Below are 127,262 nucleotides of genomic sequence, written 5' to 3' on the forward strand. Positions count from 1 at the left end.
AAATCGACCCCAGATTGAACAGAAGGATAGTGCGAATGGTAGAAAAAGAACCAAGGATAACTGCCAAAGAGATACAAGCTGAACTCCAAGGTGAAGGTACGTCAGTTTCTGATCGCACCATCCGTCGCTTTTTGAGCGAAAGTGGGCTCCATAGAAGAAGACCCAGGAGGACTCCACTTTTGAAAGAAAAACATAAAAAAGCCAGACTGGAATTTGCTAAAATGCATATTGACATGCCACAATCCTTCTGGGAGAATGTCCTTTGGACAGATGAGCCAAAACTGGAGCTTTTTGGCAAGTCACATCAGCTCTATGTTCACAGATGAAAAAATGAAGCTTTCAAAGAAAAGAACACCATACCTACAGTGAAACATGGAGGAGGCTCGGTTATGTTTTGGGGCTGCTTTGCTGCGCCTGGCACAGGGTGCCTTGAATCTGTGCAGGGCACAATGAAATCTCAAGACTATCAAGGCATTCTGGAGCGAAATGTACTGCCCAGTGTCAGAAAGCTCTGTCTCAGTCACAGGTCATGGGTCCTCCAACAGGATAATGACCCAAAACACACAGCTAAAAGCACCCAAGAATGGATAAGAACAAAACATTGGACTATTCTGAAGTGGCCTTCTATGAGTCCTGATCTGAATCCTATCGAACATCTATGGAAAGAGCTGAAACTTGCAGTCTGGAGAAGGCACCCATCAAACCTGAGACAGCTGGAGCAGTTTGCTCAGGAAGAGTTGGCCAAACTACCTGTTAACAGGTGCAGATGTCTCATTGAGAGCTACAGAAAACGTTTGATTGCAGTGATTGCCTCTAAAGGTTGTGCAACAAAATATTAGGTTAGCGGTCCCATCATTTTTGTCCATGCCATTTTCATTTGTTTTATTATTTACAATATTATGTTGAATAAAAAATCAAAAGCAAAGTCTGATTTCTATTAAATATGGAATAAACAATGGTGGATGCCAATTACTTTTGTCAGTTTCAAGTTATTTCAGAGAAAATTGTGCATTCTTCGTTTTTTGTGGAGGGGTACCAACAAATTTGAGCACGTCTGTATTTTATGTATTCAGTGAAGAATCTGCTGTTGCGCATTTTCTGAAGAAAGCTGCCTCTCGTGCAATTGTGCCCTGAGGATTTCAGCCTGCGCCAGGCCAGCTCCCTTTCGTGTCTAATCTCAGTAGAAATCCTTGAGGACTAAAGGATCCCTCCTGGCACTTGAATAAATGATCAATTCATTTGCTGTCCTGGCACTAATGGATACCCAGATAGAAGACAGGAATGCAGCTTCAATAAACTGGGTATTTTTGTCATTATTAGGTTTACAATTCTCCCATCCTATTTATTGCCAAGTTTTTAGGGAAAAAGAAAGAGCTCCACAATAGCTCCCATGCACTTTAGTGTAAGTAGATCTTTGCCCGTCAACAGGCATTCTGCAATACAATAATAGATTACAGTGGTTTATGTATGAACCCGTGGAAGTATTTTAAATGGGAAGGTCTGAGAGACAAGAAGGTAATATGTTTTAAAAGGGAACAAACCAATGAGTGCAAATTACGACTGTCAATAAGAAGTAACTGGCTTTGCATCATATCTGTAGTTTATTAATGGATGTTGTTTTTATATTGGATATACAACTTAGGAAGTTCATTGTAGAATCTACCAAACTGCCTACTATCCCTGATGAAATAAATTGTAAAACTAGAACCAGACAACTAAGTAATATCAATGAAGGTCAAAAAGATGAAAAGTTGCATCTGTTTCCAGATGCTTTAATCATTTCAAGTCTTGTAGTTCACTAGTCCAGGCGCAATCACACCGTGTGTCCTTCAGTAAAGATACCAGGATGCAGGAATGTGGTATTTGAAATATTTACATAATTAAAAAAAAAAAAATAGAAAAGATACTGAGCACAATGAATGGGTGTAATGGTGTTAATAGATACTGAGCACAATGAATGGGTGTAATGGTGTTAATAGATACTGAGCACAATGAATGGGTGTAATGGTGTTAATAGATACTGAGCACAATAAATTAGTGTAATGGTGTTAATAAAGATACTGAGCACAATGAATTAGTGTAATGGTGTTAATAAAGATTCTGAGCACAATGAATTAGTGTAATGGTGTTAATAAAGATACTGAGCACAATGAATGGGTGTAATGGTGTTAATAAAGATACTGAGCACAATGAATGGGTGTAATGGTGTTAATAAAGATACTGAGCACAATGAATTAGTGTAATGGTGTTAATAAAGATACTGAGCACAATGAATTAGTGTAATGATGTTAATAAAGATACTGAGCACAATGAATGGGTGTAATGGTGTTAATAAAGATACTGAGCACAATGAATGGGTGTAATGGTGTTAATAAAGATACTGAGCACAATGAATGGGTGTAATGGTGTTAATAAAGATACTGAGCACAATTAATTAGTGTAATGGTGTTAATAAAGATACTGAGCACAATGAATGGGTGTAATGGTGTTAATAAAGATACTGAGCACAATGAATGGGTGTAATGGTGTTAATAAAGATACTGAGCACAATGAATGGATGTAATGGTGTTAAAGATACTGAGCACAATGAATGGGTGTAATGGTGTTAAAGATACTGAGCACAATGAATGGGTGTAATGGTGTTAAAGATACTGAGCACAATGAATGGGTGTAATGGTGTTAATAAAGATACTGAGCACAATGAATGGGTGTAATGGTGTTAAGAAAGCTAATGGGAAGTATTTTCAAGCTTTGGTTACACTCCTTTTAGATCCTCTAGATATCATTATTTAACACAGATTTTCCTGCTAGTCACACTTTATAGATGTCTCAGATTTGACATGCTGTGTTGAGTTATTTTCATAAAGTGCTGTGATCCATTTCGTCTTTGTTTCCTACCCACGGTGTAGTGCCTGCAAGTTCACCCTATGTGTCAGTGAGATCTAACTCTGCTCTGAATTACCTAAGGGAGTGCCACTGACTTTGAAGGCAAAGTGATGCTATCTGACACCCAAGTGAAGGGAGCTACCCACTGATCTATCACTGGCCTAGAGACTTAAGCTGATGGATGATGCCGCTGATTCCTTCTTACACTGGCCGCAGATAAAGCCATTTGGTCAGTTCTTGTGGAGAAAAACAAGCAGTTGAGGGGTTGTGTGTCTATATTAAAATACTGTGTTGTGCTGATTTATTGTTGTATTGGCAATGACTGATGTTTTTTTTCCATAGCAGCATTGCAAAGCCGGCAACGTCACTGTCGACAATAACAATTGTTTCCTGGCATGCATTCAGAGAGCTACTTCTATAAGGTTTGTCATCAGACTTTTTTATGGAAACAAGGCCAATGGATGAAACCCATATCCCTTTGTTTGTTTTTGGTATGTATAAAAACAGACATGTGTTACAGAAATGTCATAAACAAAGGGCAAAGCTGCTACTGCCTGACCTTATACCGTGGGTGTAAAGCATGACCACAGATGGGTCATTCAGAGGTTTTTAAATGGCCTTATTATTTTGCAAATTGCAAATGACTGGTATAATAATCAATAGCAAGCTAATGACGTATGGGTAATTTTAGGTGCACTAAATAGCGGTTTCATTCAGATCACACAGAGATAAGTGTTTCAAACTGCCTTGTGATCTGATAACAGCGCCTGTGGTCACGTGTTGTGCCACATCACCTGGTCATTTCCCAGGGGGCATCTGCAGTTTGACATGACGACAGGATCATAGAATAAGGTGTGACACATGTCAAGGATAGTTGGCATTATGATAAAATATATGTGGACATTGGAACAAGAGTTCTGTACTGTACGTGGTGGTTCAGAACATGAGTGTATATAAAGGCCAAAATCAAGGTAGTATGCATGAGTCTGACACATTATTGAGCAGCTGTGAAGGTTTATCCAGAAGCGAACCCTCTGCTTCCTCTTTTCTGTCCCCTTGTTCAGACCAAATCACTCAATCTGACTTCTCTTATAAATGAATACATTTTATTATTATTTATTTCTTAGCAGACACCCTTATCCAGGGCGACTTACAAGATATCACATTATTTTTACATACAATTACCCATTTATACAGTTGGGTTTTTACTGGAGCAATCTAGGTAAAGTACCTTGCTCAAGGGTACAGCAGCAGTGTCCCCCACCTGGGATTTAACCCACAACCCTCCGGTCAAGAGTCCAGAGCCCTAACCACTACTCCACACTGCTGCCCACAGCATTTTACAACCACCTGAAGCAATGTCACCATTTTTTAAAACAATGACATTTAACACCAATGGATCCCTTTCAAATAACTACACTGCTTATAGGATAGTGTATCAAATGTACAACTTCAGCCAAAAAACATAAGCAATTCATATTTTATAATAAATTTAGACAACAAGTACAATTACATAGTTGCTCTATAAGTTTGTTCCAGCAATATTACAGTACCTAGACATTCATTTTAGTGCTCGGTATTGCTTTTTATTATACAGCAAAAGTAAGAAATCATGCTGTGTATAGTTTCAATTCTTGTGACCTTGTGTTTGGGGAATACTAGGGTGACCTAGAACTGAAAGCCTCAGGTGGGATTTGTCTTTTTTTATTAAATCCTGATACATAATGAACATGTAGCCCTCTTTCCCAGATTTCTCTCGTCTGCCGAAATGTCTTGGTGCAAGACGAAACAAGTAATGCATAACCCACCCATCTCTGATTGGGTCTGACCAGGACAAACTGATTTCTGATTGGCCAAGGCACATACCTATAGTATCTGTGGCTTGTTTAAAGAATAGGTACGTTCCATTGTGTGCTATGCCTTTACCTTTTTATAATGTTTGCAATCATTCTGATTACCTGCCATTGACATATGTAAAGAAGCCTAGATCAGACCAAATGTCTGTACTGTATATTAATAAGCACCAGCGCCATCTAGTGCACAACTCAGGGTAACTTGTTTCCAAAGTTGCAGATCACTAGATGGCTCTGGATCTTACTTCTACACTTTAGCTGATCTACCATAGATTGCATACTAAGCATAATTTATATCACACTATAATTCAACATGTAATTCACAATGCAGAAATGACCTGTATAAAAGAGCTAGGAAAGCAAACAGTACATATTCCTGGAAGACGTTACACTCAAGAATTGCAAGCAAAATAAATGGTGGCGTTAAGGTCTGGCTGGCTGTGGTGAGATGCCTGCTCTCAGATTAGAGCCCCAGCAGTGAGGACAACAGAGCCAAGTGCTTTTATGAACAGTTTGAATGCCAGCCTTTGTGAGGAGTTTGAATACATGACCTTTTGGGTAATAAGCTGAGCTGCTTTTTTGTTGCTTTTTGAGCACTGAGATGTACCATTATTGTACATTTGATTGACATATAATACATTTGGGGGGGGGGGGGGGGATGTTGATACTGGTAGCTCCAGCAGTTTATTTATTTTCATCTGCAAAATAAAAAATTAAAGTGTAACTACTTTAAAAACCTCAGTGATAAGGTGTCGAAAAATGTTAATGTCCGTACCTTAAGAACACAAAACATTTGCAGTTACACTTACGAAAGACCTGAAATAAAACAACTGTATCATACCGTAGTATCAGCATTTTAAGCAATACAGTATATTACAAATGTGAATTCCCTATGTTAGCTGTAAGGAGTGTAGTGGATGAGATTACATACTTTCCTTTACTGGGGCTAACCTCCAGACAGGAAGTTGCTACAACCTTTACAAAAAAAGTGGTGCAATTATGGGTAGTAGTACTACTGCATACAAACTGCTGCAGTTTAAATTGGTTAAATCTGTTGCTATGGTTACTATACACCTCAGTGTTACAGAAACAGCTAACTTTGTCAGCGTCGGGCAACATCTTCACATGGAGGTTCTTGCTTCTGAAGAGCCATTCTTGTCGGCTCTAAGTTTATTAGGCTGTTTTTCAATATTTTTGTATATATATTTAAATGTCATTATTAAAACATTGCACACCACATGATTTTGAACAGCATATATTTAATATACAGCACAACCCCTCAGCCACTGGGTAAAATTATCTTAAATAGGCCTAAAAAAAGAGGAATATCTTCAGATTGTCACCCAGGTGTTTCATGGCTTGCATACTGTATAACATGTCTATAGAGCACCCAGCAATTTAGAACTCCTGCCAACACTTTCCACCACCTCGTCATTCAAGATTACATTTATTCAGTGCTTGGATCAATGGTTATTAAAATCAGAGCCTGTTAATTTATTTTCCTATAAAAGGCTATTACATTACTCACAGGAGGAGGAGGAGGTTATAAAGCTGTGCCACACAGGAATGCTCTAAGCCTGGTATTTCTGCTATGTAGGCCTTAAATGTTTATATTTTACAAAATGTTGCAACTTTATTAACAAGGGGTGAACATAATAAATATTGACATGTGTGTCACAATCCTCTGCAACCATGGTCTTCCCCTAACAATAAACAGCTGCTTCTGACTGCACATGACATGCAACAATATGCCACTTGTCCATTAAAAAAGCTAACAGCTAACTGTTCCGGGCCTTATATATCATACAGCTGGGCTCATAGCACATCATATGGTTATCACATCGTTAACCCATTGTAACTCATTTATTTGTATCCTGGTGCTTACCCAACTCTGGAATGGAAGCATTTATATTTGCTATGCAATATAATATAGTCAAATTAATTACATGTGCAGGCTCGGTTATTTATGGCTTTGTGGATCTGTGTTTTTCAGTATAGGCTTTCTTATATTTTAAACCTCAAATGGAGAACTTGATGTCTCAGAATAAAAAAACTGCCATCAATTTAAATCCTTGTGTGTCATCAAAAGGTGATCTAATGATAACAATAATTTCAAGGCTTATGTGCCCCCTTAGAATCGCAAAACAATGTGCTGTACATGTTAAAAAAAAATGTAACTAAATAAAAGGATGGTCTGGTTATACAGCATGATGGAATATCAAGTTAGTTCTTACTCTTGGTTTATCAGAAAGTAGGTTGTATCCCAGAAGGGTTTAGACTGTCGTCACCTGGTGTCACTATGAATCAGTTTATGAATGTGAGCTGGAGCCTGCCTCCCTCTAGCAGTCAGTCTGACAGCTTGCCTACACAGCACAGCACAGCCACTCAGCATACAGAACACAGAACACAAGGAGCAGCAGAGAGAACGAGCAAGCACCACGACCAGCAAAAACAACAGCAGAGCTAACACACAGAGAAGCAGCTCCTCTCAGGAACACACTTTCAAGATGTACCCTCTCCTGCGTCTACTGGTTCACCTCAATGTGGTCTTCTCCTTGTCCAGCCCTGTTACTACAGTTGTTCCAACTGTTCCTCCAAACCCATGTGAAAATAAGCCCTGTTTGAATAATGGCACCTGCTTCTTCACAGCTGGAAGTTTGCAAGAAAACCTGGCTTACCATTGCACCTGTAGCCCGGGATTCACAGGCATGAACTGTGAGGTAAGGTGGTTGTTTATATTGATGTCCTTTCTTATGGGATAGATGCTTTTTTTGTGTGTGTGGTTTCTATATTGCTTGTTACGTTCATGTTCTGCCAATTAAATCTTGAAAAATGAAAATGCTGTCACTCTGGCAACAGATTTACAACCTCTTGACTGCAAGCCAGTAGATACTGTTTCTAAGTAGAAGATGCGTATAGCAAGCAGAATGACCTTTTTTGAAATTTGACATGAAACTGCTGATGCATTTAACAGGAATTTAGTAATAGAATGATGCATTGCATTGCTGGTTTTTTTTATTTAACCTAATTGGGTTTTGACAGAAGTTCTGAACTGTGTATGGAATCATTATAATTAACCACCATAGGCAGTAAAGACATTCATATTTTAGCATATTCTGTTTTTAAGCCTGTTAAATATGCACAAGGGTAAAAGGCAGTACGCCTCTTGGAGGACAATCCTTTATGCAAGTAATTTTGGTTGACATTGATTTTTTGGTAGCAATACATCAATATTAAACAGCATCTTATAATTCCTCTCACTGAGATACTACTAATGTCAGAGAAAGGAGATGTACAACTTGCAACACAAGCTTTTAAAATCCAATATCATTATGATGTAAGAGGGAAAACCAACATTGTTTTTTGCTTTCAGTACTGTATTTTTAATCACAAAGACAAGCAAATAACAAACAATCAATAGGAATCCATAGTATTTGATGTGTCATTGCTTAGTATTTTTTTTTTTTAATTTGTTAAGTTTAAGTTGTGACGTGAGTTGCAATTCTATTCAAGGTATTGGTAATAGATGTATGCATGGGTTATGTTTTTTGTTTAAAGACATTATCATCATTAGTTTATCTTACTATGCAAAAAAGTTAACAAGTATTAAACGTTACAGTATTAATAGTTAAACTAAAAATTCCTAGGTATACATCTTTGAAATGTATATTTGTTATAATAAATTACAATAGAGACATTATAAGACCTGATGATACAATATATTACTTATAAATGTATCACAGGATTAGGATGTTATCCTTCATAGTTTAAAACAGTATGTCTCCACTGTGCTTTATCTTTGCTTCCAGTTGTACAGAGATGTTTTAGGTTCTCTATAAAAGTTAATTTTTCATTGTAAACATAATGCATTTGCAAGTAAATGGAGAGAGAACTATAATTGCTTGGGTTGTGCTGTTACATCTTAGAAGATCACATGGCTGAGGTAATGTTTTTAAAGAAACTGAATGATCAATATAAGTGCTAATTCATGATGACATTTGGTAGCTAGCTTTTCCTAGTACACAAGTTTAGTAAAATGCACATATACTTTAACATTGCCATCAGAGGCACTGGGGCTGAGCCCAAATTCATGTTTGTAACAAATTGTGCATTATCCAGATGATCAGACAGCAGATGTTCAGATTTTGTTGGTATTCAGGAAAGCCTGTATAAACAATGTATCATTTTGATTCCATCACAGGCAAAAACTAAAGCGAAAGCCTAAATTTAAAGAAAGTGTGACTAGATTGACTAATATGAGCACATAGGGAAAGATTCAATCAATAAAAAATACAGCACCTGTTTAATGGTGACATTCAATCAAACATGTATGTATTTTAAACAAAGGGCTTAATGCAGTGGTGTGTTTGGGATCACCTATAACTAGAATAGTGCCAAAGAAGAGGGAAATAATGTTGGTTATAAAATGCAGTTTTACTAAATATAATTTAAACGAAATCTTCCCCTTAGCAGCAGATACAACAACAGACAGATACAGATACAAGAGGGAAATTACAAGTATTGATCGATATTCTTAACAGAATCAGTCCATTCAATGATTAAGAACAAGGTTCAAAAGACATCTGTGGTCGAGCAAACCTTATTCGGCCATGCTGTGAATGCTTCCATTAAGACATTGTCTCTGAAAGAGTTCAGCCAGTGCTGAATTCAAGTGGGTTTGGGTCCGTCCAGGCAGACAAAATGGTGTAGCCATGAGTACAGTACTGCAAAGAGCAGCTGCACAGGAAAGACATTTCCCTAAAGGATGAGCTACAATACCGCAGTCATGTAATGTATTATTCATTAGAACATTGCAAGCCATTTAAGAAACAATAAATAGACCATGAAGACTTCGGAGCCCTGAAAAATAGCAATGTGTAAATGTAACCAATCAATATTGCAATAGATTTTTTAATTAGTTCAAACAAGCAGATATTTATTTTCTGTTGAACGTTGGTTGCAAGCCAAACTATTCTCCAGCAAGCTTTCTGATGAGTTTATTGCTAAGTGGAACTGGTAGCATGTTTTCTTCATATTATTAAACAGCATTGTTTAAGATTACAGATGCCTATTTAACAATAGATGAAATCAATAAAAACAACCTCAATAGTATACAAGGAATTGCTTTGGGTATAAAGTTGTTTTTTTGCAAGTGTAACGAGCAGTGTTGTGGGATGCACTGCCGTTACAGATTCTGATTCCTGACGGTGAAATGAGGTTAAAAGCGCTATATACTTTGTCAGACCAATCTGGTTCTTTTGCACAGTGACTAAGGGGCTCGCTAGTTCTAGTTACAGTAAAGCAAAATGTAATGAAGCACAGCAAAAACATGATAAAGCAATGAATGGTAAAAAAAAAAAAACCACAATTATTTAGCAGGTTTGAACAAGTCCTTCCATCTTAGTTGCCTCTCTACAGGCATTCTCTTTAAACATAAGTAGATATATGAGAACTAATGTATCTTTCCTATTATGACAAAATTATATATTCACACTTAAGTTGATTTTAAAATGGGTCTTTATGTAGGCTGTTTCACATTATTAATGCACATATTAGAGTGTTAAAAGCATGTAGCAAGAAGGATTTGACTCACATTGTGAAATTCAATTGAAATTATTTCATGTGAACTGCAAGGTGAAAAGCTGAAGAAATCAATTTGATGATAAGATAATAGTCCCCTGTCATTTAAAAGCTCTCAAATGAAAGTGTAAACTTTGCCTTATCAAGTAATAATAAGAAAGTGCTCTGCTGTAGAAGTATGGCACTTTGCAGTCTTTGTAATCCAATTCTGTAAAAAAAAAAAAAAAAAAAAAAAAGTCTGGATATGAATTTATTCATTCAAATTTTGTGTCGTTAGTTTTTTTTAGTATTCAAATGCTTAAAATGTAATTAATTAAGCCAGGCCTTGCAGCAGAGAGAAGAGCATTGCAGCTAGTTAGCTCATGAACTGTCCACCATTTTGGAAGGATTCTTTTACTGTGGTTTTAGAGTGAACAGTGTACAGTTAAGATGTCAACCTTTATACTATTTAGACACATTTCTGTATTCACCATCTTTACTTCACCAAGAAAATACATAATTGGTGATATTTTTATCATTCTGAGAATATTGTAACATTTAAAAAAAAACTATTGGTTGTGTCAATAGACATAAAAATACCATTAACTATAGGCTGAGAAAGTTGTATTACTGACTGATAGCAAATCCAGCTTTATTTGCAAATGGGGCCTTCTGAACGTCAACAAACAAAAAATATGCAGCATTTGTGAACAGACTGTTTGTTTTTTAAAGTCAGTATCTGAAACCCTATAAATTAGAAATCAACTCATTTTGTGTTTGGACCACACTTGATTTGCTACAGTCTGTTTTACCATAAACATGTTTTACCGTACCTCTCTAGGCTTTGCGATGCTTACCTGTGCTTTACCATCCTTTCACTATGCTTTATTACACTTTATTATGTTTTACTATGTTAAGGTTTTTATGCATCCACTGTTATAAGGTATGTAATCTGATGAGCTGCTTGATGGACACAATGAGGTCTGATTGTAAACTAACCCTCAGTATGTCAGTGTCTACCTTTATTATACACCTTTCAGTTACTTCACTAAGCAGGAATCTTACAGGAATAATCAATTTTGCTCCTGCAATTCAGTTGGTTTATAAAATGGATTAGGAGTGACAGTATAGAGAAATTACAAGTGCTAAGACCTGCCTAGTGCACAGACTTGTATTTGTTTGCATTACCAGTAATGTCTGGTATATTATAATTAGTGTTGCAAAAATCTGTAGGTGGTCTCCAAAAATGGTATTTACATGTTCTTTTATGTCTATAATTTGAATACTGTATGCTACTCTGAAACAATATGGTAGGTCTATTAGCACTCCTTGCGCGGGATTGCCTTACAGTTCATTTAAGGAAATATGTGCTTTTCTCTGCAGAATCTTGTCAGAAAATTCCACTATAATGCAGACATTCCATAAATTCTATCTGTTGAAAAAACACAATTTTTCAAATGATTTATCAGTAGTTTCTATTTAAAAAGCATATTTTGTTCATTTAATTAACTATTTATAAATCAGTTAAGAGTGAGCATACCATTAATGTACAGAATATACAAACCAATACTAGGATCAAATTGAGGTTCGACAAATTAAAACCACATGAATAAGTATTTGGAGCTCAATGGTTGAAAGAGCAGCAATATGGTTTATTGTGGAATCGCAAAATGCTTAAATGGTTGTGTAACTTTTATTCACATTTTACAATCCTTTACTCAACCCAGCTAAGGCAAATGAAACGAGCCTCCCATCTGTATGTTTATAAAACCACAATGCTATCGAACTACTTTGTTGTGTGGTGTTGCATTACATTAATGATGTACCACAACCCCAAGCCCTCTCATGTATTTTCTTTCTGGCTTGCAGTACCAGTGATTGATCTCACTTGGTATTTTGAAAGGGTTATCAAGTATCGATCTTGACCAAAGAAACCCTGAAATAGTACTTCAGATTACATTGCAAATATTTCTTCACTAGTTTAAAAGATTGCACCACTCACGGGTTCGTGCCCCTTTAAAATTACAACCCAGCACAGAGAAATTGAGTTTTTGAGCGCGGTTGCGATAAATTTTTAATCAACACACAAATAAACAAAACACAAAAACCTAACTCCGTTTTGGAGCGCTGACTAACTTGCAGGACGGCTAAGCCGTTTACCTGGCACCACAGAACACACACGCTAACACAGCACTTACTTTTCTGACTGCTCGGAAGCAGAACACCTCACCTGCCTCCTTCTACTCAGCAGCCCTGATCAGCTTAACTGATCCTCTTTTATACCCTGCCCTGGTCCCAATTCCTAATTACTGCCCAGGTGCAGGGGATAATTAAATAATAAAACAGTTGAATTAAACAATAAAACAATTAACAAAACTAACTAACAGAAGCACAAAACAATTAAACAATAAACAAAAGGTGCATTTTTTTCCATTTTACTCTTCAGGGAGGTTTTAACCCCCTCCCTGCTGTCTCACTCAACCCGCTGCCTTACACTAGCTATACATTGTAGTTGAATCATACCAGGAACCTGAAATGTTGAAGGTTGTCCATTATAATGAATTTACATGTAATGTATGTGTCTCGAAAATTCATGCATCTTAATAAAGATGCATGGCTTACAGGTTTAAGTAGGTCACACTGATATATTCAGTTGCAGCATGTGGATTTCATTAGAAACAAAAAGGGAGAGTGAACTTGTTTCCGTTGCCTTTAGAGACAAATCAGTGTGACAATAAAAAGCAATGAAAGTAATCAGGTTCCTCCGTATAATGGCTCCCCTGCTATCTTCTTCTGCAGAGGCTGCCACAGTGATTAATTGAGACACACTTCCTCACCATAGCAGCGTTTCTTAACGGGAATTACAAGATATATATATATATATATATATATATATATATATATATATATATATATATATATATATATATGGGGCTGGGGTTTCCAGTTCAACCATAGGTCGAGTATTGCATGGTGAAGGTCTCAATGGTCGCAGGCCAGGAAAAAGCCACTTTTAGGAAAATGTCACAAGGACAATCTCTTAAAGTTTGCAAAACAGCATTTGAATGATGGATATGAGTTCTGGTCAAAGGTTTGAGAAAAATTGAGATATCTGGTCATGCTGATAGTCGTTCCGTTTGGAGAAAGTCTGGTGAGGCGTACAAGGAAAAGAACACCTACTGTCAAGCATGGAGGTGGTAATATCCTTCTATGGGGCTGTTTTTCCTCTAATGGCACAGGAAATTTTGTTCCAATACATGGTAAAATGGATTCCATAGCATACCAAAAGATATTGGCCAATCATCTGAAACCCTCCGCTACAAAACCTGGTTTAAAGCGCAAGAACTGATACAGAAAACCAATAGAAGTTCATAGAAAAGCCTTTATTCCTTGTTACATGTACATCAAAGACTGTCTAATAGAGTGCATCCAGGAGAAATGGGGAAATCCACTGGACATGTGTTAGCACCTCCTTTTTGTCTTTCAACTATAATACCTTCAATCACTGCTCGGCAACAAGGGATGTTTCCTAATATGAATACTTATTGACAATGTATTAGAGGGCTGGATTTGATTTCCGTGAATGTGGTTTCACTTTGACAAAAACTAGTTTCATAGGATTTAAGCTCAAGTCAAATGCTAAAACCTAAAACTGATAAATTGCAGACAATATGTACATGGCATGAGTGTGTTATTTGTGGATTAATTTGTTATTTGTGGACTAGTGTCACATTACACTAGAAGGTTATTTAATAGGAATTGTATCAATGGTCATGGCTGAGCTGTGAATGCAAAAGAAAGTCTGCTAACAGAATAGTTGTCTTCCTGTTTAGGTGGCACATTGTTGATTTGTCCAAGGCAAATGCTTAAGGAACATCTACACACAAACTTATTTCCTCACCGTTAACTTAATTCTAATCTTAAAGTTACAATGCAACTGCAAAATTAGTATTCAGGTCCCCAGCGTGACTATGTATGAATAATATTCTCTATGCAACAGATGCTATTCAGTGTGGATGCTCCCAGAGCATTTATTACTGGACGAATCAACCACCTGCATTTAGGTGCCTGCTGGGAGGAAAACTGTTTTGTTTTTTGAAAATTAAGTTTCTCCGCAGTTGAGGTTATAAAAGATTAGAATGCAGTTATACACAGAGATCCTCCTAAATTGGGAATGTAACCATTTTTTATCAGCTCCTTTGTATTGCAAAAGCACCCCAGAACTATAAACTGAGAAGTGACCACCAAACTGCTACAAGATTGCATGGGGATTTGTATTCACTCAAAATGTGCATTTGCTCAGTCAGTTTTCAATAACAGTATGCACCAAAGGCTCAGTCAATATTGCAAAACAAACACTGTACTGATATTCTGCATTGTGTTGAGTCTTATGTATCTTTATTATGGAAGACTTTTTTAAAGAATAGTATCCCTTCGCACAGTATGTTTTACAAACCAGTCATCAGGTTTGTTAAGGGTGTGTTCAAACCCCAAAAGACACAAAATATACCCTTTTTTACAAGGTTACTATGATAAAATAAAGGGTTTAGAAAGGTAAGATGATTTCTTCTGACTCTACAGTTGCAGACATAGAGAATTCACTAGCTGGACCTTTGAGCAGGAATTCTAAAATACATAATTGAAACACGACCAATAAACAGCAATCGCTCAATAAACCATTTCAGCAGAACCAGAGCATGGAAAAGTCAAGCAGAATGTACCGTATTTCAAGAGGAATTTACTTTACATTTTGCATGGTCTCAGTTGACTTTCATCATCAGTTTCAAAGGACATTTGCTGTCATTACACAAACACATCTGTGCGTCACCCTATTATTTTGCACGTTTGGTGTCAGTCATTCAGAGGGGTTTGATTTGGAATGTCTGAATTGAACCTGCCAGATCATTTCATTTTCATGTTGAACTTTTTAGACAGTACAATAAATATTAAATAAACTGACACAGAATGTGTGATCTTCTCCTTTATATAAATATTATTATCTTCTGCTGGCTACAAGTGAATATTGCTTTATTTTATACTTCACTGAAGGTTTATTACATTTTAATAATTCGTGTTATGAAAAAAAAAAGCAGCAGAAACTGGTACGGCTTCATCTTTCCCATGTAGAGTTGTCAGAGAGAAGTACCGGTAATGAAATCAAGGAAGCCTCTTTTGCATTGTACAGACTGGACATAAAGAAACCACACATCATTTATTTACTTGAATATCTTTATATAGAATAGTACAGCTGGAATGCAACAGCTCCTTTCAGGGTTTGGTAAATGAAAATATTTAACATTGAAATCAGAAAAATTAGTTATTTGAAATTCAGCTAGGACACACATCTGTTCAGGGGCAAAATAGTACCAAGAGATCTTTCATAGGCAAGTTGTTATAACATTCTTATAAAGAATGGAGATCATCTTGATTTTTTTAAACACAGTGACACATAACAGATGGAAATAATGTCAGGCAGGTAAGTAGGTACATGTATATACAAGTGGTTTCAGCATGTATAGTTAGAAATGTCAGAAGAGTTATGCATGGGTCCCTTGGCCTATTAAGATACACTACAGTTTATAAATCAGGACACAGAGAATAATAAGTTTGTAAATCTGGACATAAATACATTTTAATGAATACTATTGTAGTGATCTTGGTTAACGCAGGCAGGCGCATCACACAGGGCGAGGCAATCCACACACAGGCGGAGGGCGGGCACGAACCCGGGACCTCTCGCACTAAAGCATAGCGCCGATACTGCTGTACAAAAGAGCCGGCTCCTTTGCAAGGGGAGTATCTCGGGCTTATGTCTTTGTGTGTGATTATGTCACCTACCAGCCCTACTGCTGCCTTCCCCCGTGCACGCTACACTATGTTGTGTAAAAAAAACCTGCAATGACATTTTCACTAAATGATTCCAGCAGTTAAACAGTTAAATATGACCTTGCGCATATCCAGAAGCCCCAATGCACTGAAACGTAATGCACTGAGACAAGACTTTTCTCCTTTAAATGGTGCAGTATACACTAAACCAGTGGTGCACAACTCGGTCCTGCAGGTTTTTATTCCAACTGCACCCTAAAATACTTTATTGGACCTTATTAGAAGCTTAATTTGTCCAATTAACTAATTTAGGGTATGGTTAAAGCAAAAACCAGGAGAGACATTGGCCCTCCATTACCTGAGTTGTGCACCACTACACTAAACAGTACCAATATGCTCTATAGAATTATTATTATTTATTTTATATATAGATACAATATACCTGCATTTGCATTGCGGTACAAAACATTTTAAGTAGATTAAAATGTATTAACAGGCGTGCCGTTCCATCATCACATTGTGTACTTTCGTCCTTCGTTCATTCTGGAGTGCTGTTTGTTGCTTAGCAACCAAACAGCAGTGCCCTCGAACCTCCTGCTACCTGGGTGATAGAATAAAGGTCCACAAGGAATAAGGCAAGAAATGGGAGATAAATATTGGTTGGAAATGATGATACAACAGATAATAACTTAATTAGAACGACACAAATATATATATATATATATATATATATATATATATATATATATATATATATAGATATATATATTTTTTTGCTGACAACAACCCTCAACCCATTTAAACATGGTATTGGCTTTCCTTTATATCTCCCCCTGTCTGAAACATTTCTTCCTCACAGAATTACTAAGGAGAACTTTTTTAGAAAAGACATAACAAAGGAATACAAGAACAAAAGTTTAATAAAACAAATGTTTCAACAAACAAAATCTTGTATTTTACATTTTAGACTGCTTATTTAAAGCATTAATCGCTCTTTTTTTTTTGGGGGGGGGGGGGGTCACCTCACAAATCAATCTTCAATTTAAATTGTTTATAGCCTACCTTTCAATGGTAAATCTGCCTTTTATTTCCATACTGGTTATCTGTTAAGAAATAATAATAATAATAATAATAATAATAATAATAATAATAATAATAATAATAATAATAATAATAATAATAATATAAACACAGACATTGGAGTTTATCTAAGTTCCTTTCTTGGCACCCTGGGATGGATAAGTGTCTAAATGCATAAATAATACATGCAGTAATAGTCATTCCATTTTCCTTATGTGTTCATTTGCTCTGCATGATTTCTATTCCAATTTAGATCCAGCTTTTTTGACAGTAAATTCCTTTGAGTTTGTATTTTGTCTTTTGCATAAAAGATACAGCAGGGCAACACTAAAGAGCTGTGGTTCGAGGGCTCTTAGAAGCAGGCCAAAAACTGAAGTGCCCCCTTCAGATGACACCTTGCTTTGTCTCATGAATCCCAGCATTCACTGAGAATCCCCATGTGTGTTGGCCCTAGACTCTCATTCATCAAACCCTCTGTCCCCGAATCTTACCGGGCTGACACTGCTGGGATACAATCTACCCAGCCGGCGGTACTGTTATTAAACCCACCTTTGAATCTGCAAATAACCCAGAATTTCTGATAAAATAAAATGGTAGCTGTATCAGTCCAGAGATGATAGACAAAGAGAAGGAGATGTGATATCTTTTATTGGGACTAACTAAACAATAATTAATCACATGCTTTCAAGAACCAGCTGCTGTGTAAGCTGGCAGTCAAAAATGTATGGGCTCTTATAATTTGTTTTATGCATGGGAGTTAATTGTATGGTATCATTTGAAGGGAGTTTCAGGGTGTTATTTCCAGGCTTGTTTTTCTCTACACACAAGGCTGCAATAATGAAATGGGCTAATACATTTTAACCGACTGGGTGCTTTTTACCCCCTCGAAATGCTGGTTCGTCCAGCCCTTGATTTGGTTTACATTAACACAGACTCTGAAATCAATTTTAAATTAATCTGAGCCACTAAACACTCGCTGCATTCTCTGTTCTCAGTGTGAAACCGTTTCCATCGTGGAGCTTCATTGATTTTTGTTTGCTTTCTTTCCCTGGCTTTTACTTTATTGTCCGAGCTCTCGGCAGTGATGTATAGACAGAAGAGGTGGCTTACTGCTTCATTAAACTACCATGCTGTTACTATCCTTTGTATAGTTATAGATACATTGTAGGCTGAGTGGTCCAGTGGTTAAAGAAATGGGCTTGTAACCAGGAGGTCCCCAGTTCAAATCCCACCTCAGCCACTGACTCATTGTGTGACCCTGAGCAAGTCACTTAACATCCTTGTGCTCCGTCTTTCAGGTGAGACGTAATTATAAGTGACTCTGCAGCTGATGCATAATTCACACACACTAGTCTCTGTAAGTCGCCTTGGATAAAGGCGTCTGCTAAATAAACAAATAATAATAATTACCGCTCTGTGAGTTAAGTGCATATCAGTTGGATTTATAAAAACAACACATTTTAATCTTTTGTACCAGTACCCTTTGTTGAATTTTGATCTTGTGTAAGTTTCTGATTTGTGTCAAGAAAGTGTGTAGCTCCTACATTTCCACTCAGGGGCGATTTTCTTTTTTAGTATGGGCTTATTCAATTCAGTGAACACAATATGAAGAAATGTCTGTTGCATTTTCAACCATACATTATTCATGTTGACTTGTCTCTGTAGTTTTTTTTTTTTGTTTCACACTGCAGGTACTGTCTAACTGCAGCAGAATGAAACTCTATATAATTAAGTGCAGTAAAAATGTATAGTTTAGTACAGCATATTAATTAAAAAGCTATGAAATCGAAACAACAACCCATAATGAACATGGAAGGAATTCTGTGGAATAATTGTTTTATTATTTTTACAGATAAACTAAATATTGCTTCTTGGCAAATCCTTAGCATCAATTAAAAGCAGTGTACCGAGTAGTGTGACAGCAAATACCACTTGCAATAGTTTGGATATAACAATCTCATGCCTTCCCACTCAGTCCTTATGTGTTAATTTCATGTAATTACAGACTGTACAATAATTTGTAATGAGATTAAATGTCAAATTTGCCGATTCATTGGAATATGAGTCACAATATGTTCTTGCTACATTTGTTCTGCTCATCAGAGCCAAGGTTTTTTTCTTACTGGAAACACATCCAGTTTTATGTAGGGTAAATAAATACATACATTTTTACATACATACATACATACATACATACATACATACATATATACATACATACATACATACATATATACATAGATACATATACAGTATGTGCGCACACACATAATAATAATAAAATCATTAACAGTTTAAATGCAACTTATTTATCCTAAATTGCATTGTTTACTTATAATACACAAACACACACACACACACACACACACACACACACACACACACACACACAATACTGTCCGATATTTATATAACTTATTAATTTATACCCATAAGCAAATTATATGGTCTAGGTTCCAGTTGACATGTGTACAGACCTATCCTTATGCATTCTCAGACACATAAGAAAGATAAATCCAGCTTACATGGAGAATCTGTGGTGCTGTCTCACGGTTTAACTGGTATAATTTCAAACTCTGTTGAGTCCAATTGTGCACCCACTTGGTTTTTACTCTGCAGTCTTCTCCTGACGTTCTGATAAAGCTCTCTGTCACGCAGCCCAAAGATAACCGGGCAAAGGCATCGGGGTAGTACTGGAAACAGAGAGATGTTGACTAAATGAAGATGGCTCAGGATTCCAATGTTGGCTCTTTCATTTGTCAGGTTTGTGAATAGGATGTAGTTAGCCACAGGGATGAAGTAAAGGAATAGCTGCAGCCCATGAAGAAGAACAGTTTTGCGGGCTCTGACCTTTGGAGACGTCTGGCGGGCCTCTTTGTAAATCATGCAGTAGGAAAAAATGATAGTGACCCCACTTGAGAGAAAAGTAAGTCCAAGCAAGGCTTCCTGAACCTGGAACAGCACCAAGGAAGTGTCTAGAATCCCTTCCTCGACCGGAGGAAATATACACTTCAGTGACTTCGTAAAGAGTGCAAGGTGCTCCAGGGCAAGAAGAACCACTAAGCATGCACAAGGGTAAATCATCGCCAGGATCCATAGGGAAATGATAGCTTTCTGAGTCTTGTCACGAGTACAGATTAACCGATAATGAAGGGGCCAGCAGATTGCAATGTATTTGTCCACAGCCATAGCATTGACAGTGAAAAACCCACTTATAATGCTTGAAAAGACCAGCACATAGTTGATGAGACAGAAACCCTTGGGCAAACTGATGTCCATCGCCCACATTGCAGATGTTGAAGTCAGCAAGGTCAAGTAAATTAGGTCACTTATGAGAAGGCTTGACAGCAGCAGGTGCCGCGGTTCCTTGCGCAAGGATGACATTTGGAAAATGGTATCCAGCACAGTGCAACTGAATATCACTGTAACAAGAAGACAGACTGACTGTGGCAGAAGTATCGCCCAAGGTGGGCAGTTGAGGAATCCCACAGTTCCATTAGCAGAACCATTCATCATTATTGGCCCACTTCTGTTTAGATTCTGTGATCAAATTGTTTCCTTTGTTTCTTAAGGTTCTTCTTTATGATTTGTATTTCTGCATGTATCCAGTATATAGGACAGAACGGGGTTACCTTCACCCGATTTGAAAAGCTCTCTGATTTTAAGTGAAGTAAATACAGCATGTCAGTACTTTAAAGGATGCTCTTCTTTAATGTTAAAGATCACAGAATCGGTCACTGGTTTCTGCACCCTGCAAAGAGAAGGCAAGGCTTTGATGCTGCAGGAATAGCCAGAGTAAAGGTCAATGTAGCAGGTGTCATGAAGAGTTCCCTAAAGGCACTACTGAGAATAGTAAGATTCCCATAGACTTTAAATTAATAAAGCTTGATGCTTAACAATCAGTTTGACACCTTAACTAAAGTTAATTTGATTCATGCAATTTAACTCACTTGTCCAGTATACTGGACCTTCTTGTCCAGTATACTGGACCTTCTTGTCCAGTATACATACCTGTGTACACAATAAAACACAGATTAAATAGGACGGTTCCGTCGTTTTGTGTCTCATCATGTATTTTTTCTTATTTCTATCAAAGCTATTCGTCATTATGTCTAGTCAAGAGAGGCATAGCAAAATCATAAGCAATAGTCATATAAATGTCAGCAAAAAGAAGGCTATGTTTTCCTTATTAACATGGGCACAGACTACTTCTATCGAGGGCCATCTGAGCGGAAAGTAGGTTGTTGCAGTAATTATAATTTTGAATATCTCATACACATGGGGAATGAGACAGCTCTAAAAATAGATAGCCCCAAAAATCATCTTGCACATATGTTGGTCTGTGTGGCCTAAAGTTTTTCTATTATGTTATATTAGGGGGATTGATTCTTGATACGGCATTATACAGTACTTATGGTTGTAGACCAGAAAACTATTTAAGTTTTAAGCTTTGCTATACAATGTGCCTCATTTACGAAAGGGCAAATTTGGAGTTACCGCGCATGTAAAGTGGTGCGCCTAACGTGCGTGATAAATCTAAATTTATTGCCCCATTTACTAACAGAGAACGCATTAAAATAGTTGCACAGTATTTGGCTAATTTACATACCATACCGTGCACACTGCATGTATTATGAGCGATTAATTTTATGTGCACAATAATGTCAGCGACTTGACCACTGTGATATCAAAGCCCCAGCAGTCCAGGCGTATCTTTTGGTCAGTAGCATATTGGGAAAGGTGACGTCAGCTTACATTGACTGAAAATTAGCAAATCAACAGACACAGCACTCAGCAGGGGACAGGCACAGGCAACGTAAAGTGAAACTGCACTGCTTACCTTTTAATTTGAACATGTATTCCTTGTCTGATGTAAATAAAAATAAAAATAAAAAAAAGCCTTTTTCCTTTCTCTTTTGCATATACAATAAAAGTCATGTTATGCAATGGCATATTTTTCTTTTTGTTCTGCGTGCTCGAGAAATATTGATTGATGAGATGTAGCCTCAATTCTCTTCCTTGTTGGCATTTCAGGCTCCATGGATCGGGGTGGCAGTGCTATGCGAGTACAATCAATACCACACGTCCTGTAAACTTGTCCTCTGTGTGGGAAATTTAATATAATTCCCCGTGAGCTTTTAATATAACATGCATATTCAACATGTGCAGTCTGCATTGTATGAGTGACATTCCCATTAAGCCAATCACAGCTCACAGAGGTAGTAAAATAGCCAACCAAATAGCACACATGATCCGTTTCCTCACGCATGTGTGTAACAGCACAGAACACATCATTTTGGTTAGGATAGCGAAGGAAAGGCTTGTTTAAACTACTTATTTTAGCTTGTGAACAATTTTAAATCAGTAGCCAAAAAGTAGTTGGAGATGTCACGGAGTCGGAACACAGAAGATTTCTAAATTAATGTTATCCAGATGAATAGTCAATATGTACGCTGCACAAAGGAACATATTTTGAGTTTACTGGAAATGAAAGAAGCTATGGAGTCAAAGAAAGGTTTTTCTGAAAATGAAAAAAAAAATGAAAGTGATGTGGATGCCATGAATAACACAACCACAGGAAATGACTTTTTTTTAACTTAAAGAAGCCATGGAAAGTGCAGAATTACCTTGGAAGCAACTAACTGGGATTACAACAGAGGGTGCACCATATATGACTGGACCAGCTAGCAACAGGCATTATGTGGAAAAGTTGCAGAATTAAAACACGTAATGAGCATTGTTATCAAGTGTGCAGAAAAGAAGTGCCAAGTCATAAAAAGGTACATTTCAAAGTGGTACTGTTTACTATTTCGCTTTTCTACAGCTTATCAGTATCTTTTTTTCAGTGCTGTTAAAAACTTATTTTAAGTTAAATATTGAGAACTTAGTATTAATACTCTGACATCTTTTTTATTTTTACTGTTTGTGATTTCCATTGAAATAAAATACTCTTCTGTTTCCTCCATTATATTACATTTGTGTTATTGAGTTTTTTTGTGTCAGTGTTCTAAGAAAGCTGCTTTCTAGTTATATCTGCCTATTTCTGTACTACAAAATACATTAAGAAATATGTTGATTCATTGATTGAAACCGTGAACAGTCTTAACTTAAATGGCCCTTGCTGCCAGATTTGTTCATATAAAAACAAATTTTCATAACCAAGTAATTCAGCAAGATGTATTTATTTTGAGTTAGAACTGATTCACTAAACTGAATAAATCAAACGAATCGAATCAGTAAAAATACTCGAACTGCATGCACATCACTATTTTTCAGGCTAGAGAAATAGCACACCCATCTCAGGGTGTGCTAATTCTGATTACACCATGTAACACAATTTTTGCTCCTGGGTAATAAGTGTTATTTCCTAATTGCTTATGCCTCAAAAGTACAGAAAATGGCTATTATTCCCCACAAACTTTGCTTTTGTGACCAGGACAGTGATATTTAGAAATTTACCTATTTTCAATGAGAAAATGGGCGAATTTGTGTCTTTTCATTCACATAAAGTCAGAAAAAAACAACATATGAATCCAAATTAACATGTATTTATACTAAAGTAATACAAACATGACTACAAAAGATTTAGAAGTGAGTAGTTTTTCGAGATTTACGATTATACTGTAAATCACTTTCACGAATCAGCCCCCAAATGTAGTCTCCCATCATGTTCTCGTTATACTGTCCTTCATTGACAGCTCATCCAGGAGCCTCAAAGCCGTGCTGCTCCATAATGGTAACAAGTACCCGTCTCTTCCCCTGGCTCACTCGGTGCACCTCAAAGAGGATTACAACAGCATCAAGACCTTGCTGGACGCCTTGAAGTATGATGAGTACGGCTGGGACCCCCGGAAGGTGCTGATGCCACCACTGAACATCAAATTGGGCCTTATGAAACAATTTGTCAGAGCTCTAGATAAGGAGTCGGCAGCCTTCAAGTACCTTCAAGACTTCTTCCCTAAGCTGCCTGAGGCAAAGGTCAAAGCCGGTGTCTTCGTTGGACCACAGATAAAGAAGATCCTGGAGTGCAATGAATTCCCCAAGAAGCTCACTAGTAAGGAAAAAGCGGCTTGGAACAGCTTTGTCTCAGTGGTTCGGGGCTTCCTGGGCAATCACAAGGCCGAAAACTATGTGGAGCTGGTTGAGACTCTGGTGAAGAACTACGGCACAATGGGCTGTAGGATGTCCCTCAAAGTCCATATCCTTGATGCTCATCTTGATAAATTCAAGGAGAACATGGGAGCGTACTCAGAGGAGCAAGGCGAGCGCTTCCACCAGGATATACTGGACTTTGAACGCCGCTACCAAGGACAAGATAACGAGAACATGATGGGAGACTACATTTGGGCACTGATTCGTGAAAGTGATTTACAGTATAATCGTAAATCTCGAAAAACTACTCACTTCTAAATCTTTTGTAGTCATTTTTGTATTACTTTAGTATAAATACATGTTAATTTGGATTCATATGTTGTTTTTTTCTGACTTTATGTGAACGAAAAGACACAAATTCGCCCGTTTTCTCATTGGAAATAGGTAAATTTCAAGATATCACTGTCCTGGTCACAAAAGCAAAGTTTGTGGGGAATAATAGCCATTTTCTATACTTTTGAGGCATAAGCAATTAGGAAATAACACTTACTACCCAGGAACCAAAAAAAAATAAAAAAATTTTACACGGTGTTATCATAGTGTGAAGCAGTACATTTAGAGCCCGCCAGAATATGCCAAGTATCACACGCGATAATGAATAAAATTGCAGTAGTAAATATGGAAATCATTAACATGCACACTATTTGCAATTATCGTGCACCATACATTTTAGTGCCCTTTCGTAAATGAGGCCAAATGTATTGACTTACTAGGGAGCTACGTACACTACACATTGAAGGGAATAGATGATACAACAAAAATTGTATCTAAAATCTACACTGAATTATTTTATTAATTCCTATGAAATACAATTCTGCTGCACACTCTCAGTTTAGAGCTAATGATACTCAAGTAATACCAAAGAACAGAAATCTAGTTAAAGACTGAAGCAATATGATACTGTCTGCAGTACACATTGTGTAGCTTCAGTCCAGTCATATTAGATACTCAGTGGAACCGAGTTTATATAATTCAATCTCTACTGACACCCAGCACAATGGAATTCAGTTCCATTCAGCTCTCTGATTGGGTAGGATCATGAGTAGCTAACATGTGCGTCCACGCAGCCAATGATAGTCTTGCTTATGTTACAATAAACAACTAGATAGCTAATACTACATAATACATGGTAGACAGTGGGTTTAAACTATAGAGAATTCTACGGGAAGTTATGGCGGGGCAAAAGTTCTGCGGAATTTATATGTGTGTGTGGGGGGAATATTGGGTTGGCAGGGAGGGGGGTCACCTGTCAAAACACGTGGAAATGTGGCTGGAGCCCAAAATGGACAAAATGATTAATTAGGCTCCAGCCACAGATATATAAAATAGGTGTTCACAGGTGTTAGTGTATAGTGAATGTTGGTGATAGGTGGAGGTGGAGGTGGAGGTGGACCGTGCCGTGCTGGGCTGTGCTGTTCCATCCTGCGTTCGTGAGTTTTTGTAGACCCTTTTGTTTTGGCCCTTGTTTGTGAAGTGTGCTTTATTTAGTTTTTTGTCCATCTTATTTTGTTAATAAAAGTATGCGTTTGCGCTAACCTGCAGCTTTTTGTGTCTGAGGCTCTGTTCCATGCCAAATACCACCTGGGCCGTAATGCTACCCTGTCACAGAAGTATAATGGATAATTTCACTTTAATGACAGGTTGAATTATACATGAGATATATGCTACAATGGAAAATAAACATTAAACAATAAACAATGAATATGTGGTATTTACTCAGCCATGAAAGAAAATAAAATACTTAAATTGCCAACAAGGTGCCATTTTCTTTTATCTTTTTATTTTTATGTGTCACTTTGGACCCATGCACAGTACAAGAGAAAGGAATGTATTTATTCTTTAACAGAGAGATAGAAGCTGAGATGTTGAAAACAACATTAATAATACATGAATTTAATATTTGAAAACTTCCCCTCTTTAATAAGTCTCTCAGTTTCCTGAAAATGTCAGTGCTAGAATTATATGCATTTTTTAAAGAAGCAAAGAGTTGTAAAATTAATCCAAGTGATGAAAACTGAGCAGTTCTGATGATACTGGCTTTATCAACTCCTGAAGATGTAATATCACAATCATCAATAGAAACATGATTGTCAACTGAGAGTGCAAAAGCTCCATATTAAATATAAGGGAAAAAGATTGTTCATTTTTACTGGGGGAACAAACAACAGCCAGCAGCTTTAATAAACATTAGCAACACAGATTTACCCATTTGTACCAGACAGGTGCATTCATCACGAAATACGAAATCTGTAGATCTGGACAACATTAGTACATTTCGGCACATCTCTAAATGTGCATCCCACCACAATAATAAATCTTGTGAGTAGATTACTCCTAACACCCATTCATTATAGTCCACATCTGAAACATTGCCTCACAACAATGGGATATAAATATAGTGCTGTGTTAAATAATCTATGGGTTTTGTTAAAGTCATGAATGTGCAAGGACTTAATTTGTCCATCTGCAAAATGATGAGAGCATTAAAAAGAAAGCTCAATAAGAAATAATTTGTTATACTTGTAAGTGCTTAAAGGCATGATATAACAGTCCCATGAGGGCTGATTGCTCCCCACAGGTTTGGAGAAAATGCAGAAAATACACACAAGTAAGCACAAGGAGATCTGATTGACGAATCTTAGAAAGAATGTTAAAGCATATGTCAAAATTAATATCATAGTAATGACAGAGCTGGACTTGAAAAAGCAACCTAATAGGCTGGGGTTGATTGTTCATCCCACTGCCCTATGAGGACTGGCTGGCTGGCTGGCTGGCTGGCCGACTTAGTAGATGCCTACAGTATGTGCTCTTTGATGTTTATTCTGATTATAGTTCAGCCCTCTGGGTAGCAATCTATGTAGACCAAAAGCACACATCCATTTCCCATCTAAAGACTAACCAAATGCTTTGCCACAGATGGAAAGGAAACCGTGTGCTCGTCACTTTACAATCTACTTTTTTGGCAGTGCACATCACCTAGCGGGTAGCAGATGTTGAATTATGAGTTGTATGTTTTTCAGAATTGTTTAAGAGGTGTTTACAGAGTAGACTACAATATCATCCATTGGGTCTGTTTTAAATGAATGCTCTAACTCATAAACCTGATATATTGCAGACCCTTTTCCATTGTATTGTATTAAATGAATACGGGGGGCAATAAATAAACCTTGCAGGAAAAGACTTGCAAGACTAATCCAGAGTTAAAAGGTGCCGCTATTTAGATCCGTCACTCTTTAGATCATTAAAATAGACCCCTCAGTCCATCACGTAATTGGCTATGTCTGACAGCTGGTTCCAAAGATACTGTGGGGGGTTTTTCCACTTTTCTGCTTCCAAGTCTAAAGCAGTACAGTTCCGTCTGGTTCAAGTCCTCATGTTTTCTGTTTTTTTATAAGTCCTTTGAAGGACATCTACCTTCTCGTTCTTGCTCAAACTCTGCTGGGTGCAGTTGCAATGCCCTCATTTGTCAATTACTGTCTGCTGTTACACTGCACTTTTTTTTTTTATAATGAGAATCTGTCTCATTCATGTAGGTCATCATAACCTTATGAAAGTAATTCAAATGTCGAGAGATAATATTCTGGATCAGAGTGAATCTTCTTTTCGATTCCCTGGTGGAATCATGCAGAAAATCTGAGGAAAGGAATACAGTTATTAGTAGTTTAGTCCTAGCTTATTTAAACTCACCTGAATTGTACCTCACCCAATTCAGCCTTGTACCCTTAACCATCTTGAACACAAATATTTTAGTAGCAACACAGAATCACAAAAATAATGGTCACACTGAAGACAAATCTGAAATGGGATTTGTGGATCTTTGTAAGAATGTGCAAATTAGTTTACAGTGGAGTAAGTTAAAGATAAATAACATACTCAATTCAGACACAATTTTAATGAATGTTCATATATAATTATAACAAAGGAATTAGTAAGGTTACAAATGCATTTATGAGTTATTTCTTGGAGGTAGTTTCTTTATCTTTTATTATTAAAGCTGCCAAACACACTATGCACTTTTGTACAGCCATCTTGTCTTTCATTTGAGCAGTAATGTACCAAAATTGAAAATGCATTTATCCTAGTCTCTCCAAGTAAAACAACTTAGATTCATTATTGCTTTATATTTTATGGTCTCCATGTCTGTAATTTACTAAAGCCACACATGAGTGTTTTAAGGTATGAAAACATTAAACAAAATGTAACATGACACTCACATTTTTCATCCCTGTGTGTCAGCGAGTGAAATGAAGTAGGCTGTATTTGTTGTATTTCAGAGAGATATAGGGTTAGGAACAAGCAGAGCTGGTTTTTGGAACTGCTCATTGAACAAGAGGAGCTTGCTCCACAAAAGGAAGGTGGATCAGTTGGTCCCCCGATCAGATGGTTCAGGTCTGTTTGGACTCAAGAAATAGAAATAAATGCCTTAATACAAAAATATCTATGTCCATTTTTATAAAAAATGTTTCTGGTATAAGACTAAAATTATTAAATAAGCTATTCTAGGGGTTTATAATATATAATATTATAAACACTGCTTTGAACTGAAGTTAAGTGATATGGACGATTTCACTCTGAATGTTATTGGTTGAGGAAAATAGATCATATTTCTAATGTTCATTTAATTTTCTCCCTGTCAGTTTCATTACATTAAGTACTAAACAAGACCAGGGAACTCATAGTAGTGGAATTAGGCCAAGATCACCCAGATAATAGTCTTCAAAACTTGAAATGGATGATTTCAATTGCCTAATGGGATCCCCACTCATTGATACATAGGCCTATATTGATTTGCCACTCTCAGCGGAAGCACAAATCTTGCAAATTAGCAAATGCTGGTTTAATAGAAGACACAGTCAATCATATCCTTTAAAACAGTTCATAAATGTAAAGATAAAGAAGCATTTATGGTGTAATTTTACCCTTATACAAGGATACAGTGGTAAAGTTTTAAGGCATGGTAAAGCACAGGTAAACATAATAAAGCACAGAGAGGTATGGTAAAGAATTGAAATCGTAGCAGATTATGGTAAGCACATATGAAAAACTTTAGAACGCCCATGGGATACAGGACAGAACGTCTACTTTTAAAACAGAGAAATGGAAGGAAAGCAAAACTATGAAAAGGTAAATAAATCTGTAAATTTGAGAGTTTAAATATTAATTAAAAAAATGAATGAAAGAATGACTGGTAAATATTTGGTTAAATATGTATAAAAGATAAAACATCAATTAAGAGCATGGCATGCTCTCCATAAGCATCAATGGAAGCTGTGCTGTGCTGTTGCATGCTCACAGTCTTTTCACAAGAGCATTCCACTCCACCTACAGTGCATGCCTCAGCTGAATGACTGTTTTACATTAAAATCAGTTGAATACTTGTATGAGTACTTCGTATGAGAATCATATTGACCTGGAGTAATTTAATAATGCTATCAAGGGGAAAAAAATTAATTTAGCAACAAAAAGAGCTGGGATAAACAGGCAGAGGAATTGTGCTGAGTCAAAGCAGAAGTAGCAATTACACACTGTTCTTTATGGTTCATCTTATGAAGACTAGTAAACATTTCCCTGGTAGGGAAATTGCATATCTATATGTATCTGCTCACAGATAACATGGATGTTAGAGTGGTGAATGCTAATATTATACTGATGATCCAACAGTCGATAAGCACGGGCTTATCTTCAAATGCTGACAGAACGTTAAGGTAACAAGTAAACAGTATGGCAAGGTTATCTCAAAGTTTCTGTCTGTCGCAGTGTACTGTGACACAGGGTGAATGCTTTCCCTCTCCACAGAGACAGACAATTATGCATAGCTGTGCAGTGTTTTTTGTGATGTGAATTAATGACCACCTGGGAATTCAATTAAAACACATTTTACTCTAGGTATGATCTATTTAAATACAGTAGATTATTCTCTGAATGTTATTCTAATTTCCATGTAAGAAATGTATTTTGTTTTTCCTGACTTCAAGCTGGTTTAATTTAGAATGAGAACTGACAATAATCATAGCCGATCAATGTGAAAAAATATTGTGCGTATAGCTACAAAATATATTAGAAGCCATTGATTAAACTGTGTAAAAAACAAAAAGATTTTATAGAGTATTTTAAACCAACCAAATCTATTAGTTGTTTTGCATAAAACCGTTTGGATTAGGAAGCACTGGAATCAATCTTCTGCCAACATACACTGTCCAAGATGGTTTATTCTTGAATGAATGACTTGGGGAAGACAAGCTGGCGGCAACTGTATGTACTGTAGAGGGTGGGAAACAAATAAAACTCCAGGAAGCCTCTCCACTCTGGCGTTCCTGTGATAGGAACTGGTACCGTCTGCTGGAAAGCCAATTAAATCCTTTCCAATCTCATAGATTCATCTTTATTCTGCCAAGCCCCATATACAACAAAGCTATCATTGCCAAGTAATATAACTAAGCTGGTTGGTATGGCAAGAAGAAGAGGTAATGGTAAAATGAAAAAGGTACAAACTAAAAGAAATTGTAAAATGTTGCAGTTTTATAATTTCAGTGTTCCTATAAGAATTGGAAATATTGAATTTTTACATGACAAACTTATTACCAATTTTTATTGTGTCTTCTTCCTGCTGTCTGTTGATTTATTGGTGTTTAGTTTCAAATAAAAACTGCATTTAGATTGATATTGATATTGTTACTTTCTGTTCAGTATTGCTACAGAACCTCTGCTTAGAAATATCTATAAGAACTAAGAGTAAGAAGGAGATGGTAGGAAAATAATGTTTTGAAAACCCACAGCTGAACTAGTCTATGTAGAAAACTAGTGACCAGAGAGTGTCAGAAACCGTAAGCAAAGTTTAGCATGTTATCAAACCATATGTATGATTGAGGTTAATGCTCTGTGCTTTGCTATAGCAATTGATTTACTCTCTGCATTATAAGATGACATGATTTACTCTTTACCTGTTATTTTGCAATGGTAATTACCAGGCAATGGTGTGTGTGTGTTGCTACCGAAAACCAAAAAACAGCACGGAATAGTTAAACTGCTGGAGTAGTTAAAAACTTTTTTTTTTTTTTTTTGTAGTGATGTGTACTGTACAGACACAGACAGTAAGATTACATTTCTTTGTATAAAACCATGAAGTCTTTGTTGGTGTATTTTAAAATCCTATTTTAAACTCTAATTTACAGGGTAAGGCTACTTTATTAGGGGATCCTTGGTACTCAGTACAAATCAATCCTGCGCAATTCCCTGCACACAGCTCTGGTCGATACAGCTTGCTCACGGTACCTGCGTTCAGTGTTATTGTGTGTTATTGTGTATATTGGTTTCCTGGTTGCTGTTGCAGTCTAGGATACACATACAGTCACGAACCCACTATTATGTCTCTTTCAAACTGTCAAACTGGCACTGCCCATCGTATGGACAACCACCTATCAGCTAACTGCTCTGTTTTTTTTTTTTTGTGTGGTTCTGTAACATGATCTGCCTACTTCATTTCTTATTATAAACGTAATGTCTTTTGAGCCAAATTGGGTTGCTGGCAGAATGGTCATTATCCCACAGGTAGATTTCTTCCTAAAGCTCTGGTTTAATTTTTCCCTTGGTCCATCAATGTGATTAATAATACAGTGGGAGGACTGCTCCATTATGCAAGTCTTGATGCTCTCCTGCTCCATGGTAACCGCACTGACATGACCTTGCCTCCACAATTGGATTAATTTACAGAAACAGTATCTGCAGCTTTGATTAGAAAGCCTGCTGGGAGAGGCTGCCTTATTAGCTGGACCTGCTATTGCCTTACAGTTAGTGTGATGCTTCAATGAAATAATTGTTTAGGTTAAATTAACTGTAGTCATTTAGAAAGTGAAGCTTTAAAATGAGGACCTATGGATTGATCTAAGTTTAGGGTTTAGTATGGAAGGTATCATTTTTCAATAGGAATTCTATAGACCCATCAATGTATTGACAGCCATACAAAAAAAAAGTCCAGGAACATTTCCACGTTTCACAAACGTATTTGTTTTATTTTATTTTTTTTTATAATATATATATATATATATATATATATATATATATATATATATATATATATATATATATATGTATATATATATATATATATATTTTTTTTTTTTCCAGTTCTTGATCCAGAAGGCTTTGGTTAACTAATTAAATTAGTTGACTAGTTTGGGGATATTTTTGCAGTAAGATTCTATACTAAAATGTAATGCTGTCTTGTATTCTGTCAGTTTTTTATAGACCCATGCACAAGCAAACCCTGTCTCCATGGAAACTGCAGCAGCAGTGGCAGCAATGAAGGATACATCTGTGTCTGTGAGGAGGGCTATCGAGGTGAACACTGTGATCAGCCACTGCAAAGCATCCCTGTCTCCGGTTGGACAGAGTCTCTGCTGCCAGGATTTGTCAGCCCAACATCAGGAGAATCTCCAGAACCAGATACCCTTTCACCCCCCGTGCAAGTGGCTGCAACTCTGTCACCATGGCAACCAAAGCCAGGTCAAAAATATGTTGAGCTCAGCTGGGTTGGTAAAAAGGTAAGACCTTTGAATGATTTATTTAAGACCGGTATTCAAACTCACATGCAGTCAATACTGACGACCTCTGACAGTATCAAGTAGCGTCTCGTGGGGCTGATATTTCAAACTCTACAACCACTTCTGCGTTGGCTTATTGTGCCATCCTTTTTTCTGCTATATCATTGTAAACAACTTTGTAGCAGACTACTAATAGTGAAATAGTTTTCAGTAGTTAGTAAAGCCCCCAAGTAAAGTAGACCTAACAGAAAAACATATTTCGTTCACAAATAGTTACATGATGTGCATGAAAAACATTGAAAGCATGTTTTTATGGAAGAAAGGTTGTTGATTTTACCTGAACTGTAAGAAACCCTAAATTCATAGGTAAAGTTGCCCCTTCACAGTACTCCAGCAGCTAGTTAAAAATAATCTTTGTTCAAATAAAATAAATCAAGGGTAACAAAAGATGGTCTTATACAATAAGAGTTAGGGGTCAACACATGAACTTATATAACATGATTTACTCTTCATGCATTGGGATTTGCATCCAGTCTGTATCTACAAAGTGCTCTACTGCATGTACTGTATTGTGGTTTGCAGTGCGCAGGTGTAGAGGTGATGTGATTACGAAACAAAAGACAGACAACAAAGTTCACAATCCAATGCTGTTTATTTTTATAATCACGGTCTAGTGACTGCAAAGAATAATCCCAGGCAATACCCAGCAATGTGTATTGCGCTGTTGCAAATGAAGGGTTTTCAGTCCCAAATAATAAACACAGTTTGAAAGAATAAACACAGTAGAACACACACAAAGACACACACACGATCACAAGTCCAGAGTGAGTGCTAAAGTGATTGTGGTGAAATACAATTTATTCATGCAGTTGTGAAGTGTTGCCCGGGTTTAGTGCTGGCCTTAAGCGACAGCTCCGGATCGTGTTAGCCGTCTAATAAGAACAAACAAGTAGATTTTTAGACACGACAAACAAACAAAACACTCACGGTTAAATTACAGTTCACCTTTCTTTGTTCAGTTTAACCATAACAAAAGGAACAGATCACCTAGCCACGTCCCCTTTTGTACCGCCAGTCACGCCCCCTTGGTTAGCGAGTGCAACCGTTTCTCCTCCAATCCACGGTTGCCACATCGCTTCCCTTTCTGGGGCGATGACTTGGTGTACCATAGCTCCGCCCCCTTTCTAGATGGCCAACTTCCACCTAACCCTTGGAAAGAATTGTCCGACCATCTAGTCCGGGGCACTCTGTTCCCTTTACACCACGCCCTCACAGGTCGGGAGGGAGATTATAACCAAGATTCATTCTTTCTCTGTCACAACGCTGTATGACTAATTGATGATAGGTCTGGTATCAAACACAATTATTTGGTTTGGAAGTGGTGTTGCCTTTTTGACAGAACAGATTCTAGTGGTTGAAGTTGCCTTGTAAATTCTGCACCTTTAAATTATTAATGACACGAAAGAAGTTTCTATGCCACTCTTCTGCATTTATATCGGCTATATACCTTCTAAAAGAAAGTGACACAATAGATGCCCACTGTGCCAAGTGACACTTTCTCTTCATCGCCATGGCAACTCCAGTGATGAAAAATGCATTACAGGGATGTCAGATGTGGTTACTAGGAACATTATTGAAAAATATTTGGTGCAACACAACACGATGATTGCAACAAGGATTTGGGAACAGTTACAGAGCATTTATGAACAGCAGTGAAGCAAAGGCTTTGTAAATGTAGCACATTGACGACAGTGTACATGAAGAATAGAAACACACTTATTTTTATTTTTAAATTGGAGCTTATGTGTCTCTTGTTATACTGTGGTAGCATTTAAGAAGTAAGGATAAAGAAGGCACTAGTTACCGTAAAAACATTTCTAAAGTCATATAATTTAAACTTTACAGGCAAATGTAAAACTGGTTAAGACCAGCTAAAAATAACATGGGTATCTGTCTAACTTTAATTGGGTTAGAATCCTTCTTTTAAAGTAAACAGTGGCTTGTTTTAATAATGCCAACCTAAAATGTATAAACCTGATTTTTGTCATATTTTTTATTGAACGCAGAGTAATGTTGATAAGTGGGTCTATAAAAGTCTGGTATTAAAAAAGCAAGCCCTTTCCATTTTGACTGTATCTTTTACAAAAAGCCGGTTGTTGTCTTTTCAGTTTTTCTTTTAATTATACTTAATTCCACCTTTTAAATAAGGAGAGACGAATATGGCTCAAGATCCATCAGTTGGAAAGCCCTGATAAATGGAATTCCAATTTCCACAATAATTAAAACAAAGGCAGTGAATGTGTTCCTTTACAGTGCATCCTCAACAAAATGGCTGGTAATGGATTTGCAGGATCCATTCCACACCTAGACCACGTCTCCCAGTTTATCAACATGAGTGATAACGCTGAGAGAAAAAAAAAAAAATGGAGCAATTCCCCGAAATGTAATTCTCAACAGTTAATTATTTAAACAGATTGCCTTTTGGTGGTTACAGATAAATGCGTTTTCTAATGCAATTAGCAGTGGTGCGTCTGTTATTTAGACATTTCTTAAATGAAAACTAAAAATAGCACTACCCAAAGAGACATTACAAATTAAAATATAATTATCTTTTTTTTTATTTACAATTTTTGCCTAATTGTTTTTCTGAGGCAGTTTCTTGTAAGGCAGTATTGCTAATGTCTGTTAGGTGTTAATTATTTGCTCTAAAGTCCTTAACCCACATTATCATTAGTGACTAACAATATCTTTGTTGTGTTAACCAAACCTTCTTACTCCTGATTGGTAAACTGTTTGTAACTTTATCAGCCATTGTTGGGTACTGAGCATTTAGTGTTTGTTCTCTGCTAACCAGTCTTGACTGGTGAATTTCATTTGTCTTGACCTATTATTCAATACCTTCCTGGGTTGTCTTCCTCCTAAATGCATTGCAGTTAGACTACCCTATGCTCTGATCTTTCCAGTAATTTATAGTTTTCAGTTAATTGACTGGTTTATTTGTGTTTTTTAGGTAAATTCACATTTAGTTAGTTGTTTGAGAGCAGAGCATAGCTAGCAGTAAAATGTGTGATTTCTTAAATGTAAAATACTTTCTGTAACAACTCATGCTATGTTTCCATACAGGCTGGGTTACAAACCAATTCTGCTTGAACTGAAACACAGTCCAGGCCAATTACATTTTCTTGGTGCTTGAGTTACACCATCTTGGCATAGCGTTAGTAATGATAGTGTGTGCCAGTCATGCATCTGCTATATAGTGCTATCCACTTTACAAAATAAATCAATCTTTATTAAAACTGATCCTCTTGCTCTGTGTGTTTATTCACATGTGATTTTTGCAGCCCTTGGATTTCACCTGTGGAAATGCAAGTTCTAATGGATCTGCTGGAGGTCGCAGTTCGTCCCTTGAAGTGCCAGAAGAGACGTCTGTAAAGTAAGGACACAGTGTGGTGCTGCTCACGGGCAGAGGTGTGGAAAAATAACAGTCTCTGGTGTATTTGGAGAGAACATGACTTTTGCACTCATTTTTATTTGAGCTGAACTCATGAAGCTCACCAATATATTTAAACTAGTTTAAATGGCTTTACGATGTTGACTTATTGACGTTGTCTAAAAAGTTGATGTCGTTATTATTTGTATATTCTAGTTTTAGTACACATCAAATCATCAGCTATCAAATATTCATATGAACACGTATGCTATTACAGTTTGCAGGTTGCGTGTTCAGATGACCAAGACATCTCTTTCAAGCAAAGATCTTAAAATGATCACATTTACACCAGCATACTGATAATTACCTGAGACCTCTCAATTTTGTGGAAACACATATTTAAGAATTTCATTACGTTACAATTTTTTTCCAGGATTAAGGTCAACGTGACTGGTTCTCCTACCCTGTGGAAAGTCACTGAAGCTGGATTTAAACAATGCTCTCTTACCGAGGGGAGAAGTGTTCCTCTCCTCCAGGGCTTAGATGGACTGGTTCTCTCAGAGGAGGAGTTACCCGTCGGAAACAATTACTTTATTGGTAAGATGTGAGAGGGTCCCCTCATCAATCATATGGGGTGCATCAGGAACGATTAGCCTACTAAGAGACATAGATATGAGCTTAGTGACTGTTTCTGTCTTCTATGGTACTTACTATAAGGCTTCAGGACATGATTGAAGGTACTAGATAGGCTTAGACTCAGAAACCCACAAACAAAAGCATAGCAACATATAAAATAGAAAAACATAAAGAACCTCATCTTCCAACAATAATAGTACCAGCCTACATTTATTATGATGAGCTTTTACCCTGTAATTAAACAGGAGCAGAAGGTAAGACTATTTTCTTTTTTTCCCCCCTTTCTTTGTGACCTAAATATTTTGTTGAATGTTTTTTTGTTTTGCTGCGTACTATTACTCTTATATGTAAGACCCCAGGGTACTGCTTATGCTGAGAAATGCATTTTTATACCTTAACATAATGATCAAAACACTGTGTACAAATCATTCTTCTCCCTAAGGGGCATTGACTTGATTAATTTTGAAGGTGGAATGCCACACATGCTATGGTTGTTCTTTTTAAACAAAGACAGGAAGTACAGAAACTTAGTGCTGTAACTTGAATATCATGGGTGAAAGTGTTCCGTATGTAGACGGAATTCCGTCAAAATGCCCTCTTCCAGGACTGTTCCTATGATTCGTGTAGAAATAACAAAAAAAATTGTGGAAAACTTTAGATGTTTTTGCAGGTATAGAATTCAAATGTCATTCGTGCACAGCTAATTTTATACAAATCCTTTTAAAATTAAAATTTCAGGTGCTATCCATAAGGAAATGAAATGTAGTAGCAGGTGTCTCCGCTATGAAAATGTTCTTTAGTATAATTTTCAGACACTTACTTGTCAAACAGCCCCAGAGACAGGTTTGGTAGCACACTCATCAAACTTTCTTGGATTTTTGTGACCTTTTAGTATATTTTTCTCCTGTTGAACTAACTTGATTGAGTCCATAGGCACCTAACCCATAGAGCACAGGGGAGGCAAGCTATATATTTTGAAACTACTTTTTTTGCTCAGTGTAAACACTATTATTGTTATGGTTTTGCCTTCAAACAGTTTAAAATATATTGCTTCAGAATGAAGTCTTTTTTTAATATAGTAAACCCATGCTTCGGACATGGCAAGTATTTTGAACTGCCTTACTTAGGGAATTATTACCTTCAAAACAACAGTACTTGCTTGTCTTTGTTTGTTTAACACTTTCCTTTAATAAGCTATGCGTGGGAATTCTAGGTGCAGCACTGTGCAGAGATGCCATTGGTACTGGTTGTGCCATTTGGTGTCACTTTCATGTATTTGTAATTAATGCGTGCTCAGTAAGTACATATTGAACATTTTATGCTGAAAAACCTGCCCAATATTGTAGACTTACAAATACTAAAACTAACTTCACAACAACAAGGTTTGCTTGGTTTCTTAGAACTTAATTGTAAAAAATAAAAATAAATGCATTTTCCTCTCTACGCTTGGCAGTTAGTTCTTCAGATTGCCCCCCTACTTTAACAGAGTTAGGCGTCTATGATTGTGACACAATTATATTGCTTCTGACATTGATTAAAACACTGAATTGTTGTACTGCTTTTAGAATGAAACACTCCCCTATAGATACCAAAACTGACTTGGTGTTACTGAAAAGGTTTGATAAGAGGTTAGTAACATTTCAAAAACTATGTTTGTTAACTAGCCTCATGTGTGATTTATCAGGTTGATCCATCTGATAAAATGACAAGTTGTATAAAGTAATTTCTGAATTTCTTTTTCTACAAAGTCAAGTTAAAATTTGCTTCTGAAAAAGTGGTCCAAAATGGCTCCATGTATCTGAGAGCATGTACAACCCCAGAGCTTCGGGGGGCCTATGCAGACCCCAGGCCAAAAGATTGGTTTTCAGTCAAAAGGATCATTGGCCACTTTCATCCATGTATCTTTAAAACCTGTATAGATTGGTTAGCGTCTCTGCTCCCAAGTATTTTGCATAATATACTGCATGCGGGATTCATTCGATTTGATGCGCCAGGGTGCTCCATCTATGTGGCATATCTTCTGCTAGTGTGTTTGTGTATGAAACTATGATCAATGGGCCTGCTAAGAACAGCTGCTAAAATTAGGCAGCCTGGTACTCTCATGCGAAATAAGCGAAGTCCTGCACCTGCTTATTCACTATGCCATGCAAACCCAATAAGTCATTCTAGTCACAGATAGAACATCCTTTATCCTTATCATGCTCCTGCCCTTACCAAGGTGAAACTCGTCGTGATTGTGCTGTGAGTGTCTTCTGATTTTGGTAGGCTGCCAAAAAACTCCTTACAAAATAACCCTAGCATTTCTATTGTATAGAAAATGTGTGTTTCCTATTAGGTGGTTGCTGGATATCTGAATTCAGAAAGCTCTGTGTGAATTTGCTTTGACGACATTATAAAGGCCTAGAGCTCTTGAAAGGCAAGCAGGTTAAACTCTATGTGGAGTGTCTTCATGCTCTGCATTTCATTTTTCTATTTCTTACTTGGCTTTAAAAAGAGGGAAGGCAAATAATACAGTATAAATTGTAAAACATTAGATATATTTCATATAATATCATGTAAATATATAGCTAACATATCATATATATATATATATATATATATATATATATATATATATATATATATATATTACGTGGATGAAGGCTGTATTTCCATCCTGAGCCATTCGTAAAAAAGTCATAATATCACAGTAGTGATGTCAGAAAGTGATAATTCCTCTAGAGGAAAATCTACTATTATGTCTCGGAGAGAAAAAAAAAATCTTCAGTACAAGTACAATTATTTATCATGCTTTTCAAGCAGATATAAGCTGCTGGTTGTTCTCTAGTCAGATTTCTATACTATCAAAATACAAGTTTGACTAATAACACAAATTTTGGAAACTGCAGCGTGACTGGAGTATGCATGCTTAGGTATGCATTTGCTTATATAGCATGATGTCAGGAGTTATTTCTGTGCGTATGATATATTGACAGGAGCCTGAGGCTTTATATTTGGGCCTTGAGATGCAAGTTTTATGTCCAGAAATGTATTCTTTTGTTTATTGAAATATGCAGTATATGCCACAACTCAACCATAGTTAATATTACAGTAGATGCATAAACCCAATATTAAATGATAGGCTAATTGTAAAATAATTAAAGTAGGCTATGTTGTAAAACATTTAATGTTTTTTTTAATAAGCAGCTTTGGTAAATGTATATATATATGTTCTCTATGAGAGATAAGCATCACATTTTGGAAGAGAATTCGTTTTCTAAACCTACAGTATGTTTGTTCATATGAAATGACATTCAAATGACTGACCTATATATGAAATGTTGAGTTTTTATTTTGCTTTGCTTTTGCTTGATATGTTGCGCACTACAGCAAATCTTTTTTTTTTTTTTTCTTGTTACAACTGAATATAACAAATTCTAGACCCACTCCCCATACTTTCACAAGATTACCATATTTAAGAACAGTTTTACTGTATTTACTTCTCTAGAGAAGAGTGCCATTCATACCTCAACGCATTAATATTGTATGCATTCTCGGGTGCATACTTTCTTGAAGTGCTTAGACACGGCTGTGTTGTTCAATACTTTCTTTCTCTCTCTTTCAGTGTTTGTGAATGATTCGTCTAAACCAGTTTGGACTCTGCGTCTGAATGTCAGTGTTAAGGTCAGCAATTGTGTGGAGCCTGGGAGTAATTTTAATGACCCTGAATGCTCTGGGAAAGGAATATGCACCACAGAATCTGAGAAAGTAAGTGGACTGTCATTTGATAGCATGAAAACTATAAAGATTCAATTAACAATATAGCATTTGTGGAAATGTAAGTGTGAATTCAATCCAATTAAAAATTGCCATTTAATCAAACCTCTAGTTTTTTACCCAGACATTCAAAAGTATATACACCAGTGCCACCTGCTGAGCATTTAACACATTACAGACCACTAGATTAAAGATGAGCACACACCTGAGCATGGTAACACAGGGCAGTGAAAACATAGCATGGTCACTCTACTGTTCTCTTGATTATATCCAGAGCTAACCATTAACATCTGCATGATCGCCACCTGCTGGACACATACATACATAACAGCTCACTAAAAAAGAATACGAAAAGAAACGGGTATCATAGTAACACAGATTGGATAGAAGGCTGATCCCAAATAATTAGGATTTCTTGTGAACAGTATCATGTCTGATATTTTAGGTGGCATTTAATACTTGTACCAACTGCTGTTCTGACATTCTACTTTCATATCTACAGCAATGAATTACAAATATTTGGGCAAAAAAGTGGAAAACAAATATATTCTAGTTGAAATAACAAGAATAAGTTATTACAGCATAAGAACTGCCTATTGGCTTCTCTAGGAAGGCAGTGAGAATTAATTTACTAGACTTCTGGATTTGTTTTATTACTAGGTTTCCAAATATAAAAATGGAGGTTTGCAGGAACAGAGAATACTGAAAAGACTTGGATAATTCATTACCTCAAATATGTTTTATACAGTCAGTTTATTCACATGTCATCATTTGCATTGCACTGCGATTTTTAAATGTTACTTGATAGATTAGTCTTAATTAGTTGTGTGATATATTTACTGTATGTACCAATGCATTCATTTCAAATCGCAATCATTAAATGATAAATAGAGCTGAAAAGAGACATACTTCTTCATGACAGTGTTTTGATGAAACGTCTTTCTGTGTTCTTTTTATTAAATGTTATAAACATGAGCTAAACATTTATTAAGCCAACTTGCAAGGATCAGCTTTAAAGGATCATGTCTATCGCTGCATTTTCATATTTTTCATTTTTCATCTGTTTATCTATTGTATTATTACTTACCATGCATCTAACCCAGCAAAAATGCCTATTCTGGGTCAATTTCTAACGTGAGGTGGTTTGAAAACCGTGGGAAAAAAAATGTAACCATATGGTTTATTTTAATTTCCCACTATGACACAGAGCAGAGGCCTGCATGCAGCAATACATTTGCTCAAACTCACGTCTGTAGTGACAGGACTGCCAAGTCCAGCAATCTACTTGGACTCCACTTACAGAAAGATTAATAGCTCACTTCATAGGTTGTGTGCTTTCACATTGTTTGTACAAATCTATTTATTGCTGCTGTCTGTACTAATACATTTGGTTAGCAATAAACTTTGTGTCTAACCATATCATCAGTAATCATTAGTTTATATTATGCTGGCGTGAAAAAACAAAGAACAAAAATTAATTTGAATATCTGGGCTGTTGGATGTAAAAACACAAGGATATTACAAATGTATATACATATGTGAACAATTCAATTCTTTATACTATTTTACCACAAATGGCATTTTATTTATAGAGATGCAGATTAAAAATCTACAATATATCACACCTTTTTTAAATAGTGTGTTCCCCACATTGCACATTTAACACTTAATGTAATGTTATTTTAACCCCTCAGACGACCTTCTACTGTGAGTGCAGCCGAGGATTCACTGGAATCTTCTGTGAAGAATTTGACGCCTGCACTGAGAACCCCTGTGAGAACAATGGAACCTGCACAGACGTGAGACAAGGCGGTGATGGGAAAAACGTCATCTGTGCCTGCCAAGCTGGTAGGCCACAGAGCCTAGCAATGTTCTTTTTTCATTGAACTATAATCTAATCCACATTTTAATCAAATTTTCTTTAAATCCTATTCAATATTTTCAGAGCAAATGTGGCAAAAGATAACCTGCTTTGTGTGAACACCCCACAAGTGTTGTCCTTAATCAAAGCTGCATTCTGAGTTATTTAACCTATGGCTTTTAAAATGTGAGTTTAATGGCGAAATTCCAAATGGGCACACTGTATGCAAATACAAACCATTGCTGCAAAAATGGATAATCCTTACAATTTGCACTAAGATGTGGCAATTATTGGTCGAGTGATGCTGCTTAACTTATTAGCTGTACTGTAGAACTGATATGTCATATAAAATAAAAATCTATTTATGCCTCTTGGAAAATAGAGACATATAAAGGGCAGGCTTTTCCCCAGGGATGCAAAAAGCTAGGACATTGCTTCCGCCTCAAATATAGACACGCAACTGGGAACGTTTTGTCGTAGCTAGCAAGTACATGCTGTGCCTTTCAAAATAATAACATACACTGTTTAGTGTTTGCTGTTTTCATAAGAATATAAAAACATGCATATTTAGATAAAAATGTCAGCTAATGACCTGACTTAGTCTTATTTCGGTCTACAATGGGAAGGTTTAGACATATGTAGACCAGTCATGGATTCTGTAACTGTCACAGTCCTGTAACATGCTTAAAAAAAAAAAAGTCCTCAGTCATTAGCGATAGATGACACAGGACTCAGGACTGCCGATATGTCACTGACGCAATGGTACCGAAAGACTAGAATTAACAGAAGCAGTTGACAGACTTCCCAAATGAACTTGAGAGAATAGTGTTCTCATAATCATAATCAAAGGACACCCGCCAATCCAAAATGTAACGGGTTTCTTAACAAATGGCCTTTTCATCCCACAAACGGTGTATGATTTGCCCTTGAATGCAAATGTTGATGTTACTGCAAGTACCCTTTGAGACCGGATGCCTAAACGTAAACGAACAATGCCTTGCACTCTGGAAATTAGACAATAGTATCAACAATTTACTGCCACTGCTCAAGCAGCTACTCAAGTTTACAATAATTGTGTTACTTTTAACAATATGCAGCTAACTTAAATACATTGTTAATATATCAATTCATGGGGGAACATTTTTGAAGATCTTTTCTGTGAAAAACTGTTCTGTGATTAATTATGGTAGGTGTAGGTACATCCACAAATCCCAGTAAAAAAAAGCTTGAGTAGTCGACGCAAAGCAAGCTCAGAAACACATTTTACAAATATATCCGCTGTACAGTTCTCGGGCATACTAAAATGCATGCTCAAAACCTTTATACCAGATAGCTCTTGAAGAATAAATTATAGATGCTGGACCCAGCCAAATGGAAAATGTTTGTTTTTTACTGTCTTCTAATTATTCTGATCAAAATAATTCCTTTAAAGCAGCCTTGTCTGATAAATATCAGCTATTTCTTATATTAATGTTGTTTTTCTGCTGAATGTGCAGTACATGTTTGACACTTCTTTGAGGACAATGCTGTAGGAGCCTCTCCACTCACTTTGTGTTTAAAGAGCTGTATTGTATAACTCAATGTCATGATGCTTCCAGTGAAGCCTATTAAAACTACCTTCATAATAACATACACAGCTTATGTTACGGCAAAAGAACCAAGATGAATGCTATTGTGCTTGGTGCCTCATGCTTTTACTTTTCATTCACTCTCATCTTTCATCAACGTGGACATTTATTTACAGCAGGCTTCTAGTTTTTGCAGCTCCATTTTAACCAACTTGTCCATGTCTGAGGATCAGATGCAAATCTGTTTAATACTGGAATTTAATTGGCTAATACATCATCATGTGACCATTTACTGTACTTACCTGGAAGCATCTAGTAATCAAAAACAATTACTTTCTCAAGTCTCACCCCAGAACGTTGGCTCTGGTTCAGATTTGTTTAATCTGGCAAGGAATAGCTAAACATCACTATAGACAATGCAGTGCAGAATGCCAGTTTTTATCTTGGATGACAAAATGATTCTGAAATAGTTAGGAATGCTCAGCTGTCTGCGGACAAATGACCTCTGACAAATGACTTTTGCAGAGGAGCCAGCAAAATAGGAGGACGTTTCACAGACAGCATTCTAATACATCATTGACCTTTCCAATTTCATCTACAGAAGCAGTTTCTTTTTTTTTTTAATATGCATTCGCAGGTCTTGTTCCTCCATTATGCATTATCCTGTGAGGATGTGCAAGACACTGTCGTTGTCATGGATTTTATTCTCATAACCAGGAGAGTACTGGGATATATTATCCCAACTTCCTTGTAAGGAAAAATATAATATTTCAGCTCCCTTGAGTGCTGTTACTCCTTGACTACTGTAACCTGTGTTTTTATAATTGGTTGAATACCAAAGAAGACACAGGTATCGTTGTCCATCAAATCAACAGTATGTTGAAATCAGGACTTAAAGGATGTGTTGCAGTAAGAATACCTCTTAAAAGGGAACAAGACTAAAAAAAGCTAAAATATGCACAAGAACACAGGAAATTGGACTATGGAACAATGGTCAACGGTGCTTTGGACTGTCGACGGATGGACAACAACACCTGTGCCTTCTGCCAGTTCTGTTGTCAATTCAATGCTTGTTGTCTTTCTATTCTTTAAGGATATTATCTTCAAGTATTGCTCATCTTTGTTGGACAGCTTTTTGGGTCTTCCAGTCCTGGGTTTGTCAATTACAGATGATGTTTCTCTGTATTTGTTGATTATGCTACGGATACCTTTGGATACCATGAAAATCAAGTGATGCGAGCTATTTCACTCTTTTATGCAAGTCAAGGTTGTTATAATAGTAGAAAACACTAGTGGAGGCTTTGAGTAAATTGTTGATGCTCATAATTCATAGAGTAGAAAAATGCAACATGTCTAAGAATTTTGCACAGCAGTGTACATATTTGTGCTCATTTTGTGACCATATATTGGGAGTGTGGGCCGTTGAGTGTGTTGATAAAATTATTTTAATACATATAATACTTTTATCTTTTTAATATAATAAAATAGTCTGATACTGGCAATTAAAGTAATCCTGAATAACGTTGCAGAAGTATTTTTCACTTATTGAACAGAAGGTGCAGTAGACCCGCTGAAAAGCTCAAGTCACAATTGAAATTGATAGCTGCATTTGGGAACTGTTTTAAATTAAACCTGTCAAGGCTTTACCATAGCAGCACAGAAAAAGCAGGTATGCAGACCCCAGTGGCAAGATGACGGAATGTATCCGTGACACTTTAAGTGCTTGGTTCCTAAAAGTGGTACAATAAATATACATAAAGATGAGATCTAACTACCCAATTATAACAGTTTAAAGTTAAACCATTCATTTAAATATATATAGTGCATGTGTTTTTTTTCTTTTTTTACAATATTGTCTTGCTTATATGCTTTTACAGGCTACACAGGGGAGCAATGTGAGTCTGTAGACCAGTGCTTGCCACAACCCTGTAGAAATGGAGGCACCTGCATCAACGGTCTCCCTGGATACAGCTGCCTCTGCCCAGAAGGTAAGTAGAAATGACAACATTCACCTTGTTTACTCTTGATGGCATTCTGAAGGGTCATAACATATTCATTCATTTGTAGGGACTAAATTACCCACTAGTGCAGCGAATACTGCATACTGCTGATAATTCAAATCAATACAGTTCCATCCAAATAAGTCAATGTGATTGTCCATTGCCTTTATTGCAAGTGGCAATTGCACTTGATGAACATTAGTGTTTTGAACCTGGAGTTGCGCATTGAACACCGATCTGGCCTAAAGGTCCTGCCAGCAATACTGAATACTCTCTCGACTGCGGCTGAGGTGACTGGCACATTGAGGTACCTGGCAGCTAGCTTTGCTAATGCAGGGAACTGGGGCTTGTAGCTCTTCCAGAAGGCAGGTGGGGTCAGACCCTTCTGCGAGGCAGGGGACAGACAGGTAGTCTGTTACCTCTGTGGAAGCAGAAGCGGAAGATGGTATGGGGTTCGCCATGAAAGAGAACAATTTGCTTCTCTTTGCAGGTTGGGAAGGTTGTGGAGCAAACCTGGCACACTCCTCCTGGAGAAGAGCTGTCGCTGTCAGTAGCTGCTCTGGGCACCACGCAGCCTTAAAGTAGGGGTCCAGTTGAGCTGCCAGCTTGTAGAGAGACATCTGTTCATAGGGGGAGAGGCGCTTCTCCAGGGATGCCTTCAGGGCAGTCACCAGCTGGGCATTGTATTTTGCATTAAAGTTGCTCAGGAAGGTCCTTAGTCCAATGATGCTGGAAATGACATAGCTGGCAGAAACAATGTTGGAACCCTGGGTGAGGAGAGTGGCATCCTCAAACGGTTCCAGAATAGCCACAAGTTCATTGAGGTATTGGATCTGCTTGAGTTTATCTTGGTCAGTATGAGGAAATGCAATGCGGCTTTAGACCTTGGTTAGTATCAGCAGTGGTCCCTCAGTGTAACTTGACATATGACTTCACTTGCGACGGGGAATGGCAGTTTTTATATTAGGTTTTGCGATTAACTCATGATGGTTGAGGTGGTTCTCAAACGAGTAGAATGTTATATACACGTTCATTTGATTAATTCAGAACAGGCCACTTTAACAATTGAGGTGAACAGAGCTAAACAGTGAGGAGTTAACCCACTCAATTACCTCTGGACAACTGCTCTGTTAATGGCAGCAGGTGTAATTGGTTATTGATGAACAGCTAACGAGGACAGGGGTTAATTAACCTGCTTTGGATTCAGGATACAATGTGAGGTTCATTACAACTATTGTATTAGTATTTAATTTTCAAATACTATTTGATTTCTGCAAAAATGATTGAAATGTTTTCAAATATTTACTTTCTGCAAATTATATTTAATTATTTCCAATTATTCTTTACATTGCGTTGTGATATTTAATTATTTCAACTATGTGATTGAGTTGGTATTTTCAAATCGAATACGGAATATAACTATCTTTGTCCCAGGTCTGAGGCCCTGTACTCCCTATTTTGGCTTTTTGACTTGTTAGCTATCCAATTATTTCTTGTCTGTCAGTTCCTTTACCTGACAAATGATTCTTAATACCAGTAGCCTGGCATGTCCTGTATGCTCATTGCACCAGATGATCCTTTGAAAAATAACACACTAAGCAGAAACATTTTTTTTCCCAACATGCATGTGCTAATGTAGTAGCAAGCTCCATCCACCAAAGTCTCTTGAGATCCTAAGATATCAACTGTACCAATTTGCATAAGCACCGTAATTTTCTGGTATAACCAATGTTAGGATTCTTCTTTGATGAAAAAAAAATGTCATGTCCTAAGAGATTGATGTTTTGCCATGAAAACCATGAGCTGTTACAACTTTGCATCTGAAGATATGGGTGCAGTCTCTCCAGTCCTTAATGTCTAGGTGTGATGAGTTATTGAATCAATCCTGTTCAGTTTTTACTGTGATGCAATCAGCCAGTGATTCCCTCTTCAAATATCAGACTGCTAATAATCGACAATTATAATTGATAACTGAATACGCTTTTTATTCAAAAGCAAAAAAAAAAAGAGTGAATCTTCACAAAAGCCTTGAAATAGACCTGAAAACAGGCCTGTGCAAAATTATTGTACAAAATGTAATAACATATGCATTGAGAACATATTTTTAAAAAGACACAAAACTGACTTCACGAAAGCCTACAAATGTAACAGTGAAAATGCATGTATAATGTATAATATGCATGTGAGTCTTCAAAAAGAGCACCAGGGTCATTATAACATCACTGACTGTTTACTTGAGGCTTGCAAAGTAAAAGCCATGGAGATCAATAATGGATGAATCGATTCCTTGGGGCATCTCTAGTGTTTAATGCACACTACATGATTTGCTGTAGGGAAGGATTCTCTGAGAACACAGGTTACAGTATTGTCATCATCTTAAATGCTGGACTTTGTCATCATCTTGCATTTGTTCCTCATTTTGTTATAATAAAGCTGTCTTTGGCAACAAAAGAAAGAGAGAAAATTCAGTAGTCTGCTCCTATTGATAAACCCACCATGCAGAAATACATTGCATTTCATTTTGCAGCTTCGATTTGCATTAGGATAATTTCACTTCATATTACTCTTAAGATATATATCTTATTTTTTAATTTGCATGATTTAATACATACAGTATTTAAGTCAGCACAGTTTGTTTACCAGCGGATTTATCACATTACCAGCACTAACTAAGTGGTATTTTATTACACTGTACAGAGATAAACAGGATCGGGTCATTCTTACCACTGCAGATCTTAAGATAGCCCCCATAATTACAAGCTATTTTTAACATGTCTGGCATTCTTATTCGGTAGGTGTTAAAATCTGTCATAAGCAAGAGAGTCATTGTTTAAAATGGGAAATGGGATCAGAAAATATTTCACTAGTTTGTGTGGCGAGTACAGGGAATTCAATCCTGTGATCTTTTTCCATTAGACGAGAAAGTGCAGTATTAGTCTAGTAACACTTCCATATCAGTTATATAATGTGTCGTTTTAGCCAGCAATCTCCCTGACATGTGTTTTATGGTTGGACTGGCTGTTTCATGATTTTGGTCACACGATCAAATTGATCATCCTGTTTGTCGAACAGTTTTAGCTGGCCTTTATTAGAAGTAGTGTGTACCATATCTTAACCAACTATTAATAAGAAATGCACAGCGTTTGTTCAAATTCATAAGCTAGTCGTTAACGGGTAATAAACATAACAAAAAGTGCCGTGTAAAATGAAGTGTGTCCATGATTCTGACTGTGTCTGGTCTTTTGTTTGTTTCAGGATATCGGGGCTCAATGTGTGAGGAGAAGATAGATCCCTGTGCTTCGTCTCCCTGCCAGAACAATGGGAGCTGTTACTCTAATGGGCTGGCGTACAGCTGCAGCTGCAGCCCTTGGTACACAGGGCCTACCTGCGCTCAGCTCATTGACTTCTGTGCTCTGAACCCCTGCGCCCATGGAATCTGCCGCAGTGTTGGAACCAGTTACAAATGCCTGTGTATTCCAGGTATGAACCTCACACAACCTGGATCCTAATATCCCCTTCTATAATATTGAACCCTGTAATGGGCTCTTTGTATGGAGCTACCATAGTTCTATAAATACAGTATATACACTGCATTCTACTAATAGCGTTTTGTATGTACAGTACACCAATATATTGCACTATATATTTCAATATATAACTGCAAATAAAGCAATACACAGGTAAACATATATCTATATGTTAGAAACCGTAATCCAGGATTACCTCAACATTGGGGACTGCGATTACTGACTGCTACAGTCACAAAATGCCAAGCTCTCTGCATGGAGGGTTATTGCATTATATACACTTACTAAAAGGTTCAGGCAAGATTGTTATTAGCACAGTTTGTTCTGGGAATTCCCAAGATTCTTATGATTTTGGGAGTTTTTTTCTGTTTGTTTTGAAGTATTTTTCATAATAGGATTCAGTGGAATACTTTAAGGACCGTGATGATGAAGTTCTGGGATCGATCAGCTTCTAGGAATTTGACCAGTATTGATGTGCCAAATGGCTGTCGCTCATAACTATTCTTGTGCTCTTACTGTGTGTTCAACAAATAGTTTACTGTGCTGAGTAGTTTATTTCTAGTTTTACATGTTCTTTCAGAAAAGATGCTTTTGCCTTAGCTCTTGTTTCAAAATAGGGCCCATAATCACACACCCCTAGTGATCATTTCTTATACCACGTTACTTAATAAAATCAGCTTTTATTTGGCGGTTGAAACATGACAAGTCAGATCAAATAAATAAAGCACAAACAACAATCTAGAATGGTAGACAACACAGCGGTTGGATCGGTAAGAAATGAAATGAAGATGAATGTTGATGCCTTTGGGGAAAAAAACAAACAAAACCCTGTCATTGTGTAAATTTCAAACAGCTGGGCCAGGTTCATTGTGTTTGCCTTCAGGAGGAGCAGATGGGTAAGCTTGAGCCTTGAGTCCCTTTTCAGAAGAAGGTATTGGCCCACATTAAGGTATTTAACAGGATACAAGGATCTAAATCCTAGTGAATCCCTTTATTGAACAAGTTGTGTTTACTCAAGACCTTTTTTTTTTTACAGGTGTCAGACAAGTAAAAAAAAAAAAATCCTTTGTGGTATTTTTCAAGGTCCATTTCCCTTTAACACGTACATTGGAATGATTCCTTTCTCTTACCAGTGCACAAATAATATTTAGTTTGTGGTGGCTGTAATTATTTATTATTTGGGAGCTGTTTATATCCATCAGCTAATAATTATACATGCATACATACATGCATATATTTAAAATAGTGTGCTTTCGTAAGGGGTTCTTACTAAACTGTTTTTTCTTTCTTTTTCCACAGCTTCATTAGGACATTTCTTAACGCTGTTTAAATTTCTTACAGCGTGCACTCATTCTGTGGGGGCACGTGTGAAAATGAGATCAGAGTCTAAACACACATCCTGCAAGACTATCAAACATTGTATATAATAACCTAGTGGTATTCATATCAAATGGGGGAAACATTCATATATTCATTTTTTGCTTAAAAAAAATAAATAAATTGTCACTGCCCCAGTGATTAGTCTGACTAAAACTGGTAGGGACGTACAGTATAAGAGTGCCTCTTAGGCTCGCACACCTCGAATCTGGTGCTGTGTTTCATTAAATCACATTGTGTTTTGTGGCTTCCAGTTAGAGATGGAAGAGCTATGCAGTTACACCCTCATCTCCAACCTCCCCGCTGCTGTAACCTTTCGTAACCCCTAACGTACTTCCTCCAGACACTAAATGTCAGATTTTGTTTCATCTCAGTTCCCCCATCATAGGAACTGCGCAGGGAAGCATTTTAAACAGTTTCAATCAGGCTCAAGGACTGTGGCACTGCAGAACATGTCTGCACCCAGCAGGGAGTCTATTGTTACTCTTTTTTATTGGAATGACATGACAGCACAGAGTCATTAGAAGTAAATCCTGCTTGTGCCTTTTCCTCTAAAACATTTGCTGTGATAGGGTTGCCATGGATCCCCGTCCTTATTGTGTCATGCCATTGGCGAGAAAGGTCTTGAATCTGTTTTGACATTGTGGAGCAGGAGCAGTGAGGATGCTGGTCTAATAAGTAAAGTTGTCATGTGTCAGTAGCTGGGCTGCTACAGAAAAAAGTCACTTATTACAGCCTTGTCAACAGCTTTAAGGACATACATATTTTGCCTATGTAACCTCTAAATGTTTATCTGGCAGTTTTGAGGATGTAATGAAGTATATACATGTTTCTGATGGTGATGAGTTTCTTCACTTGAATTGGCAAGCGCACCAAGGCCATTTCACATCAACAATGTCATAATAACCTTTAAAATGGAATGCTGCTTCTGACAATAAACAGTGCATTTGTCAAACACTGTGCGTAATCCAAACAGGATGAAGACCCTACTTTATAACAGAACAGACAAGCTTTCATTTAGCAGATGAGAAAGATGTTTTATGAATGTACTACAGATTGCAGGCTGTTCTGCTCATACAATCCAAGCCACTCTGATGTGCAGTGGTCTCTGCTAAGTGAAGAGTTAGCAGACTCAGTCCCTACCTTTTAGAGAGCTTATTGATTCCCACGTGCTCGCCTTGGCATCTCTGCCCTTTCAAGCATAAAAAGCACAATGACAAGACAATTTAATCCATGTGCTGAAGCACCACACTGCCACCAAGTGGCCAATTGATATTTAGCTCTACAGCTATGGCCAAAAGTTTAGCATCACCTAGGATTGAGACAGACATATAAAATGAACATAATATAGATCTTTTATTTAACATTGTTATAAAAAAAAAAAAAAAAAAAAAAAAAATGATACAAAATGATATCGCAAAAGACTACCGGAAGCCATAATTGCAGTACAATATTTCATGTTAGATTTTGAAACGTCACATTTTTGGCAGTTTTTCATTAAGTATATGGGAAAACTACAAAGCAGTATGTAATTCAATATGTTAATGTAACATTATTCAGCAGGTTTCATTCGATTTTATAAAACAAAATTAGTTAATTTATATAGGGTAATGCAAAACGTTTGGCCATACCTGTATATAATATTTTCTTTGATCATGAAACAAAACTGAGGGCCATGTTTTAATTGCCTTTTAAGCTGGGGGAAAAATGTGAAATAATTGAAATTCCATTATAAGGTGGCTCTTACTGATAAGTAAGAGGTAATTGTATTTGTATTTTCTGGCTCTAGGTTACCATGGTTTGTACTGTGAAGAGGAGTATAATGAGTGTCTCTCAACCCCTTGTCAGAATTCCGGAACATGCAAAGATCTCGTCAATGATTATGAGTGTCTATGTACTGCTGAGTATGAAGGTAGGCTGTGTTTGCAGAGAGGGTGGGAGCGGGGTCAACAGGATTTGAATGCAAACATGTGAGTGTTCTAACAAGACTATCAATCTCTGTCAAACAGCTGTTTATGTATGTGAATGGAGTTTCTCATATCCTCCAGGAGAGAAATATGTTAGATGCCTATAATGAGATCTTTTAAATTGGATACATAATGTCTTCCATTAACGGAATGTGTTGCTAAATCAGGTAACACTGTTAAAGTTCATACCACAATTGCTGCACTTAAAAATTCGTAGCTTGTAAATGTGGAGACATATTTTCTTTGAACTGAACTAAAACATCAGGGGTTAAAATAAATATAATCCATGTTTATTTTATTATAAACAATTACTTAATTCATTAGAATTGAATTAGCATATTTTTTTGTTGAATATATAAAAAATAATTCAGGTGTAAATGGAAGTTGATGTTTTAAGCTACTACTCTGCTACTGAGAAATGGTAGCAACGCTTTTACTAATTTTACTTTGTCTGCTTTCATGGGAATAAATCAATACCCCTTTCGCTCACATTGTCAACACATGATCCCACCAATCCTTTTGAAATAAATGAATGAGTTAGCATTACCCGTTGCCATGTCAGTACAGTTTCTGGTATGCTACAACAGGGCTTAAAACATATTCCAATTTACCAACAGCGACTGCACGCCACAACCAAAGTGATGACTTCCTTTAATAAGGCACATGCATGTAGAGTGAATAGAACTCTTCACAGACATCAATGGTTTACTATCGACACATCACTACTTCAGCTGTGTGCTGTAGGCCTAGAACAGGACCATAAATATTCATAGTCTACTTCCAGACATGAACACCAGAACACATTCACTTTCTTCAGTTCAAGCGAATGGGATGGACACCTTAAAAGTTTTGTCACTTTGGTGTAGATTTAGACTTCACTGCTCAGTTTAGTGCTGTATCTTTAATTATCCAAACACGTTTTTTCAGGTAAACATTGTGAACTGTACAAGGACCCTTGCATTCATGTAAACTGTCAGAACGGTGGCACCTGTGACAGCGAGGGCCTTAATGCGACCTGCCTTTGCCCACCTGGATTCCTTGGTGAGTTACTGTACACAGTGTTTGAGGAATCTCTTCTTTGTTTTTGATATTGTACAGGATTACTGGTAATGCTTTAATAGTATTAACCCAAGACTGAGAGTATGGCTGTGTAATATCATAGCTATCTTAACTAACAGTCTTATTGTTGTAGATCTGCTTTGTTCTTTGTTTCCGTCATCACAAACTCGAGTGCCCTTGTGGCCTCAATAGAGCTCTCAGAAACATGTCTGTACTCCAAATACAGTACATCGGGTAGCTCAAAGCCCTGCACAGCACAGAAACAGAGTCTGTGTCGCCTCACTGTTTCAAAGTTTAAACTGAGCAATGCATGCATGACCTGGTCAGATAGAAATAGTGTCATCACAAGGGAGAAGTGTGTGCGGCTGACATTTGAGAACCGTGTTCATAGGCATGGAGGAAGTGTAATGGAATGTACCGAGCAAGCCTTTAATATCCACAGGCACTGAAAATGTGTTGTAGTAATTACTGAGGGAGGCAGGATTAGATTATATTTGAGACTTTAAAATGACATTTAAAATGAGAAAGAAATTAAACAAATGACAATTTAATTTGGGTTATTATTCCTAATGTCTTTTCCAATAAAAAAAAATCACACCATTAGAGCCATTTAACATTTGAAATGATGGATCGTTTGAGAGATTAACAGTAAAAATGGAATGCAGTTTACTGTAGATACCAGGAGGGTAGTGGTAGTAGATCAGATAAACCCCATACTGTACAAGAACCATTTCAAACAGTTGTTTCCCGAATCCTAACTTAGTCAGTAGCCTGGTTAACAACATTTCCCAAGCATTGTTATATCTGGCAGAGTCAAACAAAATGATAAACCTCAGTTTGTCTTGGTCAGTTCAATTCCAAGTGGAGGCCCATTCCACAGACAGTAGATGCCTGCATGATACACAGTGATGCACAAAACAAGTTCATAATAGCAATAATACCTATATCAGGGGATTAACAATCCTTACTATACCAATGATCACATTTCCAGCTGGTGCTCTCTGTGTTGCGTATAAATAAATACATGCCTTTGTATTCTTACTTTAGGATTGAACTCACAGAAAAAAATCATTATTCTCCAGAGCGATTGTAACTGTGAGGTTTGTGCAGTTGATGTATAATGTTGCTCGTTGTACACAATTAATAAAATGTCACTGCAGTCAATGCACATTTGTGTCATATCCAGTAAGAGGGTTACATTTAATTGGAGATTCCACGTGCAACGGTCTGAATTTTATAATGGAAAACACAATCATCATTCATTACTTACCAGAGCCCCTTGTCAACATTTAAATTAAAACATTTCTTTGTGTGCAGAATACATATTGATCATTAGAGGTACATTTGATTCATTGCCCATTCAGGTCACAGATCCAGCCATTGAATTACAACTCAGACAGGTATTTAAGAAGGTGGTATTCAGTGATGCATGGAATATATTAAACGTGTCTGCATTTTATGATGATGGAATTGGAAAACAGGGTACTAATGCAAAATTAAGGGAACTACAATAACTACTTTGGAATGAAGTGCTTTTTTGCTTTGTTGAGAAACAACCAAACTTCTTGGGAAGCCTGCAGCTGTGCTTAGTCTTTAGTCAGAAGCTTGCTAACCTAGTTTCTGGGACAATGGATGACTCCTGCAATTATGTCCCAGTAGCTGTCTCCTTTTCTATGGTGGTTTTACTTAATGGTTTATCGGATGGAGTAGTTACTTGTTTTGAATTGAGGGAAATTAGTGCGTCTGGTTGTTTTTAGTAGGCTTTCCTGTTGATGGGAATTAACTATAAACCATGTGATCTTAATAATACTACATGCTGATTTAGTAACATGAAGAGCAGTTATGTTTTACAACATTATAATAAATCACTGTTTGATGTCTTGGCCTGTAAAGCTAACTAAACCATTCAATAAATCTCACCTTAAGTGCATTGCTCTTCCTATGTAGGGCTCGCATTTTTTTAACCAGGATATTAGAGGTTTCAAAGAAAGATTGGGAAGCAAGGTTGTGGCTCTGCACCTGGTAGAGAAATATTCCCAAGTGGAGATTTTTCAAATACCGTATTTCCATGACACGTGTTTCTTTTAAACCGACATATGGAATAGGTCTTTCTTAACCTTTCATTCAAACAAACCCTCACTAACAGGGCTTTTGTATCCATCCAGGTGAGGACTGTGAGGTTGATGTAAATGAATGCGAGAGCAATCCTTGTCATCACAGTGGAACATGTATCGACCAGTCCAATGGCTACACATGCCACTGCCCCCAAGGATGGGTTGGGGCCAATTGTGAAATACGTAAGTTGTTCATTTCTTAAGATCGATGTTTTGGTTTGTGTACATAATAGCAGGTTATATTATATATAAGAAGAGACTTATTAATGAGCCTGTTCTTTTAAAAGGAACAAAACGGCATGACAAAAAAAGTGAATTAAATTAATAAGCTCCAACAGAAGTACATATCATGTAGAAATATACACAAAAAAATATTCTACAGTAATATTATGCCCCAAATCAATTCCCCAGATATTGATAGGCAAAATAACGCATTAAACTGTAGTCATGCAGTACTGCACTGTGTTACCATTGAGACACTTGCACAGTGGGGAACATATTTATTGACATTTAAAGTAAACTTCTATGGGTTTTGTTTTAGATCTTCAATGGAAGTCGGCACGGACAGCAGACACCCTGACCAACATGCCCCGTCACTCCCTGTACATCATCATCGGAGCTCTCTGTGTGGCGTTCGTCCTCATGTTGATTATCCTGATTGTGGGGATCTGCCGCATCAGCCGTATTGAGTACCAGGGCTCAACCAGACCAGCTTACGAGGAATTCTACAACTGCAGGAGCATTGACAGCGAGTTCAGCAGCGCCATCGCTTCCATTCGACATGCAAGGTAGGGCCTGCTGCTGAAGAGGAGAAACCGGAGAGTAGTTTAGTGGTTTTATTGTGAAATGCTGGTAAATGATTTACCCTCTGCTTTTGTCACAATAACTGTACGTAATATTGCAATTTGCAATGAATATGCCTGGTTTTATCCAATGAAATGTGGTTTGACTGACTCAGGCCTTTCAAATTTATATAATTCTATCACTTGTTAGCTTGCATTCAATTTTAATGTATTTAGATTGGCAACCATTTATAAAATACATATACTGTATATTAAGTTTCCTCACGACACCTGTCTCACCATCGGTTTGATTTACACTGTAGGCATCCAAGTACACTCTGTTTGCTGTGACGAGACAGAATGTTGCACATGGCATGAAACCGAGGCACAAAGGGCATTATGATCAGAAAGTTCTGGAATGTTTTCAAAGCTCTATCATTTGAATGTCTTTTTTTGTTTTTGATTCTCAATTGATTTTTTTTTCTTTTTAATATCAGTTAGATCATTAAAGTTTTTAAGAATGGCTGCAAAATGTAATTAGATTCAATATTTCTGGCCAGGCCTTATTCGTAGTTTGCTATTCCAACAGTAATTGAAAACTGTATTTCACCAGGTTGGTCGACCCTTTAGTGGTGACCCTGCTGTTAACTGTAGATAATGTAAACTGTATTGTCTCTTTCAGATTTGGAAAGAAGTCCAGACCAGCGATGTACGATGCCACTCCAATCACTTATGAAGATTACAGCCCAGATGACAAGCCACTGGTCACTTTAATCAAAACAAAGGATTTGTAAAAGCACTTAGTTTGATAAGATTTATGAAAACTAAAACAGCAAAACAGCAGCACTGTAAACTAATATGTTTTAGATAAAAGCTAGTCAGTTAACGTTGTTGAAATGTCCTCAAATGACATTTTAAGTAATTCTTGAATTAAATAAATACATAAAATATAAAGAATTTGATAAATATATTTTAAATGTGGATTTGTGATGCTATTATATTAATGATACTATAGTAAGCATATACTGACTGGTATGTGCGTTTATTTAATAAATGGTCAACAAATTTACTTGCTATGTATACTGTACCTAATAACCACGATTGGTTAGTAGTATCAGATTAGTTTAAAACAAGGTACTGTGAGGTTTGTAGATTAAGCAAAATGTAGAAACAGCCTAGAAATCCTAACTTAGAACTGATGAGAGATAATGAAAACATGTTGTAGTAATATCAAAAATAATATTAATAGATGCATTTGTTATACAGTGCATTAAATAAAATGCTGTAGGTTTTGCCTTACTTGGTGCATGGATAGATTTTATGGGTTCTGCATTATTTTCTAAGACTTGCATCATATTTGTTTTAATGAGTTTTGGCCTTGGGTGACAACATTATTAATGAAAAATCAGTTGGCAAACTGGACTATGAAGAAGAATTGATAAGGCTTTAATTTGTAATCACGTTTGTTCAATGTGTGAGTTAATGTAGCTTGCTTACTTGTAGCAGGTGTGGTTTTCTGTAGCTGTGTAGGATTGTGCTGTTCTTGTGGTCTGGTCTTGTTTGTTCAAAAGCTACCTGAATGCAGCGTGCTGACAAATGTTAACATTGTTTCTATTTTTTAAACCATGTGTTTAAACTGTATGTTGAATGATGTAATAAAGGTCAAAATGAACACTAGAAGTGGTGCTTGTGATCATGTGTGTAGTGTAAAACATGTTGAGGGTTACAGTTTAAAACAATTTTTATATTTAAATAATTAATAACAGTATAATCAGTTACAGCGACATGCCTTCTGAACACATGTTGCATCTCAGTTCCAGTCATGATGAGCAAGTCAGCTGATCTGCTAGCCTTCGATAGAGAGGTGTGCTTCCTTATCCACTATTCCAAAAGTATTTTCTTAGATTTCTTAGCTGCTGATTTCCACCCCTACTTCCCTAAAGGATTATTGTGGACTGGTTGTGTCCCTCCAAAACAATTTAAATAGTCATTTTTATATTTCTTTGTCCAACCCCCTGTACAAAACCGGTATTCGGGCTCCAGAGAGGCTGCAATGTTTGATCTCTCTGCCACTCATTTCTTAATAATCTCAATTAAACATGTGCAAGGCATTTATTTGATACACTACATTGGAGACTGCTTGATGGAAACCCACTGTGTGCTCGCTAATTAAAACAAAGTAGTATTTGTGTTATAGGTATGTTTTGCAAATTACATTGAAGCGCTGCAAAAACCTGGGCTTATGAACAATAAAGCTGGTTTTGATATGGCTGAAATGGACTGGCTGAAAAAAGCAATTATTATTCTTGTGGAAACCAGTAATTTGAAGAAAAATTGCATAAACATAACCAACTGTGGTATTAGCTTGGGACTAGCTGTGTTTTGAAGTCAAATAACACGAACTAAATACTTAAAACAAGTAAAGTAACTTATGTTAAGCAGTTAATTTAACACAGATGTTTAAAAGTATAGAAAAGATATATCCTGGGAAAAACATGAGCAGCTGCAGCACTAATTCAACTTGATGAGTCTGGAAGGTGTTTAATTTGCACTTAACCTCGCATTCCTCAATGATTATCAACTCACAATACAATCAAATGTCATAAACCAGCTTTTTAGCAAAGTCTGTCGGCTGTCTTGCCAATTGTGACTGAAACTGACTTACAACTTAAGTATACAGATTTAATTTATTACAGAATGCATGTCATGGATGCCATTTGCAGCCAAGTGTATTCTACATATGGCAGGTGTTTCTATTTGTTTCCTCACTCTTATTCACTTCCAAGAGACCCAGGTTATTTATTCATTGTCTACCCCTAAACTCCAGCTGTATTTCATAGACATTTAAAAAAAAATGTATATATATATACTTCCATCCCTATAACTAGAGGATAAAGTGAAATCAATAAATCTCACAGCATATTGTTTAATATGGTTCACATGGGTCTATCTGGCATTTCTAAATTTTCAAATGAAATCTGTTTATAATTTGAAATATTGAATCAAAGCGCCGATGGAAGTTAGACCTTGTGTGCATGGCATCCAGTCAGTATCATACATCATTACAATAATAAAAAAGCTCTTCACACACCATTACCTGCTCTTTTTGCAGTATGGCTTGTGTGTTTTGCTTCATCTAATCATTTAATGGGGGTAATTGCTGTGCTGATTGTGGGTAGGAAATGATCCAGAGCCATTAGAAAAACAGAAAAATGATCAGACCTGACCTTGTCGATACCAACCATACATTGGATTTTGGTCAAAGTTAGGGAGGGGGCCATGACTAGAATGAGGGTCATTAGTAATGTGATAAATACACTAGGAACAGGTTTTGTTGAAAATAATTCGGGGCTACAAGAAGAAAAGAACATGGTCTGGCTGCAAACAACACTAAAACAAAAGGCAATATTGAAATCCATGTAAACATCCAAGCTGATGTAAAAGGCAGGATTGATCTACCTGGTGTAACAGGGCAGAGGCTGGGCACGAACCAGTGAGCATGCACACAGCTAGGAAGCGTCTAAACCACAATGCATATTAGTGCTCTCGGTCAAAAGCAGGTGTTTCTGACAAGATCAGTTTGTGTTTATGTCATTGGATCTGCACCTAAGCCTCTTTGTTGAGCAACACTGGGTGCACGAATGGTTGTATCAAATTAAAAATACAATTATTGTTGTTAATTTTTATTCATGAAAATTAGTCAAGCAATATGCAAGTCTAATCTAAGATCTCTCCTGAATCTCCAAGTTATGGTGCATTCCATGCCATTCCCATTCGATAAGGTTTGAAAGAGGGAGTTTGTGTGCTTGCAGCTGAAAGTATCTCAAAGGAATGTACACAAACTGGAAAGCCAACATAATCTGCTGTCTAAAGAAGGTCACAGAAGGGTACACTATAGAATAATGTAACGTGGCAGTCACCCATCTGTGGTATTTTAATATGCCACTGAACAGCATTGTGAGATCATAAGCATAATGTCACCAGATTCATATTAGCTTCAGTGCAGGTTTCTCAAAAAAAAGGAAAAAAACAAAACGTTGACAGTAGAAAACAATAAGTGACAATTTTGCTAATTCATTTGCACATTTTAAATGTGGTATATAATGTTTATTTGGAGATGACAGCATACACAAATTCGTTTTTATTATCGTGGACGGGTGAGGTGTTTACCGTATTTTAAACACCCTGCATGTTGCAGTGTGCACTGTGAACCGTATGTCTCTATGCCGCCCTCTGCTGCTTTTCAGGGGTACCTAGACGAGGTTGATATTTTTTGCAGGCGGAGTTATGCGCTTGCTCTGTTGGAATTCAGTTTCTGCTCGAATTACTCTAGATTGCAGCGGGGAAGGAGAAAGCATACTGTATCTGCAAGCAGATGTGAGCTGGACTAAACACCATCCTAAAAACAGCAAGAGAATCGCTATGTGGCAGCCTGCGACCGAACGATTGCAGGTAAGAGCTATTATCTCTATCTGGTCTCTAGTGATACAAAAAAAAAAAAAAAAGCATTGCAAAATAAAATGCAGATCGTCTGTAAAAAAAAAAAAAAAGGATGCTTAAACCATACAATCTATCATGCTTTCCAATTTACTGAACAGACTAACCTGCCTGACAGGGATGGGCAGGGATACGGGCTAATAGATGTATTGTAAAAGTGTATGTCAGCATGTGTATACTTTACGCCTAGAACGTCTTTAAGATTGGAATTCAAATTATTGGAGTAATTAGCAAAAAAGGTTTTTTTTTTTTTTTTTTTTTTTTTTTTTTTAAATCATCCAGCCAAATACAATCGTGCCTAACGTCAGACTGCCACTTTGTAAAAGTTACGTCATACATGTCTCCAGTGTTGCTGTAAATTAAACGTGTGTGCCGTTCCTTGGCGAATGTTTGTGTGTGTTTTTCCCAAACTTCGTTCCACATCTGTTTACAGGCTGTTGCTGATCCCAAATATATACATTATATTTGTTTTTCTACCTTTTTTTTTGTAGACTCACCTTTACATCTGATGTTGTCATTAGTCGGGGTTGTTTTCTCCTGGTTTGTGGCCGGGTGAAAGAATGGTTAATACTAGTAGTGACACGTACGTATTGAGGTGTCGGGGGCTGCTGCTTATCTTTGCTTGCTGCAGTACTGGCTGCATGCGCGTCTTCTGTAAATGTTATCCAGATGGCAAATCAGACAGCGTGCCAAATGAATTTGCACAGTCCCACTGGCAACTCTTGGCAGGAACACATCAAGATTAAATCTCATAGTAAACTTCAGGCAACTAGTACTTTTTAAGTGATTGTACCCGTTAAAGAATAATGGGCTCATTATCTGTCGTACTATAAAGGTGCTGCCATTATGATTGTTGCGTATTAAAACTGTCACTTTCAGAGCACTACACAAGGACATGTTTTAGCGAGTACCAATATTAATACTACAGTATTGTCATAGTTACGGCTGGGATTACGTCGCGGATGTCACGGATTCTGTGATTTTTGTTGGTGTCCGTGATTTTACTCCATCTCAACCAAAATAAATAAATAAATAATAAATTAAACGCTTTTTTCACGTTTGCGCTAATGATGTTGTACAAGCTTGGTTGCGTTATTTATAATGTAGCCGTTCACACCACTCAATACTTTGCCACATTGCAAACATTTTAAAAATGAGCAAAACGGCAACAGTAAGCGTATAGTTAGCTGCACAATACCCTAGAAATGTATTTCATGAAAGCGGAGGTTTATTGTTTTGGTCAACGTGCAACATACCGGTAGACTGCAGTCTTAAAGCCAGCTGTGATAAACACTTGGAAATTTGGAGACCTGCAGCTGCATATTTCAATGCCTGTCGCAGGTCTTTGACCCAAATCAAGTGAAGTATCTCAGCACAGCTCAGAAAGTGTTTAAGGCCACCCCACTGTTTGAGACAACTATGCAGCAATGCGTGAATACTGTGCTTACTACGAAATTGTCAAATGAAATGCAACGTTTACCAGTTCCCTTTCAATTCGAAGACGACCACCAAAACATTACTTATGGAATATGCCTGCCTATTGGTAGGTATTTACTGAGCTCTTTATATAAGAGCTGCCGATAGTCCCCTTCCTGGGGTGACATCCTCGGTACCGCCTACCGAGGGGTTAAACCCTGCAGCCCACAGAAGCCATTTCTTTTTTTGCCTCTCAAGACGGTAAGGTAAGACCTCTGTGTTTAGCAACTGAGCGTGAAATTAAGAGTTTTTCTGAGTCGACTGCAGTTCCCCTGCATTCGTGCTGAAAGCTGGCTTGGCGCTTTCGTGGAATCAGTGGCTTTAAAATAAAGCATCTTAGTCTCCTTTCTTCAGCAGCCTGCCTCGCTTGCAGAGGTCATGACCCCAATTATTGCCCTATAGCAACTATTTTGCAGTTTCTGCAAGATCTGTTAGAGGCAGGTCGAGCCACCTCTACGTTGAAATGTACCTAGCAGCCACATGTGCATGCCATGTCCCCACTGACTCAGTGTCCTGGGCACTCATATACTAGCGACACATTTTTGAAGGGTACTCTGCAGTTACGCCCTCCAAGGAGGGTCGTTCTCCCCGAATGGAGCCTTGATATTGTACTGCAAGGCTCTCACGAAGGCCCTGTTTGAGCCCATACACTCCACAGAGTTGAAGTATCTGTCTATGAAGACAGCCTTTCTCTTGGCTATCACCTCCGCAAAGCGGGTCAGTGAGCTACAGGCGCTGTCGGTGCACAGCTCCTGTATGCGTATTTGGGACGATGGCAGCAGGGTGTCACTGCGTACAAACCCTGCTTTCCTCACAAAGGTGATCACAGTCTTCCACATGAACTAGTCTGTAGAACTGGAGTCTCCATCCACCTCCATTTTCTTCGGAGGAAGATAGGAGATTGAACTTCCGCTGCCCGGTACGGGTGTTGAGGTGTTACGTGGATAGGACAAGTGCTCTTTTTCATTCTGACCAGCTCTTTGTCTGTCACGGTATACAGACCCCAGGGCAGCCCCTCTTGAAGCAGCGACTGTCGCTCTGGATTGTGGACACAGTCTCGACTGCATATAATCGTGCCGGCTTGCCTCCACCTGGGAGGGTAGACGTGCACGTTCTACCAGAAGATTTGCTACATCTTGGGCCCTCAGAGGGTCCTTGTTGTCCGATATCTGTACTGCGGCTAGCTGGGCTACGCCGCATACTTTCTCCAGGTTCTATCGGCTTAATGTGATAGATCCTTCCTTGCCTTCGTTAGACACGAGGGTCCTTCAGGTTGTATGCTTGGGTTATGCGGTTCTGATGCGTCCCTCACATGCTGCCGTTCCTTTTCCCTTGTGACGGCTGTAGTATACCTTCCCATAAGTAATGTTTTTGTGGTCGTAATCGAATTGAAAGGGTACGTTAGGTTACTTAACGTAACCCTGGTTCCCTGAAAGAGAAGACGACCACCAGCCAGCGAGGTCAAATCGGTCGCAAAAAGAGAAATGGCTTCTGTGGGCGGGACCGAGGATGTCACCCCAGGAAGGGGTCTATCGGCACCTCTGATATAAAGAGCTCAGTAAATACCTACCAATAGGCAGGCATATCCCCTAAGTAATGTTTTGGTGGTTGTCTTCTCTTTCAGGGAACCAGGGTTACAGAAAGTAACCTAACGTTCTGGAAAAACATGGAAACGAGATTGTCAACTCTTGCTGCAATTGCTGTCAGATACTTGACAGTACCAGTAAATACTGATGTTGACGCAGAAAGATCGTTCTCTCACACACAATTTCTGCCGCCTTCCGTGATTCTGAGCACATTTACTGTGACTGCTCCATGATTTTTAGTACAAATATCCGTAGACAAAATCCTAGCCCTAGTCATAATGTTTTAGTTGAGGTGTAGATGAAATTTAGCACGGCATTGACCGACTATACATATGTAATAGTACAGTAACAAAGTGCGATTTGATAATTTCATTTTATCTTGTGCTAATTAACACAATTAATGTAATTGCTTTCATTTTACAAATATATAATGTGCTGTATGCATTTAACACCAATGCTATGTGAATAGAGACCTTCATTTGTAACCAATAATCTGGAAAAAGAAATGTTTTGGGGCTTTGTAACATTAATTAATTCACATACCCAACTGTGGAAGATGTTTTAGTTTTTTGCTGCAAGTCCAACACACATCTTTAAAAAAACTACTTTATTTGGCCATTGTTTTTTTTGGGTTTTTTTTTAATTTTTAAATAATATCCAGAGTTATCATACAGGGACACTGCTACACACACATCTCAAAGAATATTGTAAGATGGAAGATGTTTATGTGGTGCTAGCTCTGAAACCACACTGCTTTTCATGTCAAAGTTCTTCACTAAATGGTGCGACTGTTTTGCAGAGATCACTTTAAAAACTCAAGCTTGTCGGATAGCGAATTGCAGTTTGCATGGAGTAATTTCAGTTTGTATAAACCAGTACAGACATCCACATTTCTTAATTGTCGTTCTTTTCCTGGCAAAGCAGTGTTTGGAAATCATTCCCTGCTGTTGCTTCTCATGCAAGTAACATGGAAAGCTGAAGCAATTTCTAAATATGAAGTGGTGATTAGTGTCATACTGGATTCATTTGATTTCCATTTTGTTAAGCAAGATGTTATCAATAGTTAAATAAAATGATGATTCTTGATAAATCACTTCATGTCATGGGGCAGACAGTTGCATTTTTAGTTTCAGAAATCTTTAAAATGTTCACCTGTATGTAAACATCTGCACATTTTTTTTCAGAAATACAGTAATCAGAAGCATGTCTCTTCTCCATGAAATGTTAGTCCAATAAAAGGTATGCATTAGGTCGGAATAAACCTAACCACAGCAACCACTGTCCCTCACATCTCCAGCAAATAGGCTACATGTAGGTCAAATTGAAAGGAAAAGTCACTATAGTCAGGAAGTGGCTGGTCTTAACCTCATACTTTACAGTAATTGTATGAGAACATTTTTTCTTTCTTCAAAACTTTATGGTATGCAGAAAAAATAGAGATTCTTATGGTAAGTACTTTGAAGAGAAATAGCTTGTACTCTAATGCATTGTATATAGTCGCTGGGGCTAGTTAATTTAAATGTCAGGGTACATGTGATTCCCCTTTGTAAAAATATCCAGTAGGACCGTCATGTTAAATTCTGTACAAGTATGTCATATGAAAGTCTTTTCTATAGCACAATACTTAGCTTTGTTTGACTTTGCTTCAACGTGATGGATTCACCTTCATTTGTACTTTCACTCAGTGTACGCTTTTGGCATCATGTGGTTTTTATCCCGCTATGGGAGAATAAATCAAACAGAGTCCAACAGTGTGTTGGAACTTATGTAGCAAGTTTTGATGCAGAGAGGTTTGATCTGGATATAATTCCATCTGCTGTTTTAGGGGCCCACTTTTAGGGGTAAACATGATTTACCATTTTCACATCTGGAAATACAATGGATGGTGTAGCATTTTAGACCTTAAATAAAATGTATGATTTCTCTGTTGTAAATTAATAGGGAATGTATCACAAGAATAACTGGCAAACATGTGTAGGCTGGTGAATTTTCCTGTTGGAAATTCAATTAGTGGTTTATCTGGATCAGAGCTAGTAGTCGTGCAGGTTTCCAAATGCTCATGATGGTTCCAAGAGACTACAGCTGTATGGTGCTGGATGAAGAGCTGATCCAAAAATAGCAAACAAACAACTATTTAAAGTCACTTTACTGTTCAGTTCTTAAGTTATTGTCTACAATTACATTATTAAAATTCCTGTAAACATGTGTTACCAGCTCATACCAGAGTTGGCACACGGCCTCATCACACATAGGCACATAGGCTGGGTGCCTACTATGCACTTCCCATTTTAACCACACCACAAAATAGACATGCTTGCACAAGTGGAGAGTAAACTCGCTGGAATCTATAATGACACTGCACTTCCTACAGGTCCAGGTCCTAAGTATCTACTGTACAAAAGGACCTTGGTTGAATCAGTGTGATTAGTGAAAGACATAACTACTGTAGAACAGAGGTAACCCCAGGTAGTCATCTTTGAAATATCCCCCAAATAATGCTACTGCATTATAATGCTACCTCCTTTTAAACCATTTAGACTGAATACAGCATATCAAACAAAACCTGCACCTTTCAGATAACATCCTAGTTACTATTGAATTCTGAAGATGTATTTTTGTTCCTGGTAATGAAAAAAAAAACACACAAAAATACCCATTATGATAATCCAGCAGAAGCATTTACATAGTTTTGTCAAAAATACTTTATCTGCTTCATTTGATTTTATCAAACAATTTGTAATCCTTGACAAAGCTGCCTAAAATAAAATACTGGCCGATAGAGAACTGTAAATGGTGCTATATCTCGTTATTAGTACATTGTATTTTTGAAATGAAGTATTATCAACAAAGAAACTGAGATGATTGCATCAGAATCATGCACTACCAGTAAGCAAGATCAATAGCAATGTGACACTTTGTGGGATTTTCAGTTTATTTGCAAACCAGATGCCTGGTGTCTGTTGTGTTTGTGCGGGAAAAGGGGGGGTTGGGCTAGTTGTTATCTTGAATTTTGACAAAATCATTTTATTTATTTAACCCCTGGACCAATTCTGGCTGAAGTCCCTGTTACTGCCATTTATATCAGCTTAAAACACACACAAAAAATAGTGTCAGGAGGCTGTGGAATGCACATTTTTAAATAAGCCTATCTACCCCCCTTTACTTGTTTTGCTCTTTGGGCAAAAACATACCCTCTCAGTGTCTAGTCTGTTTATATGTTTGAAGGGTTAATGTTACATTTCAAATGCTGAAGTCAGCTTTGTTGTACACTACAATAATAAATCATAATTACCACATTAATTAAGCATTATCTTCATTATTCTGCATGATATGCATGAAATATACAAGTACATATAAGTATTTGCAAATCCACTGACGAGGGACTGCATGGTTATATGATGGACAGATGTTAGGGGAAACACAAAAGAATAATAATGCACCCTGGTCACCTTCCTTGCAACACGGCATCAGCAAAGCGAGTTCTGTATATATACAAGATCTACTAGCAGAGCTGGGATTCAGTTAAAACAATAGATGATTTGGAGTTAGACACGATATAAGCTTCAGCACATTGACCGCTGTAAAATCATTTGGTTGTCCCTCTTCCAAAAGTCTTACTTTCTGTGTCTGAAATACATCCACCTCCAGGAATATAAATTCAAAATTAGAGCTAACATGAAAAAACAAGATCACTGTGACCAACTGCCAACGTATGCACATGTAAAAATGTAAGCTTTACAAAAAACAAGTGCTGTACTAAGGACTTATTCCTTCATATACTCCCAGATTATCAATCATTTATAAAGAATAGGCAACCAAGTCATCTAATCAATATAGATGTTCCTTTGATCTGCTGGACTTTGTTTTGCTTTTGCATCACATCTGATTTCACTTTTGTAAATATGCAACATTGCCGAACAAACATTTTGCAAATATTTATATTAAAGAAAATAATATGGACAATTGTCATTATAAAGTCACCCTTAGCCCTTCATGGAATACATTTGAGTTCCATACAGTACATGCCAGGTGTCACATATCGACATGGAGACTCCAGTACTAAAGAGTAAGTAGCGGGGTTCCGAAAAAAAATATAACGTTACACGTCCCCACGTGTTGCTACAACGTTTTAAATAACGTACTTTAAGTCTTATGTCCTGTACAAATTTGACTCTGTCCAGTTTTTCCTCAGTTTAAATTAAACCTGTCCAATAATATCCATCTGTAAACTCCAGCTCACTTCAGCATTCTGACACATGGCACGCAAAACAAACAGACTTGCAAACAACGAGGGCGGAATGAGAGAGAGAGTTTGTTCATTGACTTTATTTGCCTCTAACACTGTAGTAAAGAGGCAAATAAAAAAGGTCACTTGCTAATATTCTTTTATAACCTTTTTGTTGCCATGGTAAATAAAATGACACGCTCCCAGGTATTGGTTTCTTATCCTGGAGACCAGGGTTTAATCGTCAGTCTTATCCTCTGTTTAATCTTAAGAAAATTGATAAACTGTACAATTATAAGAGAGCCAAAGAACATGGCTAAATGCTTGAGCAAAACTTTAAATGTTTAATGCTTGGCTAACATCTACATGTTAAACTACCAACACAGCTAATTTATATTAACACTATTTTAAATGGAAATATACTGCACAGCATGCAAGAATAATTCTAGACTATACCTGAACACCACCAGGGCAGATATCTGCCAATCTGAAAACCTAAATAGTATTAGCTGACATCTGATATCAAAGGATGGTGTTGTCTTGTTATAATTTGTCAACAGACAACTACTCATCTCCCTGGTCTCTAAAGTAGAAAAGCCTCGGCCGTTATTACAGAGTACGTGTGTCTGGAGACCCTCTGTGAGATAATTGAAGACAACCAGCAGTCTTCAAAGTACTTCAAGATGAAAATAAAAAGAGGATACAAGAGAAACTCCAGACCTTAGGATGCTATTTTTGTCAGCGGGGGTATAGATGTTTTTGGGGGAGTTATTATTTATGGAGAAAAGATACAGTAATTTGATTTGCAACTAATCTTCCTCCACATAATGATTAAACACAGGCATGCTTTGTTAAGGTTATGCCTGAGATTTTATGATAGGCCTATTGTAGACGTGTAGGCCTAATATTTTCAACAACATACAGTATAGAGTAATTACATTCTTCGTATATGCCTGTCACCTGAATATGTAATGTTACCCCCAGTTATTCCCTGCCTTGCTGCCCTGTGAAATAAATAACAGGCACATCTTCAGAAACAGCATAACCTTCTTTTAATATTGCATAACCAGTGGGTTCACTTTAAGAACTGGCCTTCATTTCTTTGTGAATGAATTGGCCTCCACTGAGTGAATTGCAAAATAGAGATAACTTTCTAAATAAGTCAGGAAGTTTCTTAAATAAGCAGGGATGTTTAAGCCAAGTTGTGATAAATCCTGTTGTTAATGTATAAACAAAGTAATTCAAAGTTGAATGTTGTTGTTTGAGCTGGTGAGGCACACGTTTCCAATTAAAACACGGCCTCTCTCCTTCTTGACCATCTCCTATCCTTTATTAACTTTTTGAGCTCATCAGCATCTGATCTTCGTTGACATAATCATGGACATTTTTTTTTTTACATCCTGTGGTCGTAAAATGATAAGATCATGAATAAAACTAAAAAAAAAAAAAAATGGTACATTAAATAAAAATACCTTTTTTCGACTTTGTTTGCATTGGATTGACTATGAAAGGAGAAAGAGTGATATGTGCATTTAAGGAATGCTAGTTTGAGATATTCTTTCTGTAATGGTTCAATGAAACAATTTAAAACAGGGTTAGAACAAATAACAGGAGTGGAAGGGCCATCGTTGGCCACCACTGATGTGGACTGTAAAGGTTAGTCAGATCTATTTTTCTATCCAGCTTGGTCCACAAATCTGCAAAGCTGTAAATGACACTTCAAAACATGAGTGGAAGGGCCAACGTTGGCCACCACTGATGTGGACTGTAAAGGTTAGTCAGATCTATTTTTCTATCCAGCTTGGTCCACAAATCTGCAAAGCTGTAAATGACACTTCAAAACATGTAACATGAAATGATGTCTTTGAAATAACTTTATTCAAAGTTGGTTTCTATAGAAACCTGTCTTGACCCAACAATAAATAAAGTAATAGCTATTTAGTGGCAGTTCTTTCAGGGAAGTGACAGGCTAATGACAATGAAACTGTTTTGTTTTTTGTATGTGTATATATATATATATATATACTGTATATATTTTTAATGTACTACCTGATGGTAATACCAGGCTGGCTATTTGTTATTTCTTTAACTGTCATGCATTTTGTCTCACTCAACCCGTCAAAGCGTGTCAGCCAACATCCTGATGTGGGTTGCTGGGACCCGGGTTGAAGTGCTAGTGTGAAAGAGGCTTTAGATTATCATGGCATCAGTCACAGGCTATGAGCTTATTTTGGATAGCTTATTCAGTAGACAGTTAAGTAGAACCTGACAAGATCCGTGCTAGTCTTCTGACAATATTGTCCTTTTTGGTTACATAGAAGTGATTGTAAAGTTGTTTTTTATGTACAACCTTGTGGTATCCTAGTTCAGACCTACAATTCAGAAATGATTAAATAACCAACCGGCTTCACTTGAATGAGCTTTATAAAGGTCCTAAATATCAAAGAGCCAGCACCTGTCATACAATGTGAAACAGGAGGTCTCAGCAGCCATCTCATCATCATTAGACAGCAGGTAGATGTTCAACATTCGCACTCACCATTCTGCACATCTACCTGCTGTCTACCATCTGCATCTGCTCTTCTGTGTCCTGGCATTCCAGTTAGAGGTGTCTGTGTCTACATTCAGCTCTGCATTATTCATTGTTTGTTGCTCACCTGGCTCTAGTGTTCAAAACAAACTGTGACTCACAGCCCAGCAGCTTCTGACCTGCTGGAGGTGGAGCAGGTGACTACGTCATCAGGCCGTGGCTGGGAGGCTATTTCCACCAAAGCTCGCCGTGTAGAGCGCTGCTCGTCTGTGCTTGTCCGTGCCTTGCCCTCCACCACCCAGCTTTGTTTCTGACCCACCTGGACTGATAACTACCTGCCCTGGAACCACTGCACAACAACAAATTTATTATTTATTAATTAATTAAATAAATAAATTATTAGTGTAGTAAGTCTCCAGAGCTTTGTGAAATCAGAGGAGCATCTACAGAAAAGACCATTTAGATTTTTTTGCTTCTTAGTAACACAAAAATGAATGACCCTACTCACTGTACTTAGAAGGAGGTCCCTCTTAGTTCTTAACCCTGTAAGTGGCTGTTTTAGAAGAAGGAAAAAAGTTCCTCCAAAAAACATGATTTGAAGAACATTTTGTCCACAATACATTGCCCTTAATGTGATGAACAGCAGGAGCATTTTTCACCACAGGAATGTCTGGCCCTTTTGGAAGTAATAAAACAAACTTGTTGGTGCTAAGCTAATTGAACATTTATCAACATGTGCTGTTTTTTGGTTTTTTAACACTAGAACCGCTGGATTTTCGAACTACCTAGTCATTTTGACCCATACATTTTTAAACTGCTTCTTTATGAAAATGAAAGACATACTATCAGATACAACTCAAAAGTTTTATTCATGAACATCATATCTAACATTTGCATCGCAGAAACACCGTATTTAAATGGGAATTAAAGATAAAAGGCTTTATTTTGAAAATAAGCGTATATACAGCATGACTACAAACAGTGGAAAAATATAATAAAATATACATTTCAAAAGAAATGGGTATGTACATATACCCGTTTACAGGTGTAAAAGGGTATATGTATATACAAAACAGTTCCATTGAACACTATTGTGTAAACATGTGTAAACTGGTACATACAAACCTGTAAAACTGAAATATTGTTTTCTAAAATAAATATTATATATATATATATATATATAACATACGTTTCATATTAGGCACATAAGTTGTTATCCTACCTGTCATTTTGGTTTGCTGTGTGCATCTGAGTGCAGCTTGCCATATTCCAATCTAAATGTCTACTTTCAAGATTAAATATTTCCTTCTGATATATTCCCAGTTGCATTTTGGAACAAAAACAAAGGATTGCTGTCTCCCAGGTACATTGAGAAATAAAGCAACTAAGCTTTCACTGAGTTGGCATCTTGGTGCAATTGTACAAATCCACAATCATAGCAATCTCTGTCTCGTAGTCAGTCTACAAACAAAGGCTTGAAATAAAAAAATGTGTGCTAGGAGGAGGGGGCGTGTCTTGTTTGCTACATTTACAAAAAAATAGAATATCTTACGTTTCTATTGTAATGCATGGGTCAAATTGACCCACGTGGCGGTTCTAGGTAGAACTGTTTATAACTGTATCATTTTTGCAATTCTGGCTATCAAACGCCATCATGATATTTAATTCATATATATAGGAAAAGTCAAAAACGGACATACACATACAATTTACGACGGAAGAGTGATTAACATTTTGAATCCAAAATGGGTCAAATTGACCCGCATGGCGGTTCCAGTGTTAAATAAGCATCAGGGTGATATAGTGTAGTTTCTCAGGTTACGACGGAGATCCACCTTGGAATTGACTCTATAACTGGTGTGTTCCACAGGAGCTTCATTTTGAATTTACCTGTACTGTATTGATATTTGTCATGGAATTTCCTTTTTCTTGGCCTCCAGCAAGTTTCTACTTCACACATAAGCACTTAAAACCCACTTACAGTACATGTGTTTTAGTGTCCAGTCTGAGAGTGGGTCAATCTGCCAAACAGATGGAAAGTTTTTTAAACCCTTTATGTGATAGATATCCTGTCAACTCACTAAATTTAATAGAATTGAATCTAGAATAGTACTGTGTGCATTCATTAGAAATTAGGTGCACCATGTTAAAACCAGTCAGGTCCCACATTGTTTTGGCATATGGGGTTAGCTTAAGCCATTAAAAAGCACAGTGGTGCATCTTAATAAAAAAAAAAAACAGTATGCTAATCCACTTTGGTTTGTCAAGTACTGTGGATAATGCATCAGTCGTAAACAAGATTACAGTACAAGCTGTAACAATTCAACTTGACAATTTTAAATTCTGTTTATCCAAAAAAAAATCAGCATGTAATTAAAAAATACTTTTCCAAGCTGTTCCGGGATAAACACTCAAACAATAAAGACAGTTGTGCAATCTTGAAGATTTTCAGCTGGAAACATATTGCTAGAGGAAAAAGTTCTCCAGAAAAAAATGGGAAGTGAAACCGAACATTCTGCTGCTCCACCTGGAGTAGATTTCCTGTTGACTTCATGCTGACAAAGAACTGGTGCAGTCCTAAGGAAAAGCTATATGGTATTAATCTAAAATATCCCCATATGTGTTGACTAGTGAAAGACATTGCACAGACACTTTCATAGACAGTTTACACAATTTGGCTGATACAAAAAGGGAGGATTGCAAAGGAAAGACATAGAGGGAGAGATCTTCATAATTTAGCTGTGATTGGTAAATATCAACTTTGTTCTAGTATTATTGTAGGCCATCATATATGCCATTTCACCAGTTGACCATTCGCATTTCTGACGTAACCAGCCAATCAGAGAGCACATAGCTCATCTCGTGCTTAGTTACGGTATCCAACCGCCATAACTTCGGACAAACAAATGCCATTTCACCATGTTACAATATAGGGTTTTCTTCAGTTACCGGTGTAAAATGGTGAAAAAGGAGTGCCCGAGGGACTTCTAACAGCGACTCAAGGCAACCAGAGCATTTGAAAGGTGGAATACATTGTATTTCTTTCCCCAAACCAAAGACTAATTTTGAAAAATGTTTTGCTTCTCAAAAGTAGCCTGCATCTTAAATTCGAGTACAGTAGTTTTTTGCAGTTAGTATACAAATCGCCAACAAAAGACTACTTAAGTACACAAACAGCAACATGACTGACTGCCGAGAAAAGACAAACCAAAATGTTACTGCCGATCTCGAACCATCCGTGACATACAAGCAACCATTTTCAAAGAAGCGTCATTAGCTTCCTGAGGAATTCAAAGAGAAGCTTTTACAATTTTAGCATTTCTAACAAAGAGTACCAGCTTGGACAGATCGGAAATGCTGATCAGACCTCTGTATTTTTCGACATGCCAAGCAATAACATGTTCACAAATTGGGGAAAAAAACAAGTAATCACGCCTGGAAATGAGAAGCAGCACATAACTGTAATGCTCTGTGTGATAGCAGACAGCTACAAACTGCCTCCATATGCATAATTAAGGTTGTATCTTTGTAAATGCATTTATTTATTCCTCAAATTGTGGGTGGGAAATTTGAGGGCGTCTTAAATTTGATGGAATACGGCATTCTGCTTCATTGGCCAAACAAGTAGAATTACTGATGGTCAGTGCGTGTGTGTGTAACAGTGGTACTAGAAGTGCTTGGTAGGTAGCAGTACAGCTACAGTAAGCCATTATACTGGCTAAACAAATTCTGTTTGGAATTTTGAATAAACGTACAATATATTTAATCTGTGCATTTTCTCTTCTTTGGCTGTAGCACTTTCAAACAATGTTGAAGACCAAGCTGAATGTTTTAACATTGCGGAAAGAGCCACTACCCACGGTAATATTCCACGAACCAGAAGCCATCGAACTCTGCTCCACCACTCCGCTGATGAAGAATCGGACTCACCCGGGCTGCAAGGTATTAAATCACTATGGAGCTACGTCATGTTCTGTATATTTAACAATGAGCATTAAAGTATAATAAACTGTGATGGAAAATAAGAATTTAATAATGGGTTCTGCTCACTTAACCCTAGTCACAAAAGTATAAAATATATACATACACATTGTGTATTATTATTATTAATTTCTTAGCAGACGCCCTTATCCGGGGTGACTTACAAGATATCACATTATTTTTACATACAATTACCCATTTATACAGTTGGAGCAATCTAGGTAAAGTACCTACAGCAGCAGTGTCCCCCACCTGGGATTGAACCCACGACCCTCCCTCCGGTCAAGAGTCCAGAGCCCTGACCACTACTCCACACTGCTGCCCTATCTGGGACTTCAGCTGTAAACATTTTGCTACAGAGAAAAAAGGCCTCCAAATATGTAAATAAAATTACCAAGATCCTTGTTGGTATTCCCTTTGAGGTTTATCATTCACACCTTTGTCTTGTTTGCTTTATTATGACATCAATATCCGGTCAGTTGTCAGTTTGTCACAATTCCGCCGTAAAGAACCTGTGACTGGCAAGCTATCAGTGATTCTGAATGCCACCCACTAGCCACTAGACAGTATTTTTATGTTTTTTTTTAACTTGATGGATTTACTAAAAGTAAAAGATTGTGAAGATTCATGTTGTAAAAAAAAAAGAACATATTGGGCACTTATTAAACTTTTCTCCTTAAAATTACTGAACTATCAGGTTTCTTCTCCAAAAGTTTCAGTGAGACTAGGCACTTGAAACATTTCATTTTTGGTAGACACATATTATCAAATGTTTTTTTTTTACGATTACTAACCAGAGGGATGGGAATGTATTTAGAGGCTTGTATTTGTTTCTCTGTTATGCAGTACTGTATACATACAGCTATATACGTCAAAGGTGTGCTTTTACTTAAAGGAATTGCAGGAATGTCTGCCTACATTCCATCTGTCTGGCTAGACACAGAAAGCAGGTTACTTCCTTTCAAATAATATCATTTTAATCCCAGTCACTCTCAGTATTATTTTAAACCTTTCCTTCAGAGTTTATATGCACTGTAACATTTGGAAACTTGGTCTTGTTGCCATGATTATGTTAAACTAAGAGCTCAAACAGTTTGCAAATGTAACAGTTGCTCCTTGGTTGAGAAAACTGGTAAACATTCCACATGCATTTATCATGTTTTTTTTGTTTGTTTGTTTGTTTTTTAACCATGCTTTCTTATCCATTCTTTTGTACTATGATTTACTCTTTCCTAAGCTGTGAGTTGCATCAAACCTTGATTTGGGAAGCTCACAGAGACAACCTATAAGAAAGAAATGGACCTAATAATATATTAACCAATTTTTTTTAAAAATATAAAACAATGGGGAAATAATCATCTACAGGACATTTCTTATATGATTCTGTATGGTTTTCTATTATTTCTGCACAGTTCGTTATTTGCAAAAAAGACTCCTCCAGGCTTCAGTGCCGCACAGGCTTCAAAGTACCTAAAGCTTCCGTGCACAGTGCAGTCCGCCCTGGGGAGTCTTTTCAGCAATGTTGGCTGGAATAGTTAATAAGCACGACAAATAACGATCAAAGATAATCATACAGAACACCCATAAAAGGGCCTTAAACAGGGAAATGCTGAAAATGTAGACAATCCCTTTAAATAGGTATCTGACACACGGATCACAATTTAGTCAGGTTGTTGTGAAGTATTTGGTTCCTGAACTGCACACACAATTTCAGTCATTCCGTGATGGTAGGTGACAGACATTACATTACTCTCTGGGAAACCTACTTTTTGAGGTAGGCAGGATTGATCTTGAACAAAATATCTGTGTTGTCTTGGTCTGATTTGTTACTCTACCTAAGAATCTGTATCTAAAGAAAGAGTGGTGAGGTCCAGGATTGCCACCCTGTATCAGAAAAAGATGTATCTAGTTGCAAAGGAGTCTGACAACCTACAGCTGTACATTACTATTTGTATACCTGGAAAATACATCTGAATTAAAACAAATTCTAATGTAGAAATCCTCATTGTCTGAAGTGTATTGTATTGTTCAAATTGTTTTACTAATTCAGTCACCAGTAATGGCATACCATGCTTATAATGTAGCTGTTCTTTTAATTCCAGTGGGGAGTGTACATCTCCCAAATTAAAACAGAGCACTCATTTATAGAATTCTATGAAATCTATTGAATATCGCTGCCTAGTTGTGAAACATTCAAATAGGGTCTACAGGCACTGTGTTGTAGGTATAGAATTTGTCTGAGCAGTTCTTTTTTCAAGATAGTTGTGAGACAGACTTCAAGGCTGTGTTGCTATGGTTACAGCTATATCCATCTATCCAAGAAAACCTTTTAGAAAGGCTGTGAATTTTTTTTTTCATGCATTTCAATAGCTTTTATTTTAGCAGGGAGAATGGGAGAATAAAGCTTCAGGGTTGCATTTAACAGCTGAAATAATTAGAACATGGAGAGACTGCACTGTCCTGCTTGGCGACAAAAGTGTTGTCAGCAGCCGAACCACATTTAGATATTTTAAGAAAATGTTAAAACACAAAAGCTGGTGTCCAGAGCTTTAGTTTTGTGCAAGTATACATTTGTAAAGCAGGATGGAAACAAATGGTTAATGTTTTTTTTTTTTCTGGCTTTGCTGCCAAAACAAATGGAATCCATGAAAAGGCAGCTCGCACTGTTCATTTTTAAATATCAAATTCTGTAGTGAAAAGAAATGTTGTGGTTTAGAAACCATTCTGTTTGCTCCTGTACATTAGCACACGGTACAAACATGTTTAATTAGAAGTGTGACAAGTATTGTAAAATGTGCGATGCTTTAAAATATTTTATAAAATTTAAACCAACAAGGTCCAGAACTATGCATTGTTCTTATTGTCTATTGATTTTCAGAAATGTATACAGTCCTACATTTCATCAGCATAAATTATATCATTCTTATTTAAACCTTAGTCAGTTTGCAGATTACAATGTGTCCTGTTTCACTGACAGCTTTTAAAAATTAATTTGTAAACACATTGATTTTAAAATTGTACACAAGGCCAGAATACATAAATAAGACATTACACAGTCTAAGAATGTTTTTCCCTTAAGTAAATAGTTAAGCATATTTGTTCTCATTAATGATTAAAGTAAGATTGACACAACTATATATATATATATATATATATATATATATATATATATATATATATATATATATATATATATATATATATATCTTATTAAAAGAACTTTTCTTTAAAAAAAGGCATTTTTGGTAGCATACATTAAAGGCATTAGTCTCTTGAGAGGAATAGTAAAGACTAATTTTCCTGGCGTTGATTAAACCATGTTGGCTCATTCAGAGAGTGCAGGATGACGGGGAGACCATTTCTAATCAGCCTGGGCTGATTTGAAAGGCTCTGCAGGTTATGCAGTGACTTCACTGTGCAATGCTTAACACAGCTGCTATGGTTACAGCTGTGGAGAACGCTGGTAGGGCTGTCGAGTGCAGTCATGGGAGACAGGGTATCTGTTCGGTGCTAAGTGCATTTGTCAACTGTTAAAAAGCAGAGAACCTTATTACTTTACGAACAAAGATGCTTTACTTAAATCAGTTCACTTAAGCAAACAGTTTATGATGATGTAACAGCAGGAAGGGTATTCTGGAGCTCAACAAATAAAAATGAAAACAAAACAGTTCTGCATCATTAGTTTATGTCGTAACAAATCCACATTTTACTAATGGCACTCCTTACTAATTAATCATTTGAATTAAGGTTACTGTCTGTGTGGTCTGGAAGCAATATACAAAGCACGAATGGGTTGCACATTGATAAATACAAGTTGGCAGACCATTACGCAATCAGGTTCATACAGCTATGGCCAAAAGTTTTGCATCACCTAGAATTTTAGGACTGAGACATCATTAATTAAAAAAAAAAAAAAAAAAAAAAAACCCTATATAAACATTGTTTCTTTTAATATCATGTAATCAAAGAAACTACTAAATGAAGTTGCAAAAAGTCTACCAAAAGCCATAATAGTTTAAAATATATATATATATATATATTTCGATAATTATATGGAAAACTAAAATGCTGTCAATATGTTAACCTAACATTATTCAGCAGGTTTCAGTCGACTTTATGAAGCAACATTTGTTAATTCTATCAGGCGAGGCAAAACCTTTGGCCATAGCTGTGCATGTGCTTCAAATTTACAAGAGTCAGAGTCGTTTTTGCACACATTTAAAAATGTGGGATATTAATGTCTTAAAGCACTGATAGCTATCTGTCTGGATAATTTATTTTCATGTTGACAAGTTAAAGCTGCAGCTTCATAATTGGAGGGATGGGGACATCATTTTGAGCTGTCTGTTTGTTTACATATCTGTTATGTTTTCATTCATGGCATAATAACATGTTACTGTAGCTGTTAGAAGTGGTGTTTCGTGTTATTTGTTAAGATCTGCACTTATAGAAACATGTATGGCACCTCTGTCAATAACTCTTCATGCAGTAAAATGTGTCTTACCTTCAAGAATAATACACAACCAAGCAACGCCATAAGGGATTATTTCCAGGCTTTTTCATGCATACCCCCTGTTCTCCAAGGACCTCCAATGCTTCATTGCCTCCTGGGCTTTTTTAATTGTGACCGCTTTGCCTGAAGGAATAATAATGTCATCTTATTTTTGATCACATAAGCTGAAAGCCTGAAGCTCTAGTATTGCAGTCCTGAGAGTGTGTGGGAGAGTGAGAAAGAGAAAAGGAATAGGCACGAGACACAAAGCGGTCTTTATACAAAGTTAAAGGACAGAAAGCAAGTGAAGTCTCACAATAGCACATGATTTCTGAACAAGGAAGCAAAAAAATACCAAATAAATTAAAGGTTCTCAAGGAAAGATGGCAGCCAATTAGATTAAGCAATATATAAAATGAATGATCTAAAATCTCCATATTATACAGCATCATAACTTTGAACAAATCATAATGATTGCAAACAACATACAATGATTAGGGACGGAGATAAAAATATGAAAATGGCATTTTGTCGATGTGACCTTTCACAAGCTACTGAGCTATGCCTTTTTTTAAAAACTGCAGCCAGAGCCCTTTCCTGCTGGAATACATCAGCAGGATTAAAATAGAGGTACAGGGTGTGAATTTAAAATAACAGAGACATTGTTACCCGTCCGGGGCTGATGATGAAAAGGACATGTTGAGGACAACAGGAAGCAAAAAGGACATCCAAAACAGATGGGGCCAGGAGGAGAATAGGAAATGTATGGTTATTATGGTATGCAAGGAAAAACCTGTGTTGCATTGCCTGACATTTTAAAGTGCAAGGTCAGCAATCCTGAGGACTGGGGGTTATGCCCATGTCAGTAACAATGCGTGTACGCAGGGAGAACAATTGAGTGAAAGAAATCACATGCACACACTAGCACGGAATAATGCAATATAACTAACAATTATAAGAAAAGCCGTCAAACTATTACTAAAAAAGAAACAGCTTGCATCCAATTATCAGTCATTACAGTTTTTAAATCTAGAGATTTCAATTGTAATGAATTTGTGATTTAAGAAGCTCTATAATTAATTCAACTTTCTAGGGCAGTAAAACATCAAATATACAAAAAAAATTCTTCCACTGAATTTTTAACAGATCACATTTTGGAGTCAAGCTTGAATTGATTTAAAATCCAAGGAAAGAATAATGGCAAATCACAGTGTGTGTGTTACTCTATGTTGCTAAGCAGATGTGGAGGTTGATCTAAGGAAAGTATTTCTCCAAATTTGGGTTTAAACATTTCTTTTCCATACATTGTACTTGGTAAACAGAACAATCCATCACCGTATATGGAGTGTTTATTTCACTCATGAGGATGGTCATAAACAACCCCACTCGGCCGTCTGTCTTTGTCAAATAACTACACGAATCCATGAACATTCATACAGTATCCTCTATATCTATTTTAAATATACATTTTGTCAATTTACTATTAAGGTAACTAAGGGTTAGCTAAGGGTTAAGCTGCTCTTGAGTTAATATTAAATTAATCCCTTATTGAGAAAATAATTAGGCAACTTTATTAAGAACGGCTCCATGTTTAGTACTCAAGGCTATTTTCCAAATCTAGTTTATTTCACTGACAGCCTGGTCTGTTTTCAAAATGGTCAAATATTTTAGTTTTACTGGTTTTGTTTGATTATGTAGGCAAGATTTCCAATTTAGAATTTAAGAATTTCCTTGCAATATGTACATAACCTGTTTTTTAAGGACATAGCCCCAGCCAACTGGATGCAACACCCTAGCTCTTTGTATACCACCCTGGTCACTTAAGAACACTCCATCAAAACAGCCCAGCCCAAAAGGGAGCTGACATAATTAGGGTGCTGTTGCACTATCCCTGGAGTTAAACTGAGCTTTGTGAAACTAAATATATATTAATTTAAATATATATATGAGGTCAGCACAGATAGAAAACCCGCTGGGGGAAATACCCAGATCTTTTTCTGGTAATGATTTAAAAAAAAAATAATAATAATCACATATATTAATGTTTTAAGTGCATGATACATATTGAAATACTATATAGTACACATACATTTAGTCTCTTCAGCGCTGTAGACATGTAACCTTTTTCAGTACTGGAAACACTGAAATAATAATAATAATAATAATAATAATAATAATAATAATAATAATAAACATCAGTTTGAATACAGTTATTAATGTTAAATGCACTTCATGCTGCGGGACTCTTCCCAACATCTATTGGCCATATTCCACTGTTGTTGTTAATGTAACAGCGTAACATGACCAATAAGTTGCCACCTGTTCCATCAAAACATTACATACAAAAGACAACATTCCTCCGCCCAGGAGCAACCACCAAGAAAAGGTGTTAAAACCAATCCTTGCCCAGGACAACTGGAAGCTGCTAGAGACTGGAAAATGCTGGCAGATGTTGGTCAACAGCTTATTTTTCCACCTGAGATTGCCACCACTAACCTTCGACCAGATATTGTCTTGTGGTCTGGATCGGCACGCCTTGTTCACCTGATAGAGTTAACAGTGCCATGGGAGGATGCTGTAGATGAGGCGTATGAGAGGAAGAAACTGCGGTATGCTCAACTAGCCACTGAAGCAGAACAGCGAGGATGGAGAGTCCGGGTTTACCCAATGGAAGTGGGTTGTCGAGGATTTGTGGCACACTCTACAACCCGGTTTCTCAGAGACGTCGGATTCAGTGGCCAAGAGTTGCGTCGCACAGTGAAGAACTTATCTGAAGCAGCAGAGAGGAGCAGCAACTGGCTATGGTTGAGACGGAAAGATTCTGGCTGGGGATCTCAAGCACAATAGAAAGAAAGAAACGCTGATGTACAGGTAAGTAAGCTGGGCTGAGTTGAGTGGGGGACGGAGGGGGGTGATGCTGGGACGCCAGAATCCCCGTCGAGCCCTCTTGAGGTGTCGTGGGCTAGTCGACGAAACACTGAGGATGGAAGGTGCCCACTTGAAGACCCCAGAGATGTACCCTACTTAACTCAATCCAGACGGTTGTCATGCTGATGCGCTGGGGAGGCCGCACTGTGGTTGATCCCAGGAGCCAGCATCGCAGCCGTTGTGTGTGCTGATGCGCCAGGGAGGCAAAATGAGCTGATCCCTGGAGCCAGCATTACACTTCAGCCATTAACACTAGACAGAAGGATATCTACATCATCATATGGAAGGAAACGTAAATGGATGGAGACACATATGGATTACATTAGTTTACTGTAAAGCTACGTCTTAGTTGGTGCTTATCTTGGCGAGAGCCAAGTTCAAATCAGCATGAAGTTTTAACATCTACTCTCGTGTAATGGAAATCATTATTCTTGTATTGATTCAGGGCGATGCAAGGGTTCCAATAATGGAGGTTCTATTTATTTTCTCAATCTGAACACAGCGTAGTTTACACAAAACAAATGTATAGGCAAGGAGAATATCTTACTGCTGCTTCTCTTTCTCGCTTTTCCTATGTATCCCTGTGAACAGGCTGGCTGTAGGGGTGACGTCAGTCCAGGAAATGAAACAGAAACACACAGCAACTGCGTGCGAAACTGCGGCGATGCAGTGCTCAGTGTGTTAGTAACACAAAAAAAATTAAAAGGTTTAAACAAAACAAAAACACTGACACAAAACAAATGGCACGTTGGCCAAACGAACAGACAAACAAACAAACTATATCTGTGCAATAACTGTAGATAAAGCATTCTGTATTGGAAGCCACACAGTAATTATTATTAATGGATAATTACCTTATTACTGACATAAACTGAGCAATATGTTGTTATGCTGTTTTCTTTCCCATTTAGTTCCTGAGAAGAATAGTCACTGCAGTTCTTATTCTTGAAGTGTACTTGCCACTAATGCAAAGCTTGTTTTAATGTTGTCTTTATTACGCTGGCCAGAGACCCGCACTTACAACTGCGTAGTCATATTTTCTACATTTTCTTTAAATTCTCAAATTAATAATCGATACCTGGGTAGTAAAAAGACCCGGGTCGTGTCGGGTAATTTAAAACCCAACGGGTTATGGTACTGAGACAATGTGTTCCGTCCTGATATGCAGAACTCAGGTAATAATCACATGGCTTTGAAAAGTTGGCATCATGTGTGGACAACTGGCAGATTCAAATCAGGCCCAGCTTTAGGCGACACTAATTTGTGGTGCTGAAGGTGTTTGAAAACTGGAATATTCACCAAAGCCCCTGACCATATGAACAGTCTACTACTATTTCAGTATTTTTGTTAGTTAATTGCCTGTCCTATTGTTAGACTAATAGAGTAAAAGAAAGAAGAAAAAAGGTATTTCTATTATTTCAATTCAAACACATGATATGTAGATTGGCTGCTGTAGCCTTGCTTATCCTAATTTATATTTATTGCCAAATAATTGTACAACTTAAGGAGGAAAGCTTGAGAGCTTCCTGGCCCTGAATAGATACAGCAATAGTTTCATATAAACATTTGGTAGTGGTAAATGATGTTGAAGAAATAAAACAATGCCTCTTGTGGCTGGTGTATGCACAGAGCTGGACTGTTAAAATGATACAAATGCTCCCATTGTCAGTTTAAAGCAATCAATTTTACAGCTCCTCCAGTAAGTACACTTAGAAATCATTCAAATGAAGGCTACAGTATATACTTGTAATGCATACGGTTACTCTTCTGGCAAGCTGTCAGCATTTCGGCCTACTTTTTCATCAAGTGAGAAAAAATTGATAGTCTCCCTTTGGGTGTGTATATATTTGTGAGTTTTTTTAGCTCCATCAGACACATGCTAAGTTTGACTTTTTATTTTCATGACCTCATTTATATAAACACAGTATTTTGAGAAGGTGGCCAGTACTTGATCACTAAAAAAATTAAACCAAAAGATTGACAAAATAATTCAGATATGCAGATGGAACCCACACCAAACAGCAATCCTAGCTAACTTGCAAATCTTCTTAACTGGCCTGCGTTTTGAACGTCAGAAGAATAATTTTGACATCCAATTGGAACCCTGCTAAAAAATTGTAACTAATCTGGCATTTATTTGAAAGACTGGGGAAAAGGTAACACAAAAAATAAAACATAAACGTTTTTACTCTGTGATTGTGAACCATCTAATGTTGTACAGTAGTCTCCCATGAAAGTATTGTCATATAGCAGTTTTTTTATATGTCTGTCCTACCAGGAATCATAGAAATGTGATAGAGAAACACCTGGGGGATGTAGGGTTTATCGCCCTTGCTTCATGAATTTAGACATATTAACTACAAGTGTTCCATCAAACTGTTGCCTGTAAAAAGTTTGCAACTCAAACTCTTTGTTAAGAGTACACAGTAAAACTATGAACTGCATTAGAAGGTCTTGCTGTGGCTCGGCACAAGTTCATATTCGTATCAAACCCTTTCAGTGATAAGCCTGCTTCTTTTGTCTTATTTTATAAGGGGAAGCCAAGTACTGAAAGAAACTGATAACCCTGACATTTAGTGAAAAGACAGGATGTCCTTTATATAAATGACTTCCGGACCTTATTGGCATTAAAGTTTGTTTTTATTATTATTATTGTCCTCCCCAGGGTAGCTGAGTTGTAGCATCACATTTTTATTTGGTCCCTCTTCGTAATGTTGAGAGACTCAAGCCAATTTCCCATGGTCACTCTGAGAAAGAAGCGCTCAGGACTGAAAAAACTTCCCCTTTACTGTATTACCTCTCACAGTTACTGCTATAGGTTCTTCCAATTGAATTTTGAGTAAATATTGGATAAAGTAACAAAAAAGGGAGAAATCACATGGTAAGTATACTGACTCAGTGATTCTCTTAATACTGAATGCTTAGATCAATCAAATAGACTCTAGTATGTATTGTTTTGAATATGTTTAAAAGTAAACCATTGTTAGTCTCCAAATTGATTTCTTGTAATAAATGGTTTGAAGACATTCTCTGTGTTAATAATAATAATACATGGAAAATAACAACTTTAAAACTGAACCACACATGCTGTGCAGTACCATTGGTATGTGAAACCTTGTCAATCAACCATGATTTTAAAAAATGGACCTGGTTTCTTGTCTACTGGGTTTGTAGTATTTTCCGTTAGTCAGAAGTTTGAAAAACAGAAATCAGTTCTAATACAGTATTAGGACTGACCCCAACCTATTACCGTAAGCTCACTCAAAGAAGCCATGCTTTGATTCATTTCATGCAATGTGTTTTGGGGTAGAGATGAAGGGAAACATAAAGAGCCCTGTAGATAAATTATTTCTTTACAGTCAAAAATTGTCCCATGTGGGGCTCCACCTGTATTTGGTTAGGCAAGCCATAAGGGTCTTTTTTTCTCTTTATGGTATCATTTTTCCAGTTTTTTTTGTAGACACATTTACCACAATACTAAATTATTTTTTTAACTGCATAAACATTTTTAGGCACATTGGGTACACCACAGTTTAAAAAAAAAAAAAAAAAAAAACAAGCAAAAAGAAACAAGGTAATGTCATTACCACTCAACGTGTTTTGGGATCACTGGGGAAATGGATCTCTGAATGAATTAAGAAATATATAATAATGTGCAAGGGTGCAATGGCACCGGAGCCTTTCTAAAAGTGGGGGGGGACAAGGTCGGGGGGTGGGGGGTGTCCCACAAACATAATTTAATTTACTTCAAAATACATTAAATGTTACAAAAAAAGAAAATAACCATGTACAGCATTTACATTGATGAAGAATATATTGATAAAGAATATTAAACAGCTGTCTACAAAGTATAATGTTTAGCTTTATAGCCTATGGAGCTAGGTTTTTTTTATTTATTTTTTTTAAATTTTTTTTTACTGCTTCGGACACAAATTACATGAAATGGTAACAAATGTTTGAACATGTTTCAGCAGTTCTGTAGTGTTACAAGATGGCGAATGTAGCAACATGCGCTACCACACATAAACTCGGCTTCTCTGCGTTCATTCTTTCCCATGTGATTTGTTAAAAGCTTCAGCGTACCTCGGTAGAAGCTGGTGGCACAGCTAGAGAAATGTTAGGATTATTGTCTATCAACACAGTTCCAGTTTTATGGATTTATTTGACTTATCTGTGTCACTGTTTTGGAAGAACGATGAATAGACTTAAAATAAACATCTGCTTACTTTACCTCTGTCATTCCCTTGTACTGAATAAATTTCCGATCTGGTGGTCACTGGCTGGTTAAAGTAGGCGACTGCACTAAGATGTTTGTCTGTATATTAGAGAATGGAGATGTATCTTACTTCATAGAAGATCATCAGTTCAGTTTGTTTTTATTAAACCTATTTTTTTCTAATGGTCAAACAAGAAAAATGTTAAATAAACAGCACTTGTTCTTAAAATGCAAGTCTGTGGAATGTACAACAGGTTTTTTATTTGACAGATATTTACTGTAAATGTATTGGCTTAGCTGAGGTTCATAACATATTTCATAAATGTGATTAAAACTACTATATATGGTACTGTTTAATTCTAAACACTTCTTTAAAAAATAACACTAATAGGTGTTGTTATTGAAACATTAGCTTTTAAGGAGCAGAATAAGTAAAAATAATTTAAAGATCGCATCAGCAGCTGGGTTATGTTGGAATGTTTATCAAGGTTGGCCCGGGAATTTTCCATCTGACTCAATGGGAGCGTCAGCCAAGACTGGAGGATCTAGGATATGTCCTTCCTGGATGGAATTCTTTAATAAGCCTCCATTAAGTGTTACAATATAACTTAAAAAAATGACAACTTTCAGTGACCTCTCTTCGGGTAGCACTGGTAATACCCAGTGTTACGTTACATCTTTTGCTTGAAAATGGAACTTGACATTGAAAATTGGGTTGCCAGGCATTGGACCTTGCAATTTATGATCCTTTAAGTGGTATGTGAGCTGCAGAGACTGGTTTCACACAGGCATTGTCTTACACAATAATTGAGTTAATTGCAGCGCACCATTTGGTGGTGGTGGTGGTAGTGGTAGTTGGGGGGGGGGGGGGGGGAGGGGTCGTGGTAACATGACACAAGGGAGTACATAACAAAAATACTAGGATTCTCCAAATGAAAACTTCAAAAGACCCAAACTGAGCCCTGATGCTTTCACTGTTTCCTCAATCAAGTTGTGGAATGCAGTGCAGTAGAAGAGGTTACTCAGTTTCTTTTGACATTGCCTTGTAGTTATTTATGCTGCTCTGGTACTAAAGTGGCAACACACTTTTTAAAAAGGATGTACTGTTCTTTTTAAAATCCCACAGCAAGATGGAATAGTTCAGTTACGTTATATTATAGTTGTTAAAAACAGTATGAATCAAATATTTGAATCTAATTTCTGAGGTGCCCTACAGACACTAAAGGACAAGATTAGAGATTTACATTCCACCCCTCAGGCAGTGGACAGGGTACATAATATTTAAGGTCTGCCCTGCCTGAATTTCCTTTTCTCATACATTTACTAACTACTGCAAGAAAAACAAAAACAGAGCAGGCCGCTTGCTAAGTCCGCTGTGTGCCAGGTGTTGCTTATGATAGAGAATGTCTTTATGTTTGCCAAACCAGCAATAAATTAGCAACTAGAGAAAGACATTTTAGCAAGATTTGTAAATTGTAATAGGCATGTATTCTGAATTTTGGATCTCCTTAATTATAGCCATATGTTTTCAAAACATATGCAAGTGTTTAGATGTAAGTTCACTTTTTTAAGTATCTCATTTGGCATTTTTGTGAAAATACATTAATCATTTTGAAGAAATAATTAGGGAAAGATTAGCTGCATAGGGAATATCTTTTAATACACCTTATTAAACATTTAAGCCTTAGTTTTACAGTAGCATCTCATATAACAGAGTGTGCTCTACCAATACAAGGAGGTCACATCATTACAGCCTGCTAGTGTAGCTGTACATAACTGTCATATGCATTACTCTTCATAATTCTGTTAACAATTGAATTATAATGGATATTACCCATGGTGTTATTGGAGTCGATGTATTAGAACAATGATTTAATATAATTTAATGTATTACAGTAGTCAAAAGCAGCTGCATAGTATGATGCTTAATGTTGGCAATAGTAATACATTGCATTATGTGTATTTCGTGTTGACGAGGTCAGAAGCCAAAGAAAGCACAAATAATGAATAAAAGGATTAACCGAGAGCTTACTGACAGTAAGGATTGGTTATACATTGTAAATAGAATTGGTTGTGAATTTACACAGCAAGACGCATTCATGTTCATAAACCAGTTCAAATCCTGTTTGGTCTTTTCTTTCCTACGAAGTATAAACATTTTCCCCCTCTAGTATTCCCACAGCGCCCATGAAGTCATAGGAAGAAAATGATTTAACCATGAACTAGGTCAAGAACAACAGACGTAGCCTTGTAAGTAATTCCATTTTCATTGCAGCACTTCATTTGTAGTATTGCAGGAGCAATGGTCATGATACGCTTGTAGGCGTGAGTAATGTGGTGCTGAATTGCGTCTCCATAATGTTTCTCAATGTAAAGATTAAGGATCGTTTGCTATTAGTAGTCTACAAATTAAAGTAGACATTTTTCTAATAACTTTAATATGTGTGCTGTAAATGTCTAGTGATTAGTACTACTACTTGGTAGCACTACTAAACTTACTCTTTTAAGTAAAAGACCATTTTTGAAGTCCATGATCATGTAGGTTAATGAAGCCTAACCTTATGTTTTATTATGCTCTTGAGGAAACTATTTCCAGACAAGAGAGAATAAGAGACCTGCTGTTAGAATGTGGCTTTTGGAAAGCTTGAAAAGTTATGATGCAAAGTTGTTTAATGTTTCTTTTTTATCCTTTTCTTTTTTTCTTCAATTTAAATTAGCTAAGTTACAGATTAAAGATTTCTTTTGGACTTCACTTGAATGGAAAATTTGTTGTATTATAAATGAGGAAAGTGTTGTGTCTAATTAGTTTGAAATCTCTCTTTTAGTCAGAAAACACTCTCCAGTGCCATGTATTTATAAATATAAAAAGTCTCGGCAGAGGTTTCATGTTTGCTTGCCAAATAGTTTTCAGCAAAGGTTTTATATCTCCACCATGTGTAAGGCATAAAGGAACAGCATTGTTGCTTTATATGCTAGTTTATCACTTTGGTGTTTAGGATTTGAAACAGAAGACTGCCTTAAAACTGATCAGATTGTTGGAGACAACTTTTTTTGTTTAGTTTTTTTTTTTGTCAGGCTCGTATAAATTTTCATCTGTGAAAATACAGCACTGTCTTTAATCAGAAAAAAAATAAACATGTGTCATTCCTTAGTCTGGGTTCCATTCCAATTTTGATGCATGCAGAATCCCAGAGGACTGTTTGGAAGTGGATCATATCTTCTTAAAAGACAACAAATCAGAAGCATTTTTTCTGAGTCAGTGTTTAATTTCATTTAAAAAACAGAACAGTGGAAGTACAAACTGTTAAAGCACACGCTAATAACACACACACACATACATATATCTATATATCTATATATATATAAGAGATGGGCTTCAGTGAGTTACAGGTAAATAATTTCATTGAGGGTTTCTGTGACGTCATAAACCCGATTCCTGGAAAGGGTTAATTACACCGTTTTTGCCCCTGAAGCACTACGAACTAATGCGTGTGTGTTTGAGGCTGTAGGTCGAAATAATCAAGTTTGAAGGTCATTGTACGTCATCGCCGGAGCAGGGGAGAAGGGAAGGGAATGCAAGCCAGCTGACCGCACGCATTTCTGTGTGTTCTGCATTCACATTTTTTAAATGGTCAGTTTGAGAAATAAACTTTGTTCAACAGCTGACGCTACATACTGTTTTACATAATGGTAACGTTCCTCTTAAATTACTGTGGCTGATTCTTTGGCTGAAGAGATATTATCAGCCATCATCTAACCATGGAATCTTGTGCAATTAAATCACTCTTGTTTACCACTGATGGTAAACAATGTAACAAAATCTACTGGGAAACTATTCAGTCTTTAAAAAGCTGAATTACTATACGTAAATATAAGCATTGTAGTTTCACTCATTGTACCGCCAGCTAAATAATCATGGCCAATTAAAACAACAAAGTTATGCAGTTAACCTTTGACTCGCTTTCCTAATTTGTTATTAACTGAACGTTCATACCAATGTCATCAACACTCCCGCTCCCAAAGCAAAACAGAAAGTACAAAATGGCGAGTCGACCCTACATTTAACACCAGAGCAAAAGAAAAAAAATCTGCATGTATGCATCTGAATTTAAGGAAGCAAGTCAGCAAGACATTGCAAATGTTTTCTTGCTTAAGTGATGCATATACTGTTAATTGAAGGACAATTGGAGACATTCTAATGGATAAAAACAAATGGCTTGTCTTGATGGAACGGGTCGATTTGTTTAACCTGAAAAAGGCTTGACACAGTCTAAAATAAGTGACTTTTATAAACCCCAGTAAATGTTAAAAAAAAAAAGTACGGTAAGAGGTTTGTTTGTTTATGTGAAAGTTTTGCACAAATGAAGGCTGACTTAAACTAAAGCATCAGTTTTGTAAACAGCAGTAACTGCTTAAAAAAGAATGCTGTTGAGCTTAAATTGCTTTGTGAAATAAATAGATGGCATCGTTCAATGGGGGATAGTATTCAGCAGGCTTACAGTCATGCCACAAACAGCAAAGTTCAAATGACCAGTACAGTAAAAAAATAAAATAAAATCATAGGCCTCGCTTTTTTTGTTTTTATGGCATTGTTGTTTGGGTGATTTGAAACTAAATTTATTTATTTATTTACTTATATTTTAAGTATAACTGTTCCTCAAAAATAACCGTCACTATACTGTTGTGTTAAGAACTAGTACTGTGGTTTAAAAAAATATTAATGTTTTATTAAAATGGCCTGGAGATTGTATAACTAAAAAAAATTAAAACCTTTTAATTTTTTGCAAACATAGAAAGTTGTGTGTGTGTTTTTTTTTTTTTTTTTGTTGACCCTCACTATAACGCCACCCTTGCTTATTGCCTGTTTTTGCCCATGGCCCTTACCTGGCGGTATAAAGAGGGTTGACTGTATAACTTATTGCAGGTCATGAAAAAAAGTAAGACGGAGATTCATAAATTGTGAAAGCAAACAACTTCCTAGCTTTCCCCAAAGCAAAACAGCCTCTTTGTAATCCAATAGTAATGTAACGGCAGTGTCAAATGAATTGTACATTGTACCTATCATTGCAGATGTACTAATCATTTTGGAAACTAATGTAAATGTTTAGTCTGCATGGTCTCCCAAACTCTTACAGCAAAGCAGCAGTTCAATAAGAATCTTTGAGTCTGAAAACTTGTTATTTTTGTTTAAAAAGTGGTTTATTTTGGGGGAAAACCTGATGAAATGAGGTTACCACTATTTAGTTAGCTAGTGGAATGTCTACGACTCCTGACATCTCCTACAGACGGCAGCAGTCTTTCCTTCCTATGATTCCAGCATTTGTTTTTGCCACTAGACAAAACTTGGCTGGTCTGAGGCCTGGAATGTCAACAGTTTGTTCCTATATTGGAAAGAGAGGTTGTTGGCTTTTACCTCTCGGCATCTGATGCCAAGTTTTTTTGGGATGTTATTGAACTAAGTGGTGAACAAAGTGTAGGAGAACGTACTATTCAGAAATGTATAATAAGAACAGTATAAACAGTAAACGTTATGTTAATTAAAGAGACTACAGAACACTGAGCAATAAACAGTCCGTTTTGAGCACACAGTTTTTCTTATCCAGAAATCGAATATTTCAAGACGACAAAACAACAAGACCCTCCTCTTAAACACATTGCAAACATTTATATTGGATGCATGTCCCAGACCAATGTGGTTATGCTTCTTAAGTAATATTTCTGAAAATATAAATTGCTTCTACTTTTCTCAGAGGGCATGCCAATACTAGCTGTGGTAAATTCTGAAAAAAAGAAAATGCATTCAGAAGCCTGCATTGCTGTGTCAATGCCAGCCTGTTTTAAAATCCTAAATGTGTAAATGTAAGGAAGGCGGTTGTTTTATTGGTAACTCAAAACTCATTCGCTGACTACTTAGGGAGAGACAGATGGTGGGATAATCCGAGCAATGGCATGAAAGTCGATCCCCCATGTATAGAGTGGGTAAATATATTTCTTTGGAGAAGCATTGACCGCACACGGAGCGTCATTTCTCAACATGTCTGTGGTGGCTTGTGGGTTTCCTGTTTGTTAATCTCATTGTCCAGGATATCAACTGTGGAAGCTTTCCTTATTTAATGTAAACTTCCATCATCGTGCCAGCAGAAGGATGCAGTTATTTTCCGCTGTACAGCATGCAACAATCTCAGTTTTATAGGAGACAGGTGGAAGTCACGTGGTTGTTGCATTCATTTCAACATCATTCCCTGAATTTGACGTACAACAGTCAGCTGCTTGAAAACACACACTAACAGATAAACCAACAGGATAAATAGCATACTGTTGTCACACAAAAATGTTTTCTTCAGCTGATCTTCTCACAGCTTCTATGGTTCATTTGTTCGCGTTAGAATAGATAAATAATTTTACAGATATCTGCAGAAGGTTACAGACTCTTTTAACACAGCAGACATGTATTTAGATCTTGGAAAATACTCAGAACTGCAGATCACTCTAGTAGTGAAGGAAAGATACAACTCCACATGATACAACTATTAAATTGGTTGTCTTAGAGAGTTAAAGGTCCCATATACATTAGGGCTATGAAGATATACCAAGGTCGCTATACGCTACATGTTACTGTCTTGATTGTCTACTTTGTGATTGGGTCCTTTGTTTGATGTCTAGAAAGATCATCAATCATGGACTAAATGAAATAGGAGAAGTACAGAATGTATTCATAACAACTGTAAATAACATGTATTCATCAATCGAGAACCATTCAGTGCAAAAGTGTTTATTTTTTCTCTGCTCTGTACTTTCTATACTATGAGCAGTGTGACGGCCCTAGGCCAAAGGGAATTGTTTATCAAATGAGTACATTTACTTTACAAGGGAGTTCAGCTTTTATAATTGAGCAATATATTTGAGGTATTTTGAATGTATGACAAACAGCTGGAGTTTGCTCTCTACCATCTCTGCTTTGGGAAGGTTTACTGTTAATCATTAAAAAACAAAACCCCACAGAACCCAACGCATTTTTGGCAGCAGAATGCTTTCCATGTAGTTAATCATTCTGTGTTACATTGGCAACTAGATTTTATCCAGCAGTATGAATCTTATTCAAGTAACAGACATCAGCTTACAGGGGTGAAAAGCGTAGATCCCCGGGGTACACCAGATTCAATCTAGACCTTGTAACCATTTCACACAGAGTTGGCTAGATCTGTTGCCCTCACTAATTCACTAGTATCTGTGTGCGTATACAGTTTCTGATGGTTTTAACAATATTGCGCACAGATAAATTACTAATGCTTGTAGTTGGCTTGAAAAGAACCATTTGCTTTTGAATGGGACAGAGATTATAATACTGTGCCGCTCGTTCATACAGTATACCAAAATGGCTCTACAGAAACACTGAAGACACTGAAGGGGTGGAAGTCAAAAGCCATTTTGTGCCATAACAGATAGGATTGTTCTCCCAAATGATTATTGTTGATGTTACAGTGGAAAGCCATTCGTCACATGCTATGATGGTTGATTACCCAAACTCATTTCACATAGTTGCCCAAGGCTGAATTCATACCTGCAGAGAAGAGGGATTGAAGTGCCACTACCAGTTATCGTAGACATGCAGTACTGTTGTCATGTTTTTGACAGGGGTTTGGTTTATCCTTTCATTATCTTGGAATTGGATTTGTATCTGACCTTAAGCGTTCCATCTGGATTCCATGCCTGATGGATTAGGAACAGCCTTCCTTTAGACTAGATAAATCGCTGGCTATGCAGCTATGCAGGTATACTTCACTTGCATGCATCTTCTTTGCTGAATAGGCTGTTCTATAACAGAGTCAGTTAGCCTGCCCATAGTTGTGATCTACTTGCTATAGATGTCTTCATTTCTATTCAGCCTTGCTTTTCATTTTAGCAAATAGACCATAACTAAGGATACGATTTTATCAAGGTCACGGAAATTGTGAAAATCGTGAATTTGAAAAAAAGTCAGTGAAATCTTGGAAATAAATGTAAAAACACATTTGGTTAGGCACTTCCTTTATTTCCTTTAAAAATGCAGTATGTCATGCACTGAAAATACAAATATGCAAGCATCTGTAAATTGTTTGGTTGTGTATGTACGCAGCATTTACATGTAGCTATTGTAGGTCAGCGAATGAGATTTGTATTTTGTACCTGAGCGAGCATGTAAATGAACACAGATCGTATATTACTGTAAATTCTCGGTTGTGATCTTCACATGGATACAGCACTTGTTAATTCTTTTTTTTAAACAAAAAAGGGGGCTTGCATCTTTAAAAAAGATTAATACTTGCATTTTATTTCATGAAACTTTCTTTCATACAATGTAGTGTACCCAAGTAGTCCTGTTGAAAATAAATACTTTCTCTAAAACTAAACATTGCTAAACAAAATACTTCAGACTGCCGTTGAACATCTTTTTTTTATTATTATTTACTGCAAACTGTAGCTAAAACGAGAGGTTTATCTGTTTTGTTTGTGTGTTTTTATTTTTAAAGGGGCAGTGTTCTGTCGGCTACTCAGAAACAACCAATTTAAACATCTGGTTCTTATTATTGAAGAATATTTATATACTGTTTCATTTTGAACGTAGGAACAAAAACAATTATTTGACATGCTGATTTTGTATATACAGGTATATGTACATTTACGCCGGATGCGTGCACAGTGAAAACCGTCTGTTTTGCTACACGGCCGGCATGAAAGCCTGAATCATACAGTATTAAAAAAAGAAAAATAACAATATTACGTTGGTGTGAAAGGACCTTTTAACTAAGTTTTGTACTCTAAAGTAACATTTAAACTTACCAGAGGTCAAAAGCAGTAGTCTTTAAATTATTGGTTTTGATGTACTATTTAAAAGCTCTTGTGTATGTTGATGTAGTTAAACCTACATTATTTGGTGGCCTTTCCGTGAATTCTTTTTTTTTTTTCGCCTGTGAAATGTACAAAAAATCACTGTGCCAAAATCGTATCCTTAATCATAACCTTCAAACTTTATTGATCAGTACTTGCGGAATTTGGATTGCTGAACCATAGCTGTCTCTGCGCTACTTTTCTAGAGATTCATTTTAATGCAAGTTCTTATTTTACTGCATGTACAGTATTGGGATTATTATTACCACTGTTACATGCCATATGAGAAGATGTGTTATTCACTGATCGTTCGCCAATTAAAAGAAGGGAAGGAAGGGACATACAAATGAATTAATAAACACAATTTTAAATAACACCATTTTTGCAAAGATTGCAACATTTTGTGCATTGTCAAACTTGCTACTTTAAGTCTACACTCCAAAATAATATACATAATCTCAAACCATTCCAACATTTGAAGACATTGAAAAATACTTTTCCCAGTTTCTTAAATTACTAGTCGGAACGCTTGTCAGTGAACGTTAGTTTCTTTTAGTATTTCTACTTTAAGCATTGCAACCTGAGCAGCTTGCCCATTTCCCATGCACAGAAGGTTGTGTTTTGGATACATCACTACTTTGCCCTGCATGCGGAACACATAAAAGTCTCTTGCGGTTTGTACAGTTGTAATCACACCATACAATGTGTTCTGTATTACCACTGTTGACTGATAATGATCAACAGCAACCAACTCTGGCTAGATTAAAAGAAAAATACTAAATCTTTGAGAAGAAGGATTCGCGTGAGCAGAAAACAACAACTTCATGCTGAGATATAATTATCTTTTAAATCACATTGCAATAACAAAATGTATCCACCAGATGCTGCAATCTGTTGATATATAGTGCTGTATCATTATAAAATTGACCTTTTTTTTCTTCTTTTCAATCTGCAGGTTACCTATTTGGGGAAGGTCACCTTAACAGGGACGCAGTTTTTAACAGGCTGCACTGAATCAGCGGTCATCGGCTTGTGGGAGCAGCATGCCCTTACCGAGGAAGATACTACTCCAGCCAATGCCATTCTGGAGATACGGCCCTTTCAGGTGCGGTTACACCACCTGGACGGCCGGAGAGAAGCGGCAGTCCACATGGACACCTACCAAGTGGCACGCATCGCCTACTGCACCGCGGACCACAACGTCAGCCCCAACATCTTTGCCTGGATTTACCGGGAGATAAACGACGACTTGACTTTCCAGATGGACTGCCACGCCGTGGAGTGTGAGAGCAAGCTGGAGGCCAAGAAACTGGCGCATGCCATGATGGAAGCCTTTAAGAAGACCTTTAACAGCATGAAGAGCGATGGCAGAATCCACAAAAGCAGCTCGTCGGATGAATTTCCTGAGGAATCTGCCACCGAAGATGACTGAGCACACCCATTAACGAACCAGCTGCAGCAGGAACACTGTGAGGATTTGAAATGGACAAGAGGGGATTCAAATGGGCTGGGGGAGGGGGGAGGGGGAGATGTGGGGTGGAGGGGGGAGATGAGGAGAGGGTGTTAAGGGGGGAGGGGGAGAAAAAACTAAGAAAACGCTGCCGCTCTCTTGGATGACCGCCTTTCCAAATCAAAAGGGTGATTCAATACCTAAAGATATGCATCATTAAAGTAATTACATTCCTGTTTCAAAGCTGCTGTGCTGTAAATGTGCGAATAAGCTTTTTCTCTAAAGCTTGACAGTGCTCAGACTCTTGCCTTGACTCTAATGCGCTCCAATTTGGCTAATGAAATCCATCAAGCTATTGTGAAGAGTCTGCGGACCCAGCCTTAGACTTTGTCGTACAACAAAGCTGATATTCAGTAGCCAGAGAGCTGTGAAGACACGTGGGAGGAGGTTACAGAGACAGTATCCACCTTTTTAGACTGGCCTTTCCCTTCTGAAAAAATAAGGAAAACATTACCGATACAGTATATAAAAAATATATCGAAATTACATTTAAATGTTTGCCATTTAACTTGGAGCAAATTCAGTGTGTTTTTTTTTGTAATTTTCTTTATAATGTCATTATACAAAAATAATGTTTCTACAAAAATATAAAGCTTCTGTACTGAGGGTCAGTTAAAGTAATATCATACAGTTTTACACTGCTGTGGACTGGCACAACCAGATATACTGTTTTGGGTTTTGCAGTGTAGAATTATTTAAAAGACTGAAGCACTGGTCACAAGAAAAAAAAAATTCTAAGGAAGCAGAGCAGACACTTCCAGTACATTAGATACACTGTAGGAAACATGTGTTATATTTTAGGAAAATCTAAACCAATTATGTCAAGTAAAAATAATTCATTAGAACACCATTCTTATTTTATTTGACTTTTTCTACTTTGCCACTACACTATAAAATGATTTCCTTTTCAGGTATTCAGACCTTACTCACATTGAGTCCCAGGCTGTGGGTACGAGGCTCAGGTAGTATCATAATACCTGCTGCACAGGAAGTTGATTTATAGTGTGGTGGCAGGATACATTGGCTTTAGTCACAGTTAAAATGTAGGTACTTTAACAATATGAGAAGACACTTGCAGTAACGTGAATGTTGTTTGAAGGTAAGACCAGTGCACACACATAACAGTCCACAATCATGCAGCTCTTCATCATTTTTATATAAAAAACAACAGTGTATTGGAGTGTACCCAAATGCACCTGAATGGTCTATACAAGGCTAGGAGTTATCAGGTGCACCATGTGCGACAGAGAGATGGACATATGGACAGACAGACAGACCGACACAGTCAGTGCATACACGTTTACATTTTGAATGAGAACCCTAAAAATGGGGTTTAAAGCTTTGATTATTTGAATCCCTAAAGTTACAGAAACAGTTATAAATGTCAGTATTATTTTTTTGGACGCTACTTTGCTTAAGATTAGAAGCGTAGTATACTGTGTCCAGCTTGTTTTAGTTCAGATTTTATAAGGGTTCATTTTTATGAGCAGTGTCTATTAAAAAGTTTTACTTTTTTCATTGACGGGAATAAGATTGTAAAATATTTTCACTTCATGGTGTGAGGTTCTTGTAGCATTTACTTGTGTTGATATGTTACAATTAAAACACGATACAGCTATACAGAAAACACTTGTATACAGGAATCTCAAGGGAATCGTATTTAAACTTTCTAAAAAGTGTTGCCAGTGCATGTTCTTCAGTGTGGTCAAGACTAGCTGTTATTTGACTTAAAGATTCAATTAACACTAAAGTTTTGATAGAGAATGATGTAACCTCAATTGATATATGGATTATGGGAGGTTAATTAGATTAGGTTAGTGTTGCTGAGTTTTTTGTAGTCCTGCACCAGCACTATAGCGGAGTCAGAGATTTGATACATCAGGGGAAATAAGATCACGGTCACAAAAAGTTTCTTAAATATTCTGTGACACATTTAAAGATAAGATAAATGCATCTTTGGGGTCTGAACCCCTAAAATGATTGTGACACAATACAGTATGAAAGGAATAATATAATGGAAAAATCTACTTTCTGCAGAAAGAAAAAAAAAAGAAATATATAAGCTTCTGTAAATAAAATGTATCCATTTTTTAAATATTACAGTATAAATGTTTATCCTTATTATTTTAAAACTATAGAAATATGTTTATTTGCCAACTGTGAAATATATAGAAAGTCATATAGTGCTGGAATAGCAGATAAATTGTGCAAAGCCATACATTAGATAAGGATAATTTTCTTTTGTTTGTCTCAGAAATGCTTGGATTTGCTTTAAATGTTGTTGTTATTTTTTTTCTATACATTATTTGCAAAGTTAAAAAATATAAACCATTTACCAAGAATGATTCTGACTTTCTTTCTAAAGTCTTTGCCGATCATGAGTATAAAATAATCCACAGTGTCATCATTCTAAAGCATCTATTGCTACAAATACTGTAGGTGGTTACATAGAAGATACTAGTGTTGTTTCTTACTTTCTCTTACCATTAAAAAATATAACTAGGAAGAAAAAAAGTATATTAATATCCACAAATTATATTATGCTGTATCACAAACTACTATACATAAAGAAGAAAAGCCTATTGGTTAAAGTTTTCATAAATCTACCTACCATGTGAAATGAAAAGTATTAATAATACTACTACTACTACTACTACTACTACTACTACTACTAATAATAATAATAATAATAATAATAATGGGGCATGCAAAACAGTTTAATGGTTATCCGTTCTAACGTGCAACTAAAGACGACTGGTAAATGTTTGTATGACTCACTGAGTAATGCAATGCAACAGTTACAGCTTAACTGCATTGTCAGGAACTAAAAGAAAGCACTCTCTTCCCTAAAGCAAGAATAAGGCCACAATACTACTGGGAGTCACAACAATGTTTTAGAAATGGCTGACACATCTTTTGAAAATTAAGATCAAAGTCAATGTTTGTCCCATTTGAAAATGTTATGCACGCATATTTTCTTTGTGTATATCAATCCATCACGTAAATGGGTAATGCAAAAGCTCAAAGCATTGCTTGTGGCCTAGCCTATTATTATTATTATTTATTTCTTAGCTGACGCCCTTATCCAGGGCGACTTACAATTGTTACAAGATATCACATTATTTTTACATACAATTACCCATTTTACAGTTGGGTTTTTACTGGAGCAATGTAGGTAAAGTACCTTGCTCAAGGGTACAGCAGCAGTGTCCCCACCGGGGATTGAACCCACAACCCTCTGGTCAGGAGTCCAGAGCCCTAACCACTACTCCACACTGCTATGGAAAACACATTCCTTAACAAAAGTAACTTCCATTTAAATGCATTAAAAAATGAAAACAGAACAAGCAAAGACAATTTGTTGTGTGCAAATAATGCACTTACAGCATTAAAAAATCTCAGAAAAGCAACTGAATCACAGAAAACAGATAGCAGTGGTCTACTACCCTTTCATGGGTTTGAAATCAGTCAATTCGGCACAATTAGTCTCACTGGACTAGTACTGAATGGCACAGGGTTTCCATGTCTGTACTGATGTGCGTTCACAGAGCTATGGAACGAAGCTAGCATGCTGTCTGGTGGCATTGTGCCTGACTAGCTTGTGCAATCATCCCATGTTTAGTTTAATGGCCTCAAAAGGGGGAAAAGGTAATACAACTAAATATTGTATCAACAGAACAGAAAAAATGACAAAAGTAAAAATAGTAACGGAAACATGAATTGGTATTTTAGTTTTTACATTGTCTGAAAAATCTTTTTTCTTTTTTTTTTTTTTTTTTTTTTAAAGGCTGAGTAAAAATCGCGTGTGATTAAGCAGAAGCCTGCAAAGCAAGCCTATTGGAAGTAGCATAACTACAGCAAGGAAACCAGCTGGAAAGATGGCCATTTTATCATGCATGCCTTCACTCAGTGCACAGTGTCTTCACTCTTTTTTTCATTGTTTATGCAAAGCAATCTTTGCTCTACAGTGACCTAGACCAGCAAAGGCACACTGCGAACGTCACCAAAGCTGGCATCAGGCAGAACCACACACTACCTAGAGCAGCAAACTGACTGAGCCTCCATGCAGTGAGATCAGATCTACATTGTGATAGTGGATGATGTTTGATGACCCCCTCTCCCTCCTCTAAACACAGTCCCTCAATGGAGGGGGTTACTGCTATGACAAGCAAGGGCTAGTTGCTTTCAAATGCTCAGAAAACATGTTCTAAATATATGCCTAGTGAGAAGCAGCAATACAAAAACAGGAACAAACCTTTCCTTCCAGTTCAATGATTATATTTTGAATAAATTGAAATCTGAACTAAAGGTACCAACTGGACTACAGTTCATGACTTCGATCCCCAAAAGGTGTCCACAACCTTTGACCCTACATAGCATTAAAAATGGAAAAATCAGGAACAAAAAATACATATAAAACAGAAATCAAAGACTTTTATAGCATATGCTTTTTATTCTGCTCTTGGTTATATCTTCCTTCTCCAATCATAGGCTACAAGCCTGACCCCATAACTACCTATATAAGGTCATCTGTATCAGTCTAGTTAGAACCAACGATAGGACGTAATTGGGTTAGCACGGATATGTGGGCTAGCAAACAGAGGTCACACCTATACAGATGGCGATGGTGAAAGTGTGAATAAAAAAGGAAAACTGACCCAATGAAATCAGCTTGTATAATTTGCACTAATCACTTAGGTTACCTCTGGAAGCAGCAGTAGTACTGTAGAAGAAACTACTTCTAGTCTTATAGTTTTGCAATGATGCCAATTATCTTAAAACAGTAGTTTAAGCATCACTGGGTGGGGTAGACTGTTTATGACAGAATTAATTTTTGGTATCCCTGCTATCTTTACAATTGATAAGCACAATGGTTAACAATTGAGCTTTAAAATCTGTATCTGTGGTAATGACATCTGTTTTAATGAATATATTTATTTTTATAGTGTAGCCTTTCTGTATTCAGAGTAAATTAGAACTGTACATGTCTACTGTATAAAGAGAGACTAGAGATCAATACAATGTGCTCTCAAGGACAATGTAGTCCTGTATTGATTGTAATTACTAGTATGTTCTCTTCGAAGGCTCAGAATGGCATGTGCCCCAGGAGGAAGAAAAAAGAAAAGAAAAAAAAAACTAACCTAATGCATTTTCCAGTGTATAAGAAGTTGCTAGGTAACTGTGGCTTCTATAATTTGCATCTGTCAAGAAAGGAGAAGCAGCATAAAAAACAAACAGCTTTGTAAACATTTTTGTAGCTCTTTATTGGGTAAGATACTTCATGGAACTACAATATAAAGCTAGAATTTCAATGTTCAAATGACAAGTCCCAAATATATATATTTTTTAAAGCGTAAACATAAAACAAATCAAAACAGCTTTTAAAGCCAAATAGGTTGATGACAAACATGATTGATATACCAGCCACAACCAAATATTTTTTATGTTTTTTTTTTTATTAGAACAACCTTACATTTCAAAACAATCTTTTAAACAAACCATTATTCAAAATAAATTATGCTTGTATTGCAGCCATTTTATGTCCATTCTACTTCAAAATGACAAAAAAAGGTTCAAAATGATACATGTATTTGTTTTCTAAGGTTTTCCTTATTCTTTATATGTTAAGTTATTAAATAAATATATATATTTTTAAAAAACAAAGATTCAGCTGGAATCTTTTAGGAATTTAATTACAAGACTGACCGGAAACAACTCCTATGGGATTTATGTGGTAAAAAAACCCCAAAACATAACAAAAAAAGCAGGAAATGCCTTAAATATCATTCATGAAAAACGAGAAGTATAAGGAGCATTATGAAAAGGAATGCATGACTGAATCCAAACAAATCTCTAACGCATGAGTAGCTATGACAGATGGAACAGCACTTGGCATAGTGAATACAGACTAGTTTATACTCAGTTGGTTAGTTTCTTGTGGAAATCCAGAATTCCTGTTTTTTCCTGCACTAAAGTAAACCACTTTATCACTGGAAACATTGGTATTAAATATTTAATTTCTTAGACCCTCTTCATGTGAAAGATTAGGATAAGGGTCTTTTTTTTAGGTCTTCATATTCATTAGCATTGTTATTATAGTACTAAGTAGGTATGCACCAGAACAGCATGTGTAATTGCATTTACACCATTCTGATTATTACCCATCATAAAAAAGGCACCAGCTGTAACAGTGCATCAGCAAGATTGTTCTTTTTAAGGGGATTCTGGACAGTCAAGGGCACAGTTGTTAATCATATTACCACTTTGACTTCTGGAATTGATTTCTCATATTATACGCAGGGCTAATGATAAGACTTTCAAATCAATGTTCTTACATCTCATTAGATTAACAAAAGTCAAAAGTCCCAGGCAAAGACAATTAAACCTGCCACCACACTTGAAATACAACTGCTCTATAGCAGGTATTAAGACCCCACCTCACCCAATAGATACACTCTACATGGATTCCTAAACTATGAGGTTACCTAGTTCAAATCCATATATAGTGAATGTGCTGCACTAATTTTAAAATTCAGTACCGATTGGTGATTTTAATGTCTCTGGTGAGTCAGTGGTGTTAATGGACAGTAATATTGTTGGGATTAAATTTACACTACACATGCTGGGCATATTCCACCCATAACTAAAACTAAACAAAAACAATAAAATAGTGCAACATTTAAAAATACTAAAATAAATATTCTCAAAGACAAACATTTCTTCTTGAAGACACGGGGGGAAAGACTTTGGGTCGAAACGTTTGCTTTATTAGATTTCTTATAGTATGTCTGAATAATACAATTGCTTCTACCAGTACATTGATGTTGTTATTGTAGTCTGATGTTCATGACTAAAACCCACAAACATTTCTTGCCACAAAAACGTCCATAGTTACTCACCACAGTTGCCGCTGACATTTGAGTTGCAGTAAGTGGGTGGATAAATACATGTGAGCAGTGAAAGCTACTAACACTGTTAACCAACCATCTCACAAACTAGGACATTTAAAAAATGAATTGCTTTACCTAGCTGCATTTATTTATTAAAAGTACAAAATAAAGAAAAACGTTGAATCTTATTTTTTTTGTTTTGTCATTTTGAAGTAGAATGGACACAAAATGGCTGCAATACAAGCACCATTTCTTTTGAATAATGATTTGTTTATAACAAGTGCATCATTTGAAGGTGCCATAAAATGCCATAAAACCCCTATTTTAATGCTGTCACTTAAACCAGAATAGGCAGCGTTTCTGCCTTGGCATATTTTCTTGAAAATGTCACATATTGCTGTTAATTCACATGACCCTTAACTGGAGTATTTGTTCGACAGGTTTGTTAGAATTCTTGGAGGGTTTGGCAAATGACTTCATCAGTGTAATAAAATCAATAGGTCATAACAGAATATATTGTACACATACTATTTATTTACACATGGCCATTCCGCTAGAGTAATATAAGAACCCTGCCAATGGTAATAGGAGAGATTCTCTCATTGGTACCATTTAGTTTATTTATTCACACAATCCTGTTCAATATAAATAATTCCTCTATTTTGTAATCTGTAGGATGATTGGTATTAAAAACAGATCTTAAATAATGAATAACTCTTAGAGTTCTCAGTTCCTTGTGGGGGTACAGGGGGGCGGAAACCTCAGAAGAATCCCACTGCATTCTCTGCAGGCGTATCTGCGAGGGATCACTGATATGCAGAGCCATAAACCACAGGGCTGGCGTAACATTATTAATAATTAATAATGATTCAATTTCATGGGTTTGGAATTATCAAAATGAAGCACTAAAAGGTTAATGCAGCTGTTTCAACCAATGCAAGAACTCTAGTGTGGTTCTTTTTACTTGCAAGTTGATTTGATTTTTATCTGTGATGGTTGATCAGGTATTGGGCTGGCACCAAGATTTGGGTAACAATTTAAAATAATGGCTGCAAATTCATTATGAATTCTGGCTGAATACCACAGGAATAACACCTTAATATCTTACATAATTCCGACGAGTTCTGAAGCAATTCATTTAGAATACTGCCCTATTAATTCATCGTGATGTAAAACATTTTGGTTACCCTTTCCTCTCGAACCATTCCCAATTAATTCACAGTTCATTCTTCACTAAGTCATCCCCTCTAACCTGCCACCAGGATTGTGAAAAGTGTAAATTATACATATAATCAAGATCATGTGTTACAAAGGAACATGGAATAAATACAGGTAATTAAATGCACATGCATTAACAGGGCTAAAATAGATTACTTACTTCAGAACTCAGAGGAAGTGCATCAAATATTCAGGCGGAATTAATTATGAATTTGCAGCCAAGATCTGTTTCTACTTGACTTTTCTTAACAGTTTTACATGTTGGTTACTCAGGCATCCAGATGCAGACATTTATTTCTTAACCATTGTGCCACCTAGACGCTTTCTGAACACCAAGTAGAAAATAAACATTTCTAAACTGCAACACATAATTATCCTTTTTGTGGTATTTTAATATGCAATGAAATATTGCATATAGCATGCCATTTAGAAAATATAAAACATGTTAATGGTTGGGATAACAGCAGTCTGAACATCTGGGAATCAAAACAAGATGAACTATAAAAACAATAAGTGTTTGTATTTTAGCATGGTACTGTATCGGACAATTGACAGAAGTAATGGTCAATCGTCAAGTTTTCTTTTTCTATCTTACACTTATTAAGATAAATGTAGAGCAACGTATGTGAGATTTGTACTAAAAAAATATATACATATATGATTCTCAAATATTAAATTAAATGGATTTTGATGATCATAAATAGCAGAGGATAATAGTGCCTCAGCATTATGTTGACGCTTTATGAAAAATGTCATTGGGATAGTGCTAATCTTATCCTACTATACCTAAAGTAACAGTAGGTGTTTTCCAGATAATACACACTTATGTATTTGGAAATTGAACGGCCTTTTTGCAGAGTAGAGCGTTGCTTCATTGTCGGGGGGGGCAGTTCAATCTGTTTGAATGCGTACTGCTCCCGACTTGCTGGTTTTCAGCTTGTCAGCAGTTTGGTTGTGCCACACCTTTAGTGTAACTAGTTGCATTGCAATGGTGCTTAGACGCAGACCCATCCTTAATATTTCTATCAAACATATCCGATATGGTTAAATCACATCCCACTCCTATTTCTTTAAAGATCAACATTTTAAAAAGTTTTCCAATGTACTAGACTGTAGCAAACCTCTTGGTTTGTGCTGAGCAAGAATGCAGAAACTGTAGGAGAGGATCTAATTGCAATGTAATAAAATATCACATAAGGATCCCAGTTTCCTTCCACAGGGCATTCAGTTACCCATTAAAAACAGGCCAAAAAAACACACTTCCAAGCTCAATGCTGAGGTATCACATGAACAGAGTGTTAACACAGGCCAGTGCGAGTGCTATACAATTACGAATGAGCACAATATTACACACACACACACACACCAACAACGTATCAACCCTGCTAAAAAATCACCACATACAATTTAATTTTCCTGGCATGGTTTTATATCATTAAAATCTACACATTACTCTGAAAACCAACTCCATGTTATGAATATGAATCCTGCCAAGTGAAAGGGGTTAGTTTAAGCCAAGATTTTTTCTTCTTTTCCAAAAAAACAAAAAAAGGTTGTTTTTTTTTATTTTATTATTGCAGCTGCTGCGTGAAATCCATAATGTTCTGAATGTCTGGCCATGACACAGACTGCTGATTCAGACTCAACAACCTAACCTAAAGCAAGATCATAAGCTTATTTGTTTTGGGAATAGTCTTTGGCTTGTGTTATTTGAACACAGACACCTCCATATCCTAATTGCATGAACTTAGCAATGACTGCAAGCAAACTTCTTTCACTAGACAAACTGAATCTCTAGTTACCAGCTTTCTATTAAGACCATTTCACTCTGTTGGTAAGTTGTGCCAAGCATTCATTAATTCATGTATTTACTTACAGTTCATATATAGCAGTTACTAAAGTGTTTTTACAGTCCATACCATTCCATTATGTAAATGATACTCAAATTAATTTAATTACTACTCCTTATATGCCATAGGAAGCTATACAATTGTTTGTAGCACAACTGTACAAAATGTGTTTGCAATCACACATGGTAAAACAAAAAAAAGGCAGCAAACTGTATGAACCGTTCAAAGATAATCATTGTATTTAATTTCCTAGATCCTTGGTGTTTATTTAGAAGAAATAGGTTTTAGAAAAAATACATATTTTACCATCTAAAACTGAGATTCCAGCTGAAATGGATCAATCGTCTCACACAATAAATACATGCAACACATCGAAAATGCATATCTGACCATTAAAACCACATTTACACTACACATGATGTGAAATTGTATGTACCTGATTTTCAAACAGTTTGGTAGTGAGAAAAATGTTCAATTGCCATAGGGATTTAGTTAAGCATGTAACGAACGTTCACATGAATTGGAAAGGGAATACATGACACCTAGTGGCTGATCTTTACCAGTAGACATCTGTGCAGTTCTTACTGCATCACCTTAAGTAAAAGGTTGCCAAAGATTGTACTATAGTACATTGGGTATTACAGCAAGCTTGACATTACAGGCAAAAGGTGTTCCGTAAACTCCAGCTAGTGAATTATTCCACTGGAAACGTGGATTTCCATTGAAAAAAAATATGCATAGAGAGACAAAGAGGCTGTAAAGCAAGCATACAAACTTGACCTGGTGGGCAGCAACACTCCTAGAATGAATATATATATATATATATATATATATATATATATATATATATATATATATATATATATATAGATATAGATAATCATACAGTACCAATAGTAGAAGAAAGGCACCCTATGAGGTTTAAAGAGACAGAGGCTCTATTCATTATTATTTAGCAGACGCCCTTCTCCAGGGCGACTTACAATCGTTACAAGATATCACATTATTTTTCACATACTCTTACCCATTTATACAGCTGGGTTTTTACTGGAGCAATCTAGGTAAAGTACCTTGCTCAAGGGTATAGCAGCAGTGTCCCCCAGCTGGGACTGAACCCACGACCCTCCGGTCAGGAGTCCAGAGCCCTAACCACTACTCCACACTGCTGCCCTATTCATGAGTGTCCCTCATATCTGACATTGAAGTATATTGACAATTAACCTTGAAAACAGCTGCAGCCCATGAGCACCTGTGTGCAGAATACACGAGTACCGATGTGTGGAATGTCTTTTTGAACTGAAGACTACACTTTTACTGCAGAGGACAGTTCGGTCAACTTATCAATTCATGCCACAATGACAAAGAAACAAAAAGTCAGTTGGCTGTTAAGTCAATATTTTTAATGGATGATTTATTGTTGGTTTCACACACGGTATTCGTCAGGAAATACATTTTCATAAATTACACGACATACAGCAACCGGTTCAAAATTGGAAGGCCTCAAATTCAAATATTGCAAGTCATTTCTCCTTTTTTCTTAAGATAAAAATGGCAGCATTTTAATTAAAATCAGTTGGTCATTATAGGCAACACATTTGTGCCAATTTCAGAAAGAGCTTAAAACCAGTGTTACATTGATATTACAGTACAGGGATGAAGCTGAATTTTTCATTTTTCATACTAAATGTATTGTATGCTAGGAAAACATGTTGCAGTACAAAAGTAATCCAAAACCACATCACAGACTGAATTATAGTTAGTTAACTTTTGAAGTACATCTTTAAAAAGACATTATAGGCATCTAAAAAAAGGGAGAAAATATGATTAGTTTTCTTGAATCTGTCTTCCCTACTGATCAGATCTCTACAACACTGAAGGAAGTACACTTTAAAAACAGGTCCTAACTAAGACTTTCCATGTATTTGCCCATTATAATAAAAACCTATTTAAGTCCAACACTTTTCAGGTCAGAACTAAAAACCAGTCATTCATATTGTCATCCTCATTTGGAAATGGCAGTGCCTTGGAATGCAGATGTTGCCAAATACAGTAAGTTTCTGCAGTTCCTCGTGCCTTTTTATTCATAAATTGTCATCTTAAGTAACGCAGGATAGAGTTCCCTTTCAATGTCAGCCATTGTGAAGACTCCTCTGAATCTCCTTGTACACTACTGCTGTGTCTTCAATTGAAAAGTGAAGGGCTTAGGAGGAGGAATTTTAGCCACTTCCAGAAATGTACTAGAAAAGAACAAATATTTACTGGTAAAAAGCTTTGAACATTACACAATGTATACATATCAATATAAACAACATGGGTCAACTGCTCCAAACTTCACTAACTATTCACTTCAACGTGAACACACAAACACATACAAGTGCAACTTTTGAAAGCATAGCAATGATCTAAATCATAATGTTTAAAACTTGCCTGTGAGAATATTTGGTGTACACAGCTTTCAGTTTTCCATTCTGCGTCGAGATGAGAGAACTCAATTTCTCCATTATGGGCACGAGGTCTTCTTTCTCATATCCAGTGTGATGTACCAGCGTTTGGGTCTACAACAAAAACAGGACTCCTACACTGCAAGCTTGCTCAATTTTCGAAGTCAAAAGGCTACATGTGCTTCTGTTACCATGCCTGACCAACCTGTAGCACCATCTCTCTCAGGAGCACAAAAATAAAAACACAAGTGGTGCAGGGGTGACAGAAGATAAAAATGTGTCCACAAATTACCTGAAGCAGCGAGTCATGGGTGAATATTTCATCAAGTGAGGTCAAACTAGCAGACTTACCCAATCCCCTGAGCAGGCCATCTTCATTGCAAGGAAAAGACACGCTGCAGCCAGTTTAGAGGACCTCTCCTGCAGAAATTCATACTCTTGCAACGTCATCTCACAGATATAGCGGGCCAGTGTCAACGTCAACAGGTCACTCCTTGCACACTGACAATTGAAAAAAATATATAAAATTAAAATTACAGGCTAGCTTTAAACAAAGTTGCATGCCCTTCCCTGCCAGTAATTAATGACACCTACACAAGACAAACTGGAATCATACCTTTGCATAGCGGCGAATAAAGCTATATGGTTCTGGAATATTAATGTCGAAACCAAGCGCGCTCAGAATCCTCCTCTCCATCACAAGAATGTGTTTCCGACTGTAGATCCCACTGCAGATGAACAGGAATTCCTCTACCAAAGGAGCGCAGCGTTCCTGAAACATTTCCCTCATTAACATCCATAGTCTAATCAAGGAGGTGGCTATAAGAAAGCAGCATGCTATCTATGCCATCCCAATCCAGAGCAAGTCTGCATGCAGCAACAGCAAAACAATTTATACCACCATATCTGATCCCCATAGTACCCTTTGCTTTAAGCTCTGAACAGGGAAGTCTAGAATAATCTGTGAAATCTTTTAAAATTAAATATTTTATGAATTAACAGGAGTCTCAAGCTTTTTTCAATTTCAAGGCACAACCATTTTATATGGGATTACTTGTCAAAATTAGGTTTTTTTTTTTTTTTTACCAGTTACATGATTAAGTCTGCAGTGCCATCTGGTTACCATATATTGCAATTGTGCTTTCTTTGACACAAGTCATTACCTTCCAAATGCTTTTAGCTTTTCCTTTGTGTTCATTGCTATACTTTTCAGACTCAACTCTGTTCCATGCTGTATTAATACTTCAAAAAACATTTTGAAATATAATCCTTACACCAATGTAAACCCTGTGTCAGATGCAAGGTTTACACCAGAATAGTACCAATTGTGAAAAGACAATTGTTATTGTTACAAGTGGATTAACCACTGTGGCACAGAAATCTGTACATGTTTAGTTAAACAATAAACACTATTTTACTTTCACAAAAGATTATGCAAACTGCATTTTGGTGTAAATACTGAGAATTCTGGCCCCAAGTAACAAGTCTTCTATACAGCCCTTTTTCAGTTTAAAAAGAAAAAAAAAAGTTTAATACCACAAACTTTGCAGCAATGAGAAAGGCAGTGGCTGCCACTAGCTGTAGATTCTCAGTTTTACACAGGCATTTCGTGAGGTAGTGATCCATCAGTTTCACTGCAAGGTAGAGAGTTTCGTGATTCAGTTCAAAGTGCTCCTGCAAATACACAAGATTGCATTGTATTATCTGGTTCTGCTTTTTGAAGATCTGGGTCACAAAACCCACAAACTCCACCCAGTGCACTGACATTTTATAACAAGTTTTACCCCAATCTCGCCTACCAATTTGATTTTCTTTTGAACAGTACCTGTACTTCAATCATCCAGTCCACCACAATGGCTCTCTTTCTCTTGCTAAGGTCCAGCTGCTTGTCCATGTAATCGGCTAGAGGGAAGACAACCTGAAAGAAAAGGGGCATTTGGAATATTTGACCTTTAGCAGTTCAGCCTTAACACTCATGGCGATGTTCCCATTCATTACTGTTTGGGTGGAATTAAAATTGCTGTTTGTAGAATTCTGGACCACAACACAGCTTGCATAAACAAAGGTTTCAAACAAGCTTACCTCTCTTTCTCTTATATTGTGAAAGATATCATTCACATAGACTGGAGTAGCCCAAATATTACTGCAGTCCTCCTTATCAACATCAAAATCCACCTGGAACACAATAGAATTTTTTTTTTTTTTTTTGGGGGGGGGGGTTAATATACTAAAGAATGTACTCCAGCCCTTTGTTGTGCTATTCATCAAAATGTAAACAGGTAGGAAACACTTCAAGAAATCAAGAAATAGTTCAACATTCCCAACATCTATGTTTAATGATAGTCTCAGCAGGGAAATATATTTTTTACAGAGGTTGCAATAGGGGGGGGACAAAGATGGCTTAACCTGCAATATAAAAGTTAGTGTAGGCAATTAACACTTCAATGTACTAGCCTAGCAAATCGATCGTAGAGTCAATGAAGAGGGGGCTTTAAGTAGATGGCTTGATCAATTGAATCAATTTTACCAATGTCTAGGACCACAGGTCTACTTCAATTTAATTTACTCCCTGTTGCTCTTGCACCCTCCACCTCTATATTCTGTTTCGTCTAATGCATAAATTAAAAGCCATTAGGCCTGGTAACTTCTCTACACAGCAAAAAAAAATAGGCACACACATTTGATCTCCAGACAGTAATTATTTATTCAACATTTTAGCTCTTACCAAACTCTTATTTGGTTTGTGAACTGCATGCTCTGCAGCATCTTTAGTCTTTTCAGTGGTTGATTTCAGTAAATTCTGCTTTAAGCATCTGCAGAAAGCACAAACAGCCATGCTTTTAATGACCTTCCTCCTACCAAGTTTCAGGTTACTCAAGGCATGTTCAGTAGTAAACTGAAAATGGACATACAACAGGTTTTAAAACAGTGATGGCTATGTGGACACCCACTGGTACAAGTGGCTATAAACACACACCATGTGGTTCTACCCCAAACCTAACTGGTTCCCCATGCTTCTTCACAGCATGCCTAACACAACTATCTAGCTTACTTCTCGTTAGTTTGGTCCTTGGCACACTTCCTTCTCTTGTCTTTTTTGTTTAGAGTCTCTGGCTGGTCCTCAGTTTTTCTCTTTGTATTAACATTGGATAAAGCCTAAAAAAAAAAAAAAAAAAAAAAAAAAAAAAAAAAAAAACCACAATGCACAAACAGTTAAATATTCCTAGAGGCAAACAAAGCCCATACTAATTGAGCTAGTGTAGGCATTAACTCCTGTATACTAGGACTCTAAAGTTGTAGTGGTAGACTGGGTCTTGTTACCTTTACTTGCCAAGTTTCATTGCTCTGAAACTTGTATACAGCAGAACTAGAAAATGGCATACCTGACTAAGGCCATAAACAAAACTCGGAGAATACATGAACTTGGACAGCTTGGAGGTAAACAAAGATACATTTACTCACTATTGAATTTGTTATATTTCCAAAGGCTCGTCTTTTCTCTCGTTGAACTACATTCGGTTGGTTTGAACATACAGGGAATTCAGCAACATTGTTCTCCAATGTCTTTAAAAAATAAAAATAAAAAAAATAAATAAATAAAAATAAATAAATAAAATAAATAAATAAATAATGCACGTTATACCAAGTGAGAGGATCACATGAACTTGAATAAAGAAAACAAGACTATACTTAACTAGATAGGTTAATAGATAGAACTAGGGAATGGTGTAAACTTTACAGGCAGACACTTAAGAACTAACATATACTGTATTCTACACACAGAGATACCCCTTTAGAGGAAACGTTGCCATGCGTTTGGATTACCAGTGCCAGGCCAAGCAAGACTGCAGCCTACATAAACAAACATGTCATGCCAGCGCTTCACAATTTCATCTCGTTTCCAAGAGTGCATCTAACCAAGTGTTAGGACGGCAGTGCAGTACGACACGACAATATTTGAAGTTCTTAAACATTACAAAAGCGTACAGTAAAAACATATTTTTTTTTAAAAAAAAACACGTCACAACAATTTACCTTGCCAAATTCCACGTTTTCGTTTGATGTACATTTTCTTTTTTTAACTACCCTCTTAGGATGTCTCATAGGCTTCATGTTTTTCACAAAAGTTGACATTCTGCAAGATCAGTGTTCACGGTAAATTCCCGCCAAAAACACAAACATATACAATTTGATCAATTAATACATTGTATCATACAAAGGAGGTATCTCCAACGTTCTAGCATTTGGTTACGGTACAGTTATTTACGCAGAAAAAAAAAACAGAATATTCTAGAGACAAAATTATCTTTTTTGTTTGTTTGTTTTATAGTTGTCCTACCTCTCAACTTTCCTACTCAATAAGAAACACGATTTACGTGCGTCGATTTAACCCGTCGTTTTTATAAACAAAACAGCTGACGTAATTTTCAAATGAGTTGGATGAAGCGGAAGAGCTAAGATTATTATTGACAGCTGCCCTTTTCAGCAAAAGTTGAAGCGCTAACGCCCACTTTACGAGTTTGAAAATAAAGTTACTGTACTTGAGTTTAGTTTAAGTGAGTTTTTTCTTATTGTTTTATAACATCAATGTGGAAACCTGGCTATATCCGTAGGTCTTCTTGGTCGTTTACGTACCAAAAACGTTAATGAATTACAATTACTTTTAGTTTGGTACCCAGACCCAAACAAGTGTTGATACTTAAATAGCTTTTGGGGTATAAGGTGATTTCCTTACTGTTGTAAAACATGATTCGTGATTCAAGTATGGGAAGGTTGGCTTTACTTAGTTCTAAAGACGCGTTTCATGAGTATTAATATATATATATACACATGAAACGCTTCTTTAGATTTATATATATAACCTCTATTACATATATATATATATATATATATATATATATATATATATATATATATATATGCTATCCCTGTTTTCCACGTTTCGTGTGCAATATGGAATGTAAAGTTGTTGTTGCTTCCTGGTATCACTCCTTTAAACCAGAAATATATATATATATATATATATATATATATATATATATATTGTGCATGTGTCTGTCTCCTTGACTGTGCAGTATAACATGTCTTCATCTTCTAGCCAATGTGGGGAAGCTATAAAAAAGGCCAACAAAAATACCTAATCTAGAATATTGTGTTCAGTTCTGGTCACCTCACTACAAAAAGGATATTGCTGCTCTAGAAAGAGTGTAAAGAAGAGCAACCAGAATTATTCCTGGTTTAAAAGGCATGTCGTATGCAGGCAGGCTAAAATAATTGAATACATTCAGTCTTGAACAAAGAAGACTAGGGGGCGATCTGATTCAAGCATTCCAAATTCTAAAAGGTATTGACAATGTCGACCCAAGGGACTTTTTCAACCTGAAAAAAGAAACAAGGACCAGGGGTCACAAATGGAGATTAGATAGTGGGGTATTCAAAAAAGAAAATAGGAGGCACTTTTTTACACAGAGAATTGTGAGGGTCTGGAACCAACTACCCAATAATGTTGTTGAAGCCGACACCCTGGGACCCTTCAAGAAGCTGCTTGATGAGATTCTGGGATCAATAAGCTACTAACAACCAAATGAGCAAGATGGGCCGAATGGCCTCCTCTCGTTTGTAACCTTTCTTATGTTCTTATGTTCTTAATCTAAAATTGTAGTCTGCTTAAAGTCATACTCTGGTCAGGAAATAATTATTTTGTAATAATATGGTAGTGTAATGCAAATAAATACTTCTGTCCAGGGCTAAATAGAAATAAAGTAAAACAGAAAATATTTTAGACTGCTTTATTTTAGTTCCACAAGGAGGAGCTACCAACATTTCTAATAGCAGCCTACTGTGTCTTAGAAGGTTAGGCTGTATTGAAGAAATGCTTAGGACTTGTGAAGACTTACATACAGTTCTGCACCAAATTCATTTCAATTTCTGCTTTCTTTAGATGCAATTAATGCAACTGAAAGTTGAAAATAATCAGCTGTTTTATAAATCTTCATTTTTTTCTTTTGTTTTGGCAAAAGTTTTTATCTAGATATAAATCAAATATTTTATTATTATTATTATTATTATTATTATTATTATTATTATTATTATTATTATTATTATTATTGCACATATTGTTGTTGTTATTCTAGTAATTGTAGACTTAAATGTTTACTGGATTAATTGATTGTCCAAAACCAGCCACACCTTTTATAGCTTGAGGTTGGTTATTAATATGTTATTTAACAATCATAATTACTGGTAATGGTCTAATAGAAAATGCTAACAAGCTAATGAACTTCCTAGAGTGATTTGCCAGGTCAGCATTTACAGTAGCCTAGTTTGTTATTTCTGTAGTAATTAATAAATTGATTTTTATTTTAATGAAAAATGCAAAAGTTACTAATATCTATCTATCTATCTATCTATCTATCTATCTATCTATCTATCTATCTATATAGGTTCCCTTGAGAAAGATATGTACAACATATTGAAACTTTGAGCTAATATATATATATATATATATATATATATATATATATATATATATATATATATATATACCGAGCATCAAAAGAAACTTATCACTATTGTAGCACATTTATTAAAAAAAAAAATAAGGTATATAAATGATGGTCTGTGACAGGCTGACCAAGGTAAGAAGACTCAGAGTCAGCATGTGCAGGGAAAATAAAAGACTTTTAATTAAACAAAATACACAAAACAAAAGGCACAATGGCCAACCAAAAAGACAAACACAAAAACAGGCTTAAAACAAACTATACCAATTCACTCACTCACTCACTCTCTCCCTCACTCCCTCACTCTCCCTCACTCCCTCACTCTCCCTCACACTCCCTGTATTATAAGGAATGTACCTTAATCATATCACTTCTGTAGGCTCTCTATATATACATTTAAATATATAAAAGAAGAACCCTACCAAGTTTGCTACTCTTGTTTTTTTTAATACATTTATCTTTATTTATACACAGTAAGATAGGGTGTTTAAGGTTTAAGAGGACATCTAGGGGATAGCAGTTAAATTACAACTGAAAAAAACAGGTCGCGTAAAACGCAGGACCCTAGATGTAACCCATCTCTCTCAGTCGAAAAAATCCATTCCATTCAGGAACCTCTGAAGAGAGGAGTAGTGATTATTCTTCCTAATCCAATCAATTTGGTTGGCTATCCAGGGTCGGGTGGGGAATTTAATCCTAGTAAAGCCAGCCCTGTTTGTTAAGGTGTGCTGAAGCAGCTACTGTCCACCACAACTTCCTCCAGCTCCAGATAGATTGATATATGATTTATGATTCTCCATAACTCCGTCCCTGTGCAATGTATGAAAAGGGAGATTCCAGCCTGGAAAAATAAAAAGATGAATACATTGTGTGTGAGAGAGAAAGCGAGAGAGAGAGAGAGATAGGAGAGATGATTGTGAATCAACAAGGGCTGGGTATTATTCAGATCTCATTTCAGTGTCTATACCAATTATTTTCTACAGGTAAATGAAGCATTATCAGATTTCCAAACTGCATTTCAACAGTGACAGAACCTATGTGCAAGGTATCGATTATAAATACAATCATTTTACCATTTCTATTTCATAAACAGATTATGCAAGGCCAGTGAAGTCACTTCCGCTGGGATAATGAGCCATAGTGATATGCATGAAACCTTCCCTTACCAATATAGTGAAAAAAAGCAAATGAGAAATATTTTGACTGCAGTTTTATTACAGATAATTTGTAGTCATCTGTGTGTTGTTTAGATTTACAGGGTTGCTGTGTAAAGTAACTTGATCCACAGATTGTATTGCCAGCAAAAGAACCTGCTGCATTGATCTGAAAACCTTACAACCAGACTGACATCCTTTACTCATTGTGGGTCCCTCTTAAATGCAGTACATTGCAATGTGTTTTTATACTGATGCTACACTTAGCTATACTTTCAGCAGGGAGGACGTAGTACTATAATTAAGCAAATAACTATCATGCCAGTATTTAGTTCTTACAAAACCCCCCATTAAGTTCTTATTCAATACTTCAGTTCAGTACAAAAGAGCTTCAGTCCAATTAAGTTCCAAGTAGTTTTTGTGAAGCACACAGAAAATCTGGCACGCATAGATAAATACTTTTCATGAAATGATATACAGTAATGGATACTGAGGAAGAAGTGAGGGGTTAGAAGTATACATGTCTGTTATTCATAACTGATGCTGGGACAATATGTCTATTTCTTTTCAGATTTATAAAATGTGCTTTGAAATCCCATTTCCCTACCTTTAATTAGTTTCAGTACCCTTTTCACTGCCACTCATTGTCATTCTTTAGCAGTTCAGTTCAAGTTTGCTTCCAACCATCTCATGGAAGAATACAGAATGCCAAACCTGTAAACACATAAACAGGAAATCATATTAATCCCTACTTATTATTATTATTATTATTATTATTATTATTATTATTATTATTATTATTATTATTACTAATAAACACAATTTCCTTTATGTGAAGGCTCTACGTCTGCAGGTTCAAAACTTACATTTTTTTAGGTTGATATAATTGCAGGTATCGTCAATTTATTTTTCAGCATACAAAATAAATATTGCTGGCTAAATACTTCTTGCATTAAATATTTTAAATTGGACATGACATATTTGTGGTTTAAGTTGAAGACAGATTTTTCATTTTGATGAAAAACCTCACTGTTGGTATCTAGAGTCTTTCAGCTAAGGCTACGCTAGGATTAATCTCCTAAATGTGCTCATGTACTAATGGGGTGTGCAGAATATACAGATTTGCATTCACATTTACTGTATATTTGCAAATTGAAAGCAAATTGTACAATTAAATCACAGCCCTCCCTTCTGTCTAAAATCTGTGGATTAATGCTCATCAATGAAGTAAAACATGGAAAGGTTCAAACTGCTTTGCAATCCCTGATATTACACCTTTGCTTTTTTACCTCAATATTAAGGTTTTACATTGCCGTGAAAAAGTATTTGCCCCCTGTCTGATTTTCTGCATTTTTGCACATTTTTCACATTGTATTTGGTCAGATTTTTTTGTGGGTTGTAGTAGTATATAAGGGAATCTAAGAGAAAAAATGACACCAAAATGTGGTGCTTCTTTCATTTGTTTGGTGTGCAAGGTAATCAAACATGCAATCTTCAGGTGTGAAAAAGTATCAGAGAATTCTAGAGGAGAATGTCAGGCCATCCGTCCGTGAGCTGAAGCTGAAGCGCAGCTGGGTAATGCAGCAAGACAATGATCCGAAACACACAAGAGAATGGTTGAAGAACAAGAAATTTAAAGTTTTGGAATGGCCTAGTCAAAGGCAGGACCTGAAACGAGCAGTTTATGCTCGAAAACCCACAAATGTCACTGAGTTGAAGCAGTTCTGCATGGAGGAGTGGGCCAAAATACCTCCACGGTGCTCTGAGAGACTAATCAATAACTACAGGAAGCGTTTGGTTGCAGTTATTGCTGCTAAAGGTGGCGTAACCAGTTATTGAGTCTAAGGGGGCGATTACTTTTTCACACGGGGGCATTGGGTGTTGCATAACTTTCTTTAATAAATAAATGAAATATGTATCAAATTTTTGTGTCATTTGTTCACTCAGGGTCCCTTTTACCTACTATTAGGTTTTGGTTGAAGATCTGATAACATTCAGTGACAAAAATATGCAAAAATGCAGAAAATCAGACAGGGGGCAAATACTTTTTCATGGCACTGTATATATATATGAAAAGACATGATTTTAATTAATGCAAGAACAGCGAAATATAGGACCATGTCTTGCTTGAGTAATGAAGATCACCTGGTTTCTATCAGCATGATTGAAGGCGGTCTGTCTGTGAGAGAAGTTGCCCGGAGAATGAGATGTTCTGCCTCAACAATCAGCAGACTAGTCCAGAGAAACCAGGAAACCGGCTCTGTGAGGGACAGGCCATGTCCTGGAAGGCAGAGGGTCACTACACCGGCCCAGGACCGTCACATCTGACTGATCCATCTGCGTAATCGTTTTCAGACTGCAGTGGCTACAGCATGAGAAATTCCAGGAAGAAATAACCTGCGCATCAGCAGAATGAATGTAGCTCACCGTCTGCATGAAAATGATTTGCATGCTCGGAGGCCGTTCAGGGGTAACATGTTGACAGCTGAGAGACAGAATCACCATGTTCCGTGGACCAGAGAACATCTGAGTTGGCGGCAGAGAGAGTGGTGGAATTAGTTTTTCACAGATGGATGCTGTTTTGCTCTTGACAGACCTGACGGAAGACAACGTGTGTGGAGAAGTCGTTATGCTGACTGTTGCATTGTTGATATGGGGAGGCATCTCCTTTAACACAAGAACACCTTTGGTGCAGATTGAGGGCAACCTTACTACACAGGGATACATTGATGAAGTCCTTGAGGCAACAGTTTTTCCATTCCTGCAAGCCAATCCAGAAGCGTTGATTTTCCAGCAGGACAATGCAAGACCACACAGTGCTAGGATTACAGTTGCACGACTTCAAGAAAACAATGTTGAGGTCTTGTCGTGGCCAGCTTTTTCTCCTGATCTGAGTCCAATAGAACATCAGTGGGACCAAATCACCAGTGCCATCCACAGGAGACAACCACGACCAGCCAAACCTTTGCCAGCTGGCTGCAGCTGCACAGGAAGAGTGGCGGAACATTCCACAGAAGTCTCTCCAGAAGCTGATCAGGTCTATGCGTCAACGCTGCCAGGATTGTGTTAATGCTCATACCCGATACTAACTTTGTAATGTTTTCATTTTGACAGCGTGTCACATTTCATACTGAAACTTATCATGATTTTTTGATCTGTATTTTTGTTCACATTTTCTGTGATTTGGTTTGATATCTATGTTTAAAATATTTGATTAAATTCATTACACCTGAGTGTTGCATTTCTTCTGTGCATCAAATATATAATATTTGTTACAACAGAGTGCCCCATGGACTGTTCTACTTGTTAACCAATTCTAAACAGCTGACACCAGTATTTTCTAACTCCATGTAATTGCATCCATATGCAATTACATGGAGTTAAAGGAGGTATCCATAATAATTTTTAAAATGCTCCTGCGACAGTACGAGGGATCCATAATTAGTACGTTCTGTCTGTGAGGAATCCATCATTCATTTATGAATGCCCAGTCTACATCAAACTGAAAAACAGGTCACTTTGCCCTCAGAGCACTACAATGTGACAAAGATAAGCAGTACCTTCTAGTATGCAATTTATTGGTATTTTGCACAATGAAAAATCCAAAACTATGGAGAAGAAAAATAACAGTGGACGACAATGTATAATGATCATTTACAGCTGCATATTTCACTCAGCATACAGTATGAATCAACTGGCTGTAAATTCGGAAAATCATTTTCAGACAGGGAAAGAACAACTTGTGAACAAACTGCGCGTTGATTGATTTTACAGTATTACCACCAATACATTGATGGATTTATTGATACAAAAACAAAGGATAGTAAATGATTAAAGTCATAGGGGCTGACCTCAAACTGACCATCGCCTAGGAACAAACCCAGCAATGACATCATGGATCCCTAGAATGAAGAGAAAACACATCATTGAGATGAGACAATAAACATAAGGGATAAGGGATGAGCCTACGCCTTGCGGCAAACTGGAGCCAATAGCAACCAGCGAGTTCAGTGTTTTTCTTGGTTCACCAGGAACCTTGGCAAATTGTCATAATCTGCATATGGCTAGTCGATAAAGGCTATCTGGTATTTCAGTGGTGTTGGAGTCATGTTAACCATGCATATATTTATTCACCTGTACATTGGATCTGGTCAGTGCTACTATAGTAAGCAAGTCACTGCTGCAAGCAGGAAGCAGCTGTGGTCTGATTAATAAGGTCACAGGGTCATTCTAGTTAAATATTCCATTAATAAATAAAGTACCTTATATGTTGAAGTGCAGGTAGAATAATCTAAATGGTACCTCGATACGTTTCTGTCCACTAAAGCCAGTTCTCTGCTATTCATAAATAAATGCAAAAAAATGACTTGGCAATCAGGAAGCCGGGTGAATGTAGGGGATATATACTTGAGCTGTGAGCAGGAGATAATTAAAGAATATGCCTTCTAGGCTTCTATAGAAGAAGAGACTGGGATTTTACACAATCCAAATTATCTTAACTGTAAAAGCTGCCGTATCAACTGAGAATATTAACAATGTATGACCTACATTATACATATCTTATGCATAACACATTGCAAGTGTCAGTATATTAAAAAGTAGGTCACCATGAACTACATCCACAGAATTTAGAATATTGTCAAACTGCAGGTCTTAAGAAGCAGCCTTCTATTGCTCAGCCGATATGAACTCCTCTGGTACCTCCTCTTCGCTGGCATTTATAATTAAAAAACTAAAGCTCACTTCATGTTGGAAATTATGTGACTTATGATAGCTACTATCAGCACCAACAGCACCTAGAGTAATTGATGAATTCACCCCACTGAGAAAAGTGTACTTGCAAGTACAGATGTTGTTATTCAGTGCAGGGATGTTTTCTATTATTAAGTCTGGAAATCAATTGACCAATCCTGATGTCCTGAGCTAATTAATATTCCCTTTCTTGTACACAGGGAAGCATGTGCATCATTATTATTAATTAAAACCTGTGCCGAGAGGGTGACACTATTATTGGTATGCAATGTTGTAAAGTTCAGATGAACTGTGTTTTACTTGCCTTGTCAATTCAGACATGCTATGTTTTAAGAGCCAATTAACTGTTAACAACAATGATTACCTTATGCATAGTAATTCATTTATACACTAATATCCCCCTCCTTCACACACACATCATATTTGTTTAAATGTAGATTTAAATATGTTACTGTAGTAATGTTCTAAGAAGTGAGAACAGTTATTAATAGTTTATAAATATGTTAATATATATTTTTATATTTGCAAAACATGAACAACATTTAACAAAATAAGTTGGTAACAGTTAATAAATAAACAAAAAAATAATGTATTCACAAAAAAAGTAATGCATTGTAGTCTAATATACTTTATATTGATTTAATGTTCTATTTCATTCAAATCACATTTATGTTAAAACGTGACTGAGGATGAAATTAAATTGCAAATATCAATTTCAGAAACATCAGGGATTTTTCGTATGCTCTTTGATCAAATCCGCTGTGGACGTCTTCCAGTTCACTGCACACATGGCAGGATTCAGAGTCCTCGTTTCCCATTATCAGGACTCACCTTGCTACAACTGCTACTTGTTAGTGATCTCCCCATAAGAGGCAGATAATTCAAACTACTTTCACTTTCATATCTGGCTATCTAGTCAGTGGTATAGGAAAATATGGCATGTCTTGACTTTCAGGTTGACTTTGATAAACTAAACTCACAACATGATTCTATCTGGAGTTATTCCGCAATTTTAAGTGCTTACTTTCTCGGTCGTATAAAAAATTGGGGATTTTGCTGTTGTAAAATACCCTGCGGGCTGAGGGGTTCCCGTGTAAATAAACAGTTTACTGTTCTTTATTTTGATCTTCAGATATTCAAATGTCTGTCACATTTTTTTTTAAATCTAGATAACATGTTCAATTTAAATCAGTTGGATAGTTTAATGTAAAACCTTGTCTCCAGGAGGGTTAAGGGCTTGCTTTAGTTCACCCCGCCTGATTGAAACACCAGTATTAATAGGAGAGACAAAGTAAATAACAAATCTATGTTGGTTATAAATTGAGTTTTTAAAAACAAAAGATGTCTTTACAAACCAAAATTATCTTGGTGTGACATTCACACAACAACAAATGGAGTTTTGAAATGAGAGATGAAGGGATAAACTGTAAGTAAGAGAAGAAAGCAGATTCAAATCAAAACTGTAGTGTGGACCAGAGATAAGATTAGCCCCAGTCGAGTGGAAAATCAAATAACGTATGCAAGCCCTCAGCTCCCTTTAACAGAAAAGGAATTTTTGAAACCACACTGAAGTCTCTGCTGAGAGGATGATAATCAAGGTACACATTTAATTTCCTATCCGTCGAGACAGAACCAGCAGCATATTCTTACACACTTTCAAAATCAAAGGTATATCTTAGCAAATTATCTCTATTTCATTCACACGGTAAACAAAGCTCTTTTCATTCATGCTGTGTCTTTTGGGCAGGTAAAACCTACACAGAGAAGAAGATTGTAACTGTTGCTCATCACTGATGACAGGCAGCATGACAGTTTCTACTTGTCCTGTCCAGTTATGACTTTCCGGGATATATAAAAAGATATATAGGGACCTATTGTGTGTGTGTGTGTATATATATATATATATATATATATATATATATATATATATATATATATATATATATATATATATGTGTGTGTGTATATATATATATGTGTGTATATATATATATATATATATATATATATGTATAAGGTTTTGCCTCGCCTTATAGAATTAACAAATTTTGCTTCATAAAGTCAAATGAAATCTGCTGAATAATGTTAGGTTAACATACTGAATTACATACCACTTTGTAGTTTTCCATATAATTAATGAAAAACTGAAAAAAATAGAAAAATCTAATATAAAATACTAGGCAGCAGTGTGGAGTAGTGGTTAGGGCTCTGGACCCAAGTAGGGGACATTGCTGCTCTATCCTTGAGCAAGGTACTTTACCTCGATTGCTCCAGTAAAAACCCAGCTGTATAAATGGGTAATTGTATGTAAAAAAAATAAATAATAATAATAATGTGATATCTTGTAACAATTGTAAGTCGTCCTAGATAAGGGTGTCTGCTAAGAAATAAATAATAATAATAATACATGAGGATAGAATGAAGCTTAGTGAAAGTACAAGCATAGCAAAACATGCAAAGAAAATACTGTACTACTATTATGGCTTCCGGTAGACTTTTGCAATATAATTTCAAAATTCCTTTGATTACACAATGTTAAATAAAATATCTAAATTGTATATATATATATATATATATATATATATATATATATATATATATATATATATATATATATATATATATGTATAATTTTTTTTTTAAATTATGTCTCAATCCTAAAATTATTGGTGATGCAAAACCTTTGGCCATAGCTATATATCATTTCATCATTTTAGAATAAAACAACTAATGAGCATTAATATAAATGGTAAAAGTGGAATACTATACCACGGTGAAACCATAGAAAAGTGTGGTAAAGCATTGCAGAAAAAGCGTAAATCACAACAAAGCATGGTAATGCACTGTTATGTTAAAAAAGGATGGTTATTACAGTGCATGGTATAAACCTGGTAAGACAAAAAAATGGCTATGCAGATTTACCACAGTAAACTTTAATAAGGGTAGCATCTCACATTTATCATTATAAAAATAAATTTGAATCGGTTTAAATCTAAATCGCTCAATGGTTGTTAATATCTAAACTAAGCGATGATTTAACGAACAGGATGTTCTATCCATTTGTGGTTATCCATGTCATGAACTATATTTCACCAACTTTATGTGTCAATCCAACCTCCCACACAGGATCAAAAGGACAATAGTTTAATACCTTTCCATGTGTGAGAAACATTACGATTCCATAAAGAGGTGTCCCAATGACCTGTTGGCATCCTAAAAAGCATTGCAGTACTAATGCCATTTACAGTTATGAAGGGCCAACCACATTTAAATGTCAACAAGTCCTATAATTTCAATTCCAGACCATCAAATATGACAGTCTGCCCTGTTTGCATTAATAAGCGTCAGTTTCATTGTGTCAGACCTGACTATCACCTCTGCGTCGTCTTACACAAATGACATCTATATGACCTTAACAAACCACCTGAACAGATGGGGTCAATTACAAGCAAATTAGGTTAATGAGTCAGAAGATTTTCTTTCATACTAAAGTGTATTTCAACTTTCATCACATACAGTACCTCGTGTGTGCTCTCCTTTTAGAACTGCATGCAGTGATTCATTTTGAACTGTAAAAATTGTAACAATGTATGTTGAAAAGTCAATTGAAAGTAGGGAACAGGTCTATGTGGCTCAACTTCAAGAACAAAGCAATTGTGATAAATCTCCAACAGGCAATGATACTTACAATGCTCTATCCCTGCAAGCTCAGGTGACAAAAACAACCCCCTAAATATTTATTAGCAATATTGAATAGATTTTGTTAATACAATGGAGCAATTGAATGCACAGAATTAAATAACATTATATTGACAGACAGCACTCTTGTTCATCGGTTTTAATGAGACTTTAGTAATTCTGCAGTCATTCAGAGATCACCATATAAGCCTAGATCATAAATAATACAGGTCCAATGTGGTTTCAAATGTAAATGGTTTTGTGAATTGTGTTCTAATTATTTTAAGAAGAAATTCCCATTGAGACAAAAACACAGCATTATACTATTGGATTACTAAAAAAATCATGTTTCTTTTTTTTTTTTTTTTTTTTTTTTTTACAATTACATAGTACTGTAATAGTGTTTTAGTATAGAATAGATACATTCCTGCTTTTTAATTTTTAATTTTTAATTTTTTTTTTTTTTACAGGAAACGTGTTTTTATTTCAAATCTATACACTCATGAAGGCACAAGCTGAAATGTTTATCTGAAATATATTTGCATGTTAATTGTACTATTGACTGTTTGTAGTTATGGGTTTGTAGTAATCTGGAGAGAATATGAGAACGCATTAGGGAGAATATGACACCACAGTCTGTCTAGCTCTAGTATCAGATTTACTAAAGATACGGTGTGTTTGCTTCTTCCAGTTACCTCATCTTCTTCAAATTAATTAATGGCTTTTCTTTCAGTTCTACATTTTTCATGAATTTTTTAAACATTGTGAATGTCATAAATATTAATTCCCTTTCAATTCAAAGATGACCAACAACAATACTTTTGGGATATGCCTGCCGCTGCGCATGGATCTCCTCAGTCAGGCGAGAGGCACCCTCTGGCACCCTAAACCGGGCAGATTCCAGCTGTGGGTCTGGCCCCTGAACGGGACCATCTGTCGCCTTAGGGCTCTCAGATGCGGTAGTTAGTACGCTGCAGAATGCTAGGGCCTCCTCCACGAGGGCAGTGTATGCCTGTAAGTGGAGATATTTTCAGGATTTGTGTATGACCAGAGGTCATGATCCCATCTATTGCCCTATAGCAACTATTTTACAGTTTATGCAAGATCTGCTAGAGGCAGGCAGGTTCCCCTCTACACTGAAGGTGTATCTAGCAGCTATATCTGCATGCCATGTTCCCATTGACTCAGTTTCCCCAGGTGCTCATATTCTGGTGACCCATTTTCTAAAAGGTGCTCAGCGGCTATGTCCTCCTAGAAAGGACGCCCTCCCCGAGTGGAGTCTGGATGTGGTATTGGAGGCTCTCACTAAGGTCCCGTTTGAGCCTATACATTCCATAGAGTTGAAATATCTCTCTATGAAGACAGCTTTTCTATTAGCCATTACTTCCACTAAGCGGTTAGTGAGCTACAGACTCTGTCAGTGCACAGTGCCTGTATGCAGGTGTGGAATAATGGAAACAGGGTGTCATTACGCATGAACTCCAGAACTAGAGA

At 36.7% G+C, this 127,262-nt stretch overlaps 3 protein-coding genes and 1 long non-coding RNA gene across 4 annotated transcripts; 2 read left to right on the forward strand and 2 right to left on the reverse strand.

Moving 5' to 3' along the window:
* Positions 1-7,086: 7,086 nt before the first annotated feature.
* On the forward strand, positions 7,087-58,653 carry LOC117417295 (delta and Notch-like epidermal growth factor-related receptor). Its single transcript, XM_034029338.3, has 13 exons — positions 7,087-7,459; positions 32,591-32,896; positions 36,238-36,329; positions 36,760-36,923; positions 40,567-40,709; positions 42,413-42,566; positions 46,025-46,135; positions 49,403-49,627; positions 52,841-52,963; positions 53,946-54,059; positions 56,243-56,374; positions 56,733-56,979; positions 57,656-58,653. Exons 1-13 carry the CDS (start codon positions 7,247-7,249, stop codon positions 57,765-57,767), a joined length of 2,136 nt encoding a protein of 711 aa, XP_033885229.3. The 5' UTR covers positions 7,087-7,246; the 3' UTR covers positions 57,768-58,653.
* Positions 56,677-62,180, reverse strand: LOC131740054 (uncharacterized). Its single transcript, XR_009330677.1, has 2 exons — positions 61,968-62,180; positions 56,677-56,992 (listed from the first exon to the last, which is right to left on the reverse strand). It is a non-coding gene; the product is annotated as an uncharacterized LOC131740054 (long non-coding RNA).
* On the forward strand, positions 61,244-97,279 carry LOC117417296 (PTB-containing, cubilin and LRP1-interacting protein-like). The gene is made up of 3 exons (XM_034029340.2): positions 61,244-61,425; positions 75,083-75,229; positions 96,728-97,279. The coding sequence occupies exons 1-3, from the start codon at positions 61,261-61,263 to the stop codon at positions 97,202-97,204; spliced, it is 789 nt and encodes a 262-aa protein (XP_033885231.2). The 5' UTR covers positions 61,244-61,260; the 3' UTR covers positions 97,205-97,279.
* Positions 97,280-108,634: 11,355 nt separating this feature from the next.
* On the reverse strand, positions 108,635-114,108 carry LOC117973236 (G2/mitotic-specific cyclin-B3-like). Its single transcript, XM_059034482.1, has 12 exons — positions 114,021-114,108; positions 113,717-113,816; positions 113,144-113,245; positions 112,734-112,837; positions 112,407-112,494; positions 111,764-111,856; positions 111,507-111,599; positions 111,218-111,355; positions 110,298-110,453; positions 110,033-110,182; positions 109,668-109,795; positions 108,635-109,477 (listed from the first exon to the last, which is right to left on the reverse strand). The coding sequence occupies exons 2-12, from the start codon at positions 113,813-113,815 to the stop codon at positions 109,408-109,410; spliced, it is 1,221 nt and encodes a 406-aa protein (XP_058890465.1). The 5' UTR covers position 113,816; positions 114,021-114,108; the 3' UTR covers positions 108,635-109,407.
* Positions 114,109-127,262: the final 13,154 nt, after the last annotated feature.

This window comes from Acipenser ruthenus, chromosome 12, assembly GCF_902713425.1.
Source record: "Acipenser ruthenus chromosome 12, fAciRut3.2 maternal haplotype, whole genome shotgun sequence".
NCBI classification, from domain to species: domain Eukaryota; kingdom Metazoa; phylum Chordata; class Actinopteri; order Acipenseriformes; family Acipenseridae; genus Acipenser; species Acipenser ruthenus.

Coding starts and splice junctions, on each gene's coding strand:
- LOC117417295 (XM_034029338.3), top strand. CDS start 7,247: ATGTACCCTCTCCTGCGTCTACTGGTTCACCTCAATGTGGTCTTCTCC. Junction 36,330..36,759: donor CCAGAAGAGACGTCTGTAAA/GTAAGGACACAG, acceptor ATTTTTTTCCAG/GATTAAGGTCAACGTGACTG. Junction 54,060..56,242: donor TTGCCCACCTGGATTCCTTG/GTGAGTTACTGT, acceptor GTATCCATCCAG/GTGAGGACTGTGAGGTTGAT.
- LOC117417296 (XM_034029340.2), top strand. CDS start 61,261: ATGCGCTTGCTCTGTTGGAATTCAGTTTCTGCTCGAATTACTCTAGAT. Junction 61,426..75,082: donor CTGCGACCGAACGATTGCAG/GTAAGAGCTATT, acceptor CTTTGGCTGTAG/CACTTTCAAACAATGTTGAA. Junction 75,230..96,727: donor GGACTCACCCGGGCTGCAAG/GTATTAAATCAC, acceptor TTCAATCTGCAG/GTTACCTATTTGGGGAAGGT.
- LOC117973236 (XM_059034482.1), bottom strand. CDS start 113,815: ATGTCAACTTTTGTGAAAAACATGAAGCCTATGAGACATCCTAAGAGG. Junction 111,857..112,406: donor ACAAACCAAATAAGAGTTTG/GTAAGAGCTAAA, acceptor ATTGTGTTCCAG/GTGGATTTTGATGTTGATAA. Junction 111,356..111,506: donor ACTGGATGATTGAAGTACAG/GTACTGTTCAAA, acceptor GTGTATTTGCAG/GAGCACTTTGAACTGAATCA.